Source organism: Oncorhynchus mykiss, chromosome 8 (assembly GCF_057628025.1).
Source record: "Oncorhynchus mykiss isolate SJ-2025 chromosome 8, ASM5762802v1, whole genome shotgun sequence".
NCBI lineage: Eukaryota > Metazoa > Chordata > Actinopteri > Salmoniformes > Salmonidae > Oncorhynchus > Oncorhynchus mykiss.
Genome location: NC_143029.1, coordinates 15,166,326 through 15,309,973, shown reverse-complemented (window position 1 = coordinate 15,309,973; position 143,648 = coordinate 15,166,326). Strand labels below are relative to the sequence as shown.

At 43.1% G+C, this 143,648-nt stretch overlaps 5 protein-coding genes, 2 long non-coding RNA genes and 3 other non-coding genes across 25 annotated transcripts in view; 3 read left to right on the top strand and 7 right to left on the bottom strand.

Moving 5' to 3' along the window:
* Nucleotides 1-7,694, top strand: part of LOC110529452 (AT-rich interactive domain-containing protein 1B) — a 98,716-nt gene extending 91,022 nt beyond the window's left edge. For all 10 annotated transcript variants that reach the window (XM_021611627.3, XM_090242632.1, XM_090242629.1 and 7 more), the window contains 6 exons: nucleotides 1,941-2,097; nucleotides 2,531-2,647; nucleotides 2,797-2,884; nucleotides 3,221-4,016; nucleotides 4,365-4,495; nucleotides 4,750-7,694. In XM_021611627.3, coding sequence (XP_021467302.3) covers nucleotides 1,941-2,097; nucleotides 2,531-2,647; nucleotides 2,797-2,884; nucleotides 3,221-4,016; nucleotides 4,365-4,495; nucleotides 4,750-6,444 — 2,984 coding nt within the window. In that variant the 3' untranslated portion in view covers nucleotides 6,445-7,694. The remainder of the gene's footprint in view (nucleotides 1-1,940; nucleotides 2,098-2,530; nucleotides 2,648-2,796; nucleotides 2,885-3,220; nucleotides 4,017-4,364; nucleotides 4,496-4,749) is intronic.
* LOC110529454 (uncharacterized) lies at nucleotides 6,519-9,365 on the bottom strand. The gene is made up of 2 exons (XR_016497606.1): nucleotides 9,126-9,365; nucleotides 6,519-9,000 (listed from the first exon to the last, which is right to left on the bottom strand). It is a non-coding gene; the product is annotated as an uncharacterized LOC110529454 (long non-coding RNA).
* Nucleotides 9,366-14,232: 4,867 nt separating this feature from the next.
* Nucleotides 14,233-40,043, top strand: LOC110529453 (palmitoyltransferase ZDHHC14). The gene is made up of 9 exons (XM_036984837.2): nucleotides 14,233-14,528; nucleotides 23,931-24,091; nucleotides 29,180-29,338; nucleotides 30,257-30,394; nucleotides 31,239-31,287; nucleotides 33,009-33,111; nucleotides 33,637-33,746; nucleotides 36,386-36,488; nucleotides 37,902-40,043. Exons 1-9 carry the CDS (start codon nucleotides 14,284-14,286, stop codon nucleotides 38,322-38,324), a joined length of 1,491 nt encoding a protein of 496 aa, XP_036840732.2. The 5' UTR covers nucleotides 14,233-14,283; the 3' UTR covers nucleotides 38,325-40,043.
* Nucleotides 40,044-56,909: 16,866 nt separating this feature from the next.
* Nucleotides 56,910-65,327, bottom strand: LOC110529451 (ribonucleoside-diphosphate reductase subunit M2). 3 transcript variants are annotated; one of them, XM_021611622.3, is made up of 10 exons: nucleotides 65,085-65,327; nucleotides 64,801-64,872; nucleotides 59,829-59,975; nucleotides 59,525-59,641; nucleotides 59,241-59,374; nucleotides 58,845-58,939; nucleotides 58,640-58,773; nucleotides 58,420-58,524; nucleotides 58,044-58,157; nucleotides 56,910-57,370 (listed from the first exon to the last, which is right to left on the bottom strand). In XM_021611622.3, exons 1-10 carry the CDS (start codon nucleotides 65,175-65,177, stop codon nucleotides 57,218-57,220), a joined length of 1,164 nt encoding a protein of 387 aa, XP_021467297.1. In that variant the 5' UTR covers nucleotides 65,178-65,327; the 3' UTR covers nucleotides 56,910-57,217. The 3 variants fall into 3 exon arrangements, with proteins under 3 accessions (XP_021467297.1, XP_090098753.1, XP_090098752.1); XM_090242627.1 differs by lacking the exons at nucleotides 64,801-64,872; nucleotides 65,085-65,327 and adding an exon at nucleotides 64,590-64,748; XM_090242626.1 differs by lacking the exons at nucleotides 64,801-64,872; nucleotides 65,085-65,327 and adding an exon at nucleotides 63,860-64,483.
* Nucleotides 57,565-57,704, bottom strand: LOC118965686 (small nucleolar RNA SNORD94). Its single transcript, XR_005053064.2, has one exon. It is a non-coding gene; the product is annotated as a small nucleolar RNA SNORD94 (small nucleolar RNA).
* On the bottom strand, nucleotides 59,060-59,198 carry LOC118965685 (small nucleolar RNA SNORD94). The gene has a single exon (XR_005053063.1). It is a non-coding gene; the product is annotated as a small nucleolar RNA SNORD94 (small nucleolar RNA).
* Nucleotides 65,328-67,593: 2,266 nt separating the features above from the next.
* On the bottom strand, nucleotides 67,594-73,785 carry LOC110529450 (Krueppel-like factor 11). Of its 3 annotated transcripts, XM_090242625.1 has the most exons (5): nucleotides 72,250-72,507; nucleotides 70,374-70,643; nucleotides 69,908-70,235; nucleotides 68,777-69,728; nucleotides 67,594-68,644 (listed from the first exon to the last, which is right to left on the bottom strand). In XM_090242625.1, the coding sequence occupies exons 4-5, from the start codon at nucleotides 69,723-69,725 to the stop codon at nucleotides 68,349-68,351; spliced, it is 1,245 nt and encodes a 414-aa protein (XP_090098751.1). In that variant the 5' UTR covers nucleotides 69,726-69,728; nucleotides 69,908-70,235; nucleotides 70,374-70,643; nucleotides 72,250-72,507; the 3' UTR covers nucleotides 67,594-68,348. The 3 variants fall into 3 exon arrangements, with proteins under 3 accessions (XP_090098751.1, XP_021467296.1, XP_090098750.1); XM_021611621.3 differs by lacking the exon at nucleotides 69,908-70,235 and having other exon boundaries at nucleotides 72,250-73,785; XM_090242624.1 differs by having other exon boundaries at nucleotides 68,777-70,235; nucleotides 72,250-72,479.
* Nucleotides 73,786-80,077: 6,292 nt separating this feature from the next.
* LOC110529449 (grainyhead-like protein 1 homolog) lies at nucleotides 80,078-105,637 on the bottom strand. The gene is made up of 15 exons (XM_021611620.3): nucleotides 105,421-105,637; nucleotides 104,338-104,524; nucleotides 102,480-102,553; nucleotides 101,971-102,331; nucleotides 100,915-100,997; nucleotides 99,830-99,986; nucleotides 99,340-99,451; nucleotides 99,142-99,236; nucleotides 98,099-98,336; nucleotides 95,297-95,421; nucleotides 90,251-90,279; nucleotides 89,955-90,040; nucleotides 85,152-85,237; nucleotides 84,735-84,799; nucleotides 80,078-84,518 (listed from the first exon to the last, which is right to left on the bottom strand). Exons 1-15 carry the CDS (start codon nucleotides 105,438-105,440, stop codon nucleotides 84,404-84,406), a joined length of 1,833 nt encoding a protein of 610 aa, XP_021467295.3. The 5' UTR covers nucleotides 105,441-105,637; the 3' UTR covers nucleotides 80,078-84,403.
* A 4,810-nt stretch (nucleotides 105,638-110,447) lies between these two features.
* LOC110529447 (uncharacterized) lies at nucleotides 110,448-128,413 on the bottom strand. 3 transcript variants are annotated; one of them, XR_016497602.1, is made up of 7 exons: nucleotides 128,303-128,413; nucleotides 124,491-125,375; nucleotides 122,656-122,727; nucleotides 122,403-122,514; nucleotides 119,598-119,684; nucleotides 116,658-116,809; nucleotides 110,448-110,911 (listed from the first exon to the last, which is right to left on the bottom strand). It is a non-coding gene; the product is annotated as an uncharacterized LOC110529447 (long non-coding RNA). The 3 variants fall into 3 exon arrangements; XR_016497603.1 differs by having other exon boundaries at nucleotides 122,367-122,514; nucleotides 128,303-128,407; XR_016497604.1 differs by having other exon boundaries at nucleotides 125,102-125,375; nucleotides 128,303-128,406.
* trnav-uac (transfer RNA valine (anticodon UAC)) lies at nucleotides 114,380-114,456 on the top strand. Its single transcript has one exon. It is a non-coding gene; the product is annotated as a tRNA-Val (tRNA).
* Nucleotides 128,414-143,648: the final 15,235 nt, after the last annotated feature.

Genomic DNA, 143,648 nt, shown 5'->3' with positions numbered 1-143,648 from the left:
GACCAATGACCTTCTCCCCAGATTGCTCAGTTTGGACGGGCGACCAGCTCTAGGAAGAGTCTTGGTACTTCAATACTTCTTCCATTTAAGAATGATGGAGGCCACTGTGTTCTTGGGGACCTTCAATGCTTCAGACATGTTTTGGTACCCTTCCCCAGTTCTGTGCCTCGACACAATCTTGTCTGAGCTCTACGGACAATTCCTTTGATCTCATGGCTTGGTTTTTGCTTTGACATGCACTGTCAACTGTAGGACCTTGTATTGACAGGTGTGTGCCTTTCCAAATCATGTCCAATCAACTTAATCTACCACAGGAGGACTCCAATCAAGTTGCTGAAACATCTCAGGGATGGTCAATGGAAACAGGATGCATTTTGAGCCTCATAGCAAAGGGTTTGAATTAGAGGTCGACCGATTAATCGGAATGGTCGATTAATTAGGGCCGATTTCAAGTTTTCATAACAATCGGAAATCTGTATTTTTGGACACCGATTTTGCAGTTTTTTTTTTTTTTACGCCTTTATTTAATCTTTATTTAACGAGGCAAGTTAGTTAAGAACACATTCTTATTTTCAATGACGGCCTAGGAACGGTGGGTTAACTGCCTTGTTCGGGGGCAGAACGACAGATTTTCACCTTGTCAGCTCGAGGGATCCAATCTTGCAACCTTACAGTTAACTAGTCCAACGCAATAACGACCTGCCTCTCTCTCGTTGCACTCCACAAGGAGACTGACTGCCTGTTACACGAATGCAGTAAGCCAAGGTAAGTTGCTAGCTAGTTAAACTTATCTTATGAAAATCAATCAATCATAATCACTAGTTAACTACACATGGTTGATGATATTACTAGATATTATCTAGCGTGTCCTGCGTTGCATATAATCTGACTGAGCGTACAAGCATACACGTATCTAAGTCTCTGACTGAGCGGTGGTAGGCAGAAGCAGGCGCTTAAACATTCATTCAAACAGCACTTTTGGGCGTTTTTCCAGCAGCTCTTCGTTGTGCGTCAAGCATTGCGCTGTTTATGACTTCAAGCCTATCAACTCCCGAGATGAGGCTTGTGTAACGGCTAGCTAGTTAGCACGCGCTAATAGCGTTTCAAACGTCACTCGCTCTGGGCCTTGGAGTGGTTGTTCCCCTTGCTCTGCATGGGTAACGCTGCTTCGAGGGTGGCAGCTGTCGTTGTGTTCCTGGTTCGAGCCCAGGGAGGAGAGAGGAGAGGGACGGAAGCTATACTGTTACACTGGCAATACTAAAGTGCCTATAAGAACATCCAATAGTTAAAGGTTAATGAAATACAAATGGTATAGAGAGAAATAGTCCTATAATTCCTACAACCTAAAACGTCTTACCTGGGAATATTGAAGACTCATGTTAAAAGGAACCACCAGCTTTCATATGTTCTCATGTTCTGAGCAAGGAACTTAATTAAACGTTAGCTGCACATATTGCACTTTTACTTTCTTCTCCAACACTTTGTTTTTGCGTTATTTAAACCAAATTGAACATGTTTCATTATTTATTTGAGGCTAAATTGATTTTATTGATGTATTATCTTAAGTTAAAATAAGTGTTCATTCAGTATTGTTGTAATTGTCATTTTTACAAATAAATAACAATTGTCCGATTAATCGGTATCTGCTTTTTTTGGTCCTGCAATAATCGGTATCGGCGTTGAAAAATCATAATCGGTCAACCTCTAGTCTGAATACTTATGTAAATAAGGTATTTCGTTTTTTTTAATATACATTTGCAAACATTTCTAAAAACCTGTTTTCGCTTCGTCATTATGGGATATTGTGTGTAGATTGAGTAAAAACATTTATTTAATCCATTTTAAAATTAGGCTGTAACGTAACAAAATGTGGTAAAAGTGAAGGGGTCTGAATACTTTCCGACTCCACTGTATATACAATATCTATTCTCTCTCCACAGGGCCAGGGGGCAGTGAGCCCTATAGACCAGGTCAGATGCCCAGCGGTACCATGCAGGACATGTACCCCCGTGGTCTTCCCTCAGGAGCCATGCCAGTGATGGGTATGGGCCCTGGCCCGCGGTCACAGTACCACTACGGGCCTGGCTACGATAGGAGGTGTGTATCTTAATAACCAACATTCTATAGTAGATACATTTACTGAGTGCCAGCAGCATAGCACTCTGCATCCCACTGCTGGCTTGCCTCGGAAGCTAAGCAGGTTTGGTCCTGGTTGGTCCCATGGATGGGAGACAGTAGGAGGCGCTCTTTCCTCTGGTCAAAAAAATATCCCAATTCTCCAAGGCAGTGATTGGGGAAATTCCCCTGTGTAGGAAAAGAGGTGTTTCATGCTTAAACAACTGGAATAGAGGTGCTACCTTAATAATGAAATGATGGATCAGAAGTTGAGGCAGGGCACTCTATTATAAAAATATATGATTCATTGTAAATCCCAAGTCAAAAACATTTGATGTTTCAATCTGAGACTTTCATCAGACAGTAATATAAATGCCACGAATGAGCTGCTCATAATTGTCGTCCTACCCACCAGACCAGACCATGTGATGGGTTCGGAGGGGGGTGTGCCTCCCCCTGGGGGCCAGAACAACATGGTACCTTCCAGCGGTGACCCAAGCATGTACTCTGCCAACCGATATCCCCATCAGCGGTAAGACGTGTCATGCTCTGTGAATGATGCAGAAAAACTGTTGGCTTTACATGTAGTGACTCATTTAAATGAGCTTATTATTTATAAAGCTACCTATATATGCATAGTTTATTTGTGTTCTGACTGAGGGTGTACCTCTTTCTTTGTAGGCCACATGGACATGAAAGTTATGGGCAGCAGTACCCTCACGGCCCCATGCCCTATGGCTCTCACCAGTCTGGGATGTACCCACAACAGGTCAGACCCAGCCTCAAGCCTCCTGCCCCTAGAGGGCACTGTGCTTCGTCTACTGAAACTTGAACAGATGGAAAACGGGCTAACTTGGCCATTTCAATGCAAAGTAAAGTCTAAACTGGGTTTGCGATAGCGGTCAACCAGTAAGTAATCATCATTGGCTTCTACTCCACCTTGTCCAACTCCAACACCATGGCTTGTTGCTAGTTGGAGAGAGAGCGTGAGAGTTGGAGAGAGAGCGCGAGAGTTGGAGAGAGAGAATTGGAGCGAGAGACATCAATAAAAGGTCATCATTGTAACTGCAGTATCTAACGTATAAAGTTCTGTGTTCCCTCTCAGGGCTATAAGAGGCCAGTGGGACAAGAGGGGATGTACGGTCCCCCTGCTAAGCGCCATGAGGGTGAAGCCTACGACATGCAGCAGTACGGAGGGCAGCAGCCAGACATGCACCGCCAGTATGGAGGGGGCTACATGGGGCCGGAGCACAGGCCTATGCAGGGCCAGTACCCTTACCCCTACAGCCGAGACCGCATGGGAGCCATCCAGGGGCCCCAACAACACGGCATGATGAGCGGAGGTCCTCCCTTCCCCTCCGGAGCCTCTCCAGAGGGCCCCCAGGCCAACATGTGGCACCCCAGGACAGACATGGGCTACCCCGGGCCCTACCCTGGCCGACAGGGCCAGGGGCCACCTTACCCTGTTATGGGCCGGGGTCCGGGGGATGACCCAGAGGGAAGGGCCCTCCAGGACGGCCAATGGACGTCCGGACACCCGGGCCAACGCCAGTCCCCATACCCATGCCCCTCTTCCTCCTCCATGCCCCCCATGGCTTCCCGACAGCCCCCCTCCTCCTACCAGTCTAACCCTGCCATGGCCAACCACATCGCTAGAGCCCCCAGCCCCTTCGCCCGGCCCATGGGGGGACCCGGACCCCTTTCCCCCAACAACGGGGGCCACTACATGGCCTCTCTGAAGAAGGCAGGGATGCCTGGGTCCATGCCAGGCTCACACAGTGGGGGGATGTCAGGGCAGGGCATTCTACCTCTCCACAGAGATATCAGCTTCCCCGTGGGGTCAGTGGAGGCCACCCTGCCCAAACTCAAGGTCCGACGCAGACTTACTTCCAAGGAGACCGGTAGGAGAATTAGCCTGTTATTATAGAGCCGTCTATCCCAACCCTGGTCCTCCAGTGTCTCCAACAGTACACAGGTTTATTGTAGCCCTTGACAAACACGTCATTCAACTCGAGGGCTTGATGATTAGTTAACACGTTGAATCAGGTGTGCTGGTCCAGGTTTACAGTAAAAATGTGTATTGTTGGGGGTACTGGAAGACCAGGGTTGGGAAACTGTTATAGAGCATTAGCCAGGTAATTCATAATGGATGCATCTGAAAGCTGTGCACGGGATAGGGAATAGGGTGCCATTTTCGATGCGACCCTCATCTCTCCTCCGACCTTGGAACTGTAACCTCTTACCCTCAGGAACCCCAGAGGCGTGGCGTGTGATGATGTCTCTGAAGTCAGGTCTGCTGGCTGAGAGCACGTGGGCGCTGGACACCATCAACATCCTGCTGTATGACGACACCACTGTGTCCTCCTTCACCCTGTCACAGGTGACGGTGCTACACAAACCATATCCATACAATGTCCAATGATATACAGTATCCATGAGAATGATATAAACTTCCAATATCTATAGTATACCATACTAAACCATGTCAAATGCATGGCTTCATTCTCAGTGGTGTGGTTATTGGACCATGACTGGATTCAAGGACAAATACCCCTAACCAAACCGTTCTCTAATAGTCTTTCACACAATCATTTCAGAGAGCCACCTAACCTCTGATATGCTATGTTTCCCCAGCTGCCTGGCTTCCTGGAGCTGATAGTGGAGTACTTCCGCCGGAGTCTGATCTCCATCTTTGGGATCCTGGATGAGTACGAGGTGGGCACCGAGGGCCAGAAGATGCTGCTCGGACCAATCACAGACCAGGAAGAGGGGCTTACCGTTGCAGAGCTTGACAGCCAGTTAGACGAAGAGCAGAGGGACAGCGGGCCAGAGAAGACCACAGCCAACAGCAACACAGAGGAGGCGGTCCCAGAGGAGAAGGAAGAGCCTGTGGAGGTGACTTTGAAAGAGAAGGTAGAGGGGGAGGAAAAGGAGAGGGCCGCCACCGAGCAGTCCCAGCCCCCAGAGCCCAGGCCCAAACAGGCCAGTAAGTACGACAAGCTGCCTGTGAAGGTGGAGGAGGACCAGGTGGAGGAGGACCAGGAGCTCAGTCTGTCCAGGGGGTTCACCTCTGGCCTGCTGCACTGGAAGGCTGGAGGGGGGGACTCCACTGCCCACATCCAGACACACTTTGAGATACGTGGCGAGGAGACCAACAGTAAGCCTACAGAGAGGAAAGAGAGGGAGGATAAGACAGAAACGACAGAGGAGGAGAGGAAGGCTGTTGTAGAGAAGAGCATGACTGAGACAGCCACTATGGACGATATGCTGAGTGCCTGGCCAGGCTCTCTGTCAGAGAGGAACGGTCTTCCCGGGACACAGACCCAGAGCCCTATCTTCACCCTGCTGGAGGACGAGCCTCGCTGCTGGGACGAGGCGCCCCTCTCCACGGCCGAACCCTGGCAGGACGCCCTGGCCCGCCGCTGCGTTTGCATCTCCAACATTGTCCGCGGCCTCTCCTTCATCCCGGGGAATGACAACGACATGTCCTGCCACCCTGGCCTGGTGCTGATCCTGGGGCGGCTGGTCCTGCTGCACCATCTGCACCCCCAGAGGAGGAGGATGCCTCCCAGCTACCAGAGAGAGGAGGAGCAGGGCCGGGCCTGCAGTAAAGACCAGTGGTGGTGGGACTGTTTGTCAGCCCTCAGGGAGAACACTCTGGTCACCCTGGCTAACATCTCAGGTCAACTAGACCTGTCCCTCTACCCAGAGAGCATTTGTCTGCCCATCCTGGACGGGCTCCTCCACTGGATGGTGTGTCCCTCTGCCGAGGCCCAGGACCCCTTCACCACGGCGAGCTGCTCCTCCTCCCTCACCCCCCAGAGACTGGTGCTGGAGTGCCTGTGCAAGCTGAGCATCCAGGATAACAACGTGGACCTCCTGCTGGCCACGCCGCCGTTCAGCCGCCAGGAGAAGCTCTACGCCACCCTGGTGCACCACGTGGGTGAGCGGAAGTCCCAGGTGTGCCGGGAGATGGCAGTGGCTGTGCTCTCTAACCTGGCGCAGGGGGACCCGACCGCGGCGCGCGCCATCGCACTGCAGAAGGGTAGCGTTGGGATACTCATCGGCTTCCTGGAGGACTGCGTGGCCATGTGCCAGCACCAGCAGGGACCTCACAGCCTGTTACACCCAGCAGCACACCCCCAACCCCCCAGCGTTAACATGATGTGCAGGGCCGCCAAGGCTCTGCTGGCCATGGCCAAGGAGCACCGGACAGAGTTGGTTCTCTACGAGAGCAGGCTACTGGATATCTCCCTGTCCTCTGTGCTGAGTTCAGCCGTGGCGGCCATCATGTGTGAAGTACTGTTTAAGATTGGACGCTCCTCGTGACAGCCACAGGCAAAGAAACAGAGGGAGGGGGGGTTGGTCTGACTACCAGGCTACAGTGAACACAAACACATCGGTGTGGGTGGTATTATATTTTTATTTAAATAAGACACTTTTTTTTTCCTTTTTTTTACAAATAAATATATATATAGCTCCTCTGCCCAAATCACAACCTTTTATTTTGAATTTTTTAATAATTTTAATAAAATATTTAATACTTGGTATTTTTAAAAAAGTCTATTTTTATTTGTCGCTTCGTTTTTGTTTTAACCAAAGTTGGCACCCAATGAAAGGTAACGTACTTTAGTTTTGGGGTCTCGTGCTTACATTTTATTTGTATGTGGCTGTTTGTCTGTATGGGATCTTTTTGTTGGTGTTTTTTGCAGGGGGAAGCAGACTTATTTAAATTGTGAATCATGTTGTAGATAGACCTCTTTATCGTGTATTAAGGTAAAGAAAAAAACCACTGACTTTACTCTGAATATATAACAGTACATCATATATCCTGTTCTGGGGGGGTGCCCTATTGTGCAATAGGATTTAGTAGGCTTGTTGGGGGGGGGGGGGGGGGTTAACAAATGTGAATGACTTTCAACCACAGGCAACTGACCACAAGTATTGCATCATAATATTTTTACCATACCAGTATAACAGGGACGAAACAAGACACCCTGTTCAACTGACTTACTGGTAACCATAGCAACACAGTACTTCATCAGTCCTTATCTCCTTTTCTATCTATAAGCCCATTTGTATATAGAAGATGTACATTGACAGCCCTATTTGGTATCTTCGCCAAGAGATGTGGTATAGATAAGTGATGGTAGTTGATAATTATAATGACCTTTAGAATTATTATTACTGCTCATTTGAATACTGGATATTTAGTTACTCACTTCAAATAAGGTTAGTCATTTTATGTATTTAAAAAATATATATATATATATTCTGACTGGGACAGGTCTAAGGACATATAGGGATGAGACCGCTCTAGTTTTGGTTCTGAAAAGAGGAGCGTATTTAGATTGTACAGACAGCTAGCAGACCATGATGAGCAGAACTGTATTCCAGAATAACAATGTTGTATAACATGCCTGATTGACAGTTAAGTGTTGTTGTTTTTTACTCTACATATAGGGTACTTCTCCCCCTTTCATTTGATCAACTTTACATTGTTTATTCAGTATAAAATCTTTATTCTATGTTCCACATGTTAAGAATAAACGTACATGGATTTTGGTTGAGCACTGAAGGTGTTTTTGATTCTTCTGTCCAGACATTGTGAACAGGAGGCCTGCGGCAGAATATGGCCAAAGTGTTTTCGTATGGCTGTGGTTGTATGCACGCGTGACTGAAAGTCGCTTCGCTCTTGCTTACATGGCATGTTATATTTCATAACTGCAACCAATCAGACTGAAGATGAGTACCGTAGTAGTTTGGCACAGAGAAGGAATTCTATGCATGACAGAAATGCCACAGCTGTGGCATCAACGTTTGCATGACATGCTCTTTCAACTTGATTATGTGGGCTAAATGTGTAGGAAAACATCAGGGACAGCTGTCACAAGCTTTTTACACAGTCCTTGTTATATGGCTAGCCGGGCCCAGTTTAAGATGGTTCAGGTTTGTTCTCATTTTTATACTTGTTATATGGCTAGCCGGGCCCAGTTTAAGATGGTTCAGGTTTGTTCTCATTTTTATACTCGTCTTTTATGGGAATAGCTGACGGTAAACGCTTAGGTGTTACATTGAATGATGTTTCAATCTGTGGAAGAGAAACCAGGCACCTCACATTCAGCTGCACATCTTTCACTGTCTTCAGAATAGCAAACACATTTAGTTTTTTACTCTTTCGCAGAACAAATAGTGTGAAATACATTTTGATTGACAAAGAAATCCGATCATATACAGATTTAAGACAATCCATCTTGTGGCCTTCATGACAAAGCACAGTGAGTAGATTCAAGATCTGTTCAAGCACTACACAAATGAGAACGCAGTCGCTGCCGAGGACTACTGTACTAGCCTTAGTACCGGTCTTATGGAAACTACGTGATACTCGTCATAGCAACAATATGGCTTGACAACGAGCACAAACAGATTGGTGTTTAGGCTAACTGTACAGTACAAGACAGTCCAGGGCTCCTGTGGTTTTACATAGTAAACCTCTGATCAGAAATTAAGATTATCCAAGGGAGTTTAAATTAACCGTGATGCCTCAGTCCAACAGTAATTTGTTTCATAATTCCTCCTTCAGGCAAGGGGTGCTCTCTTCATAGGCCTCAGATGAGCATCAGTGAAGAGTGGCTGGACCACGCATTGTGGACGCCAAGTTAATTTCCTTCTCAGCACAGTGACCAACTGACTGCCCATCCCACAGTAGTGGTTAAGTCCCGCAGTGACTTATTAATGCTGCTCTCAGCCAGGGTGAGAATATAGTCTCGACCTTCAGTCCTCTTTAGACTGGAACATGGTGTCCCATTCCTCTTGAGTTGGCTGATCCTTCGGGTTTTTTTAATAGCCGGGAAAATGGACTGCATCATCTGCCTGATCTGTTACCTGCAATAATGGACAAATATGTTCTACATTTACTGAGTGTTGGGTAATAGGGATGATGCTGGTCTGTTTTCTGACGGCATGATAAGGGCTAGACAATGAGATGGGTTGAGTTCATTAATACGTACACTATGGACCCCATGGCTTTCCAGACTGCGTTGCTGAGCAAGTCCACTCCACACCAGGTGTAGAGCGAGCCCCAGCCCTGGGCCCGGAGAGCCAGGAACGCCCCTGTCTCTGGTACTGCAGGGGTGGCCATCGTTCCCTTGAACACACACACACACTTGAGGTGACATTGAGGTACACGAGTTGCTCGTGGTCCCCAATTTATAGGCTAAACTCACTCCCCTAGCAAAATCAGTTTTCACCTTGTGCAGTGGTGCTATAGCCAGTGCAGTCCATCGTTCCCTGGATAACATGCTGGATGTGACATTGACGTACTTCACACGTGGGCCCAAACTGAGTCAACCCAGTGAGCAGAAAACATTTAGAGGTGGAATCTGTGGATCGATTCCAGTTTGTAGGGTGTCTAACAAACTCTAAACCTGCCCTGGCGGGGCTCTACGCTGACTTTTTTATTTTTTACAAGGAGCATGTTTGTGACTAAGTTGAAACATGTAGGTACACACAAAGAAATTTAGGAGCACAATGAAAAATATTTGAGGTAATAAAGCTGGTTCTCCCAAATTAAAATCCCAGGTCATACAGCACAATATTTAGGCGCATATGCAAGTAAAATGGTTGCACTGTAGATCCCTGCTGCCCTGTAGATCCCTGCCTGCCCTGTAGAGCCCTGCTTGCCCTGTAGAGCCCAGCCTGCCCTGTAGAGCCCTGTAGATCCCTGCTTGCCCTGCTTGCCCTGTAGAGCCCTGCTTGCCCTGTAGATCCCTGCTTGCCCTGTAGAGCCCTGCTTGCCCTGTAGAGCCCTGCTTGCCCTGTAGAGCCCTGCTTGCCCTGTAGAGCCCTGTCTGCCCTGTAGAGCCCAGCCTGCCCTGTAGAGCCCAGCCTGCCCTGTAGAGCCCTGTTTGCCCTGTAGAGCCCAGCCTGCCCTGTAGAGCCCAGCCTGCCCTGTAGAGCCCTGTCTGCCCTGTAGAGCCCAGCCTGCCCTGTAGAGCCCAGCCTGCCCTGTAGAGCCCTGTCTGCCCTGTAGAGCCCAGCCTGCCCTGTAGAGCCCAGCCTGCCCTGTAGAGCCCTGCAGAAGCTGCATTTCAAGGTAGCGTCTAAAAGGGGGCCCCATTTCCTATATAGTGCCTTTTGACCAGGGTTCTGGTGCACTGTAAGGAAAAGTATGCCATTATGGACGCAGCCCAAGACTGAACAAGCTGTCTAGAAAACAGACATAATAGTAAACAATATCAACTCTCAATGTATTTATTGTCCATGTGTTTAAGTGGCCTGCTCATTTAATTAGCTATAATTAGAGTTTGGTGAGACTTAGCAGCTCTTCCTGGAAGGGTACAAATCTGCGAGGAAGCGATGTGGTTTGGTGTAGGCTAGTCAGTGTGCATCAAGATAAAAAGAATGCCAACTGTCTATCCCTGATGCTGCATTATAATGCTGTCTACTCTTATGTATGATTCTTTACAAGTTTCTCTCTTTTCAGTATGAGCTTTCTTAGAAGAAATGTGAGCATACTAAACATATTTCTGGTTAACCAACGAGTTACCACAAAAAAACAGCCATAAATCATAACAGTTCTACTGCAAGCTTCATGTGTGAGCTGCCAGATTCATGTGTGAGATACCAGAGACAGCCCTGGTTCCATTGTAAACTAGCCTTGGTATCAGCTCTTTACAGTGCCTCATAAGTCAGTAACTGCCTAGTAATCTCGTCTGGTCATGGGCTGTCTACAGGCCATATCCTCTGTGAGTGAAGCTTCTCAGCCACTGTGCCCTCACAACCACGTTCTTCTCATAACACGCTTAATCTAATTTGACCACTTTAGAAGGCATATTTGGCTGAGATGGAAGTTTACAAAGATGGCCCTCATCAGCTTAAAATAGAATGAAAAAACAAAGGCACCACTGTGCTGCTCTGCCAAGTATATCTTCAAAAGTGATATGAGCTCAGGATCTGTGACTGTCCCGAATGGCACCCTATCCCATAAATAATGTGCTACTTTTGACCAGAGCCCTATGGGACGTGGTCAGAAGTAGTGCTAGATTTTGCTAGAATCTAAACACTTCTACATGAATGTGACTCTAAAATGACATAATACATAATACATTACTTACCATTAATTTCTATTGGGCACAAAATAATCAAACCCAACCAAAACAAACAGCAAATGCATCCAACAAATGTGTAGAGTCACAAGCTTGATGTAGTCATTTTGTGCTATGAATATTACTAATTTAATACACATAAAATGAATTAGTCCCATTTTAACGGTGCAAAAGTATTGGGACAATGTACAAAAAGTGCTGTAATTTCTAAATGGTTCACCCAATATGGATGAATACCCTCAAATGAAAGCTGACAGTCTGCACTTTAACCTCATAATCATTGTTTGATTTCAAATCCAAACTTTGAGTATAGAGCCAAAATAAGAAAAAATGCTTCACTGTCCCAATAATTTTAGAGGGCACTGTAATTCATATCATAGGCCTAACAGTATTGTAGAGCTCTTTTAACTTTCACATAATATAGCTGAATCGCCCCTGTCCCTAGGGGTCCACCGCCCTGCAGCGCCCCAACCCAACACACCCCACTCAGCTTTAGGATCTTAGTGAAACATTCCTTATTGGTTTCAGGTGTTAGGCCAAGTCCAGAGTGACAACCAAGGGCCAGGCATACCACCATGGCCAGAACTGAGCAGTCCAGCAGCTAGGGATTGCCTAAATAGGCATCTCCATTGACGTGGGCATGTTTTCAATAGACTCCTTTCGTTGTACAGTATTCCATATAAGGCAGACCTTATGAAAGTTGCACAGTATACTTTTAATCTTCTGCCATCCATTGTGATATTGTGGGAGGAGAACCAACCTTCCAATAATGGCAATGGATTTCTTATTTGCTATAAATTCTACATTACACAGTTTCTTCTGTTAAGTCTCCAGTATCAACATTTCCAAGCAAACAAAAACATGGAGAAAGGAGAGTATGTAGACATGCTGAGATAAAATAACATACTCTTGGCCAAAATTCAGTCAACCTTCACAAGACCATAACATATGCAAATATGTTCCCTTTTGTGTTTTACACCTCCAGCAGAGGAATGACATTTCTGACTGCATGTAATTCAGTTTCACTGGCGTATAGTACGTTCTGTGGAAGGTCTTAAAGTGCAGAAAAGTATGTCTGTCTGACCCTGCTGGGACACCTGCCACCATCTGATCCTGCTAAGACATGATGAGCGTAGTGTTGTGTACGGACTGTGCATGACAATGAAGGCTGTAGAGCAGTTTAAACCATGCATGGAAATCTATGCACTCATTACTGTAAATTGCTATGGATAAGAGCATCTACTGAAAAGGAATGAACAGACCATTTCAGTTGTCACATAGAAATAAAGTTGCATTTGCAAAGAAACTGGAAAACATATCAAGCACGTTTTTTTATATTCCATAAGTATTATCAAATGAAATGTTTTATACAGACTCAAGTTACAAATGCTGATAAACACCCAAATACATGTTTTTATTTTAAATCACAAAAGTAGTGCATTGGAATTTTACTGGTCCTGTATTAGCGGACCGAGATACGTCTGCAGCGCGAGCAATTTGTTTTTCTTCATAAAATTGCCATACATCCAGGGACGCTATGCATAAAAATGCAATACATTTTAGACAACGTTAGTAGTCAGATTATGTGGACCAGTATAATATCACTCCGTCATCGGTCAGGGCTAACAGGCATCTGAAGTTAAATTGCCAAGATGTAATGCTAGCCTACATCAATCATTGCTACCTTGCAAACGTTGAGCCAAATCCTGCAATCATCAGGAAAGCTGCACCTGAAAAGGGATAATGGGACGTTGTTTATGGTTCACAATAATTTGTCGTATAAGTAAACAATTAGCTAGCTATAGTAGCTACTACATTTATAATACAAAAACGGCTATTATTATATTCACAAACAGTACCGCGATCGATAAATAAATAAGCAGTCGCTTGCCTTTCATTAGCTGTAGTTTATCGTTTTCTGTCACAATTGCAGTGACATTCAAAATCGTGTTTATTTTCAGTGGTAATTTTATTTGTCCGACACTTTAATAATTACGGTGGAAACATGCTCAGCTAAGAACCTTTAATTCGCTCTAAACTACTCTATCTACATACACATTTTTGGAGCCACGAAAATCAATTGTAGCATACTTATTCATTACTATGCATTTGAACATTAGGATGTATATTTCAATTTGAGACTAGTATACTCCATCTGAAATACAAATACCGATACTACAATTCCCATGGCACTACTAACGTGTGCGCGCATGTGTTTGTTGTTGGGGCTGCTGTACATTGTAGGCAGCCGCAACACAGGCAACGGGTGGCGAGCTGTTGTTGCAGTGATACAAATGTCTCTGCTTTCAAAACCATGAAGGCATGAACATAAGATTACGCGTCTCCACAACAACACTATAAAATCATTATTTTACCGAATCGAGAGAACTGTGAGAATGTATCAAGTATAGGCTATTGCTACCAACGAAGACTGCGGACACGACGTTATTGTACTGGCGGCTTGCAACGAGAGCCGTGCACCTCTAGCAATCCATTCCGCGCTATTCTGCAGTAAAATGCAAAACATATTTTATTTTGCGTATATCCTCGTTGGAGAATTGCATTTTTATACACTGAGTGGCTAAACGATTGGCTGTATCTTCTCTGCACTTAAATGTGAACAGCATTATTCTCTTTTAAGGACACTCGAAGGACGTCTTTATGACTGGGTTTCTTCTCGCGTCCTCCACATTTTTTGATTGCATTGTGTTTACATAAATCTGGCCAGTAACGCCTCGCTAGTGGCTACAGTTACAGTTTTCAAAAACACAATGGAAGTGTTATTCAAACAATTCAGGCTATGTTTATTTTCACACTGACAAAGTGGTATAGCTGATCAAATTCTGGAGGATGCACGTCCAGAAAATGAAACTTATTTTTTAAAGTATTTAAGAATTTTTGTTTTGTACTGCAATGTATTGTACAGAAATTGACATTTTCTGACAGCATTACATCATCACTGTGCCAAAGGATCAGGAACAAGCACGGAGCACGTCTTTAACCCCATTTATCAGCTGCCCCTGAATTCTTTGTATTGTTTTGCAAGGTGCACTATTTACAGATGCATCTCGGACTTGATGAGCCGGTGCGAGAATGTCAGTATAATCCGATCTGCACGCGCAACTCATCGTCTATGGAGACCTCGGGGCACAAAAAGAAGAGGACTCCCCGCAGGAAGTGGCAGATCTTCCCTGGCCGAAATAGATTCTACTGTAATGGAAGGGTCATGATGGCGAGACAGACTGGGGTCTTCTACCTAACCCTGATCCTCATCATGGTCACCAGCGGGCTTTTCTTCGCATTCGAGTAAGTGCAAATTACACTACAGTAGCTCATGCAAGATCTCATCATTTACAGGTGTGAACAGTCGTTTTTAAAAGAGTGCCAAAGTTTCTAAGTGTGCCACACTTAAAGGAAATTTAACCCTAAAACTATATTTAGGTATTTGTTTCATTAGTTCATTGGTGATATAGTCTCAAAATGTTTAATGTTTCATGTCAGCAATCAAGTTTTCAAGATAGTTTTCAAGCAGAGACCTTCAACATTTACTTTTTTAATAAAGCAGGTATAATGGCTCTTTCTCTATTTTGAAAGTTATATATCTTGAAAACTAATGACACGTATACCAAAATAAAATGTTACATCTAGACTTGGTTTTCTCTATCGTAATCGCACCTCTTTCACCCCAGCTGCCAAACTAACCCTGATTCAGATGACCATCCTACCCATGCTAGATTTCGGAGACATAATTTATAGATCGGCAGGTAAGGGTGCTCTCGAGCGGCTAGATGTTCTTTACCGTTCGGCCGTCAGATTTGCCACCAATACTCCTTATAGGACACATCACTACACTCTATACTCCTCTGTAAACTGGTCATCTCTGTATACTTGTCGCAAGACCCACTGGTTGATGCTTGTTTATAAAACCCTCTTAGGCCTCACTCCCCCCTATCTGAGATATCTACTGCAGCCCTCATCCTCCACATATAACACCCATTCTGCCAGTCACATTCTGTTAAAGATCCACAAAGCACACACATCCCTGGGTCACTCGTCTTTTCAGTTCGCTGCAGCTAGCGACTGGAACGAGCTGCAACAAACACTAAAACTGGACGGTTTTATCTCAATCTCTTCATTCAAAGACTCAATCATGGACACTTACTAACAGTTGTTGCTGCTTTGTGTGATGTATAGTTGTCTCTACCTTGTTGACCTTTGTGCTGTTGACTGTGCCCAATAATTTTTGTACTATATTTTGTGCTGCTACCATGTTGTGTTGCTACCATGATGTTATGTTGTGTTGCTGCCTTGCTATGTTGTTGTCTTAGGTAGTGTTGTGTTGTCTCTCTTTTTGTGATGTGTGTTTTGTCCTATATTTATATTGTATTTATTATTATTTTTTAATCCCAGGCCCCCGTCCCCGCAGGAGGCCTTTTGCCTTTTGGCAGGCCTTCATTGTAAATAAGAATTTGTTCTTAACTGACTCGTCTAGTTAAATAAAATGAATAAATAAAGAGAGAATATTGTCTAGACTCTTTTTCCCTGGTCGTTCCATATCATTTCAGAAAACCATGACACCAACCATCTAAGATTGTTTGGAAATACTTTTTGTAGTAAAATTAGCATTCCTGCATCATAATTATTTTTAAATATATTTTGATCTCTTAGGAATTAAGCTAATTGATTGTGCCCAAATTTTCAATTTTGTGATATTCAGTAAATATAGTGCCTATCATACGATTTGGACCAAACTTTTTTTCTAACAATGAATAAGACATGAGGAATCCAAATAAAGGGTTAAAAGCCACCCATGGGGGACACCCCACACCAATACCACCCCAACAACAAGTGTACAGTATCAGGATGTAGGATGGAACATAAACCTAACAACTTCAATGACTCATTTCTCTGAACAGGGGAAAAAAACAACACCAAATTCACTGGGAACACAATACATAGGATGAAGAAACAATACTCTGAGCCGCAGCTCCATACTACTTGTCAGACATAGTGAACTGATACTTTATACTCGTTGTTGGTGTAGGATTGGCGTAGGTTGTAGGGGGTCCATGGGTGGCTTTTGGCTATTTCTTTGGATTCCTCATGTCTAATTCATTCTTAGAAATAAAGTTTGATCCAAGTTGGATGTTCGGTACTATATTTATTGAATATTATATTAATCCTATAAATTAAAATGGCCAATTTGGGTTCAATCAATTAGCTTAATTTCTCAGATATCAAGTTATATTTCAACAAAATAATGTTGCAGGAATGCTAATTATATCTGTTTCTAACAACAGAAACATTTGAGAACAATCTGAGATGGAGGGTGTCGAAATCCATTTTTTTTGTGCTTTTCTAGGTGGAACGAACCCCCCCCCAACCATATGGTCACAGAGCTTAGTTTTCGCCAAGCAGATGAAATTTACTCCACTCAGTCAAGTGTCAAACTTTGGGTGAGCAGAGCTCCAAACATTGCAGGAACTTAATGGTTCTCAATCCTCATTGGTCAGGAAAGATATTTGTGATAGTAATGACTAATGAGTTACTTGATTTTGGGGTCAGGTGAATGCATTCCTTGGTGGGCTGATGTATTTCATTTGGTTTTTCCAGGGCATTTTTCCACATGCTGTTGAGAAATATGAACACAAGGAGGTCTTGTGATGGTTGTGCAGTCCGCAGGGTCGGGGGTACAGGACAAACCATCCTTTCAACTTAGTCAGCAAGTCTCATAGTCATCCTCTGGGATCCTGTCTCGCACGTTGAAGGTCTGAATTTTTTTTGTGGCTCTCTAAGCTTCTGCAGGTTTTCAAAGGGTCATTTTTAAAGGTTTATATAATTGCAATCTTTCAATCTTGCAATCAAGATGGGTTCAAATTCAGAAACTTTTGGGATTTGCTTAGTGTATCAGCCTGAACATTTCCATCTTAGTCATTAATCAGACAAGCCTGTAATTCAATGGCCTAGGCTATTCATTGAGTGATGAAATGCCACAAATGTAAGTCAGTCAGATATGCAGATGTCTTCAATTATACATTTGAATGACAGCTCATATAGGCCCACTGTTATGACATGCAAATTCATTCATTTGAGAGTGACACCGATCCTAATATGTAAAGAGAAAACTGGGAGATGACTGACATATATTTTCCGGTCAGTCTACCCATCTCCCCCCCCCCCCCCCCCCCCGTCTTTCCTTCTCTGTTGCCTTTCATTCCTCCCACGTTCCATACCTTCCAAAACATGACACCCCAGTGTTCCCGTTTCCATGGTAACAGTTTCCTCTTAGGCTCTTTGTGTCCTGTCGAACCAACAGCCTGCATCTCCAAGGCAACTGGAGAAGAGTCACCAATTGTTCTAGTTTGATTTGGTCTCCGTCCCAAATTGCATCCTGTTACGTATATAGTGCACTACAACGGTAATAGGTTGCCATTTGAGACTCAGACTTTGTCTGTTTGTTGTGTTTGACTAAAGATAAGACTAAAGTAATTGCACTCCTCTAGCCAGAACGGAGAGCATCTCTAAACTACAGCCAAAACATTCATCCATTTATAGTCCAACATGCTCTGGGATTTGCCTGGGAAACATTGGACAAATGGTCCAATGAATGAAACATAACAAGGACGAATTGTGTCGTGATTCAACCTTGGAATGGATCAACTTCTGGTTATTCATTGCCTTGTACAAAGCCTGAGAAATTGAAATGAGAAACTCATGCCTGAATGTTTACACATCTCCTACATTTGCATTTTAGTAATCTAGCAGACGCTCTTATCCAGAGTGACTTACAGGGCAATTAGGGGTTAAGTGCCTTCTTCAAGGGCACATATATTTTTCACAGAGTTGGCTCGGGGATTTGAACCAACGACATTTCGGTTACTGGGCCTACCCTCTTAACTGCTAGTCTACCTTTCAAGCTTTCATTCAGACATTTTTTTTCAGTACAGTATCCAATACTATCCAGATTCTATAGTCTTTACCAAGGGCATAGTCCGTATATTTCTAAAGGCAGTGGGATAGTGAAGTGCAGGTAGAGTGAAAGAATCACGCTACCATGACCCTACCCCAACCTTTCCCTCCACTGTGCCAGATCTCCAATCGAGCCCTCTGACAATTATCCATGTTTTCTCTACAATGCCAACAACAACATTGACCGATAACCTCCTCTAGTCTACAATGGTAGAATTTTTTTAAACAGGACTACTTGGAAACTTGCTGCATCTATTTCCAATCCCAGCATGACGAACTGATAAGATCTGAGTTTCAGTCTAATTCAATTCCAGCGTAGCTGCCTCACAGAGCCAAGGTAGCAGCCATACAGATCTCATATCAGTTCACACTGACTATGCTAAGTGAATAAAAGCATGGTATTTCACTTCATGGCTAATACCATAAAATATTTAATGTAGTTTTATGCCTAGACTATAACCTGAAACCAATTACTCAAACCTGCGCTCAACATGCCTCACTCATTAAATCATGGAGATCTTGATGTCCAATATTGTAACAACCCATAGAAGACTTTAGGGAACAGACGTGAGGTTAAGAGATTTTGATTGGATATTGTGCCCACCAAAATATTAACGGATTACATGGACATGATTCTTCCCAATCCTTTTTCTAATTCAAATCAAATGTTATTGGTCGCACACATAATTAGCAGATGCTTTTGTGGGTGTAGCGAAATTTTGTTTTCCTAGCTCCAACAGTGCAGTAATATGTAACAATACACAACAATACACAAATCTAAACGGAATTAAGGAATATATATAAATATTAGGACGAGCAATGTTGGAGGGGCATTGACTAAAATACAGTAGAATAGAATACAGTATATACATATGAAATGAGTAAAGCAGTATGTAAACAGTGTTCCATTATTAAAGTGGTCAGTGATTCCATGTCTATGTAGATAGGGCAGCAGCCTCTCAGGTGCAAGGTTGAGTAACCGGGTAGTAGCCGGCTAGTGATGGCTATTTAACAGTCTGATGGCCTTGAGATAGAAGCTGTTTAGAAGCAGTCTCTCGGTCCCAGCTTTGATGCACCTGTAATGACCTCTCCTTCTAGATGATAGCGGGGGGAACGGGCCTTGGCTCGTTTGGTTGATGTTCCTGATGATCTTTTTGGCCTTCCTGTGACATCGTGTGCTGTGGGTGTCCTGGGGGGCAGACAGTGTGCCACCGGTGATGCATTGGGCAGACCACACCACCCTCTTGGTGCAGTTGCCGTACCAGGCGGTGATACAGCCCGACAGGATGCTCTCAATTGTGCATCTGTAAAAGTCTGTGAGGGTCGTAGGGGCCAAGCAGAATTTCTTCAGCTTCCTGAGGTTGAAGAGGTGCTGTTGCGCCTTCTTCACCACACTGTCTGTGTGGGTGGACCATTTCAGATTGTCAGTGATGTGTACACCAAGGAACTTGAAGCTTTTCACCATATCCACTGCAGTCCCGTTGATGTGGATAGGGACGTGCTCCCTCTGCTGTCTCCTGAAGTCCACAATCAGCTCCTTCGTTTTGTTGATGTGGAGGGAGAGGTTATTTTCTTGGCACCACTCTGCCAGGTCCCTTACCTCCTCCCTGTAGGGTGTCTCGTCATTGTTGGTAATCAAGCCTACTACTGTTGTGTCATCTGCCATCTTGATGATTGAGTTGGAGGCGTGCGTGGTCATGCAGTCATGGGTGAACAGGGAGTACAGGAGGGGGCTGAGCACACACCCTTTGTGGGGCCCCTGTGTTTAGGATCAGTGAAGTGGAGGTGTTTTCCTACCTTCACCACCTGGGTGCGGCCCGTCTGAAGTCCAGAACCCAGTTGCACAGGGCTGGGTTCAGACCCAGAGCCCCGAGCTTAATGGTGAGCTTGGAGGGTACTATGGTGTTGAAGGCCGAGCTATAGTCAATGAACAGCAATCTTACAAACGTAGTCCTCTTGTCCAGATGGGATAGGGCAGTGTGCAGTGCGATAGCGATTGCATTGTCTGTGGATCTATTGGGGCAGTAAGCAAATTGAAGTGGTTCTAGTGTGTCAGGTAAGTTGGAGGTGATATGATCCTTAACTAGCCTCTCAACACTTAATGCTGACAGAAGTGAGTGCTACAGGGCGATAATAATTTAGTTCAGTTACCTTTGCTTTCCTGGGTACAGGAACAATGGTGGACATCTTGAAGCAAGTGGGGACAGCAGACTAGGATAGGGAGAGATTGAATATGTCCGTAAACACTCCAGCCAGCTGGTCTGTGCATGCTCTGAGGATGCGGCTAGGGCTACTGTCTGGGCCAGCAGCCTTGCTAGGGTTAACCACTTAAATGTCTTACTCATGTTGGCCACGGAGAACGAGAGCCCACAGTCCTTGGGAGTGGGTCACTTCGGTGGCACTGTGTTATCCTCAAAGCGGGTAAAGAAGGTGTTTAGCTTGTCCGGGAGCAAGACGTCAGTGTCTGCAACGTGGCTGGTTTTCAATTTGTAATCCGTGATTGTCTGTAGACCCTGCTACATACGCCTCGTGTCTGAATTGCGACTCCACTTTGTCTCTGTACTGATGTTTTGTCTGTTTGATTGCCTTGCGGAGGGAATAACTACACTGTTTGTATTCAACCATATTCACAGTCACCTTGCCATGGTTAAATGCGGTGGTTTGCGCTTTCAGTTTTGCGCAAATGCTGCCATCTATCCACGGTCTCTGATTTGGTTAGGTTTTAATAGTCACGGTGGGAACAACATCCCCTATACACTTCCTGGTGAACTCCGTCACTGTGTCCATGTATACCTCAATGTTATTCTCAGAGGCTACCCGGAACATATCCCAGTCCGCGTGATCAAAACTATCTTGAAGCATGGATTCCGATTGGTGAAACCAGTGTTTTATTGGGTAATTCAAGTTTGAGTTTCTGCCTATAGGAAGGGAGGAGCAAAGGGCCCTGTAGGCATCCCGGAAGGGGGAGTAGCAGTGATTGTGTTTTTCCAGACCGAGTACTACAGTCAATGTGTTGATAGAACTTCGGTAGAGTTTTCCTCAAATTTGATTTGTTAAAATCCCCATCTTCAATAAATGCAGCCTCAGGATATGTGGTTTGCATAAAGTCCAGTGTAGTTCCTTGAGGGACGTCATGGTATCGGCTTGAGGGGGTATATACACGACTGTGAGTTATTCTAGGTCAGGTGAACAATAAGACTTGAGTTTCTGTATGTCATCACAATCACACCATGAGTAGTTAATCATGAAACATACACCACCACCTTTCTTCTTCACGGAGCGTTCTTTATTCCTGTCTGCGCAATGTACTGAGAACTCAGCTGGCTGTATGGACGGGGACAGTATATCCCGAGAGAGCCATGATTCCGTAAAACTGAGTACGTTACAGTCCCTGATCTCTCTGGAAGGAGATCCTCGCCCTGAGCTCGTCTACTTTATTGTCCAGACTGAACATTAGCGAGTAATATACTCTGAAGCCGTGGATGATGTGCACGGCACCTGAGTCAGACTCCGAATACCTCTTCTCCCACTGGCGGCGTCTTGGAGCAGCCTCTGGGATAAGTTCAATTGACATGGGGGGTACGAAAAAAGGATCCCTATCGGGAAAATCGTCTGCTGCTATAGACCCAGGCTATGAGAAGAGAAGAATGGAGTGTCTGTTCATTTGTAGAAATAATGTAAAAATAAATATGAAAGCATACCTTTCATTTCATGCTTTTGTCACAGATGCCAGTCGAGGAAAATGCTTGGAAATAGGCCAGTAGATTTCAGTCAGTGGATACGTCCCAAATGGCACCCTATTCCCTATATAGTGCACTAATTTTGCCCAGAGCCGTATGGGATGTGTTGAATAGTGCCACAGAAAGTTTTCCAGGAAGGCCATTCCTCCTTGGCCCCGGCCCCAGTCTTGTCATCTAATGATGTTAGGGACAGAGGACAGACAGTACAGTAGTGCTAACCAACATCTGTTCATGAACAAAACACTAGGCATGGTTTAAGTGACTTTGTTGTTACAAGTTAATCAAATAATTATGTGTGTGTGTGCACATTCCTGTTTATCCTAACAGTTTTATTAGTTGTGAACTTTCCACCCACCCATATACAGAGACTACACTAAGACCAGCTAATAACTACACCTAGCGTAGCAACTCATATTATTGACATATTCAACAGCGTTTAAGAAATACCTTCAACAGTGTTATCTTGTGATCAAGCCATCAATGTTTTGTGATTATTGGTGCCGTAAAAACGGGTTAGCTATTAGCATGTTTGACATTTCAGTGGAAGTATTACTACTATCAGCTTTTTGATAAGCGGTTGACAAAAATGCGTCCCGTATTATCGGCATACGGTCCCCAGTTATTGGCCACCTTACTATTTTGTTCAGTTATAAGATATATTTGTTTAATTTTGTTCAAAAAAGAGACACCAACCACGTATCCAAGGGGTTACTAGATAGTTGGCTAGTTGGCTAGCCTTCGGGTTAAAAAAAATGACTTCCCTGTCAAGTCTTCATTGCGTAGCCTGGTGGGCCCTCCTGTAGACTCTTAAAAATGTTTCTTCACCAACACCTTCTTGAGTGTTGTAACCAAATATTGTATCATTATTTGTTTTACAGATAATTCTTATGTTTTGAGAAAGTAAATAACAGTTTAATACAAACATATAAATGAGTATGAATAATTTAGGTAAAAAGTTGGATATTAAATGCGTGGTCTGTCACGCATTCAAATTTTACAATATACAGCGTGTCCCACAAAGTGTGTGTGTGTGTAAATATATACATGCACACACACACACACACACACACACACACGATATATATATATATATATAAACTCAGCAAAAAAACGTCCCTTTTTCAGGACCCTGTCTTTCAAAGATAATTCATAAAAATCCAAATAACTTCACAGATCTTCATTGTAAAGGGTTTGAACATTGTTTCCCATGCTTGTTCAATGAACCATAAACAATTAATAAACATGCACCTGTGGAGCGGTCGTTAAGACACTAACAACTTACAGACGGTAGGCAATTAAGGTCACAGTTATGAAAACTTAGGACACTAAACAGATAATAGTTGTTTAGTTTAGTGTCCTAAGCATCTCAAGGTTCTGGAGTGTCCTAGCCAGTCTCCAGACCTGAACCCAATAGAACATATTTGGAGGGAGCTGAAAGTCCGTATTGCCCAGCGACAGCTCCGAAATCTGAAGGATCTGGAGGTCTGTATGGAGGAGTGGGCCAAAATCCCTGCTGCAGTGTGTGCAAACCTGGTCAAGAACTAGAGGAAACATATGTTCTCTGTAATTGTAAACAAAGGTTTCTGTACCAAATATTAAGTTCTGCTTTTCTGATGTATCAAATACTTATGTCATGCAATAAAATGCAGATTAATTACTAAAAAATCATACAATGTGATTTTCTGGATTTTTGTTTTAGATTCCGTCTCTCACAGTTGAAGTGTACCTATGATGAAAATTACAGACCTCTACATAACCTTTTTGAAAACTCTGAAAACTTACATAAACTACAATTAAAATCAGTGGTCAGCTAGCTAGAAGGGTGTCTTTAGTCACAAAACGTACTATTATTTTCCAGGCCATTTACATGTTGCGCTCGAGGTGATTTAATCATCCAACTGCTAGAGTGTCCGAAGTTAGGGGGTGTCTGATGTTGGGGAGGGGAAATTAGCTACATGCTTTCCCATTCCTAATTATTTTCATTCCTCCCATCTTCCAGCTGCCCGTTCCTGGCGTCCAACCTGACCCCGGCCATCCCGGTGATCGGAGGGGTGCTGTTTGTCTTTGTTCTGGGGATGCTGTTCAGAGCCAGCTTCAGTGACCCGGGAGTCCTGCCCCGTGCCACACCCGACGAGGCTGCCGACCTGGAGAGACAGATTGGTAACTATGGAGACCACCTGGTTTTCTAACAGTCCAAAATTGGGTTCTGGTCAAAAGTAGTGCACTATGTAGGGAGTAGGGTGCATTTTGGGACTTTGCTGAGGCAGAACTCTGAGGTGGCTGCTTCTCCTTTGTTTGTGTCCCGCTAATGAGGCAGATAGATTTGTTATCAACGTGAACTTCACCCGACCTCTATTAAATGGCGTGGATCGAGCCAATCACGTGCCGCCCTCTAAACGCCTGTGTGTGCGTGCCAGTGAGATGATAAGGTGTTCAGAGATGACATCAGCTTTGAGAGGTGCTTTGCCCTGAGCACAATGGCATGTTGTCCAAACAACCTGATTTTAAGGGACTAATTTTAGAGTTCGATTTAGAAAAGATGTCAGCCGTGCCGCAAATGTTTTACCATATTCCCTTTTAGTGCAATACTTTCGACCAGGACTCATAGGCCTCTGGTTTGAGGTAGTGCAATATGTAGGGAATAGGGTGCCATTTGGGAACCAACCCTCCTTTATCAGGGGTGCAAGACACTTGTTCCCCTTTGTTATGAGACGCCCAATCCAATGCAAACCAAGAAGAATGAGTCAGGGATGTTCACTGCGAGAACCTGTGTTATACAGACCGAACAATCATGTGTTATACAGACCGAACAATCAATGTATATTTAGAACTGTGTTTTTCCCTGTGAATACAGCATTCTGGAACAGACCTGTCAATCACAAAAGAGTCATTACTGAGAGAATGAGCAAATTTGGGCGTTGCTTGCTCTGCATCTAACTCCAGATTTCTTATAGCAGGAGAGAAAACGTTTCATGATGCGTCCCAAATGGCACCCTATTCCTCATGTAATGCACTACTTTTGACCAGTCCCCATAGGGCTCTGGTCAAAAGTAGTTCACTATATAGGAAATGGGGTGCCATTTGGGACACAACCTACGTCTCCCCACCTCAACACTGTTGTATACATTTGATGAGGAAGGGTGGAAAGAATTCTGTTATATTTACTCAGTTTGGTTGTTTAGTGTCTGTGGCCAGTCACTATGTGATGCACGTCTAGAAATAACATCTGCACATCCTGTATTAAAGGATCTAGAGGTTCTGGACTGTACAGTCAACTCTACAAACAGGAAATTGGTGCCAGCTGTCGTCAAAATCGTGCCTACAAACAATACCTATAAACGAGAATTACATTTGATTTATTTATTTTTATACACAATTTCGTGGTATCCAATTGTTAGTAGTTACTGTCTTGTCTTGTCGCTACAACTCCCGTACGGGCTCGGGAGAGACAAAAGCCATGCGTCCTCCGAAACACAACCCAACCAAGCCGCACTGCTTCTTAACACAGCGCGCATCCAACCCGGAAGACAGCCGCACCAATGTGTCGGAGGAAACACCGTACACCTAGCAACCTGGTCAGTGTGCACTGCGCCCGGCCCGCCACAGGTGTCATTAGTGACCGATGAGACATGGACATCCCTACCGGCCAAACCCTCCTTAACCTGGACGACGCTAGGCCAATTGTGCGTTGCCCCATGGACCTCCCGGTCGCGGCCGGGCTGCAACAGAGCCTAGGCTCAAACCAAGAGTCTCTGGTAGCACAGCGATGCAGTGCCTTAGAACACTGCGCCACCCGGGAGGCCCGAGAATTATATTTTGTTTATTAAATGTTGATGAAAGTAATATTACAGGCCTGCACTGAAAAAGCAGTGAACTTATGGAGAAGTAGTCCTGTTGTCTGTTTCACAACCTAGCCCTTGTAACCTAAACACCTTCAAACTACTGCTTTGTCTTTCTCTCTCCCACGCTTCTTCAGTCTCGCTCCTGAATGTTAGCTCTGGAGCAGCTCGATGTGTTTTCAATTCTAAGCTGCTTTATTTGCTGCTTCCCACAACTTGCAGTCCCACAATGCATTCTTTCTGATGTCTGCTGTGCTTCTCTCTCATTGTGTGTCTTTCTCTCTCTCTCTCTCCTCCTTTTTATATATACTTCTCATCATTCCTGCACTGTTTCAGCAGGAGTCGTGTTGTTAAATGCATTCACAATCCTCTGTGTATAAGAATGACGTGAATGTGATTGCAAGTGATCTCATTCCCTTTCCGCAATATACTTAATGTATGCTCTGTTCCCACGCTACTGTCACCGCCACTGTCAATGTCTTGTTTTTCATATGCACAAAGTCGTGGTTAAATATTGAGGCTAAACCTCAATCCAATAGATGTTCACCACATTGATACTCCGTTGTCCCCTGAAACTTGATAGGTACATCTGCAATATTTAACTTAACCCGACAAAATTCACATAGAAATAGTTGTTATAGATCTGTCACTCTCATTTAAAGCAAGTCTAAGAAACAGTAAATATGTTCTATGTGCGCTATTTCTATGCTTCCCATTCTTAAGTTTAGGTTTTGCATCTTTTACTTTTGATTTTGTACACCAGCTTCAAACAGCTGAAAATACAATATTTTGGTTATGGAAAATATATTTCACAGCGGTTTAGATGGTAGAATGGTTTTCTACACTATCCTTGCTTGTTTTGTTACATAAACTGAAACTATTAGATTTATAGCAACCAGGAAATGGCGGAGGGATCTTTAACGTTTATACACTCCATTTATATTATCAAATCAAATCAATCAAATCAAATGTTATTTGTCACATACACATGGTTAGCAGATGTTAATGCGAGTGTAGCGAAATGCTTGTGCTTCTAGTTCCGACAATGCAGTAATAACCAACAAGTAATCTAGCTAACAATTCCAAAACTACTACCTTATAGACACAAGTGTAAGGGGATAAAGAATATGTACATAAAGATATATGAATGTGTGATGGTACAGAGCGGCATAGGCAAGATACAGTAGATGGTATTGAGTGCAGTATATACATATGATATGAGTATGTAAACAAAGTGGCATAGTTAAAGTGGCTAGTGATACATGTATTACATAAAGATGCAGTAGATGATATAGAGTACAGTATATACATATACATATGAGATGAATAATGTAGGGTATGTAACATTATATTAGGTAGCATTGTTTAAAGTGGCTAGTGATATATTTTACATCATTTCCCATCAATTCCCATTGTTAAAGTGGCTGGAGTTGAGTCAGTGTGTTGGCAGCAGCCACTCAATGTTAGTGGTGGCTGTTTAACAGTCTGATGGCCTTGAGATAGAAGCTGTTTTTCAGTCTCTCGGTCCCAGCTTTGATGCACCTGTACTGACCTCGCCTTCTGGATGATAGCGGGGTGAACAGGCAGTGGCTCGGGTGGTTGTTGTCCTTGATGATCTTTATGGCCTTCCTGTGACATCGGGTGGTGTAGGTGTCCTGGAGGGCAGGTAGTTTGCCCCCGGTGATGCGTTGTGCAGACCTCACTACCCTCTGGAGAGCCTTACGGTTGTGGGCGGAGCAGTTGCCGTACCAGGCGGTGATACAGCCCGACAGGATGCTCTCGATTGTGCATCTGTAGAAGTTTGTGAGTGCTTTAGGTGACAAGCCGAATTTCTTCAGCCTCCTGAGGTTGAAGAGGCGCTGCTGCACCTTCTTCACGATGCTGTCTGTGTGAGTGGATCAATTCAGTTTGTCTGTGATGTGTACGCCGAGGAACTTAAAACTTACTACCCTCTCCACTACTGTTCCATCGATATGGATAGGGGGGTGTTCCCTCTGCTGTTTCCTGAAGTCCACAATCATCTCCTTAGTTTTGTTGACGTTGAGTGTGAGGTTATTTTCCTGACACCACACTCCGAGGGCCCTCACCTCCTCCCTGGAGGTGAGGGCCCTCGGACAATAAACCAGTGGTACAGTGTGATGAAATGTTAACAAGGAATGATGCAGTGTATGAAAACAATGATCCAAGGCAGTGATGCAGAGTGAGTGATGAGCAGGGCTGCAGGGCCGTCCCTTTGGCCCCCACCCACCAGGAGCCTCGCCCCCCCCAGACCACACTGAGACTAATAAATAACTTTTTCTGGATCAATTAGGTGTGCCCCCCCATCTCCAAGCAGGAAGAGCATGCAGTGTGTGTGTGTGTGATGAGTGCTAGGTCCTGCAGAGCAGATGAATAATGTAATGTCAAGTAAACACTGTGCCACCGTGCCCCAGGTGCCTGCTGCTGTAAATTGCATCAGTGAGGAAGCCAGTAAAATGTGCTGACTGTGAAAGCCTATACTGTTGATGTGATTGCGTGACTTATTTTGTTTATTACAGGGAACAGGGAAATAAAAACAGAGCCAGAGCCCCCTTGGATACAGGAGTTCGTATCTGGCTCTTACCAGACTGGCTGTGCTTTTAGAAATAAGATACAGAGGGGCCTCCCGGGTGGCGCAGTGGTCTATGGCAGTGCTAGTTGTGCCACCAGAGACTCTGGGTTCGCGCCCAGGCTCTGTTGCAGCCGGCCGCGACCGGGACGTCCATGGGGCAACGCACAATTGGGCCTAGCGTCGTCCGGGTTAGGGAGGGTTTGGCCGGTAGGGATATCATCGCGCACTAGCGACTCCTGTGGCGGGCCGGGCGCAGTGCGCGCTAACCAGGTCACCAGGTGCACGGTGTTTCCTCCGACACATTGGTGCGGCTGGCTTCCGGGTTGGAGGCGCGCTGACCTTCGTCGAGACAAGATAGTAACTACTAACAATTGGATACCACAGAATTGGGGAGAAAAGGGGCTAAAAAATGAAATCACCCACAAAATACCCAAAGAATATGGCTGCCTAAATATGGTTCCCAATCAGAGACAACGATAAACACCTGCCTCTGATTGAGAACCAATCTAGGCAACCATAGACTTACCTAGACAACTAAACTGAACACAACCCCATAAATCTACAAAAACCCCTAGACAAGACAAAACACATAAATCACCTATATCACACCCTGGCCTAACCAAAATAATAAAGAAAACAGAGATAACTAAGGCCAGGGCGTGACACTGAGACTGCACTGGATATCCAACATAGGAAAACAAAGATAACTAAGGCCAGGGCGTGACACTGAGACTGCACTGGATATCCAACATAGGAAAACAAAGGAATATGCTTCCCTTGTGAACTAAATCTAACTAGGTCTTGTGTGGTCCTCTTCAGACGCCTCTAATGGCCCCAGTGGTCCAGGGTACAGGCCGCCCCCGAGGATCAGAGAAGTGGTCATCAACGGGCAGACGGTCAAGCTTAAGTACTGCTTCACCTGCAAGATCTTCAGGCCCCCACGGGCCTCACACTGCAGCCTGTGTGACAACTGTGTAGGTGAGTGGAGTAGACCTGGACCTCACTCAGACTGTGGGAACATGGCTGTTCCATATGTATGACTTTTAAACCATCTACTCTCCCCATCTCTTTCCACTTTTTATTTCATTTTACCCTCTTCCCTCTCTCTTCCCCTTTAATTCTCTCTTCCACTCTTTACACTTTTCTGTTTCCCTTTCCTCTCCCCTCTCTCTCCTCTCTTTCTCCCCTCTTTCTCTCTCCCTCTCCCCTCTCTCTCCTCTTTCTCCCCTCTTTCTCTTTCTCCCCTCTTTCTCTCTCTCCCCTCTCTCTCTCTCCCCTCTCTCTCTCTCTCCCCTCTTTCTCACTCACCTCTTTCTCTGTTTCTCTCACTCTCCCCTCTATCTCCCCTCTTTCTCACTATCCCTCTCCTCTCTCTCTCCCCTCTTTCTCACTCTCCCATCTATCTCCCCTCTTTCTCACTATCCCTCTCCTCTCTCTCTCCCCTCTTTCTCACTCTCCTCTCTCTCTCCCCTCTTTCTCCCCTCTTTCTCCCTCTCCCTCTCCCTCTCCTCTCTTTCCCCTCTTTCTCACTCTCCTCTCTCTCCCCTCTTTCTCACTATCCCTCTCCCCTCTCTCTCCTCTCTTTCTCCCCTCTTTCTCTCTCTCTCCCCTCTCTCTCTCTCCCCTCTTTCTCACTCACCTCTTTCTCTGTTTCTCTCACTCTCCCCTCTTTCTCCCTCTCCCTCTCCTTTCTCTCTCCCCTCTTTCTCCCTCTCTCTCTCCCCTCTTTCTCCCTATCCTCTCTCTCTCCCCTCTTTCTCCCTCTCCTCTCTCTCTCCCCTCTTTCTCCATCTCCTCTCTCTCTCCCCTCTTTCTCCATCTCCTCTCTCTCTCCCCTCTTTCTCCATCTCCCCTCTCTCTCCCCTCTTTCTCACTCTCCCCCCTCTCTCTCTGCAGAGCGTTTTGACCACCACTGTCCCTGGGTGGGGAACTGTGTTGGGAAGAGGAACTACCGTTTCTTCTACCTCTTCATCCTGTCCCTCTCCTTCCTCACCGTCTTCATCTTCGCCTTCGTTATTACACACGTCATCCTGAGTGAGTGACACACAGTGGTGATGCCCTGAGATAAACACAATATCAAACAAAATATCAACAAGATATTGGTATTTCTCTTATAGGTATCAATCTTTTTTTTGCCCTAGACCTCTTTACTTAATTGTCCTATCCTGACACATTCTAGTAGCCTCTAGCCCTGAGCAACACTACCTCATAGGGCACTTCATCTCTGTAATGGATGAGATGGGCTCTGACATCGATCAGCCCCTCCCCTCCCTCCCTGCTCCCCAGCGGAGGCTGGCTGTCAGCAAAGCTGGTGACATGGCTTCTCTCTCTCTGTGGGGAGACAGAGCATTGTGACACTTTACACCACAGATCAGTCAGCAGACCAGGGGCCGTATATATCAAGCCTCTCAGAGGAGAAGTACTGATCTAGGATCAGCTCCAAATTCTTATTTTCAATGACAGCCTAGGAACAGTGGGTTAACAGTTACTCTCCCAAGTGCAGTCAGTCAGTCAGTGTGACTAGCATCAGTTACTCTCCCAGGTGCAGTCAGTCAGTCAGTGTGACTAGCATCAGTTACTCTCCCAGGTGCAGTCAGTCAGTGTGACTAGCATCAGTTACTCTCCCAGGTGCAGTCAGTCAGTCAGTGTGACTAGCATCAGTTACTCTCCCAGGTGCAGTCAGTCAGTCAGTGTGACTAGCATCAGTTACTCTCCCAGGTGCAGTCAGTGAGTCAGTGTGAGTAGCTTCAGGTATGTGAAGTAATGCTGTGTACTGACTAGCTCACCATCATGGTGCTCAGTGAGACTTTGGATGTTCCACTTTTTACCAACAAGCTCTCTCTGCTCTCTCTCTCTGTGCTCTCTCTGTTCTCTGCAGGATCCAACCGGACAGGCTTCCTCAGCGCACTCAAAGACAGCCCTGCCAGATATCCTTTCACTGGGGGAGAGTGTGTCTGTCTTTCTGTCTGTATGTCTGTGATAAGTGTCCTCGTGTCTCTGAATGACAGATGATACTGTCCTCATCTCTCTGAATTACAGATGATACTGTCCTCGTCTCTCTGAATGAGAGATGATACTGTACACATCTCTCTGAATGACAGATGACACTGTCCTCATCTCCCTCTTTCCAACTGTGGGAGTAATCTACTGGTTATCACACCTACACACACACCAACGTTTCCGTTAGCCGGTAATAGCCGGTTTTTGACAAAAGCGGCCTAGCGGTTAAGAGCTTTGGGCCAGTAACCAAAAGGTCGCTGGTTCGAATCCCAGAGCCGACGAGGTGAAAAAAATCTGTATGTGCAAAGCACTTAACCCTAACTGGTCCTGTAAGTGGCTCTGGATAAGAGCTTCTGCTAAATGACTAACATGTTAAAGGTACTTTCATCTCTGTCACAGGAAACCGCTCGCATGTGCTTTTGACAATTTACGGTTTCCAGCTAATTACAATATGGAAGGAAAATGTGCGTGTAGCCTACTGCCTTGTGCACATTGCTGCACTTATAATGTGAATAAATAATAGTGTATCAACATTTTGTACTAAAGGTTTTGATCTGTTGCATCAGCCTCTTTGCGTACATTTTTTTTTTGTTGGTGTAGGACTACTAGTCGTATGAATTTGGAATCTATTGTCCCAGAGTCTGTTGTCCCAGAGTTTCTTTCTTGCGCAGAACAACAAGCTGACTAATAGAATAGGTAAGCTTTTCTACTTTGGGGGATAGTAGATTGACATAAGCCAGTGATTTTGCTGTTCGTTACTCGTCTTGTTGGCTGAGGAAAAGTACATGTGGACAGTTATTCTAACATCTTCAAAGTGCACATCAGAATTCAGAAACGCCATTCCATGTTAAGATGAATTACCGTAATATGAATGTGATTTCTGTCATTCTGAGCACTATGGGTGGACGCCCTAATCAGGTTACACACCCAATGCATATGGGTTCGGTAAATTTCTCAAATGTCCGGAAATCGTGACGCACACGTACACACAACATCAGAAGAGATAAACACCAGGAGGAGGTGTTTAAATTCTGTGCACAGGTTTTAGTTTGATTTGAGGGAAGAGCTAGACGCTGCCCTCCCTTCTTTTCAATTCCATCAAGGAGCAGACAGACACATTGTCTCTTTTCCAGTAGTCTCCATCCAGCCACCCCGCTGCTTTCTGACAATCAAGCACCTGTCACTCATAATTTGGGCCTTGATCACACTGCACATAGGCCAGCCCCCTGTCTTCCTGCAGAGGCAACAAATCTGACACACACACACTCTCTATGGGCTGGAATACACTAAACGAATGATAGGGAAAGAGGCATTAACGTGTGTGTGTGTGTGTGTGTGTGTGTGTGTGTGTGTGGAACGTGCGCTGGGTTAGATGTGTATGTTAGTCGATTGTTGGTATGTATCCACTTTGCCTGGAGTGTCTCGGGACATTACGGAGGACACAGCAGTTATTTCATGGAGCCGTACCACATGTAGATTGCATTGCCTAGTAAACCAATGGCCCGACAATCTTCTGGTCGTCAATACCACTATGTCCCACTCGGTGCGTTACCATGGTCAAATGGAAGAGCTCTCTCCACCTCTCAGTCACCGTGACGACGTGCCAGTTGTTGTAGTGATGGTGGTCTCGTTTCCTTAACTGAATGACTGTGCTGGAGGTGCTGGTGTGTTTCTTCTCGGTGTGGTCCATTATGGGCCTGTCGGGCTTCCACACCTACCTCATCAGCTCCAATCAGACCACCAACGAGGACGTGAGTACACACACACACCACTTCTCATCATCCAGCTCTCTCCATCTTTGACTGCTGATATAAATTCTGTCTCATTAAGGCTCATTTCACGCTTGGTCCTCCATGTAATAACTCTCTGGTGTGATTTGTTTCACTAGCGCTGCTGAGGTTCTGGTAGATTGAACACTCGAACATCCTCCCTCATCCTTCTGAACTGTCTCTCTGGTGTGATTTGTTTCACTAGCGCTGCTGAGGTTCTGGTAGATTGAACACTCGAACATCCTCCCTCATCCTTCTGAACTGTCTCTCTGGTGTGATTTGTTTCACTAGCGCTGCTGAGGTTCTGGTAGATTGAACACTCGAACATCCTCCCTCATCCTTCTGAACTGTCTCTCTGGTGTGATTTGTCGAGATCCACTGTCCTCCAAGAGTTTCTGAATTTCCTCTTCACTTCAGTTTGCTCCTCAATTTATGCACCTTGGTTTGCGAACGAGGTAGGGCAGTGTTCCCTTCCCTTTAGACTGATGGGTCATGTTCCCCCTCCAGATTAAAGGCTCATGGTCGACCAAACGGGCGAAGGACAACTACAACCCCTACAGCTACGGGAACATCCTGACCAACTGCTGTGCTGCCCTTTGTGGTCCTCTTCCACCCAGGTGAGTCTCTGTCTGCCATGGCCAAACTAACCCTAACAGCAAGGCTGGTCGTGTTCAGTAAGGAGAAAACTATTTGAAACAGGGAGGTACTTCCTAAAACTTGTCCAATGAAAACACATACTTTTGTATGCGCTGAGAGGCAACACAGTCACGGCTGTAGCTCAACTTTAGATCCAAGGGGTTTTAGATCATCTCTCTCCCGCCTCCTCTTCTCTCCCCTCCCTCCTCTCGTCCCCTCCATCTCTCTTTCTCCCTCCTCCCCTCCCCTCCCCTCCATCTCTCTTTCTCCCTCCTCCCCTATAGCTCTCTCCCTCCTCTTCTCCTCCCCTCCCCTCCATCTCTCTTTCTCCTCCCCTCCCCTCCATCTCTCTTTCTCCCTCCTCCCCTCCATCTCTCTCCCTCCTCCTCCTCTTCTCTCCCCTCCCATCTCCCCTCCACCAGACATGCACCAGGGGTCTTTTCACAGTCCCCAAATCCAAAACAAATTCAAGAAAGCATACATTATTATATAGAGCCCTTATTGCATGGAACTTCCTTCCATCTCATATTGTTCAAATGAACAGCAAACGTGGTTTAAAATAACTGATAAAGCAACACCACCTTGCTATTTGACCTAGATAGTTTGTGTGTACATATTGATATGTAGGCTACGTGTGCATTTTTTAAATGTATGTAGTTCTGTCCTTAATGTTCTTGTCTATTAATGTTCTGTATTATGTAATGTGCCATGTTATGTGTGGACCCCAGGAAGAGTAGCTGCTGCTTTCACAACAGCTAATGGGGATCCTAATAAAATATCAAATAAAATATCCATCTTCCTCTCATCTCTCTCCCTCCTCCTCTTCTCTCCCCTTCCTCCTCCTCTCCTCCTCTCTCCTTCCTCCTCCTTCTCTCTCCCTCCTCCTCCTCTCTCCCCTCCTCTTCTCTCCCTCATCTCTCTCCCCTTCCTCCTCTCCCTCCTCCTCTTCTCTCCCTCCGCCTCTCTCCCCTTCCTCCTCCTCCCCCTCTTCTCTCCCTTACTGCATTAGTCAGCACCCACAGAATGAGCTCCCCTTATGTGAATCAAACTGTCAGCCACTGTTAAATGAGCAACGCTTTCAATCAAGATATCCATCAGTGCACACAGGCAGGAATAATTACTGTACACTCTGTTTCTGTCCTCTTTCGAGGGAGCTGGAACTAGCCTTGTCTTACACATTATTAGGATGAGCTCAGCACATTGTCTACACCCCAAATTGCAACCTGTTCCCTATGTAGTGCACTACTTTTGACAAAAGTAGTGCACTATATAGGGAATAGGGTGCAATTTGGGGCACATGCACCGTAAGCATCCCCACAGCATATGGTTGGTTATTGCATTTAACGCAAATGGTCTTCCTGTAGAGGATAATGTCATTCAGTCATTTGCTCTCTCCCCAGTGACACCACAATACCAAAACTACGGAGTTACATTAGGGTCAATTTTATTTTTGGGCCTAAATTTGACTCCATACACTACCCGCAGATACAAAATCAAGTCAGTATCTCAAACATCTGGTAGAGTAACAATTGTCATTGATTCATTAGCTGGTCTATCACATTAATGGGTTACATCTGGCTTGGAATAGCTGAATTATGTGTAATAATAGCTGAGGTATGCGTAATAATAGCTGAGGTATGCGTAATAATAGCTGAGGTATGCGTAATAATAGCTGAGGTATGCGTAATAATAGCTGAGGTATGCGTAATAATAGCTGAGGTATGCGTAATAATAGCTGAGGTATGCGCAATAATAGCTGAGGTATGCGCAATAATATCTGAGGTATGCGCAATAATAGCTGAGGTATGCGCAATAATAGCTGAGGTATGCGCAATAATAGCTGAGGTATGCGCAATAATAGCTGAGGTATGCGCAATAATAGCTGAGGTATGCGCAATAATAGCTGAGGTATGCGCAATAATAGCTGAGGTATGCGCAATAATAGCTGAGGTATGAGTAATAGTAGCTGAGGTATGAGTAATAGTAGCTGAGGTATGCGCAATAATAGCTGAGGTATGCGCAATAATAGCTGAGGTATGCGCAATAATAGCTGAGGTATGCGCAATAATAGCTGAGGTATGCGCAATAATAGCTGAGGTATGCGCAATAATAGCTGAGGTATGCGCAATAATAGCTGAGGTATGCGCAATAATAGCTGAGGTATGCGCAATAATAGCTGAGGTATGCGCAATAATAGCTGAGGTATGCGCAATAATAGCTGAGGTATGCGTGTGGTTTGCTCAGTAGGTAGGTACTGTACATTGGGTTGGATTCTCTGGGAATTTCAGGTGACTGTTCTCTGTCCGTAGACAGGTGATTGCCATCTGCTCTGTGTGTGGGTATGCATGGAGAGATGGGGTGTGGAGGCTTCACACATGTATGAATGCTTACACCAAGGCAACACACACACTTGGCAGATACACACACCGAAGTACAAGCACACAAACACTCTGCAGTTACACACATGCACACCAAAGCAGACTCTCTATCTCTCTCTCTCACCCACACACACACACAGAGAAACCGACTCACACAAACACCTAAGCGTGAACACAGACACTTTTGCAGGTACACACACATTTCAAAACCTCTGCTCATGTGCCATGTCTTTTATTTCTAGTCTTATTGACAGAAGAGGCTTCATCCAGCCAGACACACCCCAGCCTGTGTCACACTCCAACGGGAGCAGCATGTACAACTCCACCCAGCTTCAATCTCACATGGTAGGTTGTGTGTGTGAGAAATAGGAAGAGGGGGGTGTGGGTGTGTTCGGGAGAGTGAGAGAGAGCACTTTCTTAATGCATTCTGTGGTTTTACTGTTTCACAGGACTGAGTTGGCACTTCAGTATTTATAACCACTGAGAAACACTTTGAAAGTTATTTCAAAGTGGACTCCCCTTATGATGTCAGCAACTCACTTAAGTGCTCTCACTTACAAATGGCTCTTTGAACTGGACTGTGTTATTATTACGACCAACAGAGAGCAGTCATCTGTCTCTATTCATGTCATTATTGGGCTCAGAATCCCCTTTCTCTCTCTCTCTCTCTCTCTCTCTCTCTCTCTCTCTCTCTCTCTCTCTCTCTCTCTCTCTCTCTCTCTCTCTCTCTCTCTCTCTCTCTCTCTCTCTCTCTCTTTCTCCTCTCTCTCTCTCTCTCTCTCTCCTCTCTCTCTGGTTCGCTATTTATCCTCTCGCTCTCTCTTTTCTCTCACTCTCTTTTCTCTCTCGCTCTCTTTTCTCTCTAACGCTGTCCCTTTTCTCTCACTCTCTCTTCTCTCTCCCTTTTCACTCTTGCTCTCCCTTTTCTCTCTCTCTCCCTCACTCTCTCTCTCTCTCTCTCTCTCTCTCTCTCTCTCTCTCTCTCTCTCTCTCTCGCTCTCTCGCTCTCTCGCTCTCTCGCTCTCTCGCTCTCTCGCTCTCTCGCTCTCTCTCTCTCTCTGCTGGTGGTCGCAGTGGGCTTTATGCTGTGATCCAGAGAGCAGTATTTAATAGTGAATGTGTTCATTGGTTCATCGGGGTGTAACTTCTCACTTCTCAGGCAATCCTATCACCCTCCAGCTAAATATATCCATATTTTAATTCACCTGTCGGTAATCTGATGAATGCTGATGTGTATTATCCCCCTGCAGTCTGTGGATCCTCTCCCTGCAGTGGTTTCAAATAGTCTTTTTTTTTTTTTTTCATTTTTTTCATTTTTTTTTATCTCAAGCAGAATAATCATAGTCTTCCTGCTAGTTCCTTATTTGCATACAGCCTTGCTTGAAACGGGCAGCTGTGAGAACAAGTAACTTTGGCCGTACGCCCGTGCAGAGATTATGAAAATGTTCGGGGGAAAAAATGAAGCAACATTGGGCAATCTCAAAATGTGTTGAAAATGTAAATTGAACGGAAATGACATGGTAGTACCACCTGTTTGAGTTGAATGAGGTATACGTTGATTATACATGCTAATGGGTCTGTAGTAATGGGATGTTTTATGGAAGACCTTATTTCACTAACTTTCTTCCTCTTTTGTCTGTTAACCTTTTTATACGTGTGTATTTCTTGTCCCTCCTCAAAAACATATCATTCTCCTACTGTTTTTTCCCCTTCACTTACCTTCATCTATATCTCCTGTCACTTTCCCTGTCTCCTCAGTGTGACCAAGAGCACTGCATTCAGAGCACCAAATTCGTTTTGCAGGCTGCCGCTACCCCTCTGCTCCACAGCGACCCTGTCATGATGGGCGGAGAGGGACCCACTCTTCCTGGGAAGAGTTCCCTGGGGGGCCCCTGTGCCTCACTGACCCCCAGCCAGCCTTCCCTGCCCTCCTCCATGCCTGGCCTGGGCTGTGCGGGGGACATGCTGACCCTGAGGGACCCAGACACCCACTGCCACCACCATCACTTTGTCAGCCCTGAGGAGACGCCCTCGCCCGGCCCCATGCCTCTGACTCTGCCCTGCCCCGCCCACATGACCCACGGGGGACACATGAACCCGGCCCAGCTCTACGACCCTGCCAGCCAGGACTCTCTACATGAGGACTCTGTCAGGGGCCTTGTCAAACTCAGCTCTGTCTGAGACTCTCCCCCTGGCTTTTTGGAATCACTACTCAGACTCTGTCAGCGTGCCAAATTATACCCTATTCAATATGTAGCACTACTTTTAAAAAGTAGTGCACTATATAGGGAATAGCGTGCCATTTAGGACGCTACCCCAGCCCCCCCGCTCCACACTGCCGGCTCAGTACCAAAGCCATAATTCCTGTTCCCCTAACATTCCATCCCAGCCCTCCCTCCCTCCTTCCCATCCAGATTTGTGCCCCCCACCTGAGATAAGCTATTCTAGTGCCAAACAAACAGAGCCTCAGTCTCCACTGCACTTGACCGGGACCAAAATCAAGCTTCTGAATCCCCCTTCCTCTTCACAGTAGTATACCTAGTGCCCTACCAGGAGTCTACCAGGCCTCGATACAGGTCCAGGCTTCTGCCCAAGGCTCACGACTTGTGCTCTTTTGGGGGAAACCATCTACCTGGACCAGGCGGTCATTGACCGGAAATGAAACTGACTCGCTCTCCTCTCGTCAGCCAAACCGACGTTCCAAGGCAGTTGCCATTTTGGTTTGCTGACATCCAAGGACACGCACAGCGGGACAAGGTCTGTTGATTAGCTGGAAAGACATGAATCAGGTCTAAATATAGGACTTGTTTATAGTTTGATACGTGTCATGTGTCCCGAGTCAAGTGACACTCTTTTATACAATAGTAATGGAAACAGCCAAGCAGTGTTGGCCCTGAACACAGAACACTTCCTGTTTCAGATTGTGTCAACACTGTATGTGTTGATTGGTAGTGTTCATCAGTCCGTTCCGGTGTCGGTGTGACGCTAGCTGCATTACCTTTTTGTTTCGTTCAAATGTGATGCCAAAACATCATGCCAAATAGCACCCTCTCTATTTAGTGCACTACTTTTTACCAGGGCCAAAAGGACATTGGAAAAAGTAGTGCACTATATAGGGAATAGAGTTCCATTTGGGACAGAGATAATAAGTACCAAGAAATTCTCATTTACTTATATATATTTTTTTTTTCGCCACTTTTTCTCCCCAATTTCATGGTGTCCAATTTTTTTTTTTTTTTAGTAGCTACTATCTTGTCTCATCGCTACAACTCCCGTACGGGCTCGGGAGAGACGAAGGTTGAAAGTCATGCGTCCTCCGATACACAACCCAACCCGGCCGCACTGCTTCTTAACACAGCGCGCATCCAACCCGGAAGCCAGCCGCACCAATGTGTCACCTGGCACCCGTGCACCTGGCAACCTTGGTTAGCGTGCACTGCGCCCGGCCCGCCACAGGAGTCGCTGGTGCGCGATGAGACAAGGATATCCCTACCGGCCAAGCCCTCCCTAACCCGGACGACGCTAGGCCAATTGTGCGTCGCCCCACGGACCTCCCGGTCGCGGCCGGTTACGACAGAGCCTGGGCGTGAACCCAGGGTCTCTGGTAGCACAGCTGGCGCTGCCAGCGCCCTTAACCACTGCGCCACCCGCGAGGCCTCATTTACTTATTTTTAATGAATACATTTGCATATTTTTATGTACAAGAGTGGATTTCATTTATTCAACCAGCCTGTGCAGTCACTTTTTACCAGGGCCAAAGGGACTTTGGCAAAAGTTATGCACTATATAGGGAAAAGGGTGCCATTTGGGACAGAGATAATAATTAATGTGATGATTGTACCAAGAAATTCTCATTTACTTATTTTTAATGAATAAATTCTCATATTTTTATGTACAAGAGTGGATTTCATGTATTCAACCAGCCTGTGCAGTCACTTGGCAGAAATACAATAAAATGTTTTTATATGTTCTATTTTATTTGTATGTTTAGCTCACATAACATAATTTAAAAGTGTGCATTAAGGTGTTTAAAATAATACATGTGGCAAAATTGTATGTAGACATTAATAAATGCATTTCCATAGGTTTTAAAATATGTTACAATGGAGGAGAGCCAAGATGGAGGCACGATGGGATCAACACAGTGCCTCCTATCAGTCATCTAGTGTGTATATATAAAGCATTTGCCCCAATGCAGTTCCACTTCCAACAGCGCCAAAACAGCCGCTATGGGTGTCTGCTATCGCCGGTTAACACTTGATCTGAATGAATCCAGTCTCTAATCTATTGGCAGAAATGCATTTAGGCAACTCCATTCTAATAGCTTCTTCAGTACCTTGCTCTCGAGTGTATTACTGAATGAATGCCTGCAGGCCAGTTGTCGGCAGTGACAGATGTGTAGGTACTGGTATGTCTGCATGGCTATGCCAGCTCTGAGGGATCTGCTGTATGTATGGCGAGTGAGAGGATGATGTGGATGCTATTCTTAGAGGTGACAGAGACTGAGGCTGTATACTGCCCTCTAGTGGATACACTGAGGACAGAAGATGCACTTGCCCTCAGGCTAATCTGTACTGAAAGTACTGTAGCCTGATCCCAGATCTGTTTGTTCTCCTGCCAACTCCATTGCTCATTGTCAAGCCAAACGGTGACAAGGAGTTGGCATGATGGCACAAACAGACTGGCTCTCAGGCTAAACTGAAAGATCTACTCAAAGAGAATACACAATACACAACTAATAACAGATATATGAATTTGTTAGTTTATTATTGTTTCACATCTTTACATACTTTAATAATTTCCTATGGTAAAGCTTGTGGGCTATTGTTAATATCAGTGATACATGATATTCAAAAATAAAACTTCAGTTTTGGGGACAGAAATTATATAAATACACTGGTGGCAGATGCAAAAAAATCTACCTTAAAATGACATATCAGGCATATCTCTGTGGGAACCTGTATTGGAATGTTAACGACAACCAAACTGTTTGTTCAAGGGGCTCCCTGATAATTCAATACAAGTTGAATTAGATATGGCTTATAGCAGACCTGTGCTCTAGAAATGTCAGGAGGTAATGCGTATGATCAATTCCCTGGTCTAATGCCTTTGTTACATGGTGGTAAAAGTCTCTATTCAATCTTTTTCGCTGGCTTTACAGATTGCGCAATATAAATGTAAAGGTTATTTCCGATTGAGCCGACATATGCAGAGTTTACCGTTGGTGAGGATACGTGATGAAATTTAAAGGCAATGTTAGCGGCGACTGCAATCACGGTAAACGTATCTGAGGAATGCAGAACTCCTTCTCTTATATTGAAGCGGAGTTGAGTACTGATAACTGGTCACGCGATTTGCTAGCAACAACATTGAGTCACCATCAGTCGATGCTTGTAGAAATGGCAATTCTGAAAACTGTCCTATGCAACTGCGGTCCATCCACGGGGTGCTGAAATGTATACTTCCGCGATACGGATGAAATAGTTGCTATATAAGTCATTGTCAGTTCAGCCACACTTCCCAGTATATCCTACACATAAAATAATGCACCTTTTTGGTCAGTTAGCAAGGATAAACAAGAGTATCATTTATCCTGGAAGATAGAGAATTACCTGACTATACAAGCTCACTCTTGTACTGCATAGTATATTGTATAACATATGACATTATATCATACTTTCACATTCCAGGGCTGAAAAGTTGGATGGGTACAGCGCGCGCTTAAATAACAAGCATTGATAGATTAAAGTATTGCTATTCTGATTGCATTAGGGTGATCATTATTATTACAAAACTTATCGTAATCTGTACCTGATTATAGTATTAATATCTCAATATTGACCTGATCGCACTGGCCTGAGTTGCCTCAAATGAATAAATAGGCTTTTCTGTTAAGGATCGGACCCTTTTTTCCTCAATGTTCACCTGACATGACATACCCAAATCTAACTGCCTGCAGCTCAGGACCTGGAGCAAGGATATGCATATTCTTGATACCATTTGAACGGAAACACTTTGAGGTTTGTGGAAATATGAAACTATCCCGTAGAGGTTTTAACACACCTGTTTATCATGTTACACATACCTGCTTCAACAGATTCGTAACATTTTGCTAATTACATTCAACGCGTCCCAAAACACTTGATCAGTGCAGCTCGATTAGTAGTCCACTAATTAACCGAGAGAGTCAAAGCCAAAAGCCAAACCCCAAACCAAGCACTCACACCAGGGTTGGGGTCAATTCCATTTCAATTAAAAAAGTACACTAAACTCACATTGAACATTTTTCCTAATTGAAAAGCATGGAGAGAATTGGAATTGGAATGTAGGTGTGCTTCCTGAATTGACTGGAATTGAAATAGAATTCACACCAACCCTGACTCGCACATACAGTGCATTCGGAAAGTATTCGGGCCCCTTCCCTTTTTCCACATTTTGTTAAGTTAACAGCCGTATTCTAAAATGTATTAAATAACGAACATTCCTCATCAATCTATTCACAATGCCCCATAATGACAAAGCGAAAACATGTTTTTATACATTTTTGCCAATATATTAAAAATAAAAACCAGATTATTTACATAAGTATTCAGGCCCTTTGCTATGAGACTTGAAATTGAGCTCAGGTGCATCCTATTTCCATTGATTATCCTTGATATTTCTACAACTTGATTGGAGTCAACCTGTAGTAAATTCAATTGATTGGACATGATTTGGAAAGGCTCACACCTGTCTATATAAAGTCCTACAGCTGACAGTGCATGTCAGAGCAAAAACCAAGCCATGAGGTCGAACGAATTGTCCATCGAGCTCAGAGACAGGATTGTGTCGAGGCACATATCTGGGGAATGGTACCAAAAAATGTCTGCATCATTGAAGGTCCCCAAGAACACAGTGGCCTCCATCATTCTTAAATGGAAGAAGTTTGGAACCACCAACACTCTTCCTAGAGCTGGCTGCCCGGCCAAACTGAGCAATTGGGGTAGAAGGGCCATGGTCAGGGAGGTGACCAAGAACCCGATGGTCACTCTGACAGAGCTCTGGAGTTCCTCTGTGGAGATGGGAGAACCTTCCAGAAGGACAACCATCTCTGCAGCACACCGCCAATCAAGCATTTAAGATAGAGTGGCAAGACAGAAGCCTCTCTTCAGTAAAAGGAACATGACAGCCCACTTGGAGTTTGCCAAAAGGCACCTACAGGACTCTCAGACCATGAGAAACAAGATTATCTAGTCTGATGAAACCAAAATGGAACACTTTGGCCTCAATACCAAGCGTCCCTATGGTGAAGCTTGGTGGTGGCAGCATCATGCTGTGGGGATGTTTTTCAGCGGTAGGGACTGGGAGACTAGTCAGGATCAAGGCAAAGATGAAAGGAGCAAAGTACAGAGAGATCATTGATGAAAACCTGCTCCAGAGCGCTCAGGATCTCAGACTGGGGCGAAGGTTCACCTTCCAACAGGTTCTGGCCTTTATAGGGAGTTTTTCCTAGCCGCCGTTCTTCTACACCTGCATTGCTTGCTGTTTGGGGTTTTAGGCTGGGTTTCTGTACAGCACTTTGCGATATCAGCTGATGTAAGAAGGGCTTTATAAATAAATTTGATTTAACAACTACCGGGACAAGTCTCTGAATGTCCTTGAGTTGCCCAGCCAGAGTCCAGACTTGAACCCGATCGAACATCTCTGGAGAGACCTGAAAATAGCTGTGCAGCAACACTCTCCATCAAACCTGACAGAGCTTGAAAGGATCTGCAGAGAAGAATGGGAGAAACTCCCCAAATACAGGTATGCCAAGCTTGTAGCATTATACCCAAGAATGCTTGAGGCTGTAATCACTGCCAAAGGTGCTTCAACAAAGTACTGAGTAAAGGGTCAGAATTACTTAAGTAATTGTGATATTTTTTTATAATTTTTTTAAAAAATATATAAAAAACTGTATTTGCTTTGTCATTATGGTGTATTGTATGTAGGTTGATGAGGGAAAGAAATACAATTTAATACATGTTAGAATAAGGCTGTAACGTTACAAAATTTGGAAAAAGCCAAGGTGTCTGAAAACTTTCCAAGGGTCACTGTATATGATAAACCTCTGGCACTCATGTTTCTCTGTATAGTGTGAACCTTTAAGTTGTGGAAAAGTACATCACAGTCCTTCAAAACTTGCTGTAATGGTATTATGACATGTCTAGATTATGGTATTATGACATGTCTAGAACATGATAAGATACAGGTAAGAGCGTTTCCAAAGGCCAGACCCAACTGTTCTGGTACCAGTGGGCTGAATCTGATTTGAAATCAAAAATCTAATTTGCCTATTTTGTTCTAATCAAATGTGTGATGTATTACGTCGGCAGCACAGCTGCTTCACATCAGAATCATAGAATATATAATGGAACAACAACTAACCAAGTCACCTGACGTTGAAAGCACTGCCTGTCAGAAAGTAGATATTTTGCTCTCATTACAGAGACTAATCATAATTGGCTTGTAAAGGACAGAATTTGGGCGTGTTTGATATGATTTTATTCCTTGTTTTACATTTTGGCAGAAACTCCCTGCAGTGTTAAACAATCCCATTGCGTGGACTTGAAAATGCTCTTCAAAAGCACCACCATGTTAGCAGTCTTTGCAAAAATGTATTTGCCTTTATTTCATGTGGAAAAAGCGACTTCCTTCCGTTGGCTAGTGGGCCTCTGGTGTTCACTACACCAGGTGGAAGTGGACCGGAGTTCTACAATTTGAGGTGACAAAACAAACTTTTCACACTATGGGCCACATCACAACGGGTCAAACTTGTGTTCCTAACTAAAATGTCCCTCAAGTGAATGCACGTCTCCTGTAGAATTAAACTCGAGGTGCATAACATTCGGTTAAAAGCCTTGACAGCATAAAGCCAGTTAGGCTACATCATATACCTAGATGATGTAAAACATTAACTGACTTGCTTAGTTAAATAAAATATTTAACAAATAATTTACCGGGTTGATATGAAGCTTCAAAACAAATGGTTTGATGGCTTTTGGTACCTGAACAGTCCCAATAGCTACCATACCTTTCTGAAGTAGCTATGTAGGTCAGGCACGTACGTGCATGCAATGTTTTTAAGTAAATTAAAACTGGGACGTTCTTCAACTGGTTAGGTCATAATTACCAAGGTAAAATATATTTTATATTGGATATTCAGTTATCACCAAGCATGCCATGACTGAAGATGGCATAGTCTGAATTGGGTGGATGGAGAACAATCCATAAATTCAAAAAAATATATATAATTTGACTTTCAATCTTTCAATAGCTCTTACACAGCCTGCCATGACTATGACATTGACATTCTGTACCGGGAGGATGGGGATTAGAGGTCTTCACGGATCCATCTTTACTCAAATACCAGCGACCCGAGCGGGTCCGGATCTAGAATTCTAAATGTCTGGGTCGGATCTGACTTTGTCACAGGTCTCGAGTATGTGTAATTTTAACTGACTTATAGATCCGAACACAAATGCTGCAGAAGAGAAGAGAGAAATTGTATAATTTATACTGCTGCTCTTGCTTTTCACAAGAGTGGAGTGTAGCAGTGGTGGTTGGTGATGTTTAAGATGGAGGACGACACATTAAATACCGCTTTGCACACTTGCCTGCATCTATCTGATATAGGGTGTTATTATTAGTCCAACTGTTGAAAACAGGTTTCTCTTGGAAAAATTCAGGTATGTTTATCCCTGTTTTGTTCCGTTTGCTTCCGTTTAAGAAATGGTTTTCAACAGAATCGGTGGAATGAATACACCCCTGATCACACGTAAATACGGTTCACTTTCATAGCAGCCACATTGTATTCCTTCTTGCATCTATGCGCTCCTCCTTTCAACTTTTCCCTTTGCTTGTGGACTTCAATGAACAACACATCAGCTGTATGTGACCAAGTGAGAGAAAAAAAATCAAAACCATATCATTACTGCTGCACACAGCCTACATCGTTGTCACCATATTTGCTATATTAACATCATAGTCAGCATAGCTTATAGAACTAATGCGTTAGTTAACCCGCTACAATGATGCAGTAACATTAGTGTACAGTCAGTAAGTAGTTTACCAGTTACACCGGAAGGCCCCAGTGGCAATTAGTAAAACCAAAAGCTTACCTTGTAATGGATAGTCATTGCCTGCTAGCTAAAAGAGCATCACTCTGTTTGAACCTATTGTTTGAGTATGCAAAAGTAGTAGCTGCATTTGCTAGCTAAGTGGGAAAAAGTGGGAAATATACAGTCGCTCTCTCTTCCTTTGTTAAAAAACAATAGTTGAACACTGAGTAAACTATTCACATTTGATGTACTGCAGTGCTAGCTAGCTGTAGTTTATGCTTTCAGTATTAGATTAATTATCTGATTTGTTTGATTGGGTGGACAGCATAGCAGTTCATGCTGCAAGAACTCTGACATGTTGAAGGATATCCCCCGGAAGTTGTCCTAATTACTGTGTAAGTCTATGGAAGGATTTGAGAACCATGAGCCTCCTAGGTTTTTGTATTGATGTCCATGTACCCATAGGAGGACAGAAGCTAGCTGTCCTTTGGCTACACCATGGTGCTACCCCACAGTGCTGTTGAGGTTACTGTAGACCTTCATTGCAAAAGTGTGTTTAAATCAATTATTTGGTGTCATGAATATATTTATAGTTTTAGCTAGGGTATCTTTTTAAATTATTTACTTTTTTTATGAAATTCGCTGAGGATTGTCTTCCCCTTCCTCCTCTGAGCAGTGTCCACTGGCGTGTAGCTTGTCATTAAAGCAGCAAAAGGCTGCAGTCACAGAGCCTCCGTGTGGCAAAAGTTAGGAAATATCTAATCAAAAGATGGAATTAAAATTACGGAATAAAAAGTTAAAGGATAAGGATAGACTACAACAACCAAGAGCCAACAGGTAGGCTGCTACTTAATGTTCTGATGGAGTTATTTGTAATGTTACGACCTTCCCACTCTGTCTGCCGAATTCTTTCTCTTTGCTCTCGTTTTCCTTAATAGGATGTCGGTGGGCGGAGCCGGAAAGGTCGTCAGCGAAATGGGACACTGTCACGAGAATTTTTATCTCAATGGTTGAACTCAACTATCACTGTAGCTTTGACCAATTCCCAGAAGTTTGTAAGACCCTGGTTAATGAAGAATTAGACAAAGCCCCCAGTCTGCAATAGGTTAGTTCCTTATTCAGAGTACTCTGAAGTCATAAATGCAAACAGTCATTTTATAACTCCCACCTACACACAGACACAGTTTATCACTTTTCTACCAGCCCGGCAGTTTCTAGCCGTTACTCTCCTCCCTAGATTAGAGGGGCCTTGGAAGGGGTCTCTTTCCTGTTGTTCTTTGTCTCAACTCTCACATTACTACATAGTAACACAATGGTCTAGTCACACACATTAGGGAATTATGACTCGAACACATTTCATACAATTATATGATTTCAGGGTGGAATCCTTTAGTCATTACTTTAAACGTAAATTCCTTTCAATCCACCCTATGACTAAATATTACTCACTGATACTTGAAACTTTTTGGGAAATATAAATGTCACACCAAATCAAACAAAACCAATTCATGTATTTACATCATATACTCATCAATGACTGTTCTAGGCCTATATCCAATTATAATTCTTATTTTTAGGATTTTCATTATAATCTTCATGAAATAAACAGTCTGTCTAAACATTGAAGATCGTCTCATCCAGCATGGGCTCCTCGGAATTGAAGGGATCTGAATCATCTAGGTTTGGAGGTACAGTGGGGCAAAAAAAGTATTTAGTCAGCCACCAATTGTGCAAGTTCTCCCACTTAAAAAGATGAGAGAGGCCTGTAATTTTCATCATAGGTACACTTCAAATATAACAGACAAAATGAGAAAAAAAATCCAGAAAATCACATTGTAGGATTTTTTATTAATTTATTTGCAAATTATGGTGGAAAATAAGTATTTGGTCACCTACAAACAAGCAAGATTTCTGGCTCTCACAGACCTGTAACTTCTTCTTTAAGAGGCTCCTCTGTCCTCCACTCGTTACCTGTATTAATGGCACCTGTTTGAACTTGTTATCAGTATAAAAGACACCTGTCCACAACCTCAAACAGTCACACTCCAAACTCCACTATGGCCAAGACCAAAGAGTTGTCGAAGGACACCAAAAACACAATTGTAGACCTGCACCAGGCTGGGAAGACTGAATCTGCAAAAGGTAAGCAGCTTGGTTTGAAGAAATCAACTGTGGGAGCAATTATTAGGAAATGGAAAACATACAAGACCACTGATAATTTCCCTCGATCTGGGGCTCCACGCAAGATCTCACCTTGTGGGGTCAAAATGATCACAAGCACGGTGAGCAAAAATCTCAGAACCACCACCTAGTGAATGACATGCAGAGAGCTGGGACCAAAGTAACAAAGATTACCATCAGTAACACACTACGCCGCCAGGGACTCAAATCCTGCAGTGCCAGACGTGTCCCCCTGCTTAAGCCAGTACATGTCCAGGCCCATCTGAAGTTTGCTAGAGAGCATTTGGATGATCCAGAAGAAGATTGGGAGAATGTCATATGGTCAGATGAAACCAAAATATAACTTTTTGGTAAAAACTCAACTCGTTGTGTTTGGAGGACAAAGAATGCTGAGTTGCATCCAAAGAACACCATACCCACTGTGAAGCATGGGGGTGGAAACATCATGCTTTGGAGCTGTTTTTCTGCAAAGGGACCAGGATGACTGATTCGTGTAAAGGAAAGAATGAATGGGGCCATGTATCGTGAGATTTTGAGGGAAAACCTCCTTCCATCAGCAAGGGCATTGAAGATGAAACGTGGCTGGGTCTTTCAGCATGACAATGATCCCAAACACACCGCCCGGGCAACGAAGGAGTGGCTTCGTAAGAAGCATTTCAAGGTCCTGGAGTGGCCTAGCCAGTCTCCAGATCTCAACCCCATAGAAAATCTTTGGAGGGAGTTGAAAGTCTGTGTTGCCAAGCAACAGCCCCAAAACATCACTGCTCTAGAGGAGATCTGCATGGAGGAATGGGCCAAAATACCAGCAACAGTGTGTGAAAACCTTGTCAAATGTTTTCTGTAAGTCTTCACCTCTATCATTGCCAACAAAGGGTATATAACAAAGTATTGAGAAACTTTTGTTATTTTCCACCATAATTTGCAAATAAATTCATTAAAAATCCTACAATGTGATTTTCTGGATTTTTCATTTTTTCTCATTTTGTCTGTCATAGTTGAAGTGTACCTATGATGAAAATTACAGCTCTCTCTCATCTTTTTAAGTGGGAGAACTTGCACAATTGGTGGCTGACTAAATACTTTTTTGCCCCACTGTATGTATTTCAAGTCAAATTTTATTTGTCACATACACATGGTTAACAGATTTTAATGCGAGTGTTGCGAAATGCTTGTGCTTCTAGTTCCAACAATGCAGTTGTAACCAACGAGTAATGTAACCTAAGAATTTCAAAACAACTACCTTATACACACAAGTGTAATGGGATGAACAATATGTACGTAAAAATATGAATGGTACAGAACGGCATAGGTGAGATGCAGTAGATGGTATCGAGTACAGTGTATACATATGAGATGAGTAATGTAGGGTATGTAAACATATTAAGTGGCATTGTTTAAAGTGGCTAGTGATACATTTTTCCATACATTTTTCCATTATTAAAGTGGCTGGAGTTGAGTCAGTATGTTGGCAGCAGCCACTCAATGTTAGTGGTGGCTGTTTAACAGTCTGATGGCCTTGAGATAGAAGCTGTTTTTCAGTCTCTCGGTCCCTGCTTTGATGCACCTGTACTGACCTCGCCTTCTGGATGATAGCGGGGTGAACAGGCAGTGGCTCGGGTGGTTGTTGTCCTTGATGATCTTTATGGCCTTCCTGTGACATCGGGTGGTGTAGGTGTCCTGGAGGGAAGGTAGTTTGCCCCCGGTGATGCGTTGTGCAGACCTCACTACCCTCTGGAGAGCCTTATGGTTGTGGGTGGAGCAGTTGCCGTACCAGGCGGTGATACAGCCCAACAGGATGCTCTCGATTGTGTATATGTAAAAGATGGTGAGTGCTTTTGGTGACAAGCCAAATTTCTTCAGCCTCCTGAGGTTGAAGAGGCGCTGCTGCGCCGCCTTCACCACGCTGTCTGTGTGGGTGGACCAATTCAGTTTGTCCGTGATGTGTACGCCGAGGAACTTAAAACGTACTACACTCTCCACTACTGTCCCGTCGATGTGGATAGGGGGGTGCTGCCTCTGCTGTTTCCTGAAGTCCACGATCATCTCCTTTGTTTTGTTGACGTTGCATGTGAGGTTACTTTCCTGACACCACACTCCGAGGGCCCTCACCTCCTCCCTGTAGGCCGTCTTGTCGTTGTTTGTAATCAAGCCTACCACTGTAGTGTCGTCTGCAAACCTGATGATTGAGTTGGAGGCGTGCATGGCCATGCAGTCGTGGGTGAACAGGGAGTACAGGAAATGGCTCAGAACGCACCCTTGTGGGGCCCCAGTGTTGAGGATCAGTGGGGTGGAGATGTTGTTACCTACCCTCACCACCTGGGGGCGGCCCATCAGGAAGTCCAGTACCCAGTTGCACAGGGCGGGGTCGAGACCCAGGGTCTCGAGCTTGATGACGAGTTTGGAGGGTACTATTGTGTTAAATGCTAAGCTGTAGTCGATGAACAGCATTCTCACATACAGTGGGGCAAAAAAAGTGTTTAGTCAGCCACCAATTGTGCAAGTTCTCCCACTTAAAAAGATGAGGCCTGTCATTTTCATCATAGGTACACTTCAACTATGACAGACAAAATGAGAAAAAAAATTCCAGAGAACTGAGCTTTTTTGTTTAATTTCTGTTTGTAAGTTTGTTTAAAATGTATGTATTGAGAGACGCAATGATGGGGATGGGGTGAGAGAAGCGGGGAGAGGAAAATGGTGTGTGAAATTGTGAAATTCCAATAAAAATACTGTTACAAAAAAAAAACTAGCTTCTCCTGGTTTGATGCAGTCAAGACAGGTACTACATAATCATATTTGATGATAAAGGACCTATCTATGGCAGCTATTAGTCTACTATCGTGCCAGTAGACTTGCTTGATTGGTTGCTGTCTCTCCATCCCTCCTCCTTGGGTCACTCGCTCACAGTATGGCCCCTCCCCTGCCTGCTAGATCAGCACCCCTCTCCCTCCTCTCGTGCTGTATCAGCTCTGGTTAATAAAGTAGCTTTAAAAATGTGATCCGACCAGGTCGATACGGAACGGGTCTAATGGTCCTCTGGTCCTTTCGGAACAGGTCTCTATATTTCAAAAAACACAATTTATGCATATCGGGTCTAGGTGGTAAAGCCCCAGGTCCATTTCGGCAAGTCAGTTAAAAATACATTCATATTTACAATGACGGCCTGGCAAAAGGCCTCCTGCAGGGACAGGGGCTGGGGTTAAAAAATAAAATATAGGACAAAACACATATCACGAAGAGAGACAACACTACATTTTAACCATGCCTACCCTTATACGTGATGTTTATGGGGAAATTGTACACCTATGTCGGTCAGGTGCCTTCTTCAAAATTAACAATGAATGTTATTTGAAAACCAGAGGAGACTGGTGGGAAGAGCTATAGGAGAACGGGCTCATTCTAATGGTTGGAATGGAACCTGCATTGCTTGCTGTTTGGGGTTTTAGGCTGGGTTTCTGTACAGCACTTTGAGATATCAGCTGATGTACGAAGGGCTTTATAAATACATTTGATTTGAATCAATGGAATGGTATCAAACATACGGAAACACCGTTTCACTTCATTCTATTGCCATTACAATGAGGCTGTCCTCCCATAGCTCCTCCCACCAGCCTCAACTGTTGACCTAATTTGAAACATTACTCCACTAAATCATGGGGGGGGGAAAACAAAATAGCGTCAGTGGACATTAAGCAATCAAATAGCAACCAAAAAATAGCATGGTGTGTGTGATTGTATGCATGTGTGTGGAAAGAAAGAGCATAGATGATAGTTATGGTTGTAGTTGGTATGGGGCAGCACTGGACTTATCCCCGGACAGTACTGGCCCTATCCCCGGACAGTACTTCCCCCCCGATTCAGAATAGACCATATTCATAGTCATGGCATGCTTGGTTCAGTAGCTATTGATGACGGAGAATTGAATATCCAATATAATTGTTTTTTTTACCTCTGTGTCACAATATTACATAATTATTCATATTGAACCAAAACACTTGTTTTCTTGTGCATCAATGCATTCAAACAACAACCTAGCCTGACTATTTGGGTATCAGTCAACACCCTCCTTAATCAGAACAACCCAGCTGTAAAACAACACCCCAGCTGTAAAACAACACCCCAGCTGTAAAACAACACCCCAGCTGTAAAACAACACCCCAGCTGTAAAACAACAACCCAGCTGTAAAACAACACCCCAGCTGTAAAACAACAACCCAGCTGTAAAACAACAACCCAGCTGTAAAAGCAAGCAATACCCTCTTATCTGTGACACTTTGGTCACTTTATTTTCTACTCCACTCAGACAATGGGAGGTTTACAGTTTGCGGAGTTGGTGCTTATTCAAGGCACTGTTCCCAGTGATTATGAGAGGTATCAGGTTGAACATGTAAACACACACACACACGTTTCAATAAGTATTTCAGATTACTATCACAAGTCTACACATGCAGCCATTTGAAGAATGAGTCACAGTTGCAGAGAATTTGATTAAAGTTGATATAGGAGTCTCTTGGCTATAGCCTACTATATGTGTGTGTGTCTGTCTGTCTCCACGTTTCAGGTGGACTTCTCCTGTGGGAACAGCACAAAGCCCAGAGCGGACACAGCCTTCCACTTCAACCCGCGCTTTAAGAGATCTCCCTGCATCATGTACAAGATGACGCAGAGAGAGCTGCGGCAAGGAAGTTATGCTGCATTAGCACGCCTTCACACTGGGCTCAACCTTTGAGATGATCGTCCTGGTGCAGAAAGATGAGTTTAAAGTGAGGATGACTCTTGTGATCAGATTCAGATGCCTCAGTGCTGATCTAGGATCAGTTTGAACTTTTCGACCACAATGAATAAGATGACATCATGGACTATGGGGACCTGTTCCTAGATCAGCACACTAAGACGTTTGTTACATACAGCCAAAACCCCTGATAAATTGAAATGTAGAACATTCATAATACTTTTTCACAAAATGATATTACTCCTGTGTGAACTATGGGCTTTATTACTTCTGTACAAGTAGAAATAAATACTCAGCACCCCCCATGTCCATCACTCCATCCCAAAACATCTTCCAGCGTCTATGCATACGGACCCAGATTCCCCTGATCTGTATAGCCTGTCCTGGATCAATGAAAAGCAGACATTGAATATTTCTTTGAGCATGGTGAAGTTATTCATTACAATTTGGAAGGTGTTTTAATACACCCAGTCACAACAAAGATACAGGTGTCCTTCCTAACCCAGTTGAATGAGAGGAAGGAAACCGCTCAGGGATTTTACCATGAGGCCAAATGTGATTTTAAACCAGTTACAGAGTTAAATGGCTTTAATAGAAGAAAATTGAGAATTAACAACATTGCAGTTACTCCACAATAATAACCTAAAAGATAGAGTGAAAAGGAGGCATGTACAGAATAAAAATATTCCAAAACATGCATCCTGTTTGCATTAAGGCACTAAAGTAAAACTGGAAAAAAGAAAGGAACTTTTTGTCCTGAATACAAAGCATTATGTTTGGTGCAAATCCAACACAGCATATGACTGAATACCAATCTTTCATTTCCTTGTTTTTGTGTCCCAGGGTTGTATATTCATCAAGCACAGGGAAAGTGCTTAATCAGTTTGCCTTCATGACCTAGTAATAATTCAGTATAATATATTTTTCACAGAATTAGTTGGGTAACATAAGTAATTAAGATGTCATATCTGCATAATATTATGTGATATACTTTTTATTAGAATATATTTCTAAGACTCTAGTGTTGGCAGTTGCATTTCTTCCCTCAGCTGGGGCTCAGTCACTTGGGGCCCAGAGAGGGGAGAGGTCAGGCTTGTCTTTTACATGTCTCTGGTGCTATGCAGAATATCAGAAAGGGAAGAGGACAGGATGGGACTTTGTCTTCATATGTGAATGTATCTGTTAAACCATGTGAAGGGATGGGGTGATGAAGGGGGAACCAATTACTTGTCTCCACAATGTCTGTGCGCAAGTCACTCCCCTCAGTGAGCTTGTCCAGGAGTGGGGTCAAGAGGGAGTTCACTTGAGATGGGAGTATCTAGAGTTGACAATTGAGTTATGCCATTGGATGAGGTAATGGTTCTGTGCTATGAAGTACCAGGAACGATATTAGAACCTCATTTTAGGGACCAAACTGAGCGATAATTTATAGAGAATGCTATCTGGCTATGGGATACTCCTCTCTCTCAAGTAAAAGTCTTAATTTGTGAACTGTTCCTAAGATCTGTGGTTCGTCATGTAGGTCGAGAGGGGTGTATCTTGGCTGTAACAGATCTTTGTACTTTTCTGAAGTTACTTTCAATGGTTCATTAGAGATGGCACATCATTCAGTCAAATTGCTATTGCAAAGCTCTTATTAAAAATGTAGTTTAAGTATAACTGACTGGTGTGTGACGTTTAACGCTCCTCGTTTGGTAAAGCAGAAATAAGCCACCACAATCACGTTGAGGTTGACTTTAGGTTTCTTATGTTGTCTGAGGTAAAAGCCAAATATATCAGTGTTTAATTGTGGTGGTCTACCTCATTCCAGCTCCAAAAGGCTGACATGTTTTGGATCTGTATACAATGACTGAGGTTTAAGTAAAGACTCAACTTTCATTTGAGGGTATTTCATACATATCGGGTGAACAGTTTAGAAATCAAAGCATTTGTGTATAGTCCACCAATTTGTTACAGAGGCATAAATATCATTATTACAATAACAGGGAAGGTTAGCGTGTTTTTTTTGGGGGGGGGATATATTTAATTGTGGATACTACATCTAGCTTTCTCACTCATTGTTCACGATTCATTCAAGACTATCAGTAATCCTGGTAGTATCCACATTAATGTAGACATGTTTAGAAACAGATATTCTAATTTTCAATAAAAGGTGACTGCAAAATGACGTAATACATTATTTACCATTCATTTCTATTGGGCACAAAATAATCTGAAACACGACAGCAAATGCATCCAACAAGTTTGTAGAGTCACAATCTTGATGTAATCATTGTGTTCTGGGAATATGGGACCAAATACGAAGCTTTTGACCACTTTAATACACATAAGAGCTCCTGAGTGGTGCAGCGGTCTAAGGCACTGCATCTCAGTGCAAGAGGCGTCACAGGCCCTGATTTGAATCCAGGCTGTTTCACATCCGGCCATGATTGGGAGTCCCATAGGGTGGCACACAATTGGCCCAGCGTCGTACAGGTTTGGCCATCATTGTAAATAAGAATGTATTTAACTGAAATGCCTAATTAAATATAGGTAAAGAACATTTTTTTTAAAGTTATTTGTCCCGATACTTTTAAAATCCAATGTGTCTCTGTCCTAATAGTTGGCGCTCACTGTATATCAGATCCGGAAATAACCTCCACATAGATAAAAGTAGGTTCTTCTGTAGCTACCTAGAGAGTATTCATTAGGGAACAAGTGTTTCTTATTGTGCAATATGTGGTAGTCCCTCCATGTTGGTCTTTCTTCCATTTGCCTAGCCCTAGTGAATACGTGCATAGCAAGCAAACTAGCCATCCTGCTACTCCTCTTAGGTGTCAGCTTTTTACTTGGTACCCAACATATAACATGTTGATTACATTGGCGCAAAGAGGCTATGGAAGCCAGAGGATTCTCCCACTGTTTCCCCATCTCTCTAGGTGACAGGGAACGGTGCTCATATGCTGCACTATAAGCACAGACTGGACCTGGATACGGTGGACCCACTGGCCATCTCTGGAAAAGTCAAAGTTCAGGCCATCGGCTTCTTCCCCTGCTCTGTGATTAACCCATCCTAACCGCATTATACATCATGTGTATTAAGAACAAATTCTTATTTACAATGACGCCTACAACGTCCAACTGTGCGCTGCCATGGGACTACCAATCACAGCCAGTTGTGATAGTGTGGAATCAAACCCATGGTCTGTAGACACCTCTAGCACTGAGACAGTGCCTTAAACCGCTGCACCACTCGGGAGCCATCACTATTATTGCGGAGTCAGATTAATATGCACACGCCTTGCAATAACGATTTCCGTAATAATCATGTTCTCATGACACATCTGAAATCAGGCTACTTGATGGCACTGAAAAATGCGGAAAATCACATGGTCAACATCGAAGTAGAACAAATTCTTATTTACAATGAAGGCCTACTGGGGAACAGTGGGTTAAGTGCTTTGCTCAGGGTCAGAACAAGATGTTTTACCTCGTCCGCTCAAGAATTCAATCCAGCACTGGCCCAAAGCGCTAACCACTAGGCTACCTTAGTTATGTGACAGGTGGGTTCTTGTCTAAATTCATAAACATGTTTTCAGATCATTTCCCCAATGCCCCATCGACTTTCTTGCCCAAATTTACAATGCAATTCCTAGTGCAATACGCATAAGTGATCTGATTATATTACAACATATCCTGTAGCATGTCTTACATATTAGTAACATCCTATTATCCAGGCAGATACATTTGTACTTTAGTGCCAAGATGGTGTAAAGTAAAACAGGGTTAAATGCTGCATTGGATTTTTAAAATTTTATTACAAAAAGTAAACAGATAAAATTTCAACAGTACTATACAAATAAGAAAAGAGATCTACTGCAAATAGGGTCCGTTGTGAATGGTAATATACATTTGTTGTCTGTGAACCAGACACCACAAGTACACATCCTAAATGGAACCCTAGTCTCTATATTGTGGACTACTTTTCATCAAGGCCCACATAGAACTCTGGTCAAAAGTAGTGCACTACATGGGGAAAAGGGTGCCAGTTGAGATCTAGTCTGGGCCATGTCCCTTTTCAAGTATTTACAGTTTCAGTAAGAGCTTTAGAAGTCAGCATCCAGCCGGAAGGAGTTGTCTGTGGTGCCAGACATCACACCCATTCTCTGGTACTCCCCTACTCGTTTCTCAAAGAAGTTAGTCTTGCCCTCCAATGAGATGTTCTCCATGAAGTCAAAAGGATTCTCCACTCTGTAGATCTAGAAGAGAAGTTAATTGGTGTCTGCTAGTGGAATTAAAATGCTTTCATTAACCCCACCCATTTCTAGTAGCCAGAGTGCCTGTGTGCAATAAAAGTCAACTCATTGTCATGTTTGGGTTAATGCACAATAGTGCTGGCAAGAGCACATACACATCTGGGACCAGGCTAAATTTAAACTACAGCTTTACAGGCAAGACTCAGTCAGGCGTCTATATTGTGTTGGCACACCCTCAGTCAGCAGACCACATGCCCACTGAGCTGAGAACCAGCACCAACACTCAGCTCCCATTATCAGCTGAAGTACGTACCCCTGCGCTTCTCATCATTGCCAGCCCATGTCTATCACAAGAAAATTAAGAACTAATGGTCCACGGTCACAGGTAACCCAATTATGATCCGTGCCACCAATTGGACTTTTGACTAATCACACCAAATCTTAGAGCTGATCAGTCAAAATAACTATTTGAAAAAAAGATTAGAATTGGACTGCCCATCTAAACATAGCCTTAGAATTACAACAGGTGTTGGATTGAACTTATTCTCCATATCAAAGGAGAAAACATGAGGGACAGCATGCACCCAACTTCCTTTACATAGTGCACTGGTCAAAGTAGTGCACTACATAGAAAGTGGGTTGCCATTAGGGACTGACCCATAGACTACCATCTCACCTTGTCAAAGCCCAGCTCCAGCATCAGCCTGTCAGCCACAAACTCGATGTACTGGGTCATTAGGTCGCAGTTCATACCAATCAGCTTTACTGGAAGGGCTTTCGTCAGGAACTCCTGAAATGGGAACAGACATCAGCATGTATTCACTAGTTCAGATCTTTAATATTTAAATCCGGATACACAGGTTCCATTAAGCACAATTAGGGCCGTGTGTGTCCCAAATGGCTTCCCATTTACTGCCCAGGGCCCATAGCTCTGTAGTGCAGTATCAGAGACATCTAGTGCAGTATAGGAAAACGGTGACATTTGACTCACATACCAAGAAAAGGCTTAATCTGAGTCAATGCAACAGGCCCTTATTGTGTAATCAATTTACCTGCTCAATCTCTACTGCGTTCCTGATGAGCTTGGTGACCGTCTCCTTTGAGGGCTTGTGCACCAGGTGCTTGAACATGAGGCAGGCAAAGTCACAGTGGAGGCCCTGGATTTAGACAGAACCAGTTAGTAAGAATGCTGGTGGTAGTGACAAGTTCAACCAGGTTCACCCTCTGGGATAATTGTGTAGAAGATTTTTAATCAACAGTGAAAAGACCCACCTCGTCTCTGCTGATGAGCTCATTTGAAAAGGTCAGGCCAGGCATGAGCCCCCTCTTCTTCAGCCAGAAAATGGCAGCAAAGGACCCAGAGAAGAAGATCCCCTCAACAGCAGCAAATGCAACCACACGCTCACCTGGAATACAAGCAACACCATTACCAACTGATTGACCACAACAATGCTGTGCAGGTTTTTAAGAGACCTACCAAATTCAGCCTTTTTGTTACCGATCCAGTTCAGGGCCCAATCAGCCTTCCTCTTCACACAGGGGAGAGTTTCAATGGCATTGAAAAGGTAGTCCCTGTGTGACAAAGTACATTGGGCACATTCTCAGAATGTTCAAGGCTGCACTACAAAATGCTTAATAAATTGCTTAGGGGGTTTGAAATATGGGCATTGGTAGAGTACATTTTACTATCATGAGGCTCAGTCAGGCGTCTATATCGTGTTGGCACCCCTCAGTCAGCAGACCACATGCCCACTAATCTGAAAACCAGCGCCAACACTCAGCTCCCATTATCAGCTGAGGTACGTACCCCTGCGCTTCTCATCATTGCCAGATAATACAAATATGGTTAACATACTAAATATCCAATACTGACCTCTCTTTAGGGTCTTTGATGTAGGTGTCAATGAGCAGGCTGTACATCTCAGAGTGGATGTTCTCCATGGCGATTTGGAAACCATAGAAGCATCTTGCTTCAGTCACCTGGACTTCCTGTGTAAATCGCTCTACCTAGTGGTGAAAAGGAAGTAAAAGGCAACAAATTCCACAGCCACACTTGAATACTGGAGGAGTTGCCATTTTCTAACTCAGATCAGTAATTTCTGACAGTGTATAGTGAAATAATGATTTTTGTATTGTATGCATTCAAGATCAACTCACCAGGTTCTCATTGACAATGCCATCACTAGCAGCAAAGAAAGCCAGTACATGAGAGATGAAGTATCTCTCCTCATCCTTCAAAGAATCCCAGTGCTGCGTGTCTTTGGAAAGATCAACCTGGAAAACAAAATATGAAAACCAATTAAATAAATGTCCTGATAAAAATGACTGAATGCATGTGAATTTGTCTGCACCGAGTCAACGGTTTAACTGGTTGGTATGGAAATGAAGTACTACAGATTAAATCATAACATGTCATTTACATGTAAAACAGAATCAAATGAACACATCAAGTTGGACATGCCTCCTCAGCTGTCCAGAATGAAGCTTCTGCTTTCTTGTACATCTGCCAGATGTCATGGTACTTGATGGGGAAAATGACGAACCGGCGCGGATTCTCTTTCAGGAGTGGCTCTTCTGTGTTGAATTTCTTGACATCCTGGGGCTTAACCTGAAAGAATTCACAAAATTGAAATTACTGGTAAAATGTTGCTCAGGTAAACGAGCATATTCCTCAATGTTAGGATATAAAAATAGCATAAAATTAAAGGGATGTTTTAAATACATGTACACAAGAAAAAAAAATCTAAAGGCCAGTTTATGTATACGGGCAAGGTTACTATAAAAACATTTTTCCCCCCTATTTTTAAAGTAGACAGCACTAACGTCAGCCATTCTTGCTAGCTAGAGCTCAAGACAAAGGCTTTCTGTATTGCAACAATAACATTGCACATCAATACAGGGATATTCCTGTGAATACAAGGCAATGAGACAACAGCAATGACTTCTAATACATTTTCCCAACTTAAGTTTCACAGCTTGGGGGATTTATAAAAACATTGTAACAGTTCAAATAAAGGAATTTCCCCACCATTTACAGCAGCAAATATAATAATAATAATAATGTTAATAAAAGTTATGATTGGAGTTACAAGGATAAGCACAATGCCATTTAACAAAGGTAAACAGGTAATTCTGGAGATTTTATACACAACCATTCATGAATTTCAAACTATAGTTTCCTATAATTCTCTATAGATTCTGAATCAGAGGAACAAAAGACATTTTGTCAATTGATTATTTTGTGCAAGAAATCATTTACAGGTTAGATAGAAGAAAAACTCATTTTAAAATTTAACTTGAGATGACTTGACAATTAAGGTAAAAAGCTAGTCGCTTTTGACCATAGCATGGGTCGGTCACTTCCATAGCGATATATTAAATTACTTCATTAACTGCCAATCGTATCCACTTGTTGAATTTATACAAAAGATTCAAGTCATTTTTAAACTTGGAAAAGGGGTAACAACCTCAGTGTACTTATGTTTAAGTAAAGGAAGTGGAATTGCAAACCTTCATTTATTGCGAGTAATATTAACCTGAAACTGACCAATGAACTCAGACAACACTGGGGAGTTTTTGCTGTTTAACAAACCACATAAAATGAATACCCTTGTCAAACCAAAGGCCTTTGAAATTGAATTTCCTATTAATCGTAATAACTATTATTCCAAATCAATGTTGTGGGGGGGATTGTGCTTGAATATAATTTTCCAGGAAGAGGGACAAAAATGGTTGGGAAAACGTGCACAACATCACAGGTAATTTAGAAAGGTCAAAAATCACATTAGGAATTCAAGTTCACCAAGTTCATTAAAACAGACTGTTAGGAATATGATACCACAAATGTAGGATTAGACAGAAATGTCGACCATTTCATTCTAAAACCACTCACTAATGACTCAATTCCCCCCCAACTTTATTTAACAGGTAGGCTAGTTGAGAACAAGTTCTCATTTGCAACTGCGACCTGACCAAGATAAAGCAAAGCAGTGTGACAGTTACACATGGAGTAAACAATAAACAAGTCAATGACAGAGAAAAGAAAGTCTATATACAGTGTGCAAAAGGCATAAGGACAGCAATAAATAGGCCATAGGAGCAAATAATTACAATTTAGCAGATTAACACTGGAGTGATAAATGAGCAGATGTGCAAGTAGAGATACTGGTGTGCAAATGAGCAGAAAAGTAAATAAAATAAAGACAGTATGGGGATGAGGTACGTAAATTGGGTGAGCTATTTATAGATGGACTATGTACAGCTGCAGTGATCGGTTAGCTGCTCAGATAGTTGATGTTTAAAGTCGGTGAGGGAAATAAGTCTCCAACTTCAGCGATTTTTGCAATTCATTCCAGTCACTGGCAGCAGAGAACTGGAAGGAAAGGCAGCCAAATTAAGTGTTGGCTTTGGGGATGATCAGTGAGATACCTGCTGGAACGTGTGCTACGGGTGGGTGTTGTTATCGTGACCAGGGAACTGAGATAAGGCGGAGCTTTACCTAGCATAGACTTAGATGACCTGGAGCCATTTGATTTTACTAGCGTTTAAGGGCAGTTGGAGACCACGGAAGGAGTGTTGTATGGCATTGAAGTTTGTTTGGAGGTTAGTTAGCACAGTGTCCAAGGAAGGGCCATGAGGAGATGCACTGCAGTACTTAATGCAGCTGGTGGCCACACCAGATACTTACTGACTTTTGATTTTGACCCTCTTTGTTCAGGGACAAACTATTAAATTTGTTAGTCACATGTCTGGAACTTGTTCAGTTTATGTCTGTTGTTAAATCTTATGTTCACTCAAATATTTACACGTTGTGTTTGACGAAAATAAAAACGCAGGTGACAGTGAGAGGACGTTTCTTTTTTGCTGAGTTTATATGGTTACTCCTTCCTTTAATGAAGGCCGATTGAGTTTCACTGATTACATCAAGGCCTTTTTTCAGCATAGACATGGGCTAGTAACTTAGTGGCCAACATGATTGGTCTCCAATTATCCATGAAGAGTCCTTTGGTTTTAGTATAGGAACTATTAGTCCGTCTCAAAGCAGGAGGCAAGATAGCATTGGCAATGACCAAAAACAATAAATAATATCAGGCCAAATGTCAATAGAATTCTGGAGTCAGGCCATCTGGTCCAGGAGATTTACTTATAGGCATTTGTTTAATTGCTTGGTCCAACTCTGTAATATCTATATCAGAATCAGTTTCTTAAACCTCACTTCTATAGGCTTAACTGAATCATAAAAAGAATCAGTCACCTTCTGAAAGATGAGATTGATAGTGAACTGTAGAAAGGGTGCATTTTCTTAATTTCAAGTTAACAGCATTTCATCAATTATGTAATAACACTATTCCTAGTCTGCAAATGAAAGAAATAGGGTGTTATTCCCACCCTTTTCAATCTATTTGGCTTTTGAACAGATGAAAGCACCCCGTTCCTTATCATTGTATGTGTCGTCCAGTTCACATCGGCATTTAGCAAGCTCTGCTTTTCCACCTTCATTTAAAATTAAGTTTATTGCTCAGCCTGTTAATATCTATATTCTTCTGCGTGGAGAATCTCTTCCAAACTAGCATTTTAGTGAGTAGTGATGGCAAGTTGAATTCTGAATTTAACACATTTCCCATCAGAAGAGCAGAATTGAGATAGGTCTCTGTTAAGAGCTTTAGACTAAACAAAACAACTCATTCTTTAAAAAGGAAATAGTTAAATTCCCAGTATGCTTTAGAAAATAGTTACTATCAAAAAAAAAAAAATAACAGTAGTCTGTCAGAGAAGCTGGAGAAATACTACATTCACTGACAAGATTCGTAAGATTGTAAGAATCCTTAGATGTGTTTATTGGGTGTCTTGAAATGTTTGTGCTTCTAGTTCCGACTGGGCAGCAACAACATCTGCTAACCATGTGTATGTGACCAATAAAATTTGAGATGCCAACCAATAATCAATTCTAGATTTTAATCGTCTGTTACTAGTTGTAGAGTTAAACCAAGGTTGTTTTGAAGTTAGAGTCTAAGAACGCCAAATATCGGAATGTCAGAGCAGAAAGTTCTTAAGTTAAAACAATGGGCAGAATGCCTGGTGGGATACCAATTCATTCAGTCATCAGGAGCAACAGTCACCTCCAACCATAATGTTATCTGTAGAATATTTGTTTTTCAACTCAAGACTTTCACCCCATTGCGAAGTCCAACATTTTAAGTCGCATCTGGGGAATGTGTCTCTTGAAAAAAAAACTACGAAACTGGACTTTAAATGTTGCATAATACAGTATCCGAGTAAGAGTTGTCTTGTCTAGAATAAACAGGGACGACCATAAAGGGAAATAAATGGTTAAGTCGTGTAATAACATGAATAGTTTAGATCTTCAAATGGGCTCAAACTTAAAATAAATCTCTGAAAATAAAGGGGTTCACATACATATCGATATTGAAACAAAATGAAACTGATCTTAGTATGCCATCAAATGAGAAACAAAACACATTTAGTGCTTACCTTGATTAATGTTCACATCCAAAATTCGCCAATACAAACAGCATGGCCCTATGCAATATCACCTATATGCGGTGTTTATCTAAACGATTACGCGAATAAACTCACTAGTTGAAACGGTATTAAGATGCATTAACCTACTGTATAAGCAGGCCAACTCAAAGCATTAACCAGTCAGTCACGTAGCCCCACCCTGTGGCCGTTAATGACAGCAAACCCCCCGCGTCTCTTGTCAGGGCACCAACTTTCTCCTTCAACAGGTTTACATCAGTGATCCTTTAATGCATGCTGCATTCAACTCTGTAGTTTTGGAAACGTTTGCAATTGAGGGTATTTTTTTTTAGTCCTCTCAAAGGCATTCAGTCGAATAGCTTGTTCGTTAAATTTCCACCTCGGCTAATGTTACTAGCTAGCCTTGGCTGAACTTGCTTGAAGTATAACGTTAAGTGGAAACCACCAGACTAATAAAAAAAATGTTTCAAAGACTACAAACAAGTACTTTTAACTGTTCGTCGTCAAACTCAAATTAGGGCTTGAATTCAATTTAAATTTCAGGATCTCAGTTTAATGCGACCACTCACTCCGCCATCTTGTCACACCCCGCCAAGACAAAGGCTGTCGTAACATGGATTGAGTGGAAGGCTACTAGCTAGCCTTATGAACAGCGAGCAGCCAACTTGTGTAACTAGTCATGCAAAAGCGGAGCTATTTAAAACATTGCTTGAATACTTACGTTTAGATAGCTAGGCGCATACTGTAATCATGACTTGATGGCTCACCAGCTTAACGTCAACTAGCTAGGATTAGAAACACTTGGCGCCAAATGACTACCTCAAGATCAACTTCTAGCGAATTACCAGGCTAATTACATAACTCATGAAACTGTAAAATTGTCGCTTTTCATAAACTTGTTTGAACACTAAGCAAAAGTATTGTTCACTCACCTCAGAGTCATCAGCAAAGATTTTGCGCGCGGTTCTTGAGGCCAGAATCCGGGTAGTGTTCAGGCTAGGAGGCTGCATGAGGAAACATTTAAAAAAGGAGATTCCGTGACACATTAACTTAACTAGTTAACTAGAACCTTGCTTCCTTTAGATTCAACTAAATAATGTGCTAGAGACAGACGTGACCATTAGACTTGACAGAACGTTAACTAACCAGTTGAGGTCACACTCACTGACAAACTGCTTAAAATAAAGTTAACGTTATGTCCGTAGTTCAAACGTACCGTGTTTTCTTTGTCAACCAGCGAAATGTTGTCCATTTGAGTGGTGATTGCATTGGTGTTCTTCTTAGAGAGTGGTGAGCGAGTTGTAAGCATTTTGAATGACAGAGAGGTGATACAACAGGATAAATTAAATTTCTGTAAAATTGCAGGGGGAAAATAAAATGTAATGTTTCCCTATGTATTCACAAACATATGCAGTACAACAAGCTTATAGAGTTCTCCTGACAAATCAATGCAGCAACTGCATTACAACGTTTGGAGTTCCCTATTTATTGAAATTCTGGCGGTGGAATCCGAGCAGCCAATAGAAACAAAGTTAATGGTCGGTATTTTCATTTCCGGTGTGGCGGAGCCAATCAGATTGCAATTCTCTCACGTGTCACTTCAACGATTGCGGGAAAAGTCTAAGCTTTTTTTGATGGTTATAAAACCGTGAAAGGAAGGAGTTACACAATGTCAAAAAAAAGGCGCGCGAATGTGAGACAATAGAGCTAGCACACTTTGTAACAACGGGTTAAAACGTTGGAAATACCAAATATAATGTCATATATAAAGTTCGAAATTAGTAGAAAAAATGCAACGGGGTTAAGCAAGTTTAGCTACTATAGCAAGCTGGATGAATAGCTAATGTCAACAAGATTCGACGGATTTATTTGACGAACAAGCAGTATAAAATGTAACTGCAGTCAAAAGGATTTTATAACTTGCTTGAAACTGTGGTTAAGTTGCCATTATAGAAAAGGCCTGCAAACAAATTGTGTTTATCTGCTATTACGGATGCAATCCATTCTGTTGATGTGGCCAGCTGGCTTGTTTAGCTAATCCTACTCAACAAATACAATGTAGTTTAACGTTTAAATGGCTCACGATATCTATATTTGTTTACATTATACACAGACAAAGGCCAACTTTCATACCCAAGTTACTATTTTCCTGATATTTAAGCAGAAAGACCAATTTAGCCAACCTGGTCTCGGAGCATTTCGTATTAATTTGTGGATGTCTATCACACATTTCGTATGGATTGGCTGGACCGTAATCTTACTTTCATTTTAGCTAAAGCTGTTTAATGTAGTTGCAGAGGGGCATGATACCATTTTGAAATAAATAATGCTACCTGGATGAAACAGTAGTTTTACATTATTCTGGTGTGATTCAAGTCATGTTGGTATTTTTTTATTTTGGCCAATCAAATTTGTGATGACAATCCACTGTTTTGTTACGTGCTGCTGGACACAAAGTCAAAAGGAGACAACAGACGGTCAAAACAATGAAGTTGGCCCCATCGGAGGTAAGGTTGCACTGAAAAGTAGGACAAAGAGTAGTTATTTGCCTTACCAGTGCTACTCTTTACTATACATATCTACATTGTCTCTCCATATACGGATGAACCATTTCCTCCGAACATAATGGGCACTGTTTATACGGAATATTATAAATGTTTGGCTGTGTGACAAACTTCCCAATGCGGATGCTTGCGAGATACAATTAAAACAAAACCATTGTAATATATAAATGGCGCAACGGAATACATTAATCGACGGCCATGTCATTGGCGCAGTTGTGGGTTAACTGCCTTGCTCATGGGTAGAAAATAATATTTATTTCCTAGGGATTTGAACCAGTGATCTTTCAGTTACTGGCCCAACCGCTAGGCTATCTGCCGTTTGCCTAACCTCAGTCACCTCCTATGCAGAAGGCTGTGGGCCAACCATCCTGCATGAACAAAAGGGAACGTGTGAATGCTACCTTGTCCTCTCACAGACGCATCTGGTCAGCGTGGGTGATGTGGTATTTACAATGGTTATTTTGCAAGTTATCTAACCTGTCTAATTCATTCAATATATCATTCATACGGTTACAAATTATTTGTTATTTTATTAATAAAACATACTCAACGTGGGCAAATATGATTAAGCTTTTTGGTCATTATGTCACTTTGCCAATAGGAAAAAATGATTAAGTACAGGATGAAATAGTAATATATTTAGAATTATATTGCAAAAGCTTGACAAAAAGTGCTACGTTTAGGTGTGATATGATGGTGTGTGTCTATAAACTTACGAACTGGAAAGCTGAAAAAAAAAAAAACATTTCTTTACTCACAGAAATTGTACTCTATTTTATTTTCACTGAGTGGCGTTGTTGTCCTATATTTTAGTGGAGCGCTTACGTGGACTGTCGTTCTGTAAAACAAATGGGCGGGTACCGTGTTAGCCAGTTAAAATCCTCTGATCGTTTCAGCTGAACGGTCGTCTCCAATTGGTCGCGCCCCTCTTGGCGCTGTAAAATACTGCAATTTAATTAGTGGAACGTTGTTACTGGGTGGAGTGGAGAGACGGGTATTCGAAATCAAAGGGGATCGAGTGCGATTGTGAAACAACACGTAATATTGTTGTCAACACTGCTGAGATCTTAGAATTAGGAATTTAATAGGATCTCTATGGGTGAGATTGAGAAATAGCGTTTGGTCATATGTTATTGAGAAAATATAGACCATACAACCAAGATTAGTCATGTATTTTATTATGAAAAAAAAAACAATGGGACTCATAATGACCATTGCCTACATTGAAAGCTAGTAAAACTACACATAGGGACAGCACTTTTCTCAGCGTGACCATATCTATAGAATTCATTCAATCATTGATTACTCATATTATTAGTATGGTGAAGCTCTTTAAAGTATTTAGTATTTACTAAGAAATAATGTGAGGTATTTATACTGGTTATACTGTATCTGTAATAAAACAAAAGCAAAACGATCAAGCTATCAAAAACAGCACTTTTTAAAACAAATGTTTATTAAATAATATGCAAAGCAAGAAAGTAGGTAGTATCACAGTGAGGAATATTGTCCACTGACATGTTTAAAAATATCAATAACATATATTGACGTATTGTCAATACATGCAGATTGGAATACACATAACAATCATATATAGATATTCATATATACATATTTACAATCACAGAGACCAATAGTAACAGATACTGTAAGCACAACGCAAAGGCTTTGGCAAAAAGAGTGCATACATTTTGCTAAACATTACATACTGTATACATATTACATGAGTAAACATAATTACATATAGAGATCAAGGAAGTACAAAACAAGCATAATTAAAAAATCCAGTGCAAGGTCAGTTTGTTTCTGTCCATGAATGTGTAGCAGCCTATGGTTTTGTTTCATTTTCTCCTTGGTCTTGTGTGGTCGGTGGTGGGATATTGTCCTGAGATGACCGTACGGCCTGGGAGCCCCAGCTAATTGGGGGAAGGGACTAGCACACTGAGAGGAAGTTTGGAGCCACTCGACAGGCCCTTAGATACCGTCATCTTGTGGAGGTCGCGGACTTCAGCCGGCCAAGTGGAGGTCCTCTTGGAGGTCATGTGTCGGCGAGCATGCTTGGTCAAGTGGTCGCTGCGCATGAAGCGCCGATCGCACACGTTACACACAAACTTCTTCTCACCGGTGTGTGTTCGCCTGTGGCGGGAGAGCTCATCGGAGCGGGCAAACTTCTTGTCGCAGCCCTCCCAGTGGCAGCTGAATGGTTTCTCACCTGGTCAGGAGGGTAGAAATGGAAAGCATAAGTACATCAGTGGAAGATAACACACTACATATTCAACATGATCATTCATCTAATTGCCATTGGGTAGAATACCCATTAGTGTCGTATTGAGTGGGTATCTACCAGTGTGAGTTCTGAGATGAGCCTTGAGGTGGGAACTTTTGAAGTAGGTCTTCTTACAGCCGGGGAAGTTGCAGACGTAGTTCCGTCTGCGGGAGAAGTCTGCTTGTGTGGCATTGCTGCTCTGCCCTGAGGGCATGTAAACTGGAGCTGGGGCCAGGGGCAGAAGCTTTGTGTTACCCAGGGTCATTACAGTCTGTGCGCACGACGGAGCCTGGGACACGGGGGGCTGGGGAACCACAAACATCACCGTCCCCTGAGTCACCGAGGAGCCCACCAGCTGCAGCGACTGGGGGAAGGAGGGTGACTGGGGTAGTATGGGCTTGCCCCCCCCCTGGGTCATCTGGACTGGGCCTGCCTGGACGAATGCAGAGATCATCCCTGTCCGCCCATTGACTGGAAATACCTGGCAGAGGACCTGGGAGCTGGGAATGGGTGGTGAGGATTGGGAGGTGGCGATGGGCTGGGATGGGGACCTTTGGGTGGGAGTAGTAGAGGGGCCTGTGCTGCTGTCAGGTAAGGATGGACTTCCTTGATCCTTCTCTACCTTAACACACAGACCAGTGCTGCAGCTCTGTGGTTCAGTCTGCATAGGAACGGCCTCAGCCAGAAGGGTTGCAGTAGGGTTTCTGTTGGAGTTGGTGTCTGTGTGCTGCCCTATGAGGGACTGAGGTGGAATGTTGTTGCTGTGCTGTGTGAGGGCCCTGTCAGCAGTGTGCCGGATGACGCTGGTCACCATGGCTCTGCTGGGCAGCTCTGGAGCTCCAGAGCTCTTGAAGATGGGGACCGTACCAGGTCGTTGGTCCAGGAGAAGGGCATTTTCGCAGGGAAGACCTGCACAGAGTCTAGGCCGGGTTAAGACTGGTCTGGGGCCTGAGCTGGCCAATGAGGTGGTGAGGACAGCTGTTGTGGTAGCGGTCTCGGTAAAGCTGGGGCTGTGAGGGGGGGTCATGCACTGGGAAAAAAAAAGAGAAACAGGAATTAAACATTTGAACTGTCAAATGTGAAACAAACCAATATAATTCTCAATAAAAAAAAGCTTATTGTAGTTTTGATTGATTAAAATTAGTTTTGGGGGCCTCCCAAGTGGTGCAGCGGTCTATGGCTGCGTTACTACAGATCCTGGTTCGATACCGGGCTGTGTCGCAGCCGGCCGCGACCTGGAGACCCATGAGGCGATGAACAATTGGCCCAGTGTTGTCCGGGTTAGGGGAGGGTTTGACCAGCCGGGATGACCTTGTCCCATCTCGCTCTAGTGACTCCTGTGGTGGGTCAGGCGCATGCACGCTGACACGGTCGCCAGGTGTACAGTGTTTTCTCCGACACAATGGTGCGGCTGGCTTTAAGGTTAAGCATGCATTGTGTCAAGAAGCACTGCGGCTTGGTGGGGTTGTGTTTCGGAGGACGACCTTCGCCTCTTCCGAGTCCGTATGGGGGTTGCAGCAATGGGACAAGACTGTAACTACCAATTGGATATGACAAAAAAAAAGGGCTAAACTTTTTTTTCCTGAATTCAGGCTACTAGGCTACGTTAGCATAAAACGTGAACTTCCAGTATACATTTTAACCACAGTAGCCTACATAATGAGATTCCACATACCAGCGATGAGAGTGCGACCGGGTCCTTGGGGGACTCGATGATCTCAGGGTGGAGGAGGGAGTCGCAGGAGTCCGAGGTAGGGGTCAGGGGGCGTGGCTTGTCATTTGCTGACCTTTGTCCCCAGGAACTCATGCTGACAAGTGCCTCAGCGGCCTCCAGGTCATGGTACTGAAAGGTGCTGCAGCAGGACTGCTCACTGTCGTGCCTGTTCCTCTCCATCATCATCACCCTGATGTCCATTACATCAGCCTGAGGGAGGGAGGGAGGCCACTGGGAAGATGCAAAGTCGATCACCATTACATCACATTATATGTCCCAAATGGAACCCTATTCCCTATATACTACTATGCACTACTTTTGACCAAAGCCCTATGGGCCAGTAGATCGGATGGAGGGAGGCCACACCGTTAACCTCCACCAGGGACAGATTGGGACCAGAAATCGGCCTGGGCATTCTTGACATGGACCATCCCCTTTTTTCTTCTAGGGGCCCCCATTATTAGCCAAATAAATCATTTTTATTTAGACTGTCCCAATAGGCTAAAGATGGACCAGCCCATCTGGCATTTTTCCGAACTGCCCAATGGCCAGTCCATTTCTTATCACCATGACAGCTCAATAACTTCTGATGGTTGCAGACTCTTCCAACACTGACATCTCATTAAATATCTCTAGTCCTACTACTGCAATGGTTCCCTCAAAGATCATATAAGCATCTCATTACCAAGGTTCATTGAACAATAATGGATCAAGGGAGAAACATCAGACTGTTTTGAGTCCCAAGTCATGAACCATAGAAGCCTCAAAATGGTGGAAAAGCCACATAGACAGTAGTCAATGAACAGGGGTTGACTATTCTCCTAGATGTGCATGTAGCTATGTAGTGCAGTGGGCTGGCATCTTCTGAACGCTAAGTTGCACATCTAGAAGAATACTCAGTTGCTGAATGCACAGTGCGGCAGCTAGCTGCCTCAGAGGCTTGGAGAGACAGAAAAGGAGAGAGGGGCCCCACTGCAGCGCGGGCAGCCATTTGAGCAGGTGGGTGCACCCAACCCTACCAGCTCCCAGTAGCTCACATAACATTGGATTTAGGAGCCAGGAGGAACCTCCCATCACCAAAAATAGACCTGTGAGTGACATACACCACTGTAGACTGTGGTGCACGAGGGGGTGGGGGGCTGCATCAGGAAGTCTTGGGTTAAGTTGAGAATCCCCCCCCCCCCCCCCCCATTTAACTGCTCTTGAGGACTGAGGACACTCCCCAGCATTAACAGCCAGTCACTTTGTTTTGTTGACACCAATGGAAACACTTTTTAATCCAAATCCAACCTTCATCCAACATAGATTATAAAATCAGATACAATCAATTAGTCAATTAATCAGTTGTCTACTTATGACCAATATGTTCAACCAAGCTCACAGGAACAAAAGCCCCATAGCAATACGCCAAAACAGTCACATTAGCCTAATAAAACACAATAAAATGCAGAAATAGGTGTACATTTGGCTACTAGGGGCAACGGTAACGTAATACCATCACATAACAACGAACAATCTAATTACAAAGTAATACAATGTAACAATGCAGTGATATAGAGCAGATACAATGTAGCAATATGTGATCACACAGTTGATACAGTAGCCGTTGGGCAGGGATACATTAGTTTCAATCTGACCTCAAATAAACCAGGCTCCCTGTGAGAAAAAACTCCACGGTCAATTTGGGCTGCATGCTTCCATCATCAGTTATAATACTGTAATACATGTATGGCAGTCATCGGTATTTTATCGGTGGGCTTTGTTATAAATACTTGAAGATAACAAGTTAATGCCGTTAGTTAATTAGCCAATTTAAAGTAAAAATCCATCAACTTACCCGACAAGGTTGCTCTGAAATCAGGGGTGGTGTAAAAGTCAGCATAGGAAAGTACTTGTAAAAATAACAATAGAGATACTAGCAATGCGAACACTCAATGAGGCCTGAGCACACAAGTATTGCCGCTGCCAACAGCGGACTGGCCTCAGCTGAGTGAATCAAAAGCAGATACGAAAAAAAACAGAAACAAAATTCGGAATAGACTGGCTGGTGGTAACATGTTACCAATCAAAAACAAAGGTGTAGCGGACGCCGTCCAATCAGAGCGCAGGCAGCGCGTGATCAGTACGTGATTGTGGGCCTATTGGCGGAAAGAGGGTGCGTGGCTGTTGGAGGGCGTGACGGTGGAGTCAGCGGTGTCAGAGTAAACCCAGTGAACTCCGTGCTCGAGAACTAGAGGAAAGGTTGAAACAGCGAACAGGCGAAATCGTGAGATACTTGCACGCGTCTGGCTTGCTTTGCCAGGGGAGCGCGCGCCAAGCGGGTTTGCGCAAAATGGGGTACACAAAGAAATGAATAGAGAAACTGTCGAATATAGGCTAGGTGAGCTTCGAAAATAAAGAATTTAGCAATGTTTTTATGTGAAACAATTTATTGCGCCTTTGTTTTTATTATAGATGAGTGTAATTACTGTGTAATAACTGGTGGAATAAATAGTTGTTACTCAGTGAATAAGTGTACAAATGTTAATCAGTCAGGATTCTCAAATTTATTTGAGAGAAACAGTAATAAGATTATAAGATTATTAGTAATAAGAACTATGGGAAAACGAAAGGGGGGGGGGGGGGTCAAAATATAGATGGAGCTTCATTGTTTGGAAATGCATCTATAGACTATGAGGAATTTTGAACAATTGCACCAGTATCCATAGTAAACAAAAACAATCCCACAATGTTTTCAATTCATCAAATTATGTGCCTGATCAAACAGGATCACAAAACAGTGTATGGAATATTTCAGGATCACAGAATAGTCGAAGAATAGGAAATACCAACAAAGGGCGTTTGGCCGAAACACTATGAGAGATGTGCAAATTACTCAAGTCATAATATACGTTATATGTATATTTCAGCTTTGTTTATACATTCAATGCCTCATTGTTTTGCTGTGCCGTTTTCCTTTACTCTGGTTGCTGAATTTGCACCCCACTCTACCTCCTCCTTTCCCCTCCCCCAACGGGCGAACCCAAGGAACCCAATGACTCCAATGCGTTAAGGTTGTAAACAGGCTCCCGATAAAGAATTTCAGGGCGGGGCCTCTGAAGTAGGGAGCTTCACCCCCTTTGTTGTTGATGTATATTAACCCTAAAAAAGGGCCTTTGTATTTCACTCCGTGCTGTCCAGACTTGAGCACATGCCACATCCAGGTCCAAGGGGCTTTGTTCCATCTGATAGTGAAGTGAACAACAGAAAATGAGCACCACTTCTATAACTAAGAAAACTCAGAAATAATTATTCAGAGAAACTATGTTGTAGGGATCTTGGAGGGTTGAGAGAGAGTATGTCAGTCAGTCAGTCTGAGATGGAGGCAACAGACAAAGCTTCTTCTCACTCCCTGCTGGCTCCCTGGAGATTGTATTAAGCGAACAGAAAGAAACATTGTCTCAATCTATGTGGCAACCGAAGAGAATGAAGTTGTTGTTTATTGGACATGCATTCAGGTGTCTGACAGCTTTCTTTGTCTGCACATTTTAAGACAAATCACTGCAGAAAATATTAGACCACCCATTTCTATAAGATTCTAAGGTTCCTTCCTGATTTGTGATTTCCTAACAATGATAATGACAATCAAAGTAATAAAGCAATGAACGTGTTTCCCTGCCTTGTATGAAATTGTATTGGTGTGAATTTTATGCTTTCACATCAATTTGACAATTCACAAAGAAGACTTTGTTCACACAGACACACGTATTCACAGGAAAACATCAAAGATATCCATTCCAAAATAACTAGACAAGTCTTGTCGTGAGGAAAACAATGATGTAATCTGAAAGGGTGTAGCTTGGGTTGAGATTAGTTCAATTTGGGATAGAACATAAAACAATCTCCAAGCAGTCGCTTTCAGTTTTATACACTGTTGTCAAGATCTGTTTCTGCAGAGGTTGGACTATGTAATGTTAACTCTCTTGCACACACACCTCTTCAACTCACTGTGCACCTTTCTTTTCACTGTTACAGATGTGGCCAGAACAATCCAGTCTCATCTTGTACACACAGCAAGTTCTCTTCATTCTGTAGATTGTGTTGTTCTAAGGCAACGCATAGCAGTAGAGGCTGCTGAGGGGAGGACAGCTCAGACTAATGGCTGTAACGGTGTTAATGGAATGGCATTAAACACATGGAAACCATGTGTTTGGTGTATTGGATACCATTCCACTAATTCCGTTATGCTATTACCACGAGCTAGTCCTCCCCAATTAAGGTGCCACAAACTTCCTGTGACGCATAGTACCTGTTGAGGCGGTGGGTGTAGAAGGCATTATAATGTGTGTGTGTGTGTAGTAGAAGACTGTTTGGCTGGGAGTTTTAGGGTGACACCACACTGCGAGCCAAGGGTGGCCCTGGCCTGCTATGGAGACAGCTGAGAGAGAGCCAAGAGACTGGTGGAAGGGGAGAGAGAGGGAGGTGCTGGGAGGAGAGTGAGGCTGAGGTAAACTGAATGAACTTCGATACACACACATTCACACACACACACACCACGCCTCCAGACTCCAGTAGAGGGGTGGTAGTGCACATATATAACCTCTTCAGCTGACAGCCACTCCCTGCTAATATACACTGAGGGAAAACAGATCTGGCTCCAAACTACCCTGCTGACCTGACATATACACTTCTGGCATTTTCTAACCATAGAATGTTTAAAGCATTGCCTTGCTTTAAAACAAACTCATTTGGATCTTTTATTTTCCTGGATCTTTTGTTGGATCTTGACATCAATATAGCAACTGTATAACCAACTGGTTGAATGATGCTAAAATGTCAGACTTACATAAACCTGACCTCAATAGGATCACACATCAAATCTAGCTTTTTCCAAAACATCCTTTGGGGTGCCCGGGGATGAAAGTCATGTAATTTCTTACGAACAAGGAAGTCATTGTTCAACATAGCTAAATGTCAACCCCAGTTTCTGAGTGATCTACATTCAGGGTTGGACTGGCCATCTGGCATTTAGTGCAAATGCCAGATTGGCTGGTCCATTTTTAGCCCAGTGGGCCTGTCTGACTTGTTTGTTTTTTTTGTGCTAAATTATCATTATCTGGCTAATAATAGGGGCCTCAAGGAAAGAAATTGTCCAGTGTGTTAGAAATGCCAGGGCCGATTTCTGGTTCCAGTCCGCCCCTGCTTGCCAACGCTTGCTAGACTCTGCCTGGCGTGTGATAGGATGGTTATTATGGTGAGAGAAACAGCATGATGCTGCCACCACCATGCTGTGGGGATGTTTTTCAGCGGCAGGGACTGGAAGACTAGTCAGGATCGAGGCAAAGATGAACGGAGCAAAGTACAGAGAGATCCTTGATGAAAACCTGCTCCATAGCGCCCGCACGCCTGACTAGCATCACCACCCTGGATGGTTCCGACCTTGAATATGTGGACATCTATAAGTACCTAGGTGTCTGGCTAGACTGTAAACTCTCCTTCCAGACTCATATCAAACATCTCCAATCGAAAATCAAATCTAGAGTCGGCTTTCTATTCCGCAACAAAGCCTCCTTCACTCACGCCGCCAAACTTACCCTAGTAAAACGGACTATCCTACCGATCCTATTCGCCTACCTCCTCATGCCTTTTGCACACAATGTATATAGACTCTCCTTTTTTTCTACTGTGTTATTGACTTGTTAATTGTTTACTCCATGTGTAACTCTGTGTTGTCTGTTCACACTGCTATGCTTTATCTTGGCCAGGTCGCAGTTGCAAATGAGAACTTGTTCTCAACTAGCCTACCTGGTTAAATAAAGGTGAAATAAAAATAAAATAAAAAAAAGTTCACCTTCCAACAGGACAACAACCCTAAGCACACAGCCAAGACAAAGCAGAAGTGGCTTCATGACAAGTCTCTGAATGTCCTTGAGTGGCCCAGCCCGGACTTGAACCCGATCGAACATCTCCGGAGAGACCTGGAAATAGCTGTTCAGCAACACTCCCCATCCAACCTGACAGAGCCAAGAAGACTCAATGCTGTAATCGCTGCCAAAGGTGCTTCAACAAAGTACTGAGTAAAGGGTCTGAATACTTATGTAAATATAATATTTCAGTTTTTTTTTATAAATTAGCAAACATTTCTAAATAACAGTTTTTGCCTTGTCATTATCAGGTATTGTGTGTAGATTGATGAGGGGAAAAACAATTTAATCAATTTTAGAATAAGGCTGTAACGTAACAAAATGTGGAAAAAGTCAAGGGGTCTGAATACTTTCCGAAGGCATTGTGTGTGTGTGTGTGTGTGTGTATACAGAATATCTCCCTATATAGTCCCTATGGGCCTTGGTCAAAAGTAGTACACAATATAGGGAATAGGGTTCCATTCAGGACAGAGCATATACTTTTTTTACGTGTGGGATGCAGCCTACTGATACCCAAATGATTATGAGACTCCAGAAAATCAATGTTTTAGGTTGTCAATAAATTGGATAGCAGTAAGCACAGGGGCCATGCAGCGTGGGTGGGTGTGAGTCGAGAGAGGATGCTGGGAGCTCTGGGCAACAGATGTGATGTCCCCCATGGACACTGAACAAACAGTGGTGGGCTCACCGACCCAGGCAGAACTCTCTCTCTCTCACACACACACACACACACAGGGAAATGAGCGCCACTTCAGTGCACCTCACAAACAGCGGAGTGTGTTGAGGTGGGTGGGATTCTGGAATGTTGGGAGGGCTTGACTCAAGCACTGAGATGTAACATGCTTGCTGTATTGGGTACTGTCCACACTCCCTCTCAACCTAAACTCCCTTAGTAGAAGTGTATGTGAGAGAGGAAGATGCTTCCAGTATCATCTTTGTTGAGTCCTGAGGTGAAATATCTCTGGTTAAAAATATAACCACTGTAAACAATTACTCAGCACTCCGAGAATGTATCTGACACCCTCAAATTTTTTCTTTGTCTGAACCCTGCAGGCAGGCAGCATTCTGACTGCCAGTTAAACCATGCAGCTAACAATCGACACCGTCAGGAGAGTTGGGCCCGAGCTAAGACCTACAAGGACTTGCTAAATCTCACCAGGGTGAATGTGGCCCACGCCCCTGGGGTGAAGAGAGGGTAAAGATAGGCTCAGACTGCAAAGGACAATTGATGCACCCAAAATGGCACCCTATTCTCTATGGGACCTGGTATAAAGTAGTGCACTAAATAGGGATTAAGGATACCATTTGAGACTGCACATGGACAAGTATTTAGTATTTTATTAGGATCCAATAAAGGCTGCCTCACTCAGCTGCACCACTCTCAGCACATAGGCTAGGCCTACAGTACATCCTGTTTGTCAGACTTGTTTAACACAGAACAACTACAGTTGAAGTCGGAAGTTTACATACACCTTAGCCAAATACATTTAAACTCAGTTTTTCACAATTCCTGACATTTAATCCTAGTAAAAATTATCTGTCTTAAGTCAGTTAGGATCACCACTTTATTTTAAGAATGTGAAATGTCAGAATAATAGTAAGAGATTTCTTTCAGATTTTATTTTATTTCTTTCATCACATTCCCAGTGGGTCAGAAGTTTACATACACTCAATTAGTATTTGGTAGCATTGCCTTTAAATTGTTTAACTTGGGTCAAATGTTTTGGGTAGCCTTCCACAAGTTTCCCACAATAAGTTGGCTGAATTTTGTCCCATTCCTCCTGACAAAGCTGGTGTAACTGAGGCAGGTTTGTAGGCCTCCTTGCTCACACACACTTTCTCAGTTCTGCCCACAAATTTTCTAGGGGATTGAGGTCAGGGCTTTGAGATGGCCACTCCAATATCTTGACTTTGTTGTCCTTAAACAGTTCAGCAAAACATTTTACTTACAGAGTGCATCAAACATGATTTAGACCTTGTTTATGGAAAAGTGTTTATTTCTGTATTTCAATGTTGCAACTTGCTGAAAATTGTCCACAGTGTTCCTATCATCTAGTTTAAGACATTTTGCCACAAATTTGGAAGTATGCTTGGGGTCATTGTCCATTTGGAAGACCCATTTGCGACCAAGCTTTAACTTCCTGACTGATGTCTTGAGATGTTGCTTCAATATATCCACATAATGTTACTTCCTCATGATAAAAATTCCCTGTCTTAGTTCAATTAGGATCACAGCTTTATTTGAAGAATGTGAAATGCCAGAATAATAGTAGAGAGATTTATTTCACATAATTTTTCTTCCTCATGATGCCATCTATTTTGTGAAGTGCACCAGTCCCTCCTGCAGCAAAGAACCCCCACAACATGATGCTGCCACCCCCGTGCTTCACGGTTGGGATGGTGTTCTTCGGGTTGCAAGCATCCCCCTTTCCTCCAAACATAACAATGGTCATTAGGGCTAAACGGTTCTATTTTTGTTTCATCAGATGAGAGGACATTTCTCCAAAAAGTATGATCTTTGTCCCCATGTGCAGTTGCAAACCGTAATCTGGCTTTTTTTATGGCGGTTTTGAAGCAGTGGCTTCTTCCTTGCTGAGCGGCCTTTTAGGTTATGTCGATATAGGACTCATTTTACTGTGGATATAGATACTTGTACCGATTTCCTCGAGCATCTTCACACTGTCCTTTGCTGTTGTTCTGGGATTGATTTGCACTTTTCGCACCAAAGTACGTTCATCTCTAGGAGACAGAATGCGTCTCCTTCCTGAGTGGTATGACAGCTGCGTGGTCCCATGGTGTTTATACTTGCCTACCATTGTTTGTACAGATGAACGTGGTACCTTCAGGCGTTTGGAAATTTCTCCCAAGGATGACCCAGACTTGTGAAGGTCTACAATTTTTTTTCTGAGGTCTTGGCTGATTTCTTTTGATTTTCCAATGATGTCAAGCAAAGAGGCACTGAGTTTGAAGGCCTTGAAATACATCCACGGGTACACCTCCAATTGTCTCAAATGATGTCAATTAGCCTATCAGAAGCTTCTAAAGCCATGACATCCTTTTCTGGAATTTTCCAAGCTGTTTAAAAGGCACAATCAACTTAGTGTATGTAAACTTCTAACCCACTGGAATTGTGATTCAGTGAATTATAAGTGAAAAATGACCTGTGTCATGCACAAAGTAGATGTCCTAACCGACTTGCCAAAACTATAGTTTGTTAACAAGAAATTTGTGGAGTGGTTGAAAACGAGTTTTAATGACTCCAACCTAAGTGTATGTAAACTTCCGACTTCAACTGTAGCTGTACAACATATTTCACAATGGTTGTGAATGTGATATAATTTAACGGATATTTTTGTGACACAATAGTTTGTAATCACAAAAATTATCACACAACCACTTTACCGTCTCCAAAGCACTTATCATTCATTAAACAAAAAAAAATCTCTGTTGTATCACAAACGTTGTGCCAAAAATTGTACATCAGTTGTACAACTTGTGTGTACGTGCCTAAGTGTCTTTAAAAACCGGACTGCATGATGTTCAGGACTAAAAGAGCCGTGAGAAAGATAGTTCTCAGGCAGATTTTATTTGACCTTCTCTATCTAGAGGGCTATAAAACACTCTCTGATGTTGTTCTGTTCCTTTTATAGTGTACTACTTTTGACCAGAGCCCTATTCACCAAATCTGCACAATCTGTGCTTCATGCAACTCGGTTCTCCTACAAAACACACAATGTCCAAATAAATGCTTAGTTTGAAGAATGACTTTTAACAAATTTAATAACCACTGTGGGTAAGCATCTGCTGACAGGACTGACTCCAAATCGAGTCAGTCCAAATTGAAACATTAACACACACTTTGACCCCAACCCTCATTTCCTGTTGCAAAGAAATATTCACATTCGGTCATCTCAAAACATTGTGTTGCCACCTATAAATCTACGTTCAGACACACACAAAATAGCACAAAATGTTCAAAATGTAAATATAAATACATAGCTATAATTTAATTCATATCCCTTTTTTCATGATTTAAACTTACAAAAAATAAAATCATCACATAGAGTTAATAAATATAAAAAGTACTGACAGAAATAGCCAGTCACCGCATCATGTTTTACATATCTTTGAAATATACAGTATCAGTCAAACGTTTGGACACACTGTCAGTCTATCTAAAAGATAGTGAAGGAGTCAGGCGCAGGACACAGATAAGAGTAACAATCACTGATTTACGCAATCCAAAACGTAACGAAATCCCGTTCCAAACAAGGACAAAACCGGACTCAAAATATAACACACCAGCAATACACGAAAGACAATCACACACAAAACAGAAAGGGAAACCAGAGGGTTAAATAAGGAACATAATTATGAGAAGGGAACCAGGTGTGTAAAACAGACAAAACAAAAGGAAAAATGAAACATGGATCGGTGGCGGCTAGAAAGCCGGTGATGTCGACTGCCGAAACGCCGCCCGAACAAGGAGAGGGAACAACTTTGGTGGAAGTCGTGACACACACCTACTCATTCAAGGGTTTTTTCTTTATTTTTACTATTTTCTACATTGTAGAATAACAGTGAAGACATAAAAACGATGAAATAACACATATGGAATCATGTAGTAACCAAAAAAGTGTTAAACAAGTCAACATGTTTTATATTTTAGATTCTCCAAAGTAGCTTTTCCAACATTCTTGAAGGAGTTCCCACATATGCTGAGCACTTGTCCGCTGCTTTTACTTCACTCTGCGGTCTAACTCATCCCAAACCATTTCAATTGGGTTGAGGTCGGGTGATTGTGCAGGCCAGGTCATCTGATGCAGCACTCCATAACTCTCCTTCTTGGTCAAATAGGCCGTAAAGCCTGGAGGTGTGTTTTGGGTGATTGTCCTGTTGAAAAACAAATGATAGTCCCACTAAGCGCAAAACAGATGGGGTGGCGAATCGCTGCAGAATGCTGTGGTAGCCATGCTGGTTAAGTGTGCCTTGAATTCTAAATAAATCACAGACAGTGTCACCAGCAAAGCACCCCCACACCTCCTCCTCCTTCACCGTGGGAACCACACATGCGGAGATCATCCGTTCACCTACTCTGCGTCCACGGCAGGTGGAACCAAAAATCTCAAATTTTAACTCATCAGACCAAAGGTCAGATTTCCACCGGTCTAATGTCCATTGCTCGTGTTTCTTGGCCCAAGCAAGTCTCTTCTTATTATTGGTGTCCTTTAGTAGTGGTTTCTTTGCAGCAATTCGGCCAAGAAGGCCTGATTCACACAGTCTCCTCTAAACAGATGATGTTGAGATGTCTGTTATTTGAACTCTGTGAAACATTTGGGCTGCAATTTCTGAGGCTGGTAACTTATGAGCTTATCCTCTGCAGCAGAGGTACAGTGCCTTGCGAAAGTATTCGGCCCCCTTGAACTTTGCGACCTTTTGCCACATTTCAGGCTTCAAACATAAAGATATAAAACTGTATTTTTTTGTGAAGAATCAACAACTACTTTCAGTGCAGCAAACTCTCTCCAGAAGTTCAGTGAGGATCTCTGAATGATCTAATGTTGACCTAAATGACTAATGATGATAAATACAATCCACCTGTGTGTAATCAAGTCTCCGTACAAATGCACATGCACTGTGATAGTCTCAGAGGTCCGTTAAAAGCGCAGAGAGCATCATGAAGAACAAGGAACACACCAGGCAGGTCCGAGATACTGTTGTGGAGAAGTTTAAAGCCGGATTTGGATACAAAAAGATTTCCCAAGCTTTAAACATCCCAAGGAGCACTGTGCAAGCGATAATATTGAAATGGAAGGAGTATCAGACCACTGCAAATCTACCAAGACCTGGCCGTCCCTCTAAACTTTCAGCTCATACAAAGAGAAGACTGATCAGAGATGCAGCCAAGAGGCCCATGATCACTCTGGATGAACTGCAGAGATCTACAGCTGAGGTGGGAGACTCTGTCCATAGGACAACAATCAGTCATATATTGCACAAATCTGGCCTTTAAGGAAGAGTGGCAAGAAGAAAGCCATTTCTTGAAGATATCCATAAAAAGTGTTGTTTAAAGTTTGCCACAAGCCACCTGGGAGACACACCAAACATGTGGAAGAAGGTGTTCTGGTCAGATGAAACCAAAATTGAACTTTTTGGCAACAATGCAAAACGTTATGTTTGGCGTAAAAGCAACACAGCTCATCACCCTGAACACTGTCAAACATGGTGGTGGCAGCATCATGGTTTGGGCCTGCTTTTCTTCAGCAGGGACAGGGAAGATGGTTAAAATTGATGGGAAGATGGATGGAGCCAAATACAGGACCATTCTGGAAGAAAACCTGATGTAGTCTGCAAAAGACCTGAGACTGGGACGGAGATTTGTCTTCCAACAAGACAATGATCCAAAACATAAAGCAAAATCTACAATGGAATGGTAAAAAAAAAAACATATCCAGGTGTTAGAATGGCCAAGTCAAAGTCCAGACCTGAATCCAATCGAGAATCTGTGGAAAGAACTGAAAACTGCTGTTCACAAATGCTCTCCATCCAACCTCACTGAGCTCGAGCTGTTTTGCAAGGAGGAATGGGAAAAAATGTCAGTCTCTCGATGTGCAAAACTGATAGAGACATACCCCAAGCGACTTACAGCTGTAATCGCAGCAAAAGGTGGCGCTACAAAGTATTAACTTAAGGGGGCTGAATAATTTTGCACGCCCAATTTTTCAGTTTTTGATTTGTTAAAAAAGTTTGAAATATCCAATAAATGTCGTTCCACTTCATGATTGTGTCCCACTTGTTGTTGATTCTTCACAAAAAAATACAGTTTTATATCTTTATGTTTGAAGCCTGAAATGTGGCAAAAGGTCGCAAAGTTCAAGGGGGCCGAATACTTTCGCAAGGCACATTAACTGTGTCTTCCTTTCCTGTGGCGGTCCTCATGAGAGCAAGTTTTATCATAGCGCTTGATGGTTTTTGCGACTTTACCTAATGTCTTAAAATAATGATGGACTGTCGTTTCTCCTTGCTTATTTAAACTGTTCTTGCCATAATATAGAGTTGGTCTTTTACCAAATAGGGCTATCTTCTGTATACCAGCCCTACCTTGCCACAACACAACTGATTGGCTCAAACGCATTAAGGAAAGAAATTCCACAAATTAACTTTTAACAAGGCACACATGTTAAATGAAATGCATTCCAGGTGACTACCTCATGAAGCTTGTTGAGAGAATGCCAAGAGTGAGCAAAGCTGCCATCAAGGCAAAGGGTGGTTACTTTGAAGAATCTAAAATATATTTGGATTTGTTTAATACTTTTTTTGGTTACTACATGATTCCATTTGTGTTATTTCATCGTTTTGATGTCTTCACTAAAAAATAAAGAAAAACCCTGGAATGAGTAGGTGTGTCCAAACTTGACTGGTACTGTACTTCAAAATAATACGTAATACTTTCATATGTTAACTGGCATTCTGAAGACATCGCTGCTGTCTTGTCTGTGTATATATAGCAAAAAAGTAGTTGATCAAAAACTACACATGAAAAAAACGTCTAAAAAGTAGGAAAATATCATTGGCCGTTACACAATATTGTTTCCAAATGGTCCTCATCATAGTTTCATCTTGTATCGTAGCTACTGCCAAAAAGCCCCAGTAGTGCAGTGTGACTCCCATCATCTGCTTGTGAAGCAATCACTCAGTCACATTTTATGTGAAAATACTTAAATGTATTTTTCTTGCCAGCGAGCAAGGTAGCCATTTTGTGCAACCAACCACACCAGAAATGGCCTCATAGACACTGGCGCAGCAGAAAGGCAGAACTCATGGAAATATTTTGTTTTCCTTGTAGAAGTCTGTTACAGTTGTGTAAACAGGTGACTAATCCTACGGTTGTGTCCCTCAGCTGCCGGGGTCAACATGTGTTCCACCTCCAAGGGTCTCCCCCTGGAGGCCCATGACAACAGACTCCTATCCCCCTGACCAGAGTTGTTCTCATATTCACTAGGTAGAAAAAGGACCAAATAAGAAACGCTCATTTTCATTTTCCGTTGCAAAAAGTTGTGCCCTGATGAATACTTCCCTTGTCCGGACTCAGATCTCAGTCAGTGTCAGCAGCATTTCCCCCCCCACCTCTTCCATGTTGATCTGGAAGGCATCCTCGTTGGAGTAATGCTTGATGATGTTATCGTCCATATGGACTAAGATCCTACAGGACAGGAGAAGTGATTTACTTATCTTCAGACTGTTGTTTATACACAAGTTACAGATTATTTACATTGGGATGAGTCCCAAATGGCACCCTTTTCCATAGTGCACTACTTTTGACCAGGGCCCATAGAGCTCTGGTCAAAAGTAGTGCACTACATAGGAAATAGGGTGCAATTTGAGATGAACACTTTAATCCCAGTGACACCAGTCTTACCCTTTTTTGCACCTCTTGTAGACTTTCCCCATTTTTTCAAGCGGCAGCTCGTATTTATCGGTTACCTAGAGATGTGATGGGAAAATCATGGGAAACCCCCTATGTGAACTGGGTGCAAACAGGCCTTAGACAATACAATCCATTCCATTGAATGTCACTGTGGATGCCTGTGTGCATTCTCCGACAAGTGACTACTTCCTGACGGACACAAACAGGAAACAAATCCCTCTTCCTGTGACACTGGGTCTGTGTCCCAAATTACACCCTATTCCCCATAGTGCACTCTACACACACAGCTATATCTGCTTAGCTATTATTGAACTTTGCCTGTTGAAAATGTTCTCCCGAGTTATGTACACACACTTAGGCATCAAAAAATAAATTTTGAGCAAAATAGAACACAACAAATGTACTCACAGCCTCCAGTAGTCCTGCCAGAGTGGGCGTCTTCAGCATCAGAGCATCAAACACCTCCTCTGTCTCCTTACGGACATAAAGCAGCACTAGAGGAATGTAGTACGAGGAAACAAACTATCAGATACCGCACCAAAAGATACCACCCCAACCCCCACAGTGTAGAAGAGAGGTAGTCAGATACCACACCAACCCCCACAGTGTAGAGGAGAGGTAGTCAGATACCACACCAACCCCCACAGTGTAGAGGTAGTCAGATACCACACCAACCCCCACAGTGTAGAGGTAGTCAGATACCACACCAACCCCCACAGTGTAGAGGTAGTCAGATACCACACCAACCCCCACAGTGTAGAGGTAGTCAGATACCACACCAACCCCCACAGTTTAGGGGAGAGTTAAGATGTCCGCATGCATATCAAGAAGCTGATTAAATGGCATGATCATTACATAGGTGCACCTTGTGCTGGGTACACTAAAAGGTCACTCTAAAATGTGCAGTTGTGTCACAACACAATGCCACAGATGTCTCAAGTTTTGAGAGAGCGTGCAACTGGCATACTGACTGACGGAATGTCCACCAGAGCTATTGCCAGAGAATTAAATGTTAATTTCTCTACCATAAGCCGCCTACAACCTTGTTTTAAAGAATTTGGAGGTACATCAAACCGGCCTCATAACCGCAGACCACGTGTATGGCGTCGTGTTCACGAGCAGTTTGCTGATGTCAACCTTGTGAACAGAGTGCCCCATGGTGGCTGCGGGGTTATGGTATGGGCAGACATAAGCTACAAACAGACAAAACAATTGCCTTTTATCAATGGAAATTTGAATGCACAGAGATACCGCGACCAACCCCCACAGTTTAGGGGAGAGTTAAGATGTCTGCATGCATATCAAGAAGCTGATTAAACGGCATGATCATTACATACAGTTGAAGTCTGAAGTGTACATACACTTAGGTTAAAATTTGTTTTTCAACCACTCCACAAATTTCTTGTTAGTCCATTATGACATATACTTTGTGCATGACACAAGTCATTTTTCCAACAATTGTTTACAGACAGATTATTTCATTGTATCACAATTCCAGTGGGTCAGAAGTTTACATACACTAAGTTGACTGTGCCTTTTAACAGCTTGGAAAATTCCCCAAAATGATGCCATGGCTTTAGAAGCTTCTGTTAGGCTAAGTGACATCATTTGAGTCAATTGGAGGTGTACCTGTGGATGTATTTCAAGGCCAACCTTCAAACTCAGTGCCTCTTTGCTTGACATCATGGGAAAATCAAAAGAAATCAGCCAAGATCTCCACAAGTCTGGTTCATCCTTGGGAGCAATGTCCAAATGCCTGAAGGTACCACGTTTATCTGTACAAACAATAGTACACAAGTATAAAGATCATGGGACCATGCAGCCGTCATACCGCTCAGGAAGAAGACGCGTTCTGTCTCCTAGAGATGAACGTACTTTGGTTGGAAAAGTGCAAATAAATTCCAGAACAACAGCAAAGGACCTTGTTAAGATGCTGGAGGTAACAGGTACAAAAGTATCTATATCCACAGTAAAACGAGTCCTACATTGACAAAACCTGAAAGGCCGCTCAGCAAGGAAGAAGCCACTGCTCCAAAACCGACATAAACAAGCCAGACTACGTTTTGCAACTGCACATGGCGACAAAGATCGTACTTTGTGGAGAAATGTCCTCTGGTCTGATGAAACAAAATTAGAACTGTTTGGCCATAATGACTATCGTTATGTTTGGAGGAAAAAGGGGGACGCTTGCAAGCCGAAGAACACCATACCAACCATACCATAATGTTGTGGGGTTGCTTTGCTGCAGGAGGGACTGGTGCAATTCACAAAATAGATTGCATCATGAGGAAGGAACATTATGTGGATAAATTGAAGCAACATCTCAAGACATCAGTCAGGAAGTTAAAGCTTGGTCGCAAATGGGTCCTCCAAATGGACAATGACCCCAAGCATATTTCCAAAGTTGTGGCAAAATGGCTTAAGGACAACAAAGTCAAGGAATTGGAGTGGCCAACACAAAGCCCTGACCTCATACTTTAGACAATTTGTTGGCAGAACTGAAAAAGCATGTGTGAGCAAGGAGGCCTACAAACCTGACTCAGTTACACCAGCTCTGTCAGGAGGAATGTGGCTAAAATTCACCCAACTTATTGTGGGAAGCTTGTGGAAGGCTACCCGAAACATTTAACCCAAGTTAAACAATTTAAAGTCAATGCTACCAAATACTAATTGAGTGTATGTAAACTTCTGACCCACTGGGAATGTGATGAAAGAAATAAAAGCTGAAATAAATCACTCTCTACTATTATACTGACATTTCACATTCTTAAAATAAAGTGGTGATCCTAACTGACCTAAGACAGGGAATTTTTACTAGGATTAAATGTCAGGAATTGTGAAAAACTGAGTTTAAAGGTATTTGGCTGAGGTGAATGTAAACTCCCGACTTCAACTGTAGCTGCACCCTTTGCTGGGGACAATAAAAGGCCACTCTAAAATGTGCAGTTGTGTCACACAACACAATGCCACAAATGTCTCAAGTTAAGAGAGCATGCTGAGTTCAGTAATGTCCACCAGAACTGTTGCCAGATAACTTAATGATAATTTCTCTACCATAAACTCTACCAATGTCGTTTTAGAGAATTTGGCAGTACGTCCATCCGGCCTCACAACCACAGACAACGTGTAACCACGCCAGCCCAGGACCTCCACATCTGGCTTCTTCACCTGCGGGATTGTCTGAGACCAGCCACCCGGACAGATGATGAAACTGTGGGTTTGCACAACCAAAGACTTTCTGCACCATCTGTTAGAAACCGTCTCAGGGAAGCTCATCTGCATACTTATCGTCCTCATCAGGGTCTTGACCTGACTGCAGTTGGGTGTCGTAACCGACTTCAGTGGGCAACTGTTCACCTTCGATGGCCACTGGCACGCTGGAGAAGTGTGGATGGAAGACCTGTGGGTGTCGTGTGGGCGAGCGGTTTGCTGATGTCAACGTTGTGAACAGAGTGCCCCATGGTGGCAGTGGGGTTAAGGTATGGGCAGGCATAAGCTACAGAGAATAAACACAATTACATTTTTTCGATGGCAATTTGAATGCACAAAGATACTGAGATCCTGAGGCCCATTGTCTTGCCATTCATCCGCTGCCATCACCTCCTGTTTCAGCATGATAATCCTTAACCCCATATTAAAAGGATCTGTAAGCAATTCCTGGAAGCTGAAAATGTCCCAGTTCTTCCATGGCCTGCATTCTCACCAGACATGTCACCCATTGAGCATGTTTGGGATGCTCTGGATCACGTGTACGACAGCATGTTCCAGCTCCCGCCAATATCCAGCAACTTCGCACAGTCATTGAAGAGGACTGGGACAACATTCCACAGGCTCAAATAAACAGCCTAACCTTGTTGAGGTATCTGTATTCCCAGTCGTGTGAAACCCTTATATTAGGGCCTAATGACTGATATGAACTGTAAATCAGTGAAATCTTAGAAATTGTTGCATGTTGCATTTTTGTTCATTGTAGTTCATGTAGAATTGGGCGATTAAGATCTCCTAGGCAAAAACGTAAAAATGTACGACAGATTTTTTGATTTATCTTAGATTAATTCAGACTATTTTGAGGAAGTGTATACTGAATATGGCGTCGCAAAATTGTTCAAGCAAAAGTCTTTTAAGGGTATATGTGAGGATAATCGTTCGGTTCGCCTAGCCGAATTCAACTAGGTGCCTACCAAAGCATGCAGAAGCCTTTAGTCAGATACTACCACACCAACCCAGTCAAATACTACCACACCAACCCCCACAGTGTGAGGGAGAGGTGCCATAGACGGTGGTACCTGAGAAACAAAAAGAGGGAGGAATCCACACAAAGGTGTTTTTTTAGACATGGGGTGTGAGACCGTTTCACACATTGACCTACTGTGTGAGTTTCTCTCTCAGTCAAGTCACTGAGTTATGATGTGCTACAGTATTGCCCTAATATCCTGCTAGGTGACGTTTCCATGGTTTTAGTGTGTATTCATGCTGAAACAACTGCCACCCTCATCAGATATCATAAACATAGTAAAACTCAGTTAAGATGGACTGTGTCTGAAATAGTGCCCTATTCCCTGCACAGTATACTACTTTTGACCAGAATTCAGGACAGGAGGCCATTTCGGACACCCCTGGACCCCTGTTAATGGGTAATTCCACCACTTTACAACCTCATAAACTGAGAAAAGGCTGGGCCAGTGACTGACTGTAGTTGCTCTTTACTCTTTTCACACTGGCGTCTTGGGAATTGGCAGTGAGCCTAGTCAGAAATAGACTAGTCTGAGACAGACCACGCCAAACGGCGAACAACCCCTAATCATTCTGAGAACAGCCACCACAAACACGTGAGTGGGAAAACCAATCCCGTTTGGACAACATGTCATGATCATATTCCACTTTGAAAACAAACCGTGTGTGTTGTGCTTTCTCCATCTAAGGGGAGGGGAGGGCAGGGCTTTGGAAGCCATGTGGCCTGTGTTTACATGCAGTCAGCTGAACTGCGTGGGAGCAGCCTGAGCAACAGCAGCCTGAGCAACAGCAGCCTGAGCAACAGCAGCCTGAGCAACAGCAGCCAGAGTAACAACCACAACTACAGTGCAGCTAGACAGAGAGCATTTCTCTCTCTTGCTCTATAATTCTCTTTATCTCTGTATTATGCCTTCTCGTTCACTGTATTTATTTCCCTTGAATACACACTGTCGGCAAACGTATCTCAATATAATGTACCTTTCTCTGGTCCGTCCCGCCTTGCTTTCTTGTGAGGAGCCAACTCAAAGTCCTCATCACAGTGGAGTAGTCTCTTCTGCCCCAAGCTGCAACCAGACAAACACAACACATATGACTATTTACATTTTAGTCATTAAGATCACTAGTTACTATAATGAGTATAGAAGACTATGAAAAAAGGCACATTGAGTGAATGAATCACTTATAATGGGTATCAAATTGTTTACATTTATAGGCACTTTTAGCATCATTCACTAAATAGTACAGTAACTATACAATATAACAATTTTACTCACCTATCCTCACTGTCATCTGGTAGGCTTGCCTGATAAAGGATGAAGAGAAAAATAAATCAGTTGAGTGGGCTATTTGTTCAGTTGCTATTGTCCCAAGCAAACTACAGTACACTGAAACTCTGCAGTCTGTGTAGCACTAGCATCCCTATAGCCCCTCACTTAGATGTGATGTTTCTTTGTGTTCATGTCTCAACGTTTGTCTGAAATGTTTAAAAAAAACATGACATTCTCTTATGTATTTCAAATGTACCTCACACACGTTTAAAATCAAATACAATTTATTTGTCAAATGCTTCGTAAACAACTAACAGATTTATAGGGAAATGCTTACTTATGGGTCCTTTTCCAACAATGCAGAGTTTAAGGGGGGAAAAAAAAGAATAACAGCATGAAAAAATAACATAACATTTCAACTAAGTACTGTATGGAAATTAATCAGCAGTATTATGATGGGTTCGGTCAGTGCCGTTTCAGATGCGGGAGGGCGATTTTGTTTTCATGAGCATGGCCGGATGATTGTTGTTCATATTCCATTCGCCCAGTTAAATGTAACAGTGATAGGCTTAGGCTACTACATGATACTCAAATTTTCCTTATACCCATCATGAGGTTGCTACAACCTAGCCTATGAATGAAAGTTTACAACGTAGGTGCACACAGGTCGAGAGACAAATTTGATGTGACAGACAGTGACACATGGACAGACAGTAAAATTCAATACCGCCTTGCACACTCTTGCCTGCATCTAGCTGATATAGTCCAATAGCTGCAAACGAGAGTTTCAATTGGACAAATTCAGGTATGTTTATCCCCGTTTTGTTCCGTTTGCTTCGATTTAAAAAAGCGTTTTTCAACAGAATCGGCGGAATGAATACACACTCCTGATCACATTTAAACACAGTTCAGTTTCATAGCAGCCACATTGTATTCCTTCTCACATCTATGTGCTCTCCTCCTTTCACCTCTTCCCTTCGCTTGTGGACTTCAATACACAACACATCAGCTGTATGTGACCAGGTGAAAAAACATTTCCAAGCCAAACCACTACACACGGCCTACATGGTTGTCACCATATTAGCTAAATTAACGTCATAGTCAGCATAGCTAATAGAACTAACACGTTAGTAAACCCACTACAATCATACATTAATGTTACATTGTACAGTCAGTAAGCTGTTACACCAGCGGACCCGATAGGAATAAATTAGTAAAACCAAAAGCTTAACTTGACTTGGAAGAGTTCCAGTGATGTGTTGGATAGACATAGCCAGCTAGCTAACATAGCATCCCTCTGTTTGAGCCTATTGTTTGAGTAGGCTAAAGTAACTAGCTGCATTTGCTAGCTAAGTAAGTGAAACTGAAAAAAACATCTATTTTTCTTGCTTCTTCTTAATTTAGGAAGTAATTAGTTCAAAACTATTCAACAATTTTTTTTCTCTTTGAGTCAACTACTACTACATGTTTGGCAATGCCCTGACCATAGCGAGCCCTTGTTTCTCTATGGCGTAGTAGGTCAGGGCACGACTGGGTGTATTCTAGTTTATTATTTCTATGCTGTGTTCTAGTTTATTTTTCTTTGTTGGTGATTTGTATGATTCCCAATTAGAGGCAGCTGGTAATCATTGTCTCGAATTGGGGATCATTTTTTTTAATTTTTTATTTCACCTTTATTTAACCAGGTAGGCTAGTTGAGAACAAGTTCTCATTTACAACTGCGACCTGGCCAAGATAAGGCATAGCAGTGTGAACAGACAACACAGAGTTACACATGGAGTAAACAATTAACAAGTCAATAACACAGTAGAAAAAAGGGGAGTCTATATATACATTGTGTGCAAAAGGCATGAGAAGGTAGGCAAATAATTACAATTATGCAGATTAACACTGGAGTGATAAATGATCAGATGGTTATGTACAGGTAGAGATATTGGTGTGCAAAAGAGCAGAAAAATAAATAAATAAAAACAGTATGGGGATGAGGTAGGTGAAAATGGGTGGGCTATTTACCAATAGACTATGTACAGCTGCAGCGATCGGTTAGCTGCTCAGATAGCAGATGTTTGAAGTTGGTGAGGGAGATAAAAGTCTCCAACTTCAGCGATTTTTGCAATTCGTTCCAGTCACAGGCAGCAGAGAACTGGAACGAAAGGCGGCCAAATGAGGTGTTGGCTTTAGGGATGATCAGTGAGATACACCTGCTGGAGCGCGTGCTATGGATGGGTGTTGCCATCGTAACCAGTGAACTGAGATAAGGCGGAGCTTTACCTAGCATGGACTTGTAGATGACCTGGAGCCAGTGGGTCTGGCGACGAATATGTAGCGAGGGCCAGCCGACTAGAGCATACAAGTCGCAGTGGTGGGTGGTATAAGGTGCTTTAGTGACAAAACGGATGGCACTGTGATAAACTGCATCCAGTTTGCTGAGTAGAGTGTTGGAAGCAATTTTGTAGATGACATCGCCGAAGTCGAGGATCGGTAGGATAGTCAGTTTTACTAGGGTAAGTTTGGCGGCGTGAGTGAAGGAGGCTTTGTTGCGGAATAGAAAGCCGACTCTTGATTTGATTTTCGATTGGAGATGTTTGATATGGGTCTGGAAGGAGAGTTTAGAGTCTAGCCAGACACCTAGGTACTTATAGGTGTCCACATATTCAAGGTCGGAACCATCCAGGGTGGTGATGCTGGTCAGGCGTGCGGGTGCAGGCAGCGAACGGTTGAACAGCATGCATTTGGTTTTACTAGCGTTTAAGAGCAGTTGGAGGCCACGGAAGGAGTGCTGTATGGCATTGAAGCTCGTTTGGAGGTTAGATAGCACAGTGTCCAAGGACGGGCCGGAAGTATATAGAATGGTGTCGTCTGCGTAGAGGTGGATCAGGGAATCGCCCGCAGCATGAGAAACATCATTGATATATACAGAGAAAAGAGTCGGCCCGAGAATTGAACCCTGTGGCACCCCCATAGAGACTGCCAGAGGACCGGACAGCATGCCCTCCGATTTGACACACTGAACTCTGTCTGCAAAGTAATTGGTGAACCAGGCAAGGCAGTCATCCGAAAAACCGAGGCTACTGAGTCTGCCGATAAGAATACGGTGATTGACAGAGTCGAAAGCCTTGGCAAGGTCTATGAAGACGGCTGCACAGTACTGTCTTTTATCAATGGCGGTTATGATATCGTTTAGTACCTTGAGCGTGGCTGAGGTACACCCGTGACCGGCTCGGAAACCAGATTGCACAGCGGAGAAGGTACGGTGGGATTCAAGATGGTCAGTGACCTGTTTGTTGACTTGGCTTTCGAAGACCTTAGATAGGCAGGGCAGGATGGATGTAGGTCTGTAACAGTTTGGGTCCAGGGTGTCGCCCCCTTTGAAGAGGGGGATGACTGCGGCAGCTTTCCAATCCTTGGGGATCTCAGACGATATGAAAGAGAGGTTGAACAGGCTGGTAATAGGGGTTGCGACAATGGCGGCGGATAGTTTCAGGAATAGAGGGTCCAGATTGTCAAGCCCAGCTGATTTGTACGGGTCCAGGTTTTGCAACTCTTTCAGAACATCTGCTATCTGGATTTGGGTAAAGGAGAACCTGGAGAGGCTTGGGCGAGTAGCTGCGGGGGGGGGGGGGGGGGGGGGCTGTTGGCCGAGGTTGGAGTAGCCAGGCGGAAGGCATGGCCAGCCGTTGAGAAATGCTTGTTGAAGTTTTCGATAATCATGGATTTATCGGTGGTGACCGTGTTACCTAGCCTCAGTGCAGTGGGCAGCTGGGAGGAGGTGCTCTTGTTCTCCATGGACTTCACAGTGTCCCAGAACTTTTTGGAGTTGGAGCTACAGGATGCAAACTTCTGCCTGAAGAAGTTGGCTTTAGCTTTCCTGACTGACTGTGTGTATTGGTTCCTGACTTCCCTGAACAGTTGCATATCGCGGGGACTATTCGATGTTAGTGCAGTCCGCCACAGGATGTTTTTGTGCTGGTCGAGGGCAGTCAGGTCTGGAGTGAACCAGGGGCTATATCTGTTCTTAGTTCTGCATTTTTTGAACGGAGCATGCTTATCTAAAATGGTGAGGAAGTTACTTTTAAAGAAAGACCAGGCATCCTCAACTGACGGGATGAGGTCAATGTCCTTCCAGGATACCCGGGCCAGGTCGATTAGAAAGGTGGGGGTTTTCCCCACCTGTGTTTGTGGGATATTATTTTGTGTATGTGCACCACATAGTCACGTTTCGTTGTTAGTTTATTGATTTATTGTTTTTGCTAAGTTTCACTTTATAATAAATATGTGGAACTCAACATCCACTGCGCCTTGGTCCGTCTCTCCACACGTACGTGACAAGGACATCCTCCGGAAGTTGACATAATTACTGTGTAAGTCTATGGAAGGGGGTGAGAACCATGAGTCTCCTAGGTTTTGTATTGAAGTCAATGTACCCAGAGGAGGACAGAAGCTAGCTGTCCTTTGGCTACACCATGGTGCTACCCCACAGAGTGCTGTTGAGGCTACTGTAGACCTTCATTGGAAAACAGTGTGTTTTAATCAAATATTTGGTGACGTGAATATATTTAGTATAGTTTTAGCTAGGATAACTTTTAAATTATTTACTATTTATGAAATTCACTGAGGAGGATGGTCCTCCCCTTCCTCCTCTGAGGAGCCTCCACTGATCAAATCCAATTTATTTATATAGCCCTTCGTACATCAGCTGATATCTCAAAGTGCTGTACAGAAACCCCAAACCCCAAACAGCAAGCAATGCAGGTGCACCTGATGCAACCAGGTGTCTATTTGTTATATCCTGGAAAATGTAGTTCGGTCCTAGCAATGGCCAAAAACAAATGGTACCTAGAGACTGTCAGTTTGGCGATATGCTGCAGTGAAACATGGTTGCAATCCAGTTTCTTTCCCAAAGTTCAAGTTTTTCCAGAAATCCCAGTCGGAGGATTCCCTCCCTGCTTATTCCCTCTTGATTCCAGGAACCGTCCAATTGGTATTTCTAAAAAACCTGGGAACTTTGGGAAAGAGTTCTGCAACCCTAAACATAGGCATCGCTGGACTTACATGGTGGTGCTGGGTGCTGGGGAAGTGGACTTCTGGAATGAAGAGAACTGGCTGGGAGTCCATGTCACTCATGGCTTTGAACGATGCTATGGCCACATGCTTCAGCTGCAGAGGGTGTTCTACATCTGTGGCAGGACAGCAGGGGGAGATAGAGGGTCGTCACTAGCTTCTATAGCCAAGTCATAGACCCCTCCCATTTCTCAAATGTATCTTCTTAAAATTATATTTTAAACCTAACCCTAACCACACTGCCAACCTTATGCCTAACCTTAAATTAAGCTAATTTCTGTAGCCAATTTTGACTTTGTGGCTGTGGAATCTGACTTTGTGGCTGTGGAGGCATTATCAAGTACTTGTCAAATAGTGAATGAGTGACTGACGTAGCAGGACTCAAATCATCATTAGAGTCGCATCATGCGGGGTTACAATGTACTAAAAATCAAAACATATAGCTCAACATTTGTAGAACAAGTAAAGTTATATTAATAACTCTAAATGAAGCATATAGGAGTTCCTATTTATTTGTTAACGCTCAACACAGAATAGCCGCATGTGCGCACTCCCTCAAATCGTTTGGAGAAAATATCCTTTCTATTTAATTCAGCTTTGTTCAATTGTATTCTTCATACTATAAAATAATACCACGGAATTCTAAGCAAATCTTGTTTGCTAAATGAACTAGTGTAGCCTACAGCCATTTGGCATAGCCAGATCAGGACCTACAGTGCCTTGCGAAAGTATTCGGCCCCCTTGAACTTTGCAACCTTTTGCCACATTTCAGGCTTCACACATAAAGATATAAAACTGTATTGTTTTGTGAAGAATCAACAACAAGTGGGACACAATCATGAAGTGGAACGACATTTATTGGATATTTCAAACTTTTTTAACAAATCAAAAACTGAAAAATTGGGCGTGTAAAATTATTCAGCCCCTTTACTTTCAGTGCAGCAAACTCTCTCCAGTAGTTCAGTGAGGATCTCTGAATGATCCAATGTTGACCTAAATGACTAATGATGATAAATACAATCCACCTGTGTGTAATCAAGTCTCCGTATCAATGCACCTGCACTGTGATAGTCTCAGAGGTCCGTTAAAAGCGCAGAGAGCATCATGAAGAACAAGGAACACACAAGGCAGGTCCGAGATACTGTTGTGAAGAAGTTTAAAGCCGGATTTGGATACAAAAAGATTTCCCAAGCTTTAAACATCCCAAGGAGCACTGTGCAAGCGATAATATTGAAATGGAAGGAGTATCAGACCACTGGAAATCTACCAAGACCTGGCCGTCCCTCTAAACTTTCAGCTCATACAAGGAGAAGACTGATCAGAGATGCAGCCAAGAGGCCCATGATCACTCTGGATGAACTGCAGAGATCTACAGCTGAGGTGGGAGACTCTGTCCGTAGGACAACAATTAGTCGTATATTGCACAAATCTGGCCTTTATGGAAGAGTGGCAAGAAGAAAGCCATTTCTTAAAGATATCCATAAAAAGTGTTGTTTAAAGTTTGCCACAAGCCACCTGGGAGACACACCAAACATGTGGAAGAACTCTGGTCAGATGAAACCAAAATGTAACTTTTTGGCAACAATGCAAAACGTTTTGTTTGGCGTAAAAGCAACACAGCTCATCACTCTGAACACACCATCCCCACTGTCAAACATGGTGGTGGCAGCATCATGGTTTGGGCCTGCTTTTCTTCAGCAGAGACAGGGAAGATGGTTAAAATTGATGGGAAGATGGATGGAGCCAAATACAGGACCATTCTGGAAGAAAACCTGATGGAGTCTGCAAAAGACCTGAGACTGGGACGGAGATTAGTCTTCCAACAAGACAATGATCCAAAACATAAAGCAAAATCTACAATGGAATGGTTCAAAAATAAACATATCCAGGTGTTAGAATGGCCAAGTCAAAGTCCAGACCTGAATCCAATCGAGAATCTGTGGAAAGAACTGAAAACTGCTGTTCACAAATGCTCTCCATCCAACCTCACTGAGCTCGAGCTGTTTTGCAAGGAGGAATGGGAAAACATTTCAGTCTCTCAATGTGCAAAACTGATAGAGACATACCCCAAGCGACTTACAGCTGTAATCGCAGCAAAAGGTGGCGCTACAAAGTATTACCTTAAGGGGGCTGATTCATTTTGCACGCCCAATTTTTCAGTTTTTGATTTGTTAAAAAAGTTTGAAATATCCAATAAATGTCGTTCCACGTTGTTGATTCTTCACAAAAAATACAGTTTTATATCTTTATGTTTGAAGCCTGAAATGTGGCAAAAGGTCGCAAAGTTCAAGGGGGCCGAATACTTTCGCAAGGCACTGTAAATAAAATAAGGAAAACTCAGTATGCTATTCTGTTCTTCTGAAATAGACTACATTTTCTTCATATCATCCTTCTTTAGACCGGTCTAAAATAAATACTGGATATATTGTGAAGGTGTCGGCTCTATTACATGGATTTATTCGATTTAGATCTTCCAAAGGTCTGCATCAGTGACTTGTTGGCTTTGTGAGGAAGCCAGGATATGCTAAATGTGTTTATGTTAATTAACAGTAAATTACTGTGAGACCGACAGTTATTTGCTTGACAATCACCAGCTGATGAAATGTAGTTTCTTTCAAGTTTATTTTTTTCTACCTATGGAGTTTTGCCTTGATACTGTTGCCCTGGCTTAATTTTTAGGGGTTAGTTGTGAAGAGGCTTTTGTGAAGCACACTGGCATACTGATATTTTTTTGGGGGGGTGATTGATGAACTGATTGATTAATCGATTGGTTGTTTCAGGTGATGTACTCACAGGCTGCGGTTGTCTCCTGTCTCTTTCCCTTCCTGTAAGGCTGCTTCCTTTCCTCATCTCGGATCTTCCTCTCGGCACCTTTGTCACAGAACACCTTAATCATGCAGTAGGCTCTGTGTACTAGCTTGTGACCATGGCTCCCAAAGCTGTAGGTGTCAATCTGGAGGTTGAGAGGAAGGCCCCTCACTCCCTTCTGAGGGGAGAAGTCTGTACTTAGACAGTTCACAGACACAAACACCTGAGGGGGCAGCGATAAAGGCACATGAGAATTTAAATTCAAAAAGCTTTATTGTCCATCCAAAAGCATTGCATAAAAGCACCAATAATGCCATAAAAATACACAACAAATTGAGTCATAAGACAGAAAATGTTTAATTAATTAAATACATATTTGAATAAACAGTTCTGATGCACATTTGTGGGTTTATGGTGCGTTCAAGACAACTCCGGAAATCTCCAAACTGACTTCAGTGCGTTCAAGTCAAATGAACTCGGGGTCATCCAAATCGGAATCCAAATCGGAATTACAAGTTGGAAACTTGGACATCATGCTAGAGCTCCGACCTGAAGATCACTGACATCACCGATTTTTGCCAGACTGAGGTCGTTTTTTTTTCTAGTTCCTAATTGTCTTGAATGCACTATATTTCCATTTGACATTTCTGTCATGCAGGCAGAAAGAAATCAAGGTACAAAATTGTAGTCTCTACATACAAAGTGTGGTCCTGGGTAGTTTCAAAGTATTGTGTATGATTGATTTAGTTGTATATGTTTCCCCCAGCTGGTGACTGTTTGTAACTACATTTGTTTAGTCTTACAAAACATTGTCAGAAATTTGTCTTAAATCTGGTATGGTAAAGTTTTCCTTAGACGCTGATCTTGGGGCAGTTCAGCATTTCCTGCATTTCCCCCAGATTGGGGGAGGGGAGAGGAAGCTGATCCTAGATGACCTGTACCTAGGGGAAACTTTACCCACAGAGCCCAAAATCTTCACTCGAAGATTTCTGCTGCCACTATAAAGACATGATATTGGCATTTCTTACCCGTGGCTCGTCCTTCGTGTCCCATGTGAAAGAGATGGCATTGTAGGCGATCTCCTCAATATTGGCGATCGTATTGAATCGCTCTTTATAGTCAGCTGGGATGAACAAACAGGGAAGACAACAGTACTGTTTACACACTAACAATTAATGTTTACATACTGATTTTGAGGACATGTGTGGGTGTGTGTGACCCCTCACCAATATCAATGCAACGCTGCTTGGCTGTGTGCTGTCTGCTGTGCCAGTACTTCCAGTATTTGAGCTGGTCCTCTGTGAGCTTCTCCTCTCCAAACACAAGCATCACCACACTCTGAAATATACAGTCAGCTCTACATTACAAACACACACCACCAAGACCTAAAACACAAAAACAACATTTACAGCGAAATACGTATACTCTATTCCCAAAACTGTACACAGAGGACAAGATAGAGGGAAACCCAGAAACACTTGGTAGTCCAGTCAGAGACGACTGAGAGCAGCCTCAACTGGTGAAACCTGGACAAACTTGACCCGAACTGAGTGAGGACATTTGTCAATGGCCTTAAGTCAAGTAAGGCCTTCCCAAAACACATTTGGCAAACCTAGAGACACAGTAGATAGAATAGGGGACATAGAGAGACGGGGACAGAGAGAGACTAGAAGATAAAACAAACAAATAAAAGAGATAAATTAGAGATGCTCATACCCGGACTTCTCCACTGAGATGAGATTGGAGCGGGGTGCCCCCTAGTGCTCTCAAGGTGATGGGGTAGAACTGGGCCTTGTTCAGGTAGCTCATCTGGCCACTGCTGCTCTTGGTCCAGAGAGACTGGGGAGCCTCCAGCATGTACTCAAAGTGTTGACTAAAAGAGAGAGGGAGAGAATATTCGTTGAGCCAGTAACAAAAGGTCGCTGGTTCAAATCCCCGAGCCAGCAAGGTGGAAAAATCTGCCATTCTGCCCTTGACATGGACGTCGATTAAGGCAGCCCCCCCTGATTCAGAAGGGCTGGGTTAAATGCAGAAGAAACATTTTGGTTTAATGCATTCAGTTGCACAACTGACTAAGTATCCCCTTTACCCTATATCCTAATATCTCAGCTAGTGACTATAAAAGCATTTTTGAAAGTGAATATTTGATAGGCAGAATGAAAACGTAAAGGTGCAATATGCAGAAATCGCACTACCATTTCCTGGTTGCTAAAATTCAAATAGTTTTGTCTAATTTCAGTTTGTGACAAAACAAGCAATGCATAATGTAGAGCAGGGCCCTTAACCCTGTTCCTGGAGTGCTACCATCCTGTAGGTTTTCGCTCCAACCCTAATCTAGCACAACTGATTCTAATAATTAGCTGGTTGATAAACTGAATCAGGTTAGTTACAACTGGGGCTGGATCGAAAACCAACAGGAGGGTAGTTCTCCAGTAACAGGGTTGGAGAGCCCTGGTGAAGAGAATCGTTGTACCATCTAAACCGCTGTGAAATGTATTTTCAAAAACACCAAATATTGCATTTTCAGCTGTTTGAAGCTAAATTTAAGGGGAAGCATAGAAATAGCGCGTATAGAACAGATCTACCGCTTTTTAGACTTGCTTTCAATTAGTGACAGGTCTATTACTCACATGTCTATGTGAATTTGGTCAGATCACCCAAAAAGTGACATATTGCAGCTTTGTATTAAGGTAAGAATTAAGATAAGGTTTGATTAGAGATAGTTTCAGTGAGGTTAAGGTATTTTCTGCTGGTTCAATATACCTTGACAGTCCCTATCACATTTTGACTGAGAACGTTACCTTGCTGTGGAGCTGTAGTAAGGGTATCCACCAGGAGGGATGGAGGTCATACGTAGCTGGACCTCCTCAGAGGGAGGGAAGACCTGTGGGTCACAACAACACAATCCAGGGGAACATCAGTACCAGGAAAATAGGCCATGTCCCAAATGGCACCCTATTCCCTTTATAGTGCACTATTTATTTCCCCTTATATGGCAAAAGTAGTACACATTAAAGGGAATAGAGTGCCATTTGGGACGCACACATAATAATTTGTGTAGGTGACCATTACATATTACCAGTTGTGGAAAAAGTACCCAATTGTCATACTTGAGTAAAAGTTAAGATACCTTAATAGAAAATGACTCATGTAAAAGTCACCCAGTAAAATACCACTTGAGTAAAGGTGTAAAAGTATTTGGTTTTAAATATATTTAAGTATCAAAAGTATATGTAATTACTAAAATATACTTAAGTATCAAAAGTAAAAGTAAAAATAATATCAAATTCCTTATATTAAGCAAAGCAGCCTGCCACATTTTCTAGTTTTTTTATTTACGGATAGCCAGGGGCACACTACAACACTCAGACATAATTTACAAACAAAGTATGTGTTTAGTGAGTCCGCCAGATTAGAGGCAGTAAGGACGACCAAGCATGCTCTCCTGATAAGTATGTCAATTAGACAATTTTCCTGTACTGCTAAGCATTCAAAATGTAACAAATACGTTTGGGTGTCAGGGAAAATATATGGAGTAAAAAGTACATAACTTTCTTTAGGAATGTAGTGAAGTAAAATTAAAAGTAGTAAAAAATATAAATAGTAAAGTACAGATATCCCAAAAAAACAACTTAAGTTGTACTTCAAAGTATTTTTTACACCACTGCATATTACACTACAACCTGTAGATCAATGAAAATATGGATGATGCCTCATTGGCTCCATGTAGCTAAGTGAATAGGCTGTCTCACAAGCTTGTTACTTTTACTTTCAATGACGCCTGGGTGTAAGTCACACAGCTCCATGAGGGGTTCGTGCTGCTCAGTGTAAAATTGTGCTCTCGTATGAGACCCTACCTCATTGGTGCTGTCCTTGTAGGACTTTGTGTAGGTGGAGTCAGGGGTGAGGCTCCGGGCTCTGGGGCTGTACTGGCTGAGGTGGCGACTGAAGGCCATGCCATCCGACTGGGAACCGTGGGGACCAGTGGGGGTGCAAACGGGGAAGGAGTGCAGGGCCTGGGTCCCCTCTGGGCTGAGGGAGTAGGGGGGAGGGCTGGAGGTGGTGGAGATGCAGACTATGGAGTTTGAGGCTGGGTAGAGAGCCTGGGTTTTGTCCCCCCGGCTGGGTTGGCTGCTGCCCTGGGCCGCAGTGTTGCGATGGACGGTCCTCAGAGTTGTCATGGCCAGGGGGGAATCTTGGAGTGGCACCACGAAGTTCCTGAGAAGGAGATGATCAGAGTAAAGGTCATCTCAGAACACAGATTTCTTTACTTCAAAACACTTTCTCAATTTACAGTAAATAAAAAGTAAACTATGCCAAGTCATAACTGAATAAAAACATTATAATAACTAAGGAGATTCATTACATATTGTTTGGATCAGCATCGCCCACAATAACTTCTGTTTTGGGCTGTCCAGTCGTTCTCTTGTCTTGTGGCACCTAGAAGAGTAGTATAATACATTGTCACACCTATATACATCTATGGCGGTACTTAAAATACCTTTATAGTTATGTAGTAGTAGTTATGTAGTAGTAGATATGTAGTAGTAGTGTAGTAGTAGTAGGTATGTAGTAGCAAAGTAGCTATGTAGTAGTACAGTATGTACAGTTGAAGTCGGAAGTTTACATACACCTTAGCCAAATACATTTAAACTCAGTTTTTCACAATTCCTGACATTTAATCAGAGTAAAAATTCCCTGTTTTAGGTCAGTAAGGATCACCACTTTATTATAAGAATGTGAAATGTCAGTATAATAGTAGAGTGATCTATATCAGCTTTTATTTCTTTCATCACATTCCCAGTGGGTCAGAAGTCTTTACATACACTCAATTAGTATTTGGTAGCATTGCCTTTACATTGTTTATCTTGGGCCAAACGTTTCGGGTAGCCTTCCACAAGCTTCCCACAACAAGTTGGGTGAATTTTGGCCCATTCCTCCTAACTGAGTCAGGTTTGTAGGCCTCCTTGCTCGCACACACTTTTTCAGTTCTGCCAACACATTGTCTATATGGTTGAAGTCAGGGCTTTGTGATGGCCACTCCAATACCTTGACTTTGTTGTCCTTAAGCCATTTTGCCCCAAATTTGAAAGTATGCTTGGGGTCATTGTCCATTTGGAAGACCCATTTGCGACCAAGCTTTAACTTCCTGACTGATGTCTTGAGATGTTGCTTAAATATATCCACGTAATTTTCCTTCCACATAATGCCATCTATTTTGTGAAGTGCACCAGTCCCTCCTGCAGCAAAGCACCCCCACAACATGATGCTGCAACCCCCATGCTACACGGTTGGTTGGGATGGTGACCTTCAGCTTGCAATCCTCCCCCTTTTTCCCTCCAAACATAACGATGGTCATTATGGCCAACAGTTCTATTTTGTTTCATCAGACCAGAGGACATTTCTCCAAAAAGTACAATCTTTGGCCCCATGTGCAGTTGCAAACCGTAGTCTGGCTTTTTTGGAGCAGTGGCTTCTTCCTTGCTGAGCGGCCTTTCAGGCTATGTCGTTATAGGACTCGTTTAACTGTGGATATAGGTACTTTTGTACCTATTTCCTTCAGCATCTTCACAAGGTCTTTGCTGTTGTTCTGGGATTGATTTGCACTTTTCGCACCAAAGTACATTCATCTCTAGGAGACAGAACACGTCTCCTTCCTGAGTGTATGATGGCTGCGTGGTCCCATGGTGTTTATACTTGCGTACTATTGTTTGTACAGATGAACATGGTACCTTCAAGCATTTGGAAATTGCTCCCATGACTTGTGGAGGTCTACAATTTTTTTTCTGAGAACTTGGCTAATTTCTTTTGATTTTCCCATGATGTCCAGCAAAGAGGCACCGAGTTTGAAGGTAGGCCTTGAAATATATCCACAGGTACATCTCCAATTGACTCAAATGGTGTCAATTAGCCTATCAGAAGCTTCTAAAGCCATGACATCATTTTCTGGAATTTTCCAAGCTGTTTAAAGGCACAGTCAACTTAGTGTATGTAAACTTCTGACCCACTGGAATTGTGATACAGTAAATTCTAAGGGAAATAATCTGTCTGTAAAAAATTGTTAGAAAAATGACTTGTGTTATGCACAAAGTAGATGTCCAAAAATATAGTTTGTTAACAAGAAATTTGTGGTGTGATTGAAAAACGAGTTTTAATGAATCCAACTTAAGTGTATGTAAACTTCCGACTTCAACTGTATGTAGTAGTAAGCATATATGAGGTACCTTATAGTAGTTGTAGAGGAGAGCATTGGCACTGTCCTCATCTTCGTTGATGTGCATCATGGCCTTGGAGGCGGCGGTCAGGGGGTTCCCTAGGAAGGTCCTCCAGTCCTCGTCATGCTCCATGAGCGCCTGCCGCCGACCACCGCTGTATGACGCCTCATTCTGGAACACCAGAACACCTCTCTTTCTGCACAGTGAGACAGTCCGACATTAAGTTCAGATTCAGAACTCCCCACTTTCTTCACAGTGGGGCATCCAACATTAAGTTCGAACCCTGCTATTGGTAATAATGTAAACTGGTAGCTAAGGAGATAAGTGAACAAATATTTACTCCCAGTCTATTCAAACGAAATATATGTGTAAGGGGTGTGGGTTATTGTAGTTGTTGTGAGTAAAAAAATGTTTGACAGATCTTGAAGATCATTCTATCTATACCAGAGGGTATAACACTCTGCATTGCTGTTATTATGCCCAATAATAGTCCTAACCTCTTCAATGTACACACATAGAATAAGTCCCATAGAGTGAACAGGAGGAAATGTAAGCGTTGAAGCCAACCGCAGCATGAAAAATGCCGACCGCGCCGCAATGATCTCTGTTGGGACCCGCATGTCCCGCGGGCATCCCGTGGGAATGCAGCCATCTAACGTCAGGCCATCTAAGTAGCCAGATCGCTGATCCTGCTCTACCAGCAAGACCGGTCTTCATCGCGCTGACTGTGTCATTACAAATTACTTCCATTGTTTTGTTTATATACAAGACATTACCTTTGTACAAACATTGCACACTTTAATTGTGTGTCTGTGTGTGTAGCACACATAGTCTGCCTGAGAAGTTCAATGCACAATCATATAGTGACACTAATCATTTGAAGACAGTTTGCCAACTAAATCTACCACTCTACCATTCTTAAAACTAGGCGACATGGAAAGTCAAAGAAGCTCAGCAATCCCCTAATAACTGATAATTAAATATAAAATGTATCCTTTGTCATCTAAAAGCTGCTGCGCTTTATTGCGGACCTGTGTATGCCTATAAGTGTACATATAGCCTACACCAAAGAGAACTGGACCGTGTACTTACTTTGCAAGCTCCTGTGTCATTTCCCGCTGTCGGACTGGACTTTCAAGTTGTAACGGTAAATTCCGATCCGTCCAATATAAAAAAAAACACGAGATGCTGGTAGGTAAACTTATGTCAACCTTGTCCTTCAGAACTAGTTTAGTCGGCTTTTCTCGATCTATGAGCTGGAGCCGGAGTTTTGACTGCTATAGGCCACGAGATTGTCTTGCTGTGACACATAATGGGCGGGGTTTCAGAGACATTATCACAGGCCTAGGGAAAATAGTGCCTTCAGAAAGGATTCATATTTATTCCACATTTAGTTGTTACAGCCTAAATTCAAAATGGATGAAATATATTGTTTTAAGTCTCACTTGTCTTCACACAATTCTCCATAATAACGTGAAAACATGTTTTATCAAATATTTGCAAATGAAAATGAAATACCGAAATATCTTATTTACATAAGTATTCCAAACCTTTGCTATGTCACACCACAATGAGCTCAGAGGTGCATCCAATTTCCTTTGATCATCCTTGAGATGTCACTACAAAAATTATTAGAGTCCACCTGTGGCCAATTCAATAGTTTGGACATCATTTAGAAAGAAACACCTGTCTATATAAGGTCCTACAGTAAAAAGTGGATGTCAGAGCTGAAACTACTGTATACCATGAAGTCCAAGGAACTGTCTGTAGATTTCCGTAATGGAATTGTGATTAGACATAATTGGGGAAGGGTATAAAACAATTTCTAGAGTGCTGAAAGTTTCCAAGAGCAGTGGTCTCTATCATTGGGAAATTGAAAAAAATATAAAAGCACCTAGACTCTGCCTTGAGCTGGTTGTCCGACTAAACTGAGCAATCGGATAAGAAGCACCTTGGTCAGGGAGGTGACCAAGAACCCAATGACCACTTGGACAAAACTACAGAGTTCCTTGGCTGAGATAGAAGAACATGCCAGAAGGACAACAGTCTCTGCAGCACTTCCCCAATCTGGGCTTTATGGGAGAATGGCCATTTGGAACCCACTCCTTTGAAAAAGGTACATGACAGCACGTATGGAGTTTGCAAAAAGGCACATGAAAGACTCGGAGCATAAGGCAAAATATTCTGTCTGATGAGACAAAAATGTAACTCTTTGGCCTGAATTCAAAGTGCTATGTCTGGAGAAAACCAGGCACAGCTCATCACCGTCTAACACCATCCCTGCCAAATTCTACATGAATCTTCAACACAGGAACGATACCAAAAATAATTTGCAGAAACTCATTACTAAAGACGAAGTCACCTATGACTCTCCAAATTATATTTGAAAAAGCAAGCTTACTGTAAGGAATTCTTTCCAAATAATACAAAATTGAAAATGAACAAATTCACAAAAATATCAATGTGAATGCCAATGAAAGGTATAATTTAAATAATTTCAATCTGGAAAAACCCCAGGGCTTGATTGCATACCTGCAGCAGGGTAGCCTAGTGGTTAGAGCATTGGACTAGAAACTGAAAGGTTGCAAGTTCAAATCCTCAAGTTGACAAGGTACAAATCAGTTCTGTTCCTAGGCTGTCATTGAAAATAAGAATTTGTTCTTAACTGACTTGCCTAGCTAAAGGTAAAATATCAAGCCTTTTTTAATGTACTCAAAGCTTCATTAGTAGCTTGTTTTAACTACTCAGATAAAAAAAAAAAATGGTCTGTCAGGTACGCAGCAGGAAGGTCTGTTTTCACTATAACTAAAACAATACCCAGATGACAAACATAAAGATCCAGCCCATCTAAATAGTTGAAGGCCTCTTTCACTTCAATGTTGTGAATTAAAAAATACGGCCAAAATGCATCGCACACAGAATTAAAAATGTTTTACCAGGTATTGTTCATCCTGATCAGACAGGTTTTATTGAGTGTACGAACAATACTCCATCACCTATTCTGCCTTCCTCGTGATGATTTATTTGATCAATTGAATGGCAAATTAAGGGCAACCATTGATGCCATAGCTCCAGTAAAGTTGAAAAGGGCCACATCCAAACGGAGAGGCCCTTGGATGAGTGAGGAAACTAGTAAATTCAATAAAAAGTGCAGAAAGGCGGAGCAGAAGTGTAGAAAGTCAAAGTTGCAGGTCCATTATGATATTCTGAGAGAGCAACTTGGCATATATAACAAGGCAATTAGAAATGCCAGACGGGCTCATTTCTCTAACTTGATCACTAATAATCAGAATAATTTGAGAGTGCTCTTCTCGACCATTGATGGCCTAATAAATCCTACCCACGCAAACCTATGTGAACTTTCCTCCACATCTAAATGTGATGAGTTTGCAGCATATTTCAGAGATAAGATAACTAACATTAGGCTGGGTATCAGTCAAGCAAAACCTGATGAGAGGTTTGATATGTGCCTTAGCCTACCACGCAAAGGCACTATGGATTTTCCCTGGTTGACACAAATCAAATCAAATCAAATGTATTTATATAGCCCTTCGTACATCAGCTGATATCACAAAGTGCTATACAGAAACCCAGCCTAAAACCCCAAACAGCAAGCAATGCAGGTGTAGAAGCACGGTGGCTAGGAAAAACTCCCTAGAAAGGCCAAAACCTAGGAAGAAACCTAGAGGAACCAGGCTATGAGGGGTGGCCAGTCCTCTTCTGGCTGTGCCGGGTGGAGATTATAACAGAACATGGCCAAGATGTTCAAATGTTCATAAATGACCAGCATGGTCCAATAATAATAATCACAGTAGTTGTCGAGGGTGCAACAAGTCAGCACCTCAGGAGTAAATGTCAGTTGGCTTTTCATAGCCGATCATTAAGAGTATCTCTACCGCTCCTGCTGTCTCTAGAGAGTTGAAAACAGCAGGTCTGGGACAGGTAGCACGTCCGGTGAACAGGTCAGGTTTCCATAGCCGCAGGCAGAACAGTTCAAACTGGAGCAGCAGCACGACCAGGTGGACTGGGGACAGCAAGGAGTCATCATGCCAGGTAGTCCTGAGGCATGGTGCTAGTGCTCAGGTCCTCCGAGAGAGAGAGAAAGAAAGAAAGAGAGAATTAGAGAGAGCATACTTAAATTCACACAGGAGACCGGGTAAGACAGGAGAAGTACTCCAGATATAACAGACTGACTCTTAGACTCTTAGGAAGAGTTCAGAAATCAATATTTGGTAGAATAACCCTGATTTCATGTGTCTTGGCATGCTCTCCATCAGTTTTTCACATTGATGTTGGGTGACTTTATTTTATTAACCTTTATTAAAACAGGAGAAACAAGCTGAGAGAGTCTCTTTTACAGTTGTGCCCTGTGATACAACAATACAAACACAGCAATTAATATGAATTTAAAACCAAACAAAATGAAAACATATAAAAAGTACAAGTGTCACGCCCTGGCAATAGAGAGGCTTTTATTCTCTATTTTGGTTAGGCCAGGGTGTGACTAGGGTGGGCATTCTAGTTTCTTTATTTCTATGTTTCTATTTCTTTGTGTTTGGCCGGGTGTGGTTCTCAATCAGAGGCAGCTGTCGATCGTTGTCTCTGATTGAGAATCATACTTAGGTAGCCCTTTACCCACCTGTCTTTGTGGGAAGTTGACTTTGTTTAGGGCACATAGCCTTGAGCTGCACGGTCTGTTTTGTAGTGTTTATTGTTTTGTTCGGCGTCATTTTTATTCAATAAAGGAAAATGTACGCACACCACGCTACGCTTTGGTCCTCTGCCGTAACAACAAGACGGAGATGAAAAATATTTATATACACTTTTATAAGAAAAACACATTACAAAAGGACATCACAGTTTATGCTAAAAGGTTCATGTAATGTGCATTTAAACTGTCTTACAGGCACCAAAACATCTAACTGGAGTTCTCTCTGCAATTCATTCCATGAGTGTGGAGCATGATATTGAAATGCCGTTTTGCCTAACTCAGAGTGAATCTGGGGCATCTCTAGCACTAGCATGTCCTGTGACCAAGTCTGATAAATTCTGTTTGACCACTGGATTGTTGAGTTAAGATAATTAGGAAGTTTCTGTAAGACAGCTTTATAGACAAATATCAACCAGTGTCTGGTCCTTCTAAAAGTCAGGGAGTCCCAGCCAGCCAAAGTGTATAAAAGGCAATGATGTGTGCAAAAGTAACAAAGCGCAACGCTGCATGATACACTGCATCCAATGTCTTCAGTACTGATGCTGATCCATGCATATATAAAACATCCCCATAATCAAGCACTGACATAAGTGGCCTGTACAATTTACGTTCTGTGCTCTGATGACACAGCTTCTTTGCCATCTCAGTTATGAGTTTTAAAAGAGATGATCATCTAACCAAACTCCAAGGTATTTATAGGTGGGAACACATTCTGAAAGACAGCCATCATGGGGAGCGATGTTCAGATTTTCCAATTGTATGCCACTCCTGGAGCAAAAATGTAAGTATCTTGGCTTTGTTTGATGGCTTGTGACCATCCATCTTCCTCTTAATCACATTCCAGAGGTTTTCAATGGGGTTCAGGTCAGGAGATTGGGCTGGCCATGACAGGGTCTTGATCTGGTGGTCCTCCATCCACACCTTGATTGACCTGGCACTGTGGCTTGTAGGCCTCTCCAGGTCTCGCACCCACTGTGAAATTTGGTGATGATCTGGAGTGACTTGAAGATTGCTGTTCACTGCCGCTCCCCATCTAACTTAACAGAGCATGAGAAAATCTGCAAGGAAGAATGAGAGAAAATCCCCAAATCCAGATGTGCAATGCTGATACAGACATACCCAATACGACTCAAAGCTGTAATCGCTGCCATAGGTGCTTCTACAAAGTTTTATAGAAGTGTCTGAGAATTGGGACAAAGCAGTCCAAAACCACTAATGGCAGGTAACACCCATTACCTGTCCTTCACGCTCAAAACTAAAGTAACACGCAAATTGACAGCCTGTAGTCTTAGCCTAAAATGTCAGGTATTCCTTAATTAACAGAGTTGCAAAGCCATATGTGCATAAATGTCTGATTTTTATGAACCTCAATTCATAGCTGGGACAAAGGTTCACGTATAACATTGTAATAACAGAAAATATAGTTTAATATAACTGAAAGTACAGCATGTTCATAAACATCATTTCGCATCGTAATCGCATTGTAATCCACAGGCAATTTGTACAAAAAGGCAAACACTCAATCATGTTACATCGAGACAAAAACGAAAGTAATCCGTCAGCATGGCATTATGGCACAGTAACAATCCATAGTAGTTGGTCCCGATGAAGTCACTCTCTTTAGCTGCCTTGAGAACAAAGTTGTTTTTCTGGTTTGTTTGCCGTTGGGCTGTTTTCTGGGCTGTCTTTGTGGGCGTAGTTAAAGCTCTAGCCCACGGCTTGCTGCTCCTGAGGAAATGCCTCTCCACCTTCAGTACTTCTTCATACACACAGTCAGGTTTCACCCCCAGGAAGAAGGAGAACCGGTCCAGTAGCCATTCGTACATCCTGAGGAGAGTGGCCTCCATCTCTGCATAGTGGTTCTTACAGAACCTGAGGGGGAAACAAAACATTGCAGAAAAACTCAATGAAGTTGGCTAGATTTCCATCCAATTGGCGACAAGATTTTCAAGCGATGATAAGAAAATATGCACATTTTCGCACCAGTGGTGTGTTTCCACCAAACAGACTTGCTGTGGATAATAATCCGTGTTTGACGATGTACTAAACAACATTTACTTTGCTTAAGTTTTCAAACATCGATCATTGTGTCACCAGAATAAGACCCTGGATATTTATTGGAAAGGAGCATCAAGCTCCATCACTGTGCACTTTCACCACCGTGTGAAGTTCATCAATTGATTTAATCTGTAGCCTACAGTTCCTTCAGAAAGTATTCATACCCCATGATTTATTCCACAGAGGCTGAATACAAAATGGATTAAAAAAATTATAATTCTCACCAATCTACACACAATACTCCATAAAGGACAAAGTGAAAACGTTTTTAGAAATGTTAGCACATTTTTTGAAAGTGAAATACAGGATCTCATTTACATTAGTATTCACACCAGAGTCAATACTTTGTAGAAGCACCTTTGGCAGCGATTAACGCTGTGAGTCGTTCTGGGTAAGTCTCTCAGAGTTTAACACATCTGGATTGTGCAACATTTGCCATTATTCTTTTAGAAAATCTTCAAGCTCTGTCAAATTGGTTGTTGATCATTGCTGGACAGCAATTTTCAGGTCTTGACCTAGATTTTCAAGTAGATTTAAGTCAAAACTAACTTGACGACATTCACCGTCTTCTTGGTTAGCAACTTCAGGATAAATTTGGCCTTGTTTGAGGTTTTTGTCCTGCTGAAGGTAAATTCATCTCCCAGTGTCTGGTGGAAAGCAGACTGAACCAGGTTTTCCTCTAGGATTTTGCCTGTGCTTAGCTCCATTCCGTTTATTTTTTATTCTGAAAGACTCCCTAGTCCTTAAGCATTATAAGCATTATAAGCATACCCATAACATGATGCAGGAACCACTATGCTTGAAAATATGAAGTGGTACTCAGTAATGTGTTGTATTGGATTTGGCCCAAACATAACATTTTGTATTCAGGACAAAAAGTTAATTGATTTGCCACATTTTTTGCAGTATTACTTTAGTGCCTTGTTGCAAACAGGATGCATGTTTTGGAATATTTGTATTCTGTACAGGCTTCCTTCTTTTCACTCTGTCAATTAGGTTATTATTGTGGAGTTAACTGAGGATGGATCAACAACATTGTAGTTCTCCTATCACATTACACTATAACTCTTTTGAAGTCACCATTGGCGTCATGGTGAAATCCTTGAGCGTTTTGCAGATAATTTTACAGTATCAGTCAAAAGCTTTGACACACCTACTCATTCAAGGGTTTTTCTTTATTTTTTACTATTTTCTACATTGTACAAAAAGTGTGAAGATATCAAAACTATGAAATAACATACGGAATCATGTAGAAACCCCAAAAAGTGTTAAATAAATCAAAATATTTATTTTATTTTAGATTCTTTAAAGTAGCCACCCTTTGCCTTGTTGACAGCTTTGCACACTCTTGGCATTCTCCCAACCAGCTTCACCTGGAATGCTTTAACAGTTTTGAAGGAGGTCCCACATACGCTGAGCACTTGTTGGCTGCTTTTCCTTCACTCTGCGGTGTAACTCATCCCAAACCATCTCAATTGGGTTAAGGTCAGGTGATTGTGGAGGCCAGGTCATCTGATGCAAAACTCAATCACTCTCCTTCTTGGTCAAATAGCCCTTACACAGCCTGGAGGGACTAAGCGCAAACCAGATTGGGTGGCGTATCACTGCAGAATGCTGTGGTTGCCATGCTGGTTAAGTGTGCCTTGAATTCTAAATAAATCAATCACCGACAGTTCTACCAGCAAAGCACCATCACACCTCCTCCTCCATGCTTCACGGTGGGAACCACACATGCAGAGATCATCTGTTCACCTACTCTGCGTCTCACAAAGACACAGAGTTTGGAACCAAAAATCTCAAATTTGGACTCCGACCAAAGGACAGATAATGTCCATTGCTCGTGTTTCTTGGCCCAAGCAAGTCTATTCTTATTGGTGTCCTTTAGTAGTGATTTCTTTGCTGCAATTCGACCATGAAAGCCTGACTCACACAGTCTCCTCTGAACAGTTGATGTTGAGATGTCTGTTACTTGAACTCTGAAGCATTTATTTGGGTTGCAGTTTGAGGCTGGGAACTCTAATGAAGTTATCCTCTGCAGCAGAGGTAACTCTGGGTCTTCCTTTCCTGTGGCGGTCCTCATGAGAGCCAGTTTCATCATAGCGCTTGATGGTTTTTATGACTGCACTTGAAGAAACTTCCAAAGTTCTTGAATTTTTCCCGATTGACTGACTTTCATGTCTTAAAGTAATGATGAACTGTTGTTTCTCTTTGCTTATTTGAGTGGTTCTTGCCATCATATGGACTTGGTCTTTTACCAAATAGGGCTATCTTCTGTTTACCCCACAACTAGGGTGTTTTTCCTAGCCACCGTGCTTTTACACCTGCATTGCTTGCTGTTTGGGGTTTTAGGCTGGGTTTCTGTACAGCACTTTGAGATATCAGCTGATGTACGAAGGGCTATATAAATACATTTGATTTGATTTGATCTGATTTGCTCAAATGTATTAAGAAGGAAAGAAATTCCACAAGTTAACTTTTAACAAGGCACACCTGTTAATTGAAATGCATTCCATTCTCATAAAACTGGTTGAGAGAATGCCAAGAGTGTGCAAAGCTGTCATCAAGGCAAAGGGTGGCTACTTCTCAAATATAAAATATATTTTGATTTAACACCTTGGTTACTACATGATTTCATATTTGTTATGTCATAGTTTTGATGTGTTCACTATTATTCTACAATTGAGAAAATAGCAAAAATACCTTTTGACTGGTACTGTATGTGTGGGGTACAGAGTTGAGGTAGTCATTCAAAAATCATGTTATACACTACTATTGCACACAGTGAATCTCAGAGTGAGTTGTTAAGCAAATCTTTACTCAGAAACTTATCTAGGCTTGCCATAGCAAAGGGGTTGAATACTAATTGACTCAAGACATTTCAGCTTTTAATTTGTAATTAATTTGTAAACATTTCAAAAAGCGTAATTCTACTTTGACATTATGGGGCATTGTGTGTAGGCTAGTGACACAATCTCAATTTAATCCATTTTAATGTGGAAAAAGTCAAGCGGTGTGAATACTTTCTGAAAGCTCTGTAATAAACTGCATGGTTTCCGGAGTCGTAGTGGGAGGACCACACACACACCATATCATTGTGACTCCAAGTTTACTTTCCACTGTCATCTCACATAATTCATTTTACAGACACAAAAAGATCCCACCATGTCGAACAAACAAATTAACTGTATGTTTCAGCATTCATAAAACTGTACTGAAACTTCCTGTTTCCCTCACAACTGTCATGATTTAGTTTTTTAATACGGTATGACTTTATTCAATGTAGCCTTCCTGTGTTGCTCAGTTGGTACAGCATGGCGCTTACAACGCCAGGGTTGTGGGTTCGATTCCCACGGGAGACAAGTACAAAATGTATGCACTCACTACTGTAAGTCACTCTGGATAAGAGAGTCTGGTAAATGAGTAAAATGTAAAAAGTACACTACTCTAGCCCTGTGCTATAAGTGGAGCACAATACCGGTGAGTTGTGCCTACAGACCAATCTGAAAGAGTTGTATATAACTTTCATGAAGCAAAGGAGATTGAACAGTGGACTGGTTTGTCTCAAGTCCCTGTTTGCTCCTTTCCTTGTGCATATGACAAATAACCAGTGTGTAAACAGCATACGACAGACATCCTGGTCCTCTCATCCAGACCATATTTAAACAGAGCACGTGTCTTGGCCGTTTTGTTTATACATGTACAGTGGGGCAAATAAGTATTTAGTCAGCCACCAATTGTGCAAGTTCTCCCACTTAAAAAGATGAGAGAGGCCTGTAATTTTCATCATAGGTACACTTCAACTATGACAGACAAAATTAGGGAAAAAAATCCAGAAAATAACATTGCAGGACTGAATCTGCAATAGGTAAGCAGCTTGGTTTGAAGAAATCAACTGTGGGAGCAATTATTAGGAAATGGAAGACATACAAGACCACTGATAATCTCCCTCGATCTGGGGCTCCACGCAAGATCTCACCCTGTGGGGTCAAAATGATCACAAGAACGGTGAGCAAAAATCCCAGAACCATACGGGGGGACCTAGTGAATGACCTGCAGAGAGCTGGGACCAAAGTAACAAAGCCTACAATCAGTAACACACTACGCCGCCAGGGACTCAAATCCTGCAGTGCCAGACGTGTCCCCCTGCTTAAGCCAGTACATGTCCAGGCCCGTCTGAAGTTTGCTAGAGAGCATTTGGATGATCCAGAAGAAGATTGGGAGAATGTCATATGGTCAGATGAAACCAAAATATAACTTTTTGGTAAAAACTCAACTCGTCGTGTTTGGAGGACAAAGAATGCTGAGTTGCATCCAAAGAACACCATACCTACTGGGAAGCATGGGGGTGGAAACATCATGCTTTGGGGATGTTTTTCTGCAAAGGGACCAGGACGACTGATCCGTGTAAAGGAAAGAATGAATGGGGCCATGTATTGTGAGATTTTGAGTGAAAACCTCCTTCCATCAGCAAGGGCATTGAAGATGAAACGTGGCTGGATCTTTCAGCATGACAATGATCCCAAACACACCGCCCGGGCAACGAAGGAGTGGCTTCGTAAGAAGCATTTCAAGGTCCTGGAGTGGCCTAGCCAGTCTCCAGATCTCAACCCCATAGAAAATCTTTGGAGGGAGTTGAAAGTCTGTGTTGCCCAGCAACAGCCCCAAAACATCACTGCTCTAGAGGAGATCTGCATGGAGGAATGGGCCAAAATACCAGCAACAGTGTGTGAAAACCTTGTGAAGACTTACAGAAAACATTTGACCTCTGTTATATACCCTTTGTTGGCAATGACAAAGTATTGAGATAAACTTTTGTTATTGACCAAATACTTATTTTTCACCATAATTTGCAAATAAATTCATAAAAAAATCCTACAATGTGATTTTCTGGATTTTTCTCCTCATTTTGTCTGTCATAGTTGAAGGGTAACTATGATGAAAATTACAGGCCTCTCTCATCTTTTTAAGTGGGAGAACTTGCACAATTGGTCGCTGACTAAATACTTTTTTGCCCCACTGTATATTTCTAAATCTCTACATGGCGGCAACAATTAACTTTTTTCTAAAGTGTCATCATTCCTACGACCTATATGTGGGGTGGGGGACTATTTATTTAGCTGAAACTAGATTTAAATCGAGATGGCGAAGATGGGCCCTATAAAAGTGAAACTGAAAGAGCCTGTGAGGCGACAGGTTAGAAGGGAGTCACTCTCCACAGAAATAGAATGAGTAAGGTGGAAAAGAAAGCGGAGGGGAGAGGGTAGCTTGGTAGATTTGATCAGTGCTGACAGTGAAAACATCCCCCATCAGAGAAGAGAGAACACACAGGCCTGCATGACCCCTCTCCTTCACCCAGCACATACAACCGCCATAAGCTCTCAGCAGTCTGGGAACTGGGCACCGTGTCTGTCTGAAGGCTATTGCTGTTGTATACAACATCAGTTAGGATGACACCATCACCTCTGTTTTGGTTCATGCGTGATTCAGGGTAAGGGAGGTCTACTTTGTTCATCACTGAGTCTACTTATGGCGTCTCATGCAACCGGGCACTGGGCCTTACCTGGGCTTGCAGGTCCTCAGGGCTGGGTGCCAGTATTTAGGCTGCAGGGTTGCTCTCCATGGTTTGGTGGTGCAGGCTGGGCCCGGAGGATGTAGGGGCCGCAGGGGAACCAAACAGCTACTGGAAACTCATCTGTAGCTGCTCCGCAACACCTAGAGAAGTTGAGGATGGGGGTGGTTAGTGTGAGAGGGATGATGGTGAGAAGGAGGGTGAGGGAAGAGAGTGTGGTTAGTGGGAGAAGGTGAGGGAAGATGGGGAGAGGGAGGGTGAGGGAAGAGTGTTAGTGGGAGAGGGTGAGGGGGGAGAGGGAGTGGGAGGATGAGGTAATAGAGTGTGGTGTGAGGGTGAGGGATGATGGTGAGAAGGAGGGTGAGGGAAAAGTGTGGTTAGTGGGAGAAGATGGGGAGAGGGAGGGTGAGGGAAAAGAGTGTGGTTAGCATGAGGGTGAGGGAAAACAGTGTGGTTAGTGGGAGAAGGTGAGGGAAGATGGGGAGAGGGAGGGTGAGGGAAAAGAGTGTGGTTAGCATGAGGGTGAGGGAAAACAGTGTGGTTAGTGGGAGAAGGCGAGTGAAGATGAGGAGAGGGAGGGAAAGCAGTGTGGTTAGTGGGAGAGGGAAACGGGGGGGTGAGGGAAAATGGGGTGAAGAAGAGCGAGATTAGCAAAAGCAGAAGGACACTGATAACAGTGCCTGAACCAGGTTACGCCTGTGTATAGCTCCATTCTGTTTATTTTTTATTCTGAAAAACTCCACAGTCCTTAGCGATTACAAGCATATCCATAACATGATGCAGCCACCACTATTGTTGAAAATCTGGAGAGTGGTACTGTAATGTGTTGGATTGGATTTGCCCCACATTTTTGTTGTTGCAGTATTTGTATTCTGTACATGCTTCCTTCTTTTCACTCTGTCAATTAGGTTAGTATTGTGGAGTAACTACAATGTTATTGATATATCCTCAGTTCTTCTATCACAGCCATTAAATGCTAACTGTTTTGAAGTCACCATGAAATCCCTGAGCGGTTTCCAGATGTGAAGGCTCAACTGGTGAGTATGTTATACACAACTAGTGAGTCCATGCAACTGGTGAGTTGTTAAGCACATTTTTACTCCTGAACTTATTTAGGCTCGCCATAGCAAAGTGTTTGAATTCATATTGACTCAAGACATTTCAGCTTTTCATTTTTTATTAATTTGTAACATTTTCAAAAACATAATTATGTGGTAACACTTCACTTGACACACATCATAACACGTTATAATATGGTTATAACACTCATGACACATTTAGACCTGTTGTCGGTGTCATAACCAGCCATAAAATAAATGCAATATACACTACATGACTAAAAGTATGTGGAAACCTGCTCATCAAACATTTCATTCCAAAATCATGGCCATTAATATGGCGTTGGTCCCCTGTTTGCTGCTATAACAGCCTCCACTCTTCTGGGGAAGGCTTTCCACTAGATGTTGGAACATTGCTGTGGGGACTTGTTTTTATTCAGCCACAACTGCATTAGTGAGGTCGGGCACTGATGTTGGGCGATTAGTGCCCAACCTGGCTTGCAGTCGGCGTTCCAAATCATCCCAAAGGTTTCGATGGGGTTGAGGGCAGGGCTCTGTGCAGGGCAGTCAAGTTCTTCCATACCAATCTCGACAAATCATTTCTGTATGAACCTCGCTTTGTGCACGCGGGCATTGTCATTCTGAAACGGGAAAGGGCATTCCCCAAACTGTTGCCACAAAGTTGGAACCACAGAATTGTCTAGAATGTCATTGTATGTTGTAGCATTAAGATTAGCCTTCACTGGAACTAAGGGGCCTAGCCCAAACCATGAAAAACAGCCCCAGACCATTATTCCTCCTCCACCAAACCAGAGACAGTTTGGAACTGTAGTGAGTGATGCAACCGAGGACAGATGCACTCCAGCACTCGTCGGTCCTGTTCTGTGAGCTTGTGTGGCCTACTACTTCGAGGCTAAGCCGTTGTTGCTCCTAGATGTTTCCCCTTCACAATAACAGCTCTTACAGTTGACCGGGGCAGCTCTAGCAGGACAGAAATTTGACGAACTGACGGTGCCACATTGAAAGTCACTGAGCTCTTCAGTAAGGCCATTCTACTGCCAATGTTTGTCTATGGAGATTGCATGGCGGTGTGCTCAATTTGATACACCCTTCAGCAACGGGTGTGGCTGAAATAGCCAAATCCACTAATTTGAAGGGGTGTTCACATGCACTATATATACAAAAGTATGTCACAACCGGTGTAAATATGGGTCATGACAGTGTATATATAAGTTATGTCAGCTGTTATGACACTATGACATGGTTATGACTGCATCATAATGTGTTCTGACACCAGGTGTCAAGTAAAGTGTTACCAAGTATTGTGTGTAGGCCAGTGACAAAAAAATCTCAATTTCATCCTTTTGAAATGCAGGCTGTAACACAACAAAATGTGGAAGAAGTCAAGAGGTGTGAATACTTTCTGAAGGAACTGTATAGGCCAGTAAGTGTAGATAACAAACATTAGCATGTTGTTTGTACCAGCTCTGTACAGCCCATTTGCCATACACCGTAAATAGTGGACATGAGGCAGCTCTTTTTATTTTGGGTCTGAACAGACTGATGCGAGTGGCACATACATCTCCTTTTGAGGACAATCAACTTGTATTTCTTCAAAGGCTAGTGAGGTTTCTGGGGGCAAATTTTATTTTAAAGGCGACTTATTTTAACATGTACTTTATTCCACTTTATACAGAAAGTTGTGAAATAGAGAAGATGGATGAAGGGCTAGACAGGAATTTAACCCTAGTTTCCTGTGGGGAGAAGTATATGTGATTATATGTTATGCGTTACCACTAGACCACAGGCTCTGCACAGCCAACTTTTGAGAGAGAACATTGAAAGAACCAGTTAAAAATTAGAGGTGACTCACCTGGCTATGTTGTCCTGCTGTCTCTGTCTGTGGTCAGGGAAGACTGCATGATCCTGTACCACCTCCTCAGGTTAAAATTGTTCCCATCTGGCACACAGACAGGGAGGAGGACCAGACAGAATTTAGGACACTTGATCCTTGCAATGTCCCACAGAGAAGACTTCCCCAAATAAGAGGCCATTTACTAACTATTCACATAACGGGCTACTGCTAGGAACTCATAGACTTTGTTTAAGTCTGTCATTATGGACCCTTCTCAGGAGGTTGGAATTCTCTCAGATTATTTTATTACCACAGAAAATAGCAAGTGGAAACTCTAGCACCTCTGCAACCACACGTATTTCAGCCCAGCCATGTAACCTACTCTCACAAATATAAAATGGAGCATTGCAAGTGATGTCCCGGTAGTCAAAGGAGACCAAAGGATTGCAGACCAACAGCAACATTCCTCCGTTCCACAGATAAGACTGCACCACAATGTTCACTCTTAATTACGTTAATTACACAATGTACAATGAGTACAAATTACAATAATCTAACAATGATAAGACAACCTGTTGCTAATGTGTGAAATACATACAGTTGAAGTTGGAAGGTTACATACACCTTAGCCAAATACTTTTGAACTCAGTTTTTCACAATTCCTAACATTTAATCCTAGTGAAAAAACACTCAATTAGTATTTAGTTGCATTGCCATTAAATTGATTAACTTAGGTAGCCTTCCACAAGCTTCCCACAATAAGCGGGGTGAATTTTGGCCCATTCTTCCTGACAGAGCTGGTGTAACTGAGTCAGGTTTGTAGCCTCCTTGCTCGCACACGCTTTTTCAGTACCGGCCAAAAATGTTCTATGGGATTGAGGTCAGGGCTTTGTGATGGCCATTCCAATATCTTGATTTTGTTGTCCTTAAGCCATTTTGCCACAACTTTGGAAGTATGCTTGGGGTCATTGTCCATTTAGAAGACCCATTTGCAACCAAGCTTTAACTTCCTGACTGATGTCTTGAGATGTTGCTTCAATATATCCACATAATTTCCCTTTTTCATGATGCCATCTATTTTGTGATGTGCACCAGTCCCTCCAGCAGCAAAGCACCCCCACAACATGATGCTGCCACTCCCCGTGCTTCACGGGTGGGATGGTGTTCTTCGGCTTGCAAGCCTCTCCCTTTTTCATCCAATCATAACGATGGTCATCATGGCCAAACAGTTCTATTTTTGTTTCATCAGACCAGAGGACATTTCTCCAAAAAGTACGATCTTTGTCGCCATGTGCAGTTGCAAAACGTAGTCTGGCTGTTTTATGGCGGTTTTGGACCAGTGGCTTCTTCCTTGCTGAACGGCCTTTCAGGTTTTGTCAATGTAGGACTCGTTTTACTGTGGATATAGATACTTTTGTACCTGTTTCCTCCAACATCTTCACAAGGTCCTTTGCTGTTGTTCTGGGATTGATTTGCACTTTTTGCACACCAAAGTTCGTTCATCTCTAGGAGACAGAACGCTTCTCCTTCCTGAGCGGTATGACGGCTGCGTGGTCCCATGGTGTTTATACTTGCATACTATTGTTTGTACAGATAAACGTGGCATTTGGAAATTGCTCCCAAAGATGACCCAGACTTGTGAAGGTCTACAATTCTTTTTCTGAGGTCTTGGCTGATTTCTTTTGATTTTCCCATGATGTCAAGCAAAGAGGCACTGAGTTTGAAGGTAGGCCTTGAAATACATTCACAGGTACACCTCCAATTGACTCAAATGATCTAAATTAGCCTATCAGAAGCTTCTAAAGCCATGACATAATTTCTGAAATTTTCCAAGCTGTTTAAAAGCCCAGTCAGTATGTAAACTTCTGACACACTGGAATTGTGATACAGTGAATTATAAATTAAATAATCTGTATGTAAACAATAGTTGTAAAAATGACTTGTGTCATGCACAAAGTAGATGTCCTAACCGACCTGACAAAACTATAGTTTGAAATGTGTGGAGTGATTGAAAAACGAGTTTTAATGACTCCAACCTAAGTGTATGTAAACTTCCGACTTCAACTGTATTTAACAAACTGATGAAACCAACGAAGCAACTACATTATATAAACAGTTAAGCATGCACCTTCAGAGGCCTTCCATTGCATTAGCGTAAGCCCTTCCAGACATATGTAAATACATGTTTTTTCATCCTCATTCATCCAATTCGTGATAGCAAAATAAATAATCCCACCTAGCAATTCCGAAATCAAATATACTGTAACTCAATTATTTTGAGAATTTTCTGAACAAATATTATAGGAGAAAATTCAGCTTGAACTTTTTTAGCAGAATGTAAAATACAGCATAGAACAAATTGCATTGAACGTTTAAAAGGAGAAAAAGCGCAGTGCGATCCCATTGGCTGCTGATTAATCGATACATTGTTGCACTGGTGTATTGCGGACGCACGTGACAGGCAGAGATTAGCACAATACCATCCTAACATATTTAGCAGTCTTTTCCCCGGCCCTGCCCCACTTTTTTTGCGTGCCATTCCGGACTGGTCTAAATTGATAGTTAGGCCATTGGGTGGGGGCTTTCCCATGAGTTGGTTTAGGGGGGTGTTGGAACAGAATCTGATGGTTGCTGTCTGTATATAATGTGTAATTTTGGAAGCCACACTGTCAGCTGTCCAGTACGCTGTGCTATGAATTGAATCCCGACCTTAGTCTTTTTTAAAACATCTTACATTATATAACATGCTACAACAGGTGCCCCATACTCAGCTACCTATGTCCCTACCCTGAGCAGGTCTGCCAGGGCCAGATGGCACATTACCATGGTCTTGGGCATGCTCATCAGCCCCTGCTCCTCCTCTGGTGCGGGGTCAGGTAGGAAACAGCATCCACAGAGCCAGAACACACTGAGACACTGTCATCACTGATGTGTCCTGTGAAACACACACAGGAAAACTCATGTGAGCACATGAAAACATACACAAAAGCACCACACAGATGCAATGCACACTCAGAGATAATGACTAGTGTGCTGGGATTGGCTGTTCAGTGTGTGTGCGTTTGGTTTACTGTACCTGAGACAGAGCCTGCTCCACTGGCCCAGTTCCATCCCCGTCTGTTTTACTGGCAGTCATAGTCACTCATCACTGACGATTATTGGATGTTTATAAACGTTAAAACACAGCGTTAGAATTATAGTTCACAAGAAGACTGACATTTCAAATTCCGCTTCTTGTATATATCTGCCACATATGAAAATTACCTGGCAAAGAGTTGCCTCAGAATACAACTGCGTGTCCTGAACGAGTACATACGGACACGGATTACGATGGGACCGTTGTATCGGGAACTGCAGGCCTATAGACAAGACTGCTGCTCAACCTAGCCATGCAGGGACGCTAAAGTGACATTTTCCAAGCAAACGATAGAATTGCCGATTTCAAGAAAAAAAACAGGTGTCTGGAGAGACCCAGTGGATAGAGGCATTTTTCAATATGTTCCCTCTATTCTAAACTCTGACTGACGTGGGTTATGTAGACATGGCTCACATACATAAATTCTTGGGGTCACATCTGAGCAAAACTCTGCTCAAATTCGAAGATTACTTCCCCTCGCAATCTGATCCACGCCTGGGAAAGCAGTGGATACGTAATCCGTTCACCAGCACTGAAGAGACTCACAGCTTGTCACCAGTTATTGATGATAAACTATTGGAGCTGTCCTGTGACCAAGGCCTGCACGCTCGTTTTAATGAGATGCGCCTGTTCACATTCTGACTGTTCAGCAGCAGACGCGATATGGCAGAGTTGAAGTGAATCCCCTTTCATTCTACCTACTTATGTGAGACCAGATTCTCTCTTGCTGCAACAAAATACTAACATAAAAAACCCTCTGGGGTCTCCCTGGCACAAAATAGTTTGAGAAAGGCTGGTCTATACTATAGGCCTAGGCTACACGAAGAGCACAGGGCAAAGCTATGTTCCTAAAATAATGAACTTCCATCCCAAGTTTTTGCGCTGCTGAGATGGTGAATATAAAACTAGGCTACACTGCATTACACACTGCAATGGATAAGGCGTTCCCTATCAAGAGGCCCGTCCTGCAATGCTCTTGCTGAAGTAAACTCCTTTGTGCTGCGGCTGCCTAACCAATGACTGTGCTGTGTACGGTGGCACTTCAGGAGGCCAGTCAATATATATATTTAAAAAATGCAATATCTGTTCACGCGGACTAGACCTACTGATGTCCTGTTTCGTTTGAAAGGGAGAGCGTGAAGAGGATGACCTCATTCTAATTCATTTTAATATAAACATTTGTTTAGTTGCCCATAATGAAGCTATTTATCAGAGTTATTGACCTCAAAAAGCCCTGAGTAATTTACATACATTACTTTGCAGCCGCGGAGATGGACAGCGCATGGGTAGTAGGTAAATATAAGAAGACCTAATTAATTTAAAGTCTTCATTTTAATTTGACTTTAGAATACTAACAAGAGTGCTTTGTTTAAGAACCTATTCATATTCAAGAAATAACAGGTAAGCCTACCTGTTTGACAGATGAATTTATAGTCTAGCATCCATAGATTGTCAGCCAATCACTTCAGTGACCATGCACTCCTTAAATATCTGCGTCAGTAAAGAGCTTGCTGTGTTAAGGTCAAAACAAGTCTTGAATTGAGGACTTATGTGAGGGTGCTGTGGCTTATGTGAGGGTGCTGTGGCTTTTGTTGAAGAAAATGACTAAAAGCATAGGCCTACATCTTGATCATTTAAGATTTCTAAATAAATTCAAATGGACCTGATTATATAAAGCGATCTATAATGACATACATATGCTACACCGAACAAAAATAAAACACTGGTCCCATGTTTCTTGAGTTGAAATAAAAGATCCCAGAAATGTTCCATACCTACAAAAAATGTTTAGCCCAGGACCTCCAAATCCGATGAGCGGGAGGGTATTTCTGTCTGTAAGAAAGCCATTTTTGTACAACTCATTCTGATCAGAATGAACCAAAAAACACCTTACTGAATTCACTTTTAGAAGCACGAGTTTGGCCAGTCTTTGGTTAGAGGATCATGTGGTGCGCTGTGCATGCCTAGTTGAATTTAGCCTAGCAGATGCTCTTATATTCCCATACCCTAATCAGTCAACACATCTATTTTGTAACAATATCATGGACTAAAATAGAACACATTTGAAAATGATAGTTCCCCCAAAAGAAAAGAGTTTCAATCAGTCAAATTAATTTTTAAAGCCCTTCTTACATTAGCTGATGTCAAAGTGCTGTACAGAAACCCAGCCTAAAACCCCAAACAGCAAGTAATGCAGGTGTAGAAGCACGGTGGCTAAGAAAAACTCCCTAAAAAGGCCAGAACCTAGGAAGAAACCTAGAGAGGAACCAGGCTCTGAGTGGTGGCCAGTCTTCTTCTGGCTGTGCCGGGTGGAGATTATAACAGAACATGGCCAAGATGTTCAAATGTTCATAAATTACCAGTAGGGTCAAATAATAATAATCACAGTGGTTGTAGAGGGTGCCGGTCAGCACCTCAGGAGTAAATGTCAGTTGGCTTTTCATAGCCGATCATTCAGAGTATCTCTACCGCTCTCGGTGTCTCTAGAGAGTTGAAAACAGCAGGTCTGGGACAGGTAGCACGTCCGGTGAACAGGTCAGGGTTCCATAGCCACAGGCAGAACAGTTCAAACTGGAGCAGCAGCACGACCAGGTGGACTGGGGACAGCAAGGAGTCATCAGGTCAGGTAGTCCTAAGGCTATGGCTATGGCTCAGGTCCTCTGAGAGAAAGAAAGAAAAAGAACATACTTAAATTCACACAGGACACCGAATAAGACAGGAGAAATACTCTAGATATAACAGACTGATCCTAACCCCCCTGACACAAACTACTGCAGCATAAATACTGGAGGCTGAGACTGGAGGGATCGTAGACACTGTGGCCACGTCCGATGATACCCCCGGACAGGGCCAAACAGTGCATTACAAGTGTATACTGTGCATTTGGAAAGTATTCAGACCCCTTGACTTTTCCCCCCCAAAAATGTTGCAGCCTTATTCTAAAATTTATTAAATCGTCATCGCCACCCCCCCTCAATCTACACACAATACCCCATAATGCCAAAGCAAAAACAGGTTTAGATATTTTTGCAAAGTAAAAAAACAAAACAAAAACAGATATGACAGTAACATAAGTATTCAGACCCCTGTACTCAGTACTTTGTTGAAGCACCTTTGGCAGTGATTAGAGCCATGAGTATTCTTGGGTATGACACTACAAGCTTGGCACGCCTGTATTTGGGGAGCTTCTTCCTTGCAGATCCGCGCTCAAGCTCATTCAGGTGAGATGGGGAGCGTCGTTGCACAGCTATTTTCAGGTCTCTCCAGAGATGTTAGATCGGGTTCAAGTCCAGGCTCTGGCTGGCCCACTCAAGGACATTCAGAGAATTGTCCCGAAGCCACTCCTGCATTGTCTTGGCTGTGTGCCTTGGGTCGTTGTCAAGTTGGAAGGGGAACCGTCGCCCAATCTGAGGTCCTGAGCACTCTGGAGCAGGGTCTCATCAAGGATCTCGCTGTACTCTGCTCCGCTCATCTTTCCCTCAATCCTCCCAGTCCCTGCGTCTGAAAAACATCCCCACAGCATGATGCTGCCATCACCTTGCTTCACCATGGGGATCGTGCCAAGTTTCCTCCAGACGTGATGCTTGGCATTCAGGCCAAAGAGTTAAATTTTGGTTTCATCTGACCAGAGAATCTTGTTTTTCATGGCCTGAGAGTCCTTTAGGTGCCTTTTGGCAAACACCAAGCGGGCTGTCATGTGCATTTTACTGAGGAGAGGCTTCTGTCTTGCCACTACCATAAAGGCTTGATTTGGCAGTGTGCTGCAGAGATGGATGTCCTTCTGGAAGGTTCTCCCATCTCCATAGAGGAACTCCAGAGCTATGTCAGAGTGACCATCGGGTTCTTGGTCACCTCCCTGACCATGGTCCTTCTACCCCAATTGCTCAGTTTGGCCAGGCGGCCAGCTCTAGGAAGAGTGTTGTTGGTTCCGAACTTCTTCCATTTAAGAATGATGGAGGCTACTGTGTTCTTGAGGACCTTCAATGCCGCAGACATTTTTTGTACCGCTCCCCAGATCTCTGCCTCGACCACATCCTGAGCTCTATGGACAATTCCTTCGACCTCGTGGCTCGGTTTTTGCTCTGACATGCACTGTCAAGTGTGGGACCTTATATAGACAGGTGTGTGCCTTTACAGATCATGTCCAATCAATTGAATTTACTACAGGTTGACTCCAATCAAGTTGTAGAAACAGCTCAAGGATGATCAATGGAAACAGGATGCACCTGAGCTCAATTTTTAGTCTTATAGCAAAGGGTCTGAATACTTATGTAAATAATAAGGTATCCAAATTTCTAAAAAAAAACTGTTTTTCTCTTTGACATTATGTGGTGTTGTGTAGATTGAGCATTATTATTAATTTTTAAATACATTTTAGAATAAGGCTGTAATGTAACAAAATGTGGAAAAAGTCAAGGGGTCTGAATGTCAGAATGCACTGTACCTGATGATATGTGGCTGCCGTGTGAAACAATGAATGGCTATTTCTCTAATTCATTGATGATACTTAAGTTGTAACTGGTTCTGTTGTGCTCAACTTTTACATTTGATAGTCTACGTTTGGAACAGTGCTAAAGTTGTCTCTCTTCTTTTTTAACAATAGCCTGAAAAATAAATCAAAACGTCTCTGGTGCTGCAGCATGTGCTCATTCGTTGTCATGCTTTGTGGTATTCTAAAAGTTTCTGCTCGTCTCCAGTCATGTAAAATGACCTAGAATTGCATGACATGCATTTATAAAAATGCATTTTTTTTCAAGGACCGGCAAAAATAAGATGATTGATTCAGGCAGTGCTAACCTTCTGGCTACTTCATTTTGTAAGCATTGCATGGCAAAGAACAGTTTCTACAACTTTTATTGGTCCTAGGAGTGAGTGTAAACGGTAGATATGTTTTGTGCAATCCACTTTGTTTTAATTCTTATTTTGGGTATGGGAGAGGGTCGGGTACAAATATGTCACATTTGGGAGGAACATTCATTTCAGAGATCCGATTGTCTGCAGGTATCCCTCATTATAAATAATATTCAGTCCCTATGCGACATATGGTCAAATCTGCCATTGAATTCTTAAGTTTCGTTTTAGCCCAAAGACCGGCAGATGGAGAGAGTCGTCTCATCTTAGCGTCCAAAGGGAATCCATGTAGTCGGCTATACACGCCTATTCCCCGTGGTCCGGTTCGTACAAAAAAACATTCATGGTGGTGGAAAATGTTGTTTCATAAAGAATGTATGCATATTTTCCTGTTTTTTCGCCTTTGCAGTTTGAATTGAATGTTTTATGTACAAACCGGTCCATATATTTGGATGGTAAAATGAAATGACTCAAAATCGCCATCTGTCGGCTTATGGGTTAGCTTCATATTCGCTGCTAATAAATGGGCAAGAGCCCAGTGAAAAATCTGCGTTTGAAAAGCGTTGTTTTGCATGCAATTATTAAAACGTTCAATCACACCTGTGGCAGAGAGGCTTAAAAAACATGCGGCCAGTTGGGCTGTAACGGCAAGGTTAGACACAACAAGATAATATATATTTTCTGGCGAATCTAAAAGTGGTGAAAATTCTATAAGAAGTTATACTGTATAACCTACCGTTTATTCCTCGTCCATTTTCACACACTTTAGTTTGTTTCACTTCAGAAATTAACACATCGGTTTGTTGTTGTAGAACAGGAACTTCCTGTGTGTGTTACCAATAAATCCATCCGTCAGGAAACAACATTATTTTAGTGTGCAACACAAGCATACAATTTATTGCCAAAAGGTTTTTAACATAAATGTTTTTATTTCGAAATTGTATAGACAGGTGTCTATACAGGTATTGTACAGGTATTGTATAGACAACGCTATATCTGAACTACAGAGGAATAAAGCTACAGATATTCAATATCAGAAATGTGTTTTAGCCAGTACTCATTGAGGTGGATTGCACTTGTAGTCCAATGTCTGATGTTTCCCTATAGAGGGCAACATTGACTGGCGCAGAATGAGAGCCCAGTGTACTGTTGTAGCTTGTAAGAATGTACTTTTTAGTCATTTAGCAGACTGTTTTGTACAATTATGGTTAAGTGCCTTGCAGAATGACACATAAACAGATCTTTCACCTATCACCTGAGTCATCCATTACAGTAATTGCTATCCTTGTCCATACCCCACGCCTCAGCTCTAATCTACCCTGCTTTACTTGATTTTTTGTCATAAACTATTTCTGGTGGTGGTGTGTGTGACAGGATTGGAGTTAGCACCATGTAAACCGCAATAAAGATGAAGAGAGGGTGTGTAGGTAGATTCATTGTTTGGTAAATCCATTTGTAAGCATGAGTTTAGCTTGAGTCAAACATTCATTCAGTGAAGCGTTATCTTTTTAGGATAATTAGAATTCTTCTTACTCCATTTAATCATGCCAAGGTCTATACATAGGACCCATATGCCCCTGAATACTTAATACTGTATCTATGACATTCTAGAAAGTTGAAAAAACAACATTTGGAGGGTGTTTTTTTGTGCTTTGTTCTGTTTCTACAGACACAGAGTCTGCGTCCCAAATGGCACCCTATTCCCTATATAGCCAGCAGCATACCACCCTGCATCCCACTGCTGGCTTGCCTCTGAAGCTAAACAGGGTTGCTCTTGGTTGGTCCCTGGATGGGAGACCAGATTCTGCTGGAAGTGATGTTGGAGGGCCAATACACACACTTTTACATTTTTTAATTTGTTTATTTAACCAGGTAGGCCAGTTGAGAACAAGTTCTCATTTACAACTGCAACCTGGCCAAGATAAAGCAAAGCAGTGCGGCAAAAACAACAACACAGAGTTACACAAAAACAAACGTACAGTCAACAACAACACAGAGTTACACATAAACAAACACACAGTCAATAGTATAATATAAAAAATATATGTACAGTGTGTGCAAATGTAGAAGAGTAGGCAATAAATATACCATATAGGCGAAATAATTACAATTTAGCATTAACACTGGAGTGATAGATGTGCAGATGATGATGTGCAAGTAGAGATACTGGGGTGCAAAAGAGCAATAAGATAAATAACAATATGGAGATGAGGTAGTTGGGTGTGCTATTTACAGATTAGCTGTGTACAGGTACAGTGATCGGTAAGCTTCTCTGACAGCTGATGCTTAAAGTTGAGAGGGAGATATGTCTCCAGCTTCAGTGATTTTTGCAATTCGTTCCAGTCATTGGCAGCAGAGAACTGGAAGGAAAGGCGGCCAAAGGAAGTGTTGGCTTTGGGGATGACCAGTGAACTATACCTGCTGCAGCGCGTGCTACGGGTGGGTGTTGCTATGGTGACCAGTGAGCTAAGGCGGGGCTTTACCCAGCAAAGACTTGTAGATGACCTGGAGCCAGTGGGTTTTGGCAACGAATATGTAGCGAGGTCCAACCAACGAGAGCATACAGGTCGCAGTGGTGGGTAGTATATGGGGCTTTGGTGACAAAACGGATGGCACTGTGATAGACTACATCCAGTTGCTGAGTAGAGTTTTGGGAGCTATTTTGTAAATGACATCGCCAAAGTCAAGTATCGGTAGGTTTGTCAGTTTTACAAGGGTATGTTTGTCAGCATGAGTGAAGGAGGCTTTGTTGCGAAATAGGAAGCAGATTCTAGATTTAATTTTGGATTGGAGATGCTTAATGTGAATCTGGAAGGAGAATTTACAGTCTAACCAGACACCTAGGTATTTGTAGTTGTCCACATATTCTAAGTTAGAACCGTCCAGAGTAGTGATGCTAGTCGGGCAGGCGGGTGCGGGCAGCAATCGGTTGAAGAGCATGCATTTAGTTTTATTAGCATTTAAAAGCAGTTGGAGGCCACGGAAGGAGTGTTGTATGGCATTGAAGCTCACACGCACTCTTCCCTCTGGTCTTAAGATCAAATCCCAATACCCCAGGGAAGTGATGGGGACATTGCCCTGCGTAGGGTGCCGTCTTTCGAATGGGATGTTAAACGGGTGTCCTGACTCTCTATGGTCACTTAAGATCCCACAGCCCTTATCGTAAGAGTAGGGGTGTTAACCCCTGTGTCATAGCAAAATTCCCAACCTGGTCTCCTAATTGGCATATCTCACCTCTCTAGCTGATGTGGGGTGAGTGTTCTGTTGCAATTTGGTTGCTGTGAGCTTCCACCTTACTATGTAAAGCACTTTGGGTGTCTAGAAAAGTTATTTGTAAATCCAATCAATATAATTGTTATTATTATATTATCCCTATGGGTCCTGGTCAAAAGAAGCGCACTAAATAAGGAATAGGGTGCCATTTGAGAATGCAGACCGAGTGGGCTATGTGTAACGGCGTTCTTCCGCTGAAGGAGAGGAGGACCAAAATGCAGCGTGCCAGTACTGGCGGCTCTGGCGGATCCTGGCTGAATGGCGGCTCTGGCGAATCCTGGCGGATCCTGGCTGACTGGTGGTTCTGGCAGATCCTGGCTGACTGGCGGCTCTGGCGGATCCTGGATGAATGGCGGCTCTGGCGGATCCTGGCTGAATGGCGGCTCTGGCGGATCCTGGCTGAATGGCGGCTCTGGAGGATCCTGGCTGACTGGCGGCTCTGGCGGATCCTGTCTGACTGGCGGCTTTGGTGGCTCCTGGCTGACTGGTGGCTCTGGCGTCTCCTGGCTGACTGGCGGCTCTGGCGGATCCTTGCAGACTGGCGGCTCTGGCGGATCCTTGCAGACTGGCGGCTCTGGCGGCTCCTTGCAGACTGGCGGCTCTGGCGGCTCCTTGCAGACTGGCGGCTCTGGACAGGCGGGAGACTCTGGCACTCTGGACAGGCGGGAGACTCTGGCAGCTCTGGACAGGCGGGAGACTCTAGCAGCTCTGGACAGGCGGAAGACTCTAGCAGCTCTGGACAGGCGGGAGACTCTAGCAGCTCTGGACAGGCGGGAGACTCTAGCAGCTCTGGACTCTAGCAGCACTATGTTCCCCTTCCACAGGCTAATTTCTTATCAGGTTTGAGTCAAAGCTCGCTGTTACCGACTGGCTCAATTCAATCTTCCATCCCTAAGAGCAACATTGAACATTAACACCGCTTTGCCTTGTCATGACTCAGGATATCATCACAGCTGCTAGAGCACAGAATGTGGTTGCATCCAGAGTGCACTACTTTCGACCATCACCCAAAAGGCACCCTATTCCCAAATGGAACCCAGACTTCCCAAATGGCATCCTATTACCTATATGCAGTAGTGCCTATTGTTGCAGAAGAAGTGGGTGGGTGGCTGGTGTTGGTGTGTTTTGGGTTTTAAGTTAAACCAAGCTTAAATGTTGTGAGCTCCCATAGTATCTCCTGTCAATCCACAGAGCAGAGCTGCCTGAACGTGGGACACCTGCCTGCCTTAGCTACCAAAGAACCAATTTCATGGTATGCTGCACCTCAGACTGACTCCAGCATTATTTATGCAAAGCAAAACCCTGTTGTCTATGGAAATCAGTAACAGTCAGTAACTGCCTGTCTGCCTGTCTCCCTGCCTGCCTGCCTGTGTCCGCCTGCCTGTCTGCCTCCCTGCCTGCCTGCCTGTGTCCGCCTGCCTGTCTGCCTCCCTGCTTGCCTGCTTCCCTATCTCCCTGCACGACACAGCATAGTTTGAAATGCACTGCTGCTGTTCTCGCTGTGGTCCAGCAGATTTTGTATTCCTTTTGTGTTTCACAGATGGTGGAGGAGGAGGAGGAGGAGGAGGAGGAGGAGGAGGAGACGGGCGTAGGTTGGCTGGTGATGTAGGCTTTGTGATAAGTCTGTTGTAAAAACCCACAGAAAAGGGGCATGCAGAGTCTGCTAGCCTAGTGTTGCATTGCACAGTAATAAATATTTCAGTCTATTTCATTCCCTCTCTCTCACACTCTTTTCTCCTCTAAACAATGATAATGGCTCCAAAACTGCAGCACTGGGCAAAAAGTGTCCTTTTAATTTTTTCTCTTCACCTTAAGCTGTATGAATGTGTCCTAGTCCTCTCTCAAAATGTAATTTAAAAAAAAATCAACTGCAACATTCTTTGAATCCTTTGCATATTTACACATTTGTTCTCTCGCTCTCTCTCTCTCTCTCTTTCGCTCTCTCTCTCATATGCATGCGCGCGCACACACACACACACACACACACACACACACACACACACACACACACACACACACACACACACACACACACACACACACACACACACACACACACACACACACAGTTGTGGTGGGGTGATTGGAGTCACACATTCCAGGGCCCGAGGTTGAGGCCTGTGTGGCATGTTTTAGGGGGTGAGGTAATGTGGGAACGCAACGTGGACGTCTCTGGCTGCGTCTGAAATGGCATCCTAGTCTCTGTATAGTGCACTACTTTTGACCAGGGCCCATAGGGCTCTAATCCAAAGTTGTGCCCTATAATGGGAATAGGGTGCCATTTGGGGCTTAGCCTCTCTCTGCAGGAACAGGAAGGGAACCATCTCCAGAGAGTCTGTTCTGTCGGTGAGAAGAACTCTACCCACAACTAAAATAGACTCAACAGCAGTTCTATTGCTCCATTTCTTTCTCTACAGTAAATCACCTTGGAGCTGCTCCAAAACACACAACTTGTCTTGTTACTGTTAGAATAGTGTTCAAATTAAAACCACACAAAATGTATCTTATTAGTCTTCTCGTGTAAGGGCCTTGACTTGGGGTCATGTCATATATTCATTGACAAGCATCCACAAATGTGGTGATGGAAAAAGAAAGATCCGCTGGCTGAGAAAAGAGGACGAGGTATTTTCATGTGTCCGTTTTCTGTGTCGGTGTGTGTTTTCTCACTCACTGCAAATCCACACAGGGTAGCTCCAGCCTGCAGCCCACCACTCTGCTGCTGCGATGGGCTGGTCTCCATAGCAACTAGAGATGGGGAGCTCAGCCTCGGCTGCAGAGGGTCTCCATCACTCTCACGCATAATCAAAACTGAGACCTGTTGTGCTGTCTCTTCTTTTCAAGTGATCAAAGCTTAATCAGAAGGATAAAACCATATGTAGTGACTTTTAGCTTTTACCATCCAATTACAACCAAATATGTTATACTGTATGTATGTCTGTATGTATGTCATGAGTTAGAATTGTTTATGATTTATTTATTGCAGTAATTGTATTTAAAACATCAGTGGTTGTAACAGCAGTGAGAAGTGAACAACATGAACAAAAAGAGCCGATAGTGTCCAACCATGCGGATTACGTACGGGAGATTTTATAGTTATGGAAACCTATCTGTTATACAGTGGGATTAAAGGATCACTGCAATGGTTCCAGGTAATACTTCATGTGGTTGTTCTTCATGGCACTGTCCTCCACTCTACTGCATAGAAAAGCTTATGAGATTCCATCATATTTAGAATTCAACCATTTCAGACATTTCAGAGGTACTTCAGGTAGTAATGGCAGTTACTGTCTGGAGAGAGAGTTGTCCTTCAGAGTTAACACTCTCTGAATCGTTCTCTTCTCTCTCCAACACCCCCCCCCCCCACCCCCCACCCCCACCCTTCTCTCTCTTTCTCTCTCTCAATTAATTTTAAGGGGCATTATTGGCATGGTAAACATATGTTTACATTGCCAAAGCAAGTGAAATAGATAATAAACAAAAGTTTATATTTTTTACAGTAAACATTACGCTCACAAAAAATTAAAAAAAATATAGACATTTCAAATATCATATTATGTCATATTATGTCTAAACACCAAAAGAAAGATGCCCAGGGTCCCTGCTCATCTGTGTGAACGTGCCTTAGGCATGCTGCAAGAAGGTATGAGGACTGCAGATGTGGCCAGGGCAATGAATTGCAATGTCCGTACTGTGAGACGCCTAGGACAGGGATACAGGGAGACAGGACGGACAACTGATCGTCCTCGCAGTGGCAGACCACGTGTAACAACATCTGCACAGGATCGGTACATCCGAACATCACACCTGCGGGATAGGTACAGGATGGCAACAACAACTGCCTGAGTTACACCAGGAACGCACAATCCCTCCATTAGTGCTCAGACTGTCCGCAATAGGCTGAGAGAGGCTGGACTGAGGGCTTGTAGGCCTATTGTAAGGCAGGTTCTCACCAGACATCACCGGCAACAACGTCAACTATGGGCACAAATCCACTGGACCAGACAGGACTGGCAAAAAGTGCTCTTCACTGACGAGTCACGGTTTATTGTCGAAGGAATGAGCGTTACACCAAGGCCTGTACTCTGGAGTGGGATCGATTTGGAGGTGGAGAGTCCGTCATGGTCTGGGGCGGGGTGTCACAGCATCATTGGACTGAGCTTGTTGTCATTGCAGGCAATCTCAGCGCTGTGCGTTACAGGGATGACATCCTCCTCCCTCATGTGGTACCCTTCCTGCAGACTCATCCTGACATGACCCTCCAGCATGACAATGCCACCACGCACAGAACGAGCAGTATGGCTGATTTCCTGCAAGACAGGAATGTCAGTGTTCTGCGATGGCTAGCGAAGAGCCCGAATCTCAATCCCATTGAGCATGTCTGGGACCTGTTGGATCAGAGGGTGAGGGCTAGGGCCATTCCCCCCAGAAATGTCTGGGAACTTGCAGGTGCCTTGGTGGAAGAGTGGGGTAACATCTCACAGCAAGAACTGGCAAATGTGGTGCAGTCCATGAGGATAAAATAATAAATAATTAAATAATAATAAATAAAGGTAAAATAAATAAATAAAAGGAAGAGATGCATTGCAGTTCCTAATGCAGCTGGTGGCCACACCAGATACTGACTGTTTCTTTTGATTTTGATCCCCCCTTTGTTCAGGGACACATTATTCCATTTCTGTTAGTCACATGTCTGTGGAACTTGTTCAGTTTATATCTGTTGTTGAATCTTGTTATGTTCATACAAATATTTACACATGTTAAGTTTGCTGAAAATAAACGCAGTTGACAGTGAAAGGGCGTTTATTTTTTTGCTGAGTTAATTCACAATGGTGTTTGTTCTTCACTGGTTGCCCTTTTCTTGTGGCCACAGGTCACAAATCTTGCTGCTGTGATTGCACACTGTGACATTTCACCCAATAGATATGGGTGTTTATCAAAATATTTGTGGGTCTGTATAATCTCAGGTGTCTTTAATATGATCATACATTTGGCAGGAGGTAAGGAAGTGCAGCTCAGTTTCCACCTCATTTTGTAGGCAGTGTGCACATAGGCTGTCTTCTCTTGAGAGCCAAGTCTGCCTTCGGCGGCCTCTCTCAATAGCAAGGCTATGCTCACTAATTCTGTACATAGTCAAAGTTTCCTTAATTTTGGGTCAGTCACAGTGGTCAGTCATTCTGTAATTGGGTACTCTCTGTTTAGGGCCAAATAGCTTCCTGGGGTGTGCAGTTTTTTTGTAAATTCTTTCCAATGTGTCAAGTAATTATCTTTGTTTTCTAATGATTTGGTTGGGCCTAATTGTGTTGCTGTCTTGGGGCTCTGTGATGTCTGTTTATGTTTGTGAACAGAGCCCCAGAACCAGCTTGCTTCGGGGGCTCTTCTCCGGTTTCATTTCTCTGTAAGTGATGGCTTTGTTATGGAAGGTTTGGGAATCGCTTCCTTTTAGATGGTTGTAGAATTTGATAATTAGAGGGCATCGGCCTAATTCTGCTCTGCATGCATTATTTGGTGTTTTACATTGTACATGGAGGATATTTTTGCAGAATTCTGCATGCAGAGTCTCAATTTGGAGTTTGTCCCATTTGGTAAATTATTGGTTGGTGAGCAGACCCCAGACATCACAACCATAAAGGGCAATGGGTTCTATAACTGATTCAATAATTTTTTGTCAAATCCTAATTGGTATGTTGAATTTTATGTTCCTTTTGATGGCATAGAAGGCCCTTCTTGCCTTGTCTCTCAGATCGTTCACAGCTTTGTGGAAGTTACCTTTGGCGCTGATGTTTAGGCCAGGGTATGTAAATACAATTGTGTGCTCTAGGGCAACGGAGTCTAGATGGAATTTGTATTCGTGGTCCTGGTAACTGGACCTTTTTTGGAACACCATTCATTTTGTCTTACTGAGATTTACTTGCAGGGCCCAGGTCTGACAGAATCTGTGCAGAAGATCTAGGTGCTGCTGTAGGCCCTCCTTGGTTGGGGACAGAAGCACCAGATCATCAGCAAACTGTAGACATTTGACAGTGGTCTTGTATGTCTTCCATTTCCTAATAATTGCTCCCACAGTTGATTTATTCAAACCAAGCTGCTTACCTATTGCAGATTCAGTCTTCCCAGCCTGGTGCATGTCTACAATTTTGTTTCTGGTGTCCTTTGACAGCTCTTTGGTTTTGGCCATAGTGGAGTTTGGAGTGTGCAATCATTTGCAAATAAATTCATAAAAAATCCTACAATGTGATTTTCTGGATTTTTTTTTCAAATTTTGTCTGTCATAGTTGAAGTGTACCTATGATGAAAATTACAGGCCTCTCTCATCTTTTTAAGTGGGAGAACTTGCACAATTGGTGGCTGACTAAATACTTTTTTGCTCCACTGTATGTATGTGTATATATATATATATATATATATATATATATGTATGTGTATATGTATGTGTATATATATATATATATGTCTATATGTATGTGTATATATATATATATATATATATATGTCTATATGTATATGTATGTGTATATATATCTATATATATATATATATGTGTGTGTTGAAGAGGGTGGGTCTTAAGCTGCATCCCTGTCTCACCCTGTGGAAGGAAATGTCTGTTTTTTGACCATTTTAACCGCACACTTTTTGTTTGTGTACATGGATTATAATAATGTTGTATGTTTTTCCCCCCAACACCCGTTTCTATCAATTTGTATAGCAGACTTTCATGCCAAATTGAGTCGAAAGCTTTTTTTAAGTCAACAATGCATGAGAACACTTTGCCTTTGTTTTTGTTTGTTTGTTTGTCAATTAGGGTGTGCAGGGTGAATGTGGTCTCTCTCTCTCTCTCTCTCTCTTTCACACTTGCTCTCTCTCTCTCTCTCACACACACACTCTCACTCTCTCTTCCTCTCTTGCTCTTTCTCCATTTCTCTTTCTTTATTTCTTTATTTCTCCTGCCAGACCTGCTCCTCAAGACAAGACAGGCACATTCCCGTTCTGGAGTTCGGGAACAAGACAGGAGAAGAAAATTCCAGAACATTCCCGGAGTCAGGTCTGGACAGGATTCTGTCCCCCTTTAGTGAAAATATTAGCACTGTGCTAGTGTCATCACCCGTAACTAACACCTCCTCCTGTAACTCCTCAGATGGCCTACAGTAACCTGTATTTATGGTACAGTAACTGAATATATATACAAACTCAAACACTCACAGCTATTGGAATTGGATACAGAAAGCCAAGTAGTCATGTTATGTTGACACCATATCATCCTCCCCCCTGAAGGAATCTCTCTGTCCTCCCCTCTTTTTCTGCTATCTCTCCATTGTCATGAAATTCTTTGTGTTCCCGACACTTTGAATCATGCAAAGTTCTGAAATTCTCCATCCCTACTCCGCCTCCCATTGCCATAGTCTACATTACATGTCAACTGAAGGAGTGGTTATGGGAGTTTCCATGCATGGCTGTTGATTGCTGCATCCAGCTGCATTCTCACTCAACAGCTCTACAGCTCCTCCACACATCTGGCCCCTGAGCTGAGGGCTCTCCTCAGGAAGCACAGCTGGATGGACTGGTAGAGTAGAACTGAATCCTTCCTTATGGATAAGACCGAAACCCCATAGGGCTCTGGACAAAGTAGTGGACTATATAGGCAATAGGTTGCCATTTATGACACAACCATGGAGGCAGGCCCCTCATAGCCCTGCTCACCTCACCCCATCTATCATGTGCATTTCCCCGTACTTGAAACGGAGGGATAGGTCTGAGTGGAGGTGTAGTGGCACAGTGCAATGGCCTCACCCCTGTCACTCTGGAACAAATTACCTCACTTCAGCGTGGCCATTAGTCACAGGCAGACAGGCTATTTGACCTCTCTACCGCCACCACCAAGAGAGACAGATCTTATTCTGAACAGGATCAGGCTGCACTCAGACTGACTGCAGGTTTTTTCTAATCTCTCTCTCTATAAGGGCACAACGAGAGACCCAGATGCAGACATGCGAGGCAGATGGTTTGAGTCTTTGATATTTATCATAATCCAAAGGGGTAGACAAGAAAATGGTTGTGGACTAGCAAAAGGTCAAAACCAGATCAGAGTCCAGGAGGTACAGAGTGGCAGGCAGACTGGAGGTCAAGGCAGGCAGAATGGTCAGGCAGGCGGGTACAAAGTCCAGAAACAGGCAAGGGTCAAAACCAGGAGGACCTGCAAAAGGAGTATAGAAAAAGCAGGCGCACAGGAAAACCACGCTGGTTGACTTGACAAGACTAACTGGCACAGAGAGACAGGAAGCACAGGGATAAATACACCAGGGAAAATAAGCAACACTTGGAGGGGGTGGAGACAATCAAAGGGACAGGTGAAACAGATCAGGGTGTGACACTCTCTCTCTCGCTCTCTCATTCATACACCGGGGAAGACCATAATTATGGTCAATATCAGTCATTTATATATTGAGCTAGGTATTTTACGAGCTTTATTCATCAATTGCACAACAATGACCACAGTCACCAAACAGTCGATTGTGTTTTATGAAAAGCCATACATTATGAAAAGTGCAATACTCAGTCCAAACATCCCACTAGTCTGACCTCTGAGGCAGGGCTATGGTAAGGTTAGAGCTGGGGTGTGGACATGAATCTTGAGTTAGGGTTAAGGTTATGGCTAGGGTTAGGGTTGAGCCAGGGAAAGGGAAAGGGGGATACCTAGTCAGTTGTACAACTGAATGCATTCAACTGAAATGTGTCTTCCGCATTTAACCCAACCCCTCTGAATCAGAGAGGTGCGGGGGGCTGCCTTAATCGTCATCCACGTCTTCGTCACCCGGGGAACAGTGGGTTACTGCCTTGCTCAGGGGCAGAATGACAGATTTTTACCGGGTGTGGACATGAAGCTAGGGTTAGGGTTAAGGTTAGGGTTAGGGTTAGGGTTAAGGTTATGAATAGGGTTAAGGTTGAGCCGGGATTCTTATCTTCTTGTTCTATGCCAAGCAACTAACAATGCATATTCTCAGTACAATTATCTTTAAAACACAAAGTCATTCACTTGAATTGAAAATGAAAAGAGGTGTTATAACATTTAACATGTAGCTGCTGCACCCACCCACATACTTTTAACTTCATATCTGATCTGCATTCAGCCCTACACCTGACTACTGTTGAGGTCGTGGTGGTGCAACAAAGGGAGGCGTGGGCAAACTGATGGCGATGGGTCTCCATGGTAACCAAACACTACCACAGCACAGTGGAGTGAAGTGGCCAGTCAACTGCATGCTGCCTTACAGACAGAGAAGGAACAGGCTGCAGCAGAGCGAGGGCTGTCACGACTAGCAGTGGGGTGGCCAGGCCGTTCCCGGTGAACTCACCACAACGCCGTGACTGAGAGGAGGCACAGGATTATCTTCAGAGGAGGCTGGTGAGAGGAGGAATGAAGTGAATGGAATGGCATCAAACACATGGAAACAACATGTTTAATACCATTTCATTTATTACGTTCCAGCCATTGCAATTAGCCGCCCTCCAATTTAACGTGACACCAGTCACCACTGCGGCAGATGGCCATCGCTCTAGTACCTCAATCCACAGAGTGGGATCATTGGCTGAGGACAAACCCTGAGATATGCTGCTTGTCAGATGGCAGTATGACATCCAATGGGTTCTGCTTGGATGAATGTGTGAATCCCTTTTTTTCCGTTCATCCTGATCAACCACACACACATCCACTTTTCATTTTTTTTAAACAATATTTTCAGTAATGTCTTTGTTGCTGATTGCTATAAACAGAATGAGAAGAATGGTGTGTGGGTGGAAGGAATGCGTTGTAGCTACCAGCTCTTTGTGCCCATTCAACAGCCATAATACTGGCTAGGATCATTTGAATAGAATTCAAATGGGTAAGATCCAAAATGGTTTCCCTGTAGCAGTGTGCCTTCAGACGTTCATGCAAAAAGCTTGTTCATTCTGAAGGCAGACTGATACTCTAAGAGTACATGTTGGTGCTCTGTTGGACAACAGGGATGTATCCCAAATGACACCGTATCCCCTTTTCATAGGACACGTACATACACATACAAGAGTAGTGCACTATAAAAGGAATAGGGTTCTATTTGGGATGTAGATCAGAAGTGAGGTCCTCCGGTGGCTCCTGCAGTGCTTCCTACCCCTGACCATCTGTCACATCTAACATGTAATCACTGAAGGTGTTTGTCATTGAGCATGGCACCTTACCTATCTTTATCTCCATATAAAATGGTCACTATGTCAAAAACCTATTGTTGTGCAATATCACTGTAACATTCCCTGATACGGGTCATTGATGATAGATCAGAGGAAGCACATGCTTTCATTTTTAAAGGAAGGTAGATATATCAGAGAATCTACTGTAGCAACAATTTGACCTTTTACAGTGTTACTGTGTGTGTGTTGCCTGCTAGTCGCCCACCTGTTGTGTAATGGCAGCTTCTCCTCCTCTTCACCGGGCTGTAGTGTACTATAGTGTACCTCCTCCCCTGCACCGGGCCGTAGTGTACTGTAGTGTACCTCCTCCTCTGCACTGGGCCGTAGTGTACTGTAGTGTACCTCCTCCCCTGCACCGGGCCGTAGTGTACTGTAGTGTACCTCCTCCCCTGCACCGGGCCGTAGTGTACTGTAGTGTACCTCCTCCTCTGCACTGGGCCGTAGTGTACTGTAGTGTACCTCCTCCTCTGCACTGGGCTATAGTGTACTGTAGTGTACCTCCTCCTCTGCACTGGGCTGTAGTGTACTGTAGTGTACCTCCTCCTCTGCACCGGGCCGTAGTGTACTGTAGTGTACCTCCTCCCCTGCACCGGGCCGTAGTGTACTGTAGTGTACCTCCTCCACTGCACCGGGCCGTAGTGTACTGTAGTGTACCTCCTCCTCTGCACTGGGCTGTAGTGTACTGTAGTGTACCTCCTCCTCTGCACTGGGTCGTAGTGTACTGTAGTGTACCTCCTCCTCTGCACTGGGCTGTAGTGTACTGTAGTGTACCTCCTCCTCTGCACTGGGTCGTAGTGTACTGTAGTGTACCTCCTCCCCTGCACCGGGCCGTAGTGTACTGTAGTGTACCTCCTCCACTGCACCGGGCCGTAGTGTACTGTAGTGTACCTCCTCCTCTGCACTGGGTCGTAGTGTACTGTAGTGTACCTCCTCCTCTGCACTGGGTTGTAGTTTACTGTAGTGTACCTCCTCCTCTGCACTGGGCTGTAGTGTACTGTAGTGTACCTCCTCCTCTGCACTGGGCTATAGTGTACTGTAGTGTACCTCCTCCTCTGCACTGGGCTGTAGTGTACTGTAGTGTACCTCCTCCTCTGCACTGGGCCGTAGTGTACTGTAGTGTACCTCCTCCTCTGCACTGGGCTGTAGTGTACTGTAGTGTACCTCCTCCTCTGCACTGGGCTGTAGTGTACTGTAGTGTACCTCCTCCTCTGCACTGGGCTGTAGTTTACCTAATGTCCTCACTAGAATAGTAAACCAACTAAATTCAGAGAAGTGAGGACATCATACCGGTCCTCACCTGAAAAATTGCTATTTTAGTGTTAGAATTAGGGGTTAGTGCTTATGCTTAGGGGTTAGAGTAATGTTATGGTTAGTGTGTGTGTGTGTGTAATCATCAATAACAATGACAGCTCTGAGCAGACTGCTAATGAGATATGTGATTGCCTGTGAAGTAGTAGACTGGTTAACTTGATTAGATCCATTCTCAGGGGAGCCGCTCAACACTGATATTTACTGAACCAAAATATAAATGCAACATGTAAAGTGTTGGTCCCCATGTAACGTGAGCTGAAATAAAGATCCCAGATATGTTCCATACACACAAAAATCTTATTTCTCTCAGCTTTTGTGCACAAATTAGTTTACTTCCCTGTTATTGAGCATTTCTCCCTTGCCAAGATAATCCATCCACATGACAAGTCAGCATGATTATTACACAGGTGCACCTTGTGCTGGGGACAGTAAAAGGTCACTCTAAAATGTGCAGTTTTGTCACGAAACACCATGCCACAGATGTCTCAAGTTGAAGGAGCATGCAATTGTCATGCTGACTGCAAGAATGTCCACCAGAGCTGTTGTCAGAGAATTGATCATTTCTCTACCATAAGCCGCCTCCAATGTTGTTTTAGAGAATTTGGCAATACGTCCAACTGGACTCACAACCGCAAATCACGTCAGCCCAGGACCTCCACATCTGGCTTATTCACCTGCGGGATTGCCTGAGACCAGCCACCCTGACAGCTGATGAAACTGAGGATAATCTTTGTCTGTAATACAGCCCTTTTGTGGGGAAAAATTCATTCTGATTGGTTGGGCCTGGCTCCCCAGTGAGGGGGCCCATGCTCACCTTTGGCTGCGCACCTTCCCAGTCATGTGAATTCCATAGATTATGGCCTAATGAATTGATTTCAATTCAATGATTCCATAATACAAACTGTGGGGGGGGCGTTGTATCATTTGATTTACACAACATGTGCCATGCTTTGAAGTTGCAAAATAGTCAATACTTTGTAGAGCCACCTTTTGCAGCAATTACAGCTGCAAGTCTCTTGGGATATGTATCTAAAAGCTTGGCACATCTAGCCACTGGGATTTTTGCCCATTCTTCAAGGCAAAACAGCTCCAGCTCCTTCAAGTTGGATGGGTTCCTGCTGGTGTACAGCAATCTTTAAGTCATTCCACATATTCTCAATTGGATTGAGGTCTGGGCTTTGACAAGGCTATTCCAAGACATTTAAATGTTTTCCCTTAAAGTGTTGCTTTAGCAGTATGCTTAAGGTCATTGTCCTGCTGGAAGGTGAACTTCCATCCCA

Coding starts and splice junctions, on each gene's coding strand:
- LOC110529453 (XM_036984837.2), top strand. CDS start 14,284: ATGCATCTCGGACTTGATGAGCCGGTGCGAGAATGTCAGTATAATCCG. Junction 24,092..29,179: donor CGACCTGGAGAGACAGATTG/GTAACTATGGAG, acceptor GGTCCTCTTCAG/ACGCCTCTAATGGCCCCAGT. Junction 36,489..37,901: donor CCCAGCTTCAATCTCACATG/GTAGGTTGTGTG, acceptor CTGTCTCCTCAG/TGTGACCAAGAGCACTGCAT.
- LOC110529451 (XM_021611622.3), bottom strand. CDS start 65,177: ATGCTTACAACTCGCTCACCACTCTCTAAGAAGAACACCAATGCAATC. Junction 64,873..65,084: donor TGGTTGACAAAGAAAACACG/GTACGTTTGAAC, acceptor TTCCTCATGCAG/CCTCCTAGCCTGAACACTAC. Junction 58,940..59,240: donor ATCAAAGACCCTAAAGAGAG/GTCAGTATTGGA, acceptor TTTGTCACACAG/GGACTACCTTTTCAATGCCA.
- LOC110529450 (XM_021611621.3), bottom strand. CDS start 72,294: ATGCTGACTTTTACACCACCCCTGATTTCAGAGCAACCTTGTCGG. Junction 70,644..72,249: donor TTTCAGAGCAACCTTGTCGG/GTAAGTTGATGG, acceptor GCATCTTCCCAG/TGGCCTCCCTCCCTCCCTCA. Junction 69,729..70,373: donor CGGTCGCACTCTCATCGCTG/GTATGTGGAATC, acceptor TTTTTTTCCCAG/TGCATGACCCCCCCTCACAG.
- LOC110529449 (XM_021611620.3), bottom strand. CDS start 105,440: ATGACACAGGAGCTTGCAAA. Junction 104,525..105,420: donor ATGACACAGGAGCTTGCAAA/GTAAGTACACGG, acceptor CTCACTGTGCAG/AAAGAGAGGTGTTCTGGTGT. Junction 90,041..90,250: donor CCAGATGACAGTGAGGATAG/GTGAGTAAAATT, acceptor GTCTGGTTGCAG/CTTGGGGCAGAAGAGACTAC.